General features: G+C 47.3%; 10 protein-coding genes, 2 long non-coding RNA genes and 1 pseudogene across 18 annotated transcripts; 6 read left to right on the top strand and 7 right to left on the bottom strand.

Annotated features, from left to right (window-relative positions):
* Nucleotides 1-5,661: 5,661 nt before the first annotated feature.
* LOC142821323 (olfactory receptor 11G2-like) lies at nucleotides 5,662-81,108 on the bottom strand. 5 transcript variants are annotated; one of them, XR_012898139.1, is made up of 4 exons: nucleotides 80,960-81,108; nucleotides 80,293-80,377; nucleotides 40,386-40,444; nucleotides 18,882-19,342 (listed from the first exon to the last, which is right to left on the bottom strand). XR_012898139.1 is itself a non-coding variant. In XM_075912203.1 (3 exons), exon 3 carries the CDS (start codon nucleotides 55,546-55,548, stop codon nucleotides 54,577-54,579), a length of 972 nt encoding a protein of 323 aa, XP_075768318.1. In that variant the 5' UTR covers nucleotides 55,549-55,563; nucleotides 80,293-80,377; nucleotides 80,960-81,108; the 3' UTR covers nucleotides 54,423-54,576. The 5 variants fall into 5 exon arrangements, 1 of the variants encoding a protein (XP_075768318.1); XR_012898140.1 differs by lacking the exons at nucleotides 18,882-19,342; nucleotides 40,386-40,444 and adding an exon at nucleotides 5,662-5,970; XR_012898138.1 differs by lacking the exon at nucleotides 40,386-40,444.
* Nucleotides 14,794-15,732, top strand: LOC102446086 (olfactory receptor 6F1-like). Its single transcript, XM_006135641.3, has one exon. The coding sequence runs from the start codon at nucleotides 14,902-14,904 to the stop codon at nucleotides 15,730-15,732; it is 831 nt and encodes a 276-aa protein (XP_006135703.2). The 5' UTR covers nucleotides 14,794-14,901.
* Nucleotides 27,594-28,532, top strand: LOC102446319 (olfactory receptor 6F1-like). Its single transcript, XM_006135642.2, has one exon. The coding sequence runs from the start codon at nucleotides 27,597-27,599 to the stop codon at nucleotides 28,530-28,532; it is 936 nt and encodes a 311-aa protein (XP_006135704.2). The 5' UTR covers nucleotides 27,594-27,596.
* On the bottom strand, nucleotides 41,637-42,754 carry LOC102445861 (olfactory receptor 6F1-like). Its single transcript, XM_006135640.2, has one exon. It carries the CDS (start codon nucleotides 42,644-42,646, stop codon nucleotides 41,816-41,818), a length of 831 nt encoding a protein of 276 aa, XP_006135702.2. The 5' UTR covers nucleotides 42,647-42,754; the 3' UTR covers nucleotides 41,637-41,815.
* LOC142821217 (uncharacterized) lies at nucleotides 43,026-46,108 on the bottom strand. Its single transcript, XR_012898125.1, has 3 exons — nucleotides 45,877-46,108; nucleotides 43,362-43,495; nucleotides 43,026-43,150 (listed from the first exon to the last, which is right to left on the bottom strand). It is a non-coding gene; the product is annotated as an uncharacterized LOC142821217 (long non-coding RNA).
* On the bottom strand, nucleotides 49,212-50,151 carry LOC142821375 (olfactory receptor 6F1-like; annotated as a pseudogene).
* On the top strand, nucleotides 74,597-75,848 carry LOC102446552 (olfactory receptor 14J1-like). Its single transcript, XM_014579798.3, has one exon. It carries the CDS (start codon nucleotides 74,934-74,936, stop codon nucleotides 75,846-75,848), a length of 915 nt encoding a protein of 304 aa, XP_014435284.3. The 5' UTR covers nucleotides 74,597-74,933.
* A 154-nt stretch (nucleotides 81,109-81,262) lies between the features above and the next one.
* On the top strand, nucleotides 81,263-91,007 carry LOC106731299 (olfactory receptor 14A16-like). Of its 3 annotated transcripts, XM_075912246.1 has the most exons (4): nucleotides 81,263-81,411; nucleotides 83,047-83,326; nucleotides 83,780-83,946; nucleotides 89,978-91,007. In XM_075912246.1, exon 4 carries the CDS (start codon nucleotides 90,005-90,007, stop codon nucleotides 90,956-90,958), a length of 954 nt encoding a protein of 317 aa, XP_075768361.1. In that variant the 5' UTR covers nucleotides 81,263-81,411; nucleotides 83,047-83,326; nucleotides 83,780-83,946; nucleotides 89,978-90,004; the 3' UTR covers nucleotides 90,959-91,007. The 3 variants fall into 3 exon arrangements, with proteins under 3 accessions (XP_075768361.1, XP_075768359.1, XP_075768360.1); XM_075912244.1 differs by lacking the exon at nucleotides 83,780-83,946; XM_075912245.1 differs by lacking the exons at nucleotides 81,263-81,411; nucleotides 83,780-83,946 and having other exon boundaries at nucleotides 82,724-83,326.
* Nucleotides 91,008-100,277: 9,270 nt separating this feature from the next.
* Nucleotides 100,278-101,325, top strand: LOC106731253 (olfactory receptor 14A16-like). Its single transcript, XM_014579800.2, has one exon. The coding sequence runs from the start codon at nucleotides 100,390-100,392 to the stop codon at nucleotides 101,323-101,325; it is 936 nt and encodes a 311-aa protein (XP_014435286.1). The 5' UTR covers nucleotides 100,278-100,389.
* A 4,688-nt stretch (nucleotides 101,326-106,013) lies between these two features.
* Nucleotides 106,014-107,004, top strand: LOC106731298 (olfactory receptor 14C36-like). The gene has a single exon (XM_014579801.3). The coding sequence runs from the start codon at nucleotides 106,069-106,071 to the stop codon at nucleotides 107,002-107,004; it is 936 nt and encodes a 311-aa protein (XP_014435287.2). The 5' UTR covers nucleotides 106,014-106,068.
* A 3,080-nt stretch (nucleotides 107,005-110,084) lies between these two features.
* On the bottom strand, nucleotides 110,085-111,179 carry LOC142821049 (uncharacterized). Its single transcript, XR_012898093.1, has 2 exons — nucleotides 111,130-111,179; nucleotides 110,085-110,597 (listed from the first exon to the last, which is right to left on the bottom strand). It is a non-coding gene; the product is annotated as an uncharacterized LOC142821049 (long non-coding RNA).
* A 5,107-nt stretch (nucleotides 111,180-116,286) lies between these two features.
* On the bottom strand, nucleotides 116,287-117,231 carry LOC102446800 (olfactory receptor 5BS1-like). Its single transcript, XM_075912165.1, has one exon. It carries the CDS (start codon nucleotides 117,229-117,231, stop codon nucleotides 116,287-116,289), a length of 945 nt encoding a protein of 314 aa, XP_075768280.1.
* Nucleotides 117,232-129,845: 12,614 nt separating this feature from the next.
* LOC102447042 (olfactory receptor 5BS1-like) lies at nucleotides 129,846-130,790 on the bottom strand. The gene has a single exon (XM_006135643.2). It carries the CDS (start codon nucleotides 130,788-130,790, stop codon nucleotides 129,846-129,848), a length of 945 nt encoding a protein of 314 aa, XP_006135705.2.
* Between the last annotated feature and the right edge of the window lie 10,935 nt (nucleotides 130,791-141,725).

Here is a 141,725-nt window from a genome sequence, read left to right on the forward strand (position 1 = left end):
GCCTACATTACGCCGCTAGTTCGAACTAGCGGGGTAGTGTAGACATACCCTAACTGATTCAGGAGTCTAAATCTCCTTTGCGAAAGGGAACACATAGGAGCCAAGATTCCCTTGAGAGACTCTCAAAACAGTCTGTGGGTCTGGAAGCCTGCGAGGATGCTAGCCCATCCCTAGCCCCATCCCAAGGGATAGAGAAAGGGGGAACACCAATGCTCCTGATGTGTCAGGGTCAAGCAAACAAATCACCAGGTGGACTCCATTGAATCCTGTGGGTTGACCTGCAGGCCCAAAAGCAAATTGGCGACCAAGTCAACCCCATTGGATACTAAAAGTTGATCTGTTGGCCAAAAAACAAACCAGTCACCAAATCAACTCCCTTAGGATTCAAGGTGGTTGACCAGATGGCTCCTTTAGTTTTGGGCCAGCACGCCAAATCTATTGGTTCCCATAGGTTGATCTGCTGGCCTAAAACCAAAAAAGTCACCAGGTCAACCCTATTTAAATCCTAAGGGTTGATCTGTTGATCTAAAAAAACCCACCGACCATGTTGACCACATTGGATCCTATAGGCTCACCTGCTGTCCCCAAAGAAAACTGGCCACCAGGTCAACCCCTTTGAATCTTACAGGTGAACCTGCTGGCCTAAAAACAAAGCAGCCACCAGGTCAACCCCAGTGGATGCAAAGGGTTGACCTGCTGGCCTAAAAGCAAATTGGCCACCCGGTGAATCTATAGGTTCCAATGGTGTTGACATGGATGAGGTATCTGTGGACATTCCCTCCACAGCAAAAAATGTCAGGAGACAAGACTCTGCCATAGAGTCATCTCCACTTGAGCAAGCTGGATTCTCCACAACCTCAGACACCCCTTAACGCTAGTGGACGTGACCCTGACTCTGTGAGAGACCCCTGGACAGGGAGACAGATGGGGTGTCCCTCGACTGGGCCCCCCAGGCAAGATTCAGCCCAGCCGTGGCGGGATACACAAGGTAGAAGGTGGAGAGGGGACTGGGGGACAGAGCCAGGCTGAAGGGCTTCTGGGCTCTGATCCCCTCTCGGCACCAGCCAGAGCCCCTCAAGCTCAGGACTTTTCCCAGCATGTAAGCAGCCGATTGAACCATGTGACACAGCTCCGGGCCAAGCCGTCAGAATGAGGGGAGGGAAAAGGACAGCCCTGCCTCCACCAAGGCTGGGCAGGGAATCCCCCCAGCCCTCTGGAACTCTCCTGTGGGGAGAGAGCTGGAATTCCAGCCCTTTGGGGCTTCCAGAGCCGGGTTCCACGGCAGTTATGCCAGGAATCTGCATAGGAAGATCCCCTTGCAGGGCTAGGTTTCAGCTGACTTATAACCACAGGTGCTAAAACAGCATCAGAAATCCTTGGCCGGGTATGTTGGGGCCTTGGATACCGATGCAAAATTTCATGAATTGTAGGTGAGGCACCAACTGCTGGATTTGCTTCTACTTTCACCCCCACACTCAGGAAGCTCTTCGTACCGAGCCCTGCCTGCAGCCCCTGAGTGATTTAAAAACCCCCAGTAGCGCAGTGGGGCTAAAGCAGCTCCCAGCATCTAGTGCCGTGATGCTGTCAGCACGGCCCTGTGGCCCAGAGGAGGTGTGTGCAGAGCCGGCCTGTCCATAGGCCTCCTCAGTGAAATGGAACGACCAGGATGGAGTGGTGGAGTGGAGCTTCTCTAAGATGCCTGGTACCATGGTACTGTGCTGGGACATGGCCTGTGCTGCCCCCCTGCACCAGGCCCCCCATAATCCCTGAGGCCGTGTCCCTAAGCAGACACACAACCATGCCTGCAAGGACACCAGGTGCACGCAGCCCTACAGTCCAAAATGTGGAACTTCTCTGGCCACAGATGGCCCGTGGGCTGTGAGTTTGAGATCCTGGATGTCACTCTTTATTGGTAGCATTTCGTATCAGACCTTCCACTGCTTTGGCCGTTGGTCTCAGTCTAACAACCTGGGTTTCTCCTTTTTTTAATATTGGTGCTGTCATTTTGGTTTGTTTTCTCTTTTCCTCTCGGACTTCCCCAGATCAGTACTTTTAAACCTACGGGGGGAATTGTATTAACTATTGAAAACATAATTATGATCAACTGAAATATCAGGCCAGACCCCAGCCAGGCCAGAGCGCAGTCTCTGTAAAGTCTATTAAAGTTCAATATTCATAGCTCTGCAAAATGGGAGCTTAGGGCATTGGAGGAATGTCCGGCTGCTGACAGAGACATTCCCTGCCAGTGGGCACCTCGGTGTGAGTGTCCCTGTAGCCACGGAGCCAGGGCTGTAGAGCTACAACACATCCTAGAACTGGAAGGGACCTTGCGAGGCCATTGAGTCCAGTCCCCTGCCCTCATAGCAGGACCCAGCACTGTCTAGATCATCCCTGACAGGTGTCTGTCCAACTTGCCCTTCAATATCTCCAGGGATGGAGATTCCACAACCTCCCTGGGCAATTTATTCCAGTGTTTCACCACCCGGACAGGCAGGAAGTTTTTCCTAATGTCCAACCTAAACCTCCCTTGCTGCAGTTTCAGCTCATTGGTCCTGCCTTGAGGGCGGGGGGCTGGACTCGATGACCTCTTGAGGTCCCTTCCAGTCCTATTATTCTATGATTCTATGATTGCTTCTTGTCCTGTCCCCAGAGGTCAAGGGGAACAATTTTTCTCCCTCCTCCTTGTAACAGCCTTTTAGATACCTGAAAAAATGCTAACATGTCCCCTCTCAGTCTGCTCCTCTCCGAACTAAACAAACCCCGTTCTTTCACCCTTCCCTCATAGCTCCTGTTCTCTAGACCTTTCGTCATTTTTTCTGCCCTTCTCTGGACCTTCTCAAATTTCTCCACATCTTTTCTGAAATGTGGTGCCTAGAACTGGAAATGGGCAACTGAGGCCTAACCAGCACTGAGCGGAATGGAAGAATGACTTCTTGTGTCTCGCTTATCACACTCCTGTTATCGCAGCCCAGAATGAATGAAAGACAGTAGCAGCTGTGGGGGGTGGGGAAGGGCTGGGACAGGGGTTGTGGGTGAGGATGGGGCTAGAGACCTGTCCAGTGTCTTTCTCCTACAACTAACAGCAGGCTCAGAAGGCAGGCTACAGGCGGACAGTCCCAGTGTAGGCACCAACTTCTGAGTTCTGAGCTAGTGAAAGGACCGCCCGAGGTCACATTGCCCGGAGGGACCCTGGGGTGGGTGTGTATCGATCTGAGCTCGCATTCCCTCTTCTCCTGCTATTATTTATCATCTTCTCCATCCATTGTCCATCTGTCCACTTCTCCATTATCCATCTGCATAATCATCTACCCATCCGCCTGATTGGCCACCACGTGGTCTATCTCTACATTAACAAGTCCGACCATTTTCTGCCTTTTCCGACACATCCACCCAATCCTCCATCTGTCTCTACTTCCACTTGCCCATCCGCACTGCTGTCCATCTGCCATGTTACCTGTCTACTAATTATCTCTGTCCCCTTGTGTAATGGTGCTTACTTTATCCTGCTTCTTATCTATCTATCTATCTATCTATCTATCTATCTATCTATCTATCTATCTATCTATCTATCTATCTATCTATCCTCATACACCCCCTCTATCTATCTATCTATCTATCTATCTATCTATCTATCTATCTATCTATCTATCTATCCCCATACACCCCCTCTATCTATCTATCTATCTATCTATCTATCTATCTATCTATCTATCTATCTATCTATCTATCTATCCTCATACACCCCCTCTATCTATCTATCTATCTATCTATCTATCTATCTATCTATCTATCTATCTATCTATCTATCCCCACACACCCCCTCTATCTATCTATCTATCTAGCTATCCCCACACACCCTCTTGGGACACTTGGGACGTGCATGTCACTCGGCATCGACTGCCGTGCGGGTGCATTTCACAATCATGGTCACTAATCTCGGATTCAAAACACGTCCTGGTTCCTGGTCCCTGATGGGCTTGTTGCTTGTGTCCGTGTGATCTGCGAGCCCCGTGGGCTGGGCGGGGAGATGGGAGCTGACGAGGGGCCGGCTGGGGCTCTCACACGGCTCAGGGCGGTGGTGCGCAGGGGACCGACTGTCACAGGAGCCATCCCTGGGGGCTGGCCAGGGAGTGGCCATGGGGAGAGATCCAGGGTGCGTGAGGTGCTGGCTCTGGGGCTGCGGCTGGGCTGAGAGGTCTGGTCAGAGATGCACAAGGCAGACCCAGCGGGAACGCAGCCTGGGCAGCGTCGTGTGGAACAGGCTGCTGTCCCTCACTCTGGCTTAGGACACAAATAATCATCAGCTAGAAACCCTGCTTCATCCTGCGTTCATTAAACCATCCTCATTAGCGACAAGGCGACTAACGACAAACTCCCCCCCGCCTGGGATTTACGGGGGACTCCTGGCTCATTACACCTCCTCCTGTCTTAGCCAGAGCGCTGAGCGGCGCCGCGCCGGCCGGGGAGCCGACAAACCTCGCCAGCCATTAAGGGCCGGCAGCAGAAGCACGTTATCGGTTGTTTAAGTGGGTCCCATGGGAGACCGTTAGCCGGGCGCGTTGCTGGGAGATGCGGGGGGGCAGGCCCAGGGGGGCTGATCAGAGAGGAGAGTCAGAGGCGCTGAGCGGAGTTAGGCCGGGGAAGGGGCCGGTTGGTTTCGGTGGCCAGTCGCCCCGGCTGTGGGCAGTGACGGGGTCAGGCCTGCGAGGCCCTTTGGGAGGCGATTCCTTCGTTCCTCCACAACCCAGCCTAGCGAGGGGGATGCACCGGGAGTGGATTGTGGGAAACTGAATTGTGAACACACCGGAGTATCCCCCTCGGTGCAACAAGCAGCCCGGCCCAGCCGCAGGGAGAGAGGCAGCGCCCGGCGCGCAGGCCTCAGTGCCAGATGGGCCAACATGCCTCGGTTGTGACAGGTTTTGCTGGGCTTCCCACGACCCCCTGTGCTGCCTCTGTCCCCAGTCTGAGCCTACAGCCCCCCAGGTCTGCCCCACCACCACCACACAGACAGAGTTCACTGGTCCCCACCAGCACCCCCTGCCCTTCCATTTCTGGCCACGGTGGCTCCCTTATGAACACAGCTCAGGGGGTGCACACCAGAGCCCCCCACAGACCCTGCTGCCCAGCCCTGGGCTGTCCCGAATCCTGAGCTCTGACGGGTGGGTGCTGAGATGTTTCTAAATGTTCCATTAGATTAGGGTTGGGCACATGAATCACCATTCACGGCCAATGGGAGCCATGCCAAGCAGCAATAGCGCCCCATCCCACTGCTCCCATTGGCTGAAAACGGCGATCCACGGCCCAAGAGAGCGATGATCGCCAATACCTGTGGAGGAGCAGGTAAATATAGCAGCACTGGGCTTCCAGGTGCTAACCCTGGTGGGCCACCATATTTTTTTAGCCCACTCCTGCATGAGTTGCACTTAGAGACATATAGGCCTTGCCCTTAGTGTAGCAAATTACTGTGCGATCAGTCTCGTTCAATTCCAGTATTATAGAATACAAAGCCTGACACACACAAAATGTTTCTTCTCTGCTTCCCCCACTTTTGTGAGATATTAAACACCCCAAAACAATTTTAGACATGTATCTGTTAAAATCTGGAGGTTTTGTTGCCATGTGTCACGAACTTGAGTTGGAGATTTTCACAGAACCGTTTTATTGGAATACATTCTATTAGCTGTGTCAGACTTTTAGATTTGCTAGTCTTTAAGGTGCCACAAGATTCCTCCTTCTTTTCATCTTACAAGAAACAGGCACTTCTCAGCATCGAAAATGGGGTATTTGCCTTATCAACCAAAGAGATCTTTTGCAAAGTTTTCATCCCAACAATAGAGGCGATATTGATGAAAAAGTTGCATACTATTACCCCCAAAAATAGTTCTCTGAGCTCAGGGGTTTCATGCCCAGTGATTGCTGCTGAATCATAACCTCCATCATGACACAACTTTCTGAAGTTTTTTCAAAGTTCTAGGAAAAAAGAAACAAAGAAAACAATCCGTTCCTGTATTTTTTTTAAATAATGTGTTAATAACAGATTCCATTATTCCGTCTACACTGAGCCACATAAAGAGTTTTTTTATTTGGAAATCCTCTGGTTTGGCGTGGTTGGGGGATGGACAGTACAGAAGAGACGTTTTCGAGTTAGTTGAGGTCAGTGGGCATACCCTGAACGGATACCACTGACATGTAGGTAAGGCGAAGACAAAAGCTGTTGGTACTTATCTGATCCCTGAGTTTGTCATCAAAGTAGATTCAAGACGTATATATGTTAACTAGATAAACTCTGCCACTTGGGGTATGTGTTGGAATTATGATATCACCTTGTCCCTAAAACCCTTGTGTCTGGGCCGAGTTCAAACGGCTCAGAGCTGTTATAATAAAATAACCCCAGGCATGAGCGGGAGTGGAATTGACTTCTGGGATCCCAGGGACGTAGTGGAGATGTTCTCCAAGAACTAGGCAAGATTATTATATTTTCAAGTTGGAAGCAGGTTTAAACAAACGGAAGTATTTTTTCACACAGCGCACAGTCAACTTTTGGAACTCCTTGCTAGAAGATGTTGCAAAGGCCAAGACTATAAAGGGGTTAAAAAAGCCAACTTGATAATTGCAGAAGGAATAGGTCCGTTGATGTCTATTATCCAAGATATGGGAAAGGATTGTGTCCCTGGCACCTGGAATGGGCGACAGGGGAGGAATCACTTGATTCCCTGTTCTGTTCCCTCCCTCTTGCGCACCTGGCATTGGCCACTGTCGGCAGACAGGACACTGGGCTGGATGGACCATTGGTCTGAGCCAGTCTGATGATTCAATGAGCGGGAAAGGCATTGGTGGGTATCCCAGCACTAGGTAGGGAAGGACAATGACACTCAGAGAAGGGGACCCACAAATCGTATTGGGGATGGTATTTGGGATTTAACCAAAGCTGGCCGAGGAGGTGAGAGTGACATGAATTGTGTCCCTGTGGATGGTCAGTTTCTGTAAGGTCGGTTTGGTCAGAGCACCTTTCGGAATCGAGGCACTGGGGCATCGAGGCTGTCGCCGGGGGTGCCCTGGAGCTGGACCACCCGTGGGCAGGCCCCTCTGTTCCCCGCCCCCATCCCCTCCCTGCCAGCAGCAGGTACTGACAAGTGGAAGCTGCCTCCTCCCATGCCAGGCTCTCTCAGGCAGCTGCCAGCTCATCAGCATCCCGGTGGCTGGAAGAGGCTGTTCCCTCCCCTTCTAGTCCCTGGTATCTGGGGATCTCCACCTGACTCATTGCCCACCCTAACCCATCCCCTGCCTCTTCCTTCCCCCTGTTCCTCCCACGGAGTAATTCCCGCATGCCACGAAGTAGCAGCTGCTGGTCACACATCCTGCTCGGAAGGCAGCAGTGCAGATAGGAAGGTGGCAATACCCCACCCTGCCATCCTTACTTTTGCACGTAGGGTGAGCAGCTGTTTATTCCATCTCTGCTGCAAGCCTGACCCAAGATCTTTGAAACTGTTGTACGTATTTGCTGCCTTTAACAATTTGCACTTTCTTTCTTTCCATTTGAGATTTTATAGGGTTGGGAACGGCGTACATTTTGGGTAAGATCGGAGTGATACATTGATTAAGGAGTGTCGCTGGTCCGGCAGGGCTGGAGGAATCTTTTCATTTGATGAGATCGGTTATGCGATCATCTCATCTGTATAAGCAGGGATAAGGTGGTGATAGAGGAGAACTGGAGCCCTTGTATGACTTCTTGTTACGCCACCATGGGCAGGTCTCCAGAAAGCCATTAACCCACAGGGAGCCTCTCTGATGCAGGGGGAGGCAGGGGAGAATGGTCCCCATGGTCAACCCTGCCCCTACCCCTACAGCATCCAGGGGTCACTGCTCTGAGCGGGAGCAATCCCCTAAAGCTCAGCCCACCCTCAGGGCTGGATGCAGACCCTCCAGGGCCAAGCATGAGGCTTTGCCCCCTGGACCCTGTGCTCCACAATGTTAGGCCCTAGAAGACTGGGCCTATTTGGGCCTAGTGCAGTTATGCTAAGACAGATCAAAAGGAAGCTGACAAAAGTTTCTGGGTAGTCCCTGAGCAGAACTAGAGACATGGGCCAAGCAAGGGGCGCACCCTACGTCCCTACATACTTCCTTAAGTTGCAAAAGTAAGATAAGTGCAAAGCTGCATTCTTGTATCTACTGTGAAGAGGAACAGCTTGTTTTAAGAGCTGTCTCTGTCCCTGATCTTAACAAGCTGTCTCCTCAAGGTCTTAACTCCCTGTTCCTCCGTGTGTTCCTACCTTCCTGTCTCCTTGTTGCCTGGTACTGGTCTTCTGGGCTGATAAGGAAGTTGCTGATGTATTATTAATTGCTCAAGGCTATGATGCATAGTTAGCTAAGGATGCATAAACACTAAGGCTACGTCTACACTGGCACCCTTTTCCGGAAATGCTTAAAACAGAACAGTTTTCCGTTATAAGCATTTCCGGAAAAAGAACATCTACATTGGCAGGATGCTTTTCCGGAAAAGCCCTTTTTGCGGAAAAGCGTCCGTGGCCAATGTAGACGCGCTTTTCCGGAAAAAAGCCCCGATCGTCATTTTCGCGATCGGGGCTTTTTTGCGGAAAAGACTACTGGGCTGTCTACACTGGCCCTTTTCCGGAACAGTTTTTCTGGAAAAGGACTTTTGCCCAAGAGGGAGCAGCGTAGCTTTTCCGGAAAAACACTGACAATTTTACAGTAGATCGTCATTGCTTTTCCGGAAAAGCAAGCGGCCAGTGTAGACAGCTGGCAAGTTATTCTGGAAAAGCGGATGCTTTTCTGGAATAAGTGGCCCAGTGTAGACACAGCCTAGAAGCTTCCAACTAGTTTAAGGGGGGGTGGGTTGATTTGCTTGGGTGAATATTCTAAGACGCGACGGACCTTGCTGGTGTTGCCTGTCTCTTTGCGGTCAGACAACGAACCGAGGCCGTTGGGTTCGAGTCCCCGACAACAAGCACTATGTGGGTACTGCTGTTGTAGGTGGCAGAGGTGCCCTGGTGTGTGGGGGGGGCTGCCCGTGGGTGAGGGCTGTTCTAGGGGTCTGTGCCTCCTTATGGGGCTTGGTGCTGCCTGCTGTTCACTGGCTACTTTTGCCCTCTCCCCCACATATCGCCTTCCCCACCTCCTCATGGGAAATGAAGCTGTTGTCAGGAACCAGACCAGGCCTACCTGAGTCTGCATGAACCATCAATACAGGACGGAGAATGCTGATGAGAATAACCTGGTGGCCAGTTTTCTTTCAAGCCACCAAGTCCCTCTCTGTCTCTTGCCTTGAATCCTACAGGCTGGCCTGACAGCCAGTTTTCCGATGGAAGTCCTCAAGAGGTCAACAGAAATCACCTTGCCCCCTGCCCTGAGCCCCTCTGAAGTGCTCTCCCTGAATCCTGAAATCTGCTGGGAGAGAATCCATGCCATGCACGGGCTATTGTTAGAAGACATCAACTTATAGGATACAGTGGGGTGGACCTGGTGGCCAGTTTGCTTTTGGCCCAGGAAGTCATGATGCGGTAATTGGCTCGGAGGATGTGGGAAAGTCAGTGGATGTGATGTATCTTGATTTTAGCAAAGCTTTTGATATGGTCTCCCAGCAAGTTATGGATTGGATAAATGGACGGTAAGGTGGATAGAAAGCTGGTTAGACTGTCAGGCCCAATTGGTAGTGATTAACGGCTCGGATGTCTGGTTGGTGGTCGGTTTCAAGCTGGATGCCCCAAAGATTTGGTTTTGGGCTAGTTTTGTTCAACATCTTTATTAATGATGTGGATGAGGGTATGGATTGCACCCTCAGCAAGTTTGTGGAAAACACTAAGCTAGGGCAAGAGAAAGATGTGATGGAGAGCAGGTATAGGGTCCAGAGTGACCTAGACAAATTAGAGGATTGGGCCAAAAGAAATCTGATGAGGTTCAATAAGGACAAGTGCAGAGACCTGTCCTTGAGACAGCTAGTCCATCCCCAGCCTGTACCAGTGCTTGGGATTCTTCTAAGTAGCAGTTCGGCAGAAAAGGACCTGGGGATTACAGTGGATGAGAGGCTGCGTCTGAGTCAACAGGGTGGCCTTCTAGACAAGAAGGCTAATGGCATATTGGGCTGCACTACGAGGAGAATTCCAAGGAGATCTAGAGCAGAACAAGGAGCAATGGGCTCAAGTTGCAGTGGGGGAGGTCTAGGTTGTACACTAGGAAAAACGATTTCCCTAGGAGGATGGGGAAGCACTGGGATGGGTTCCCCAGGGAGAGGGTGGAATCTCCATCCCTAGAGGTGTTTAAATCCCATCTTGACAAAGCCCTGGCTGGGATGGTTGAGTTGGGTTGGTCCTGTTTTGGGCAGGGGCTGGATTCCATGATTCCTGAAGTCTCTGCCCACCCTGGGATTCTATGAATCTATTCTAAGATTTGACCATCTTATCAACTTGTGAAATTCCCACTAGGTACATATCTACCTATCTTCAGACATCGGAATATCTTTACATACCTGATCTCTGGTTCGTTATGCTTCTGTATATTTCACCACTTTATGGCTTGTCGATATTTTGATGTTGTTTCTTAATTTGGGCCAACTGCATACGGCCAGAATTGTAAAGGTATTGACACACCTGATGGGGGTATAAGAAGTAGAGGAGCCCCTCTCCGGAACAGATGTGAGCGGATTTTACATTCATAGGTGCTTTTTGAGAATTCCAGGAGGCGTGTAAATCTCTTTACAAATCTGTCCTTTTGTCTTGTACAGAAGGGCACAGTGGGGACTATGGAATTGTGACAGTCGCGTCGTGATCCATCAGCAAGTCAGCAGAGACACAGAACCAAGGTTTTCTAATTCCCATGACTTGTCTCTAACCGAGGGCACCATCCTTACTCAGCCAGGGGCTGGCACATTGTGGAGAAAATCATAAAATTCTGTTGAGACCGAATCCCAAAGGCCCATCTGAGGAATATAAATTAGGCTTATTGGTAAGATTGTTAAATTGCCGTCCATACACAAACAGGTAAGGGGAAAGGCAGCGGGAGAGGACAAAATGCTCACGGAGCGAGATTCGAATCGGTACAGAAATCTGTGCCATAGGTAGGAGGATGTTTCTGAAACCTTTATATGTTGGATTTAAAATCGGAAGGAATCTATGGTAGCCCCATTTGCAATGCATTTTTGTCTTTGGAATCCAAGAAATGTACATGTTAAAGCAACAAGATGCGGTGTAAAGGACTGGGTCTCTCCTGACAGATTCTGTGTGCACACGCTAATAAGCCCGGTCCTCCAGATGATGAGTGTGGGCGTGGGCATGAGTGTGAGAAAGAAAGAAGAGAGAGAGAGAGAGAGAGAGAGAGAGCAGCCAAGAAATATTGATAAATACTTTTCTATACTTTGAAATGTGATCTATGGGGCCATATCTAAAACGGTGTCATGAGGAGGAGGAGGAAAACTGGTTCATCTTGGCCTCTGAGGATGGAACAAGAAGCAATGGGCTTAAACTGCAGCAAGGGAGGTTTAGGTTGGACATTAGGAAAAAGTTCCTTCCTGTCAGGGTGGTTAAACACTGGAATAAATTGCCCAGGGAGGTTGTGGAATCCCCATCTCTGGAGATATCTAAGAGTAGGTTAGATAAATGTCTGTCAGGGATGGTCTAGACAGTATTTGGGCCTGCCATGAGGGCAGGGGACTGGACTCGATGACCTCTCGAGGTCCCTTCCAGTCCTACTATTCTATGATATCTGGTTGGAAGGAAAAGATTTCACATGTGCAGCAATTGGTCCGTCTGTAACATATTTCCACTGTATCTCTCACAATTTTTTCTCTGTTTCTGTCTTTCATTTCACTTTTGCAACTCTTGCATGCATGGAGGTGGGGGGGAAGCTATTTTCAGATTTTGGTGCTGCTATTGAGTGAGTCAGCACGAAACAAATGTAAACATGGAGTGGCCATTGCGGTTAGAAGCAGGCTGAGGTTTTCACTGCCCAAAGCACCACACGGCTGCCCACTCCTCACTCATTTCCATGGGAACTGATTTCTCTAAGGACTAGCTAGTTGAAGGTATTTAAGCACCAAGAGACACATTTAGAAACATTTATACAACTACAAATAACAGATTCTAATCTATGCTAGGTACACAGCTCCTGTGAACAATCTCATTGGGCACCTAAAAGCCTTTCTGAATTTGCCCCTTAGGTAGCTTTGACTATCTCAGCGGTGGCTTGCTCCAGGAGATGGGTGATAAGGAGTCGGTGATTGTCTTAACTCCGTCACTGACTTGCTGTGTGAAATTCACATAACTGTGCCTCAGTTTCCCTGTCTCTAAATAAATGAGCTAACACTGCTCAGTTCTAGAACACTAGACATGAAGGGGACCTAGAGAGGTCATCAAGTCCAGTCCTCTACCCTCACAGCAGGACCAAACACCATCTAGATCACCCTGATAGATGTCTGCCCAACCTTCTCAAAGTAGATTTCGAGAGTCAGTAGGAACCAGGGCTATGTCTAGACTGCAGGCTTCTTTCGAAAGAGCCTCTTTCGAAAGATCGCGTCTAGACTGCAGGCGGATCTTTCGAAAGAGAAATCCGCTTTTTCGAAAGAGAGCACCCAGCGAGTCTGGATGCTCTCTTTCGAAGACGGCCTCTTTACATTGAAGAACGCCTTCCTTCGAAAGAGGAACTTTCAAAGGAAGGCGTTCTTCCTCGTGAAACGAGGTTTACCGCTATCGAAAGAAAAGCCGCGTTCTTTCGAAATAATTTCGAAAGAACGCGGCTTGAGTCTGGACGCAGGGGAAGTTTTTTCGGGAAAAGGCTACTTTTCCCGAAAAAACCCCTGAGTCTGGACACGGCCTAAGCTCCTACAGTCCTCAAAATAACACCAAGATCTGTATTTTTCTCTGGAGAGGGATTTTCAAAGGGGGGTGGTGGGGTTGAAGCAAAGACACAATCAACCAATTCTCCTCCCAACTGAGTTTAAAAAAGAGGGAACTACAAACCAGATCTAATATCCCTGGTTTTGAAGTGGAAATAGTGATCCAGCCCCTGTTGGTAAAAAGCTTTGAGATCTACTCATGAAAAGCTAGGCACAAAAGCCGGAGATTGTAATGAATGAGTATCTGCACATTAGTATGCCCGGGACACCAATGTATATAAAATTCCCATTCCAGTCTCTCTGAGATGTTCCTATGCAATGAATCGGTTTGGCAATATTTTATTTATACTTTTGATGAGTGATACGATACTTTAAAAAATGAAAAGGCGTGCTGCAAATTATAATTTATTTAAATTTACATAGTTGCACAAAATTAGGACGTCGGGGAGACTGGCAGACAAACGACAGCCGACTCTGAGATTCAAACGAATAGCTCTACCAACCATTTAAACATGTAAATTGTGACCATCACACATAAAACCATAGAAACTAAATATCCTTATTTCAACAGCTCATCCAGAGTGCTGGGGGAATTCTGCAATTTAACTAGAGCTGCAAATACAAAAATTGCCACCGAGATAAAGTCATGTGGACTTTACTAATCATTGGAAATATAAATCCCTGGACATTAACTCCAACAAATTCTCAAGCAGCATTTTTCTTACTTTTCCCTGTCTGCATGCTTTAGTGTTATGAAAGGAAATTTCCATGCATGTGCCTGTCGCTAGTGAAATTCTCCTTTGACAAGTTGGCAGATGACACCAATAAGCTAGGGGGAGAGGTAGATACGCTGGAGAGCAGGGATAGGGTCCAGAGTGACCTAGACACATTGGAGGACTGGGTCAAAAGATATCTGATGAGGTTCATCAAGGACAAGTGCAGAGTCCTGCCGTAGGGACCAAAGCATCTAAGCATCGTTACAGGCTGGGGACCGACTGTCTAAGTAACAATTCAGCAGAAACGGCCCTGGGGATTACAGTGGATGAGAAGCTGGAGATGAGTCAATAGGATGCCCTGGTAGCCAAGAAGCCTAATGGCATATTAGGATACATTAGGAGGAGCATTGCCAGCCGATCTAGGGAAGTGATTTAACTAACTCCGTGAATCTCTTGTGTGACCAGGAGAACTCAAGAGCGGGCGATGGAAAATCGATTCCGTGTGCTCCTTTTCATGCCCTAAGTGCTGGATTTCCTGGAGGCTGCTACTTCCACACAGAAAGGAGTGTTCCTTTCCCCTGATTGCTTCTCATTCGGGAAATGAGTAGGTAACGCAGGATTCAGCACAAACTATCACTTGCTTGTTCAGAGGTTCCTAAAATTGGTGGGAAATGGATTTGGTCACGTTGCTGGGTGGAATAAAGTTTCAACCACAGCTCAAGGCCACATATTAAAAGGGATTGCGGTATCTAGTGGGAATGCTAAATGGTTGAAACCCTCTCAAATCCTCTCCTATTTCATCAGGATGTTAAAGAGAGGAGACAAAAATGAGGCACTTTTACAGCAGTAGATCCAGATAACTGACATCCAAGAGTGTTAAAAATGTAGGATGAAGAATTCACTGGACATTTACCATTGATTTTCATGTGTCTTGGAACCTCAGGGGGATTCCAGAGATCTGAAGAGATCTGATGGGTCAGTTTTTAAAATGAGTAGATTAGAGGGCCAATGGTTCTGTAGATTTGTCAAGCTGATATAGATTCCAGGCAAGATAAAAGAGTGTCCAATAAGGGATTTAGTTACTAAAGTAATACAGTGAATGTAATTGAATGGGAGCTGATGGTAAATGGACTCTGTCAAAGTCACTAGGTGAAAACGTCTCCTCTGATGGCCAACAATCCATGTAACAAATTTGCCCCTGAGTCGTAATCTCTTGTCTCTTGACAGATGGAGCCCGGGACTGGAGTAGAGAAGGAAAATCAATCCAGCGCACAAGAGTTTATTCTCCTGGGATTCCCCGGCAATCAGCATTTGCAGATCTCCCTCTCTGTGGTGTTTACCATGATGTACATCTTGGCTGTCACGGGAAACCTGGCCATAATAGCTTTAGTCATGGCCCACCCTCACCTCCAAACGCCCATGTACATCTTCCTTTCCAACCTCTCCTTCCTGGAGATCTGGTACACCACAGCGTGTGTGCCTAAGGCCATTGCCGTTTTCCCGGGGAAAAGCAGAACCATCTCGTTTGTTGGTTGCATCCTGCAGATGTATGTCATTTTCTCCCTGGGCTGCACGGAATTTTTCCTCTTGTCTGTCATGGCCTATGACCGTTGTCTGGCCATTTGCTACCCGTTGCATTATAGCACCCTCATGAGCAGCACCAAGTCCAGTCAGCTGGCTTTTTTATGCTGGGTGTCTGGTTTCCTTTTTATGATAATCCACAATTCTCTGGTTGCCAGGTTGTCCTTCTGCAGCTCTAATGTCATCAATAATTTCTTCTGCGGAGCCGATTCCTTGATCTTTCTCTCCTGCTCAGACACATCTGTGGTTAAGTGGGTCAGTATCACCATGGGAATCATTGTCATCCTGGGATCATGTTTGACAACCCTGGTCTCCTACATTTTCATCATCTCCACCATCCTGAAGATCCCATCAGCCCAAGGCCGGCAAAAGGCCTTTTCCACCTGCTCTGCCCATCTCATTGTTGTGGTTATGTGGTACGGCTCCACCATCTTCCTGTATGTCAGAGTTTCCAGACAGAGCTCTTTGGACATACATAAGTTTGTCAACACTCTGAACACTATCGTAACACCGCTGTTAAACCCTTTCATCTACACTCTGAGAAATAAAGAAGTGAAGGAGGCTTTATGGAATGTGTTGAGGAGGACGTAAATTTGGTTGCAAATGGTTTTCATTTTCCTGGATTGCATTATCAGCCTGTTCCCATTGGAGAGAACCCACCAGAGACCTAATTGTGCCTTAAGCAAACAGCATCTTTAACGTCACTTCACTATTTACCGCTTTCTCCAGATAGTTTATAAATAGGTTAAATAGTGCTAGCCGAAGCTGGAGTTGGTACGTTGTCATGAAATTCTACTGGCTTGATTTAAGGTGATAAATGTAGCTATACATACGTTTTATGCTGTAAAATTGTATGTGGGATGAAAAATGAATAATATAGTGAAATCTTAGTGGCTTTTGCAACAAGTGCTAACAACATCAATGACTCAAAATTATCAGGAACTGATGCTGATAGTTGTATTAACTGTTGAAAATGTAATTATGATCAACTGAAATAGGAGGCCAGGACTCAGCCAGGCCTGAGCACAGTCTCAGTAAAGTCTGTTGAAGTTCAACATTCGTAGCTCTGCAGAGGAATGGAGAGAACAAACCACAGAGATGCCACCAATATTTAAAAGAGAGAATCCCGGGTTGTTAGACTGAGACTGATGCTGGCCAAAGCTGTGGAATGACTGATACAAAATGTTACCAATAACAGGTGACATCAGGGGTCTCAAACTCACAGCCCACAGGCCATCTGTGGCCAGAGAAGCTCCACAATTCAGATTGTAGTGCTTCGCGCACCTGGTGTCCTTGCAGCTATGGTTGTGCGTGTGTGCAGGGGGGTGTCCACACCCTTCTCCCAAATTCTGTCCTTGTTCCAGCCCCATGCTTCCTCTTCCCACCCTCACTCCTCCCTCTTCCACAACTGCTCCCCTTCTCCCAAGACCCGGTCACTTAGGGATACAGCCTCGGGGATTATGGGGACTTGGTGCAGGGTGGCAACATTGGCCAGATCCCATGACACTACTGTGCTGGCAGGCATCTTAGTGAAATGGAATGACCAGGATGGCCTGGAGGAGTGTAGCTTTTCTAAGAAGGCCTTTTGACAGGCCTGCTCTGCACACACCTCCCCTGGGCCAGAGGGATGTGCTGACAGCAGCACGGAGCAAGCTGCTGGGAGCCAATTTAGCCTCACGGTTCTACTGGGGGTGTTTTAAATCACTCGCGGGCAGCAGGCAGGGACAGGTACAAAGAGATCCCTGAGTGACGGTGTGAAAGTAGAAGCAAATCCAGCAGTTGGTGCCTCCCTTACAATTCATGAAATTTTGCTTCGGTATCCAAGGTCCCAAAATACCCGGCCGAGGAGTCCTGTTTTAGCATCTGTGATTATAAGTCAGCTCAAACGGAGCTCTGCACTGGCATCTTTCTGTGCACATTATTGGTGTAACTGCCTTTCACGACATGAGGTACACATATAGAATCCAACAGACTTGACGTAATGGCTGCCCTCCGATTAGATAACCAGATGAACCCATAGTATACAGTGGGGTTGACCTGGTGGCCAGAATCCCTTTAGGACACCAGGTAAACCCAGGGGATCCAAATGGGTTGACCTGATGGCCAGCTTCCTTTCAGGAGACCAGTTAAACCCTATAGAATCTAAGGAGTTGACCTCATGGCCAGATACCTTCTAGGACAGCAGGTAAACCCATACAATCCAGTGTCACCGTCTTCAGTGTTCCTCCTGGTAAAATGCCAGATCCCTGCTTCCCAATAGGCCACAGAGGAGCACAAGTCCCCACAGACTCTGAATAGCCTTGTAGGGCTGGAGGCCAGGGATTCGATGGCATCTTGATGCTGCTCTGAATCCCCCTTTCGGGTCTCGCTTGCTCCCTAGAAGTCTCACTCACTGTCAATTGGTTACACTGAGTGAGCTGAAAATGCTACTCAGAGTTTTGTCTCTAACACATGAACCAGCCCCCACCCAGTTTCCTTTTGGAACACCAGGTAAACCCTATAGAATCTAAGGGGTTCACCCGATGGCCAGATTCATCTCAGGACAGCAGGTAAATCCATACAATCCAATGGGGTTGACCTGGTGGCCAGATTCTCTTTAGGGCATCAGGTAAACTCAGGGGATTTAAATGGGTTGACCTGATGGCCAGCTTCCTTTCAGGAGACCAGGTAAACCCTATAGAATATACAGAGTTGGCCAGATACCTCCCAGGACAGCAGGTAAACCCATACAATCCAATGTCACCATGCCCAGTGTTCCTCCTGGTCAAGTGTCAAATCCCTATTTCCCAACAGGCCACAGAAGAGCACAAGTCCCCACAGACCCTGAATAGCTTTGTGGGGCTGGAGGCCAGGGATTCAGTAGGGGCATGATGCTGCTCTGAACCCCCCTTTCAGTCTCCCTTGCTCCCTAGAAGTCTCACTCACTGTCAATTGGTTACGCTGAGAGATCTGAAAATGCAGCTCAGCCTTTTCTCCCTAACACATGAACCAGCCCCAAACCGGGGTCACAAATGAGGCTCAGCGAGAGGGGATGGCTGGAATCAGAGGCCAGACACCCGGCATGGGACATGGCTATGAGGAAGGGACACAGGCCTGGTTTCTGGGTCTCCAAACTATGACAGGGAAAGGTCCCCAAAAGAAGGCTGTCCAAGAGATTGAAAATAAAATAAAACAAAACATGGAACTAAATTTTAAAATATAAAGTGAAATAACAATAGTCACAATCCAATTGCAAAGTACTAAAATATTAGAAATAAAATAACAACAAATATAGTCATTTGGCAATGGTAACGTGATTTAAAACACAATGAAAATAATGAAAGGAAATAGAAAACCACAGACCCTTGCAGAACGGTAATAAATGTGTATGACAATCAAATAAAGGAAGACACACACATGACTATATATAGGAAAAGGTAAAAAATATGGAATATTTAAAATCGGGTTTTTATTAAAAAAGAGAAAAAATAGACAGAGACAAACACGTTAATCTGAAATCTGCTGGGAGAGAATCCGTGGGATCTGCTCCCAATCACAGGAGACAGGTTTTGGGGTTCCCCCGCTCTCTCTGGCCCTCAGTGTAACTGCCGTGGAACCTGGCTCTGGAAGCCCCAAAGGGCTGGAATTCCAGCTCTCTCCCCACAGGAGAGTTCCAGAAGGCTGGGGGGATTCCCTGCCCAGCCTGGGCGGAGGCAGGGCTGTCCTTTTCCCTCCCCTCATTCTGACGGCTTGGCCCGGAGCTGTGTCACATGGTTTATTTGGCTGGTTACATGCTGGAAAAAGTCCTGAGTTGGGGGGCTCAGGCTGGTGCAGAGAGGGGATCAGAGCCCAGAAGTCCTTCAGCCTGGTTCTGTCCCCCAGTCCCCTCTCCACCTTCTACCTTGTGTATCCCGCCACGGCTGGGCTGAATCTCGCCCCGGGGGGCCCAGTCGAGGGACATCCCATCTGCCTCCCTGTCCGGGGGTCTCTCTCAGAGTCAGGGTCACGTCCACTGGCGTTAAGGGGTGTCTGAGGTTGCGGAGAATCCAGCTTGCTCAAGTGGTGATGACTCCGTCTATGGCAGAGTCGCGCCTGCCGACATTCTTTGCTCCGGCAGGAACGTCCACAGACACCTCGTCCCTGGAGCGCTGGGTCTCCCCTCTGCCCACACGGAGGGAGTCCTCATTGCTGAGTGTATAACAGGGGGGTTTCCTTCAGCCTCCTGTAGAACAAGAGCAAGAGCCTTGTGACCAGCAAGTATAAATGGGAGAGGTTCCCCAGGGCTTTGTCTGTGGGTTTGGAAGTCCTGAGGGCGCCTGCCCCTCGCTCCTAGGCTGGGATGGCCGTATGGCCGGAGTGAGACTGCTGTCTAGACCTGTGGGGTTGACCTGGTGGCTTTGAAGGCAGCAGTTAAACCCATGGTATGCCCTAGGTTTGTCCTGGGACCTGGTTTGCTTGCAGAACACCAGGTAAACCCATAGGATCCAATTGAGTTGAGCTGATGGCCACGTTCCTTTCAGAACAACAGGTAAACCCTATAGAATGGAACAGGGTTGACGTAATGGCCAGCTTTCTTTTAGGTCACCAGGTGAACCCGTAGTATCCAATGCAGTCAACCTAGTTGCCATATACCTTTAAGAACACCAGGTAAATCTTGGGGATCCAAATAGATTGATGACCATGTTCCTTTTAGGTTACCAGATGAAGCCATAGTATCCAATGGGTTTCACCTGGTAGCCAGATACCCTTTAGGAGACTAGGTATACCACAGGTATCCATACAGTTTGACCTGATGGCCAGCTTCCTTTCAGGAGACCAGGTAAACTCTATAGAATCTAAAAGGTTGACCTGATGGCCAGCTTCCTTTTAGGGCACCAGGTGAACCAATAGTATCCAATGGGGTTGGCCTGGTGGCCATATACCCTTTAGTACTCTGTGTAAACCCAAGGGATCCATTTTTTTTTACCTGATGGCCCCCTTCCTTTCAGGAAACTGGGTAAACCCTATGGAATCTAAAAGGTTGACTTGATGGCCAGCTTTCTTCAGGACAACAGGTAAGCCCATAGAATCCAACATGGTTGACCTGATGGCCAGTTTCCTTTTAGGGCACCAGGTAAACCCAACGTATCCAATGGAGTTGACCTGTTGGCCATATTCTTTTTAAGACCCCAGGTAAACCTTGGGGATCCAAATATTTTAACCTGATGGCCAGCTTCCCTTCAGGAGACCAGGTAAACCCTATGGAATCTAAAGGGTTGACCTGATGGCCAGATTCCTCCCATGACAGCAGGTAAACCTATAGACTCTTGTAGGGTTCACCTGGTAACTAACTGCCTTTCAGGAGACTGGATAAACTCACAGAATCCATTTTGGTTGACCTGGTGGCCACCTTGCATTCAGGCCATCAGGTCAACCAACAATGTTCAATGGGGTTGACCTGATATCCATCCTGCTTTTAGGACAGTAAATCTGTAGCTTCCAATCTAAGCGATTATCAAAGGAGCTGTGTTCCTCCCACACTCTGTCACAGAGTATATTTGGGAATACATTGGGAGACTGGAGAAGTTCCTAGAAAATGCCAGTCACCAAACCCCCACTCTATTTTGCTTCCCCTCTCACACCACAACCCCACCCTTACCCCATTACCCCTTTCCTCAACCCGTCTCATATCCTTCCCCCTTGTCTCAGCAGTGCCAGACTGCCCCCTATTTGTCTGGCTCCCGATTGTGCATGCCCTCCCTCAACCAAGCACTCCCATCTGGGTTGCCAAACCCCTCATGAAGATCCATAACTCAAAGGGGCTTTCAGCAAAAGATTTCATGTCACCCGTCAACCTCCAAGTCATGACCTGCTGCTTCTATTTCTCTTATTTCGGTGTCTGTGTCACTCCTGTGCTTAAATTAGACACATGGAATGAGAAATCCTTTTGGATTGTTCAGTGTGTGATAGAAAGCCATCAAGGGAGGCCTCTGTGTCTTGGCCATCATATGTAAATAGTCAAGAGCAAGAGCCTTGTGACCTGCAAGTGACAATGGGGAGGTTTCCCAGGGCTTTGTATGTGGGTTTGGAAGTCCTAAGGGTGCTTGCCCCTCGCTCCTAGGCTGGGGTGGCTGTATGGCTGGAGTGAGACTGCTATCTAGCCCTGTGGGGTTGACCTGGTGGCTTGGAAGGCAGCACTTAAACCCATAGTAAGCAATAGGTTTGGCCTGGGAGCTATTTGCTGGCAGGACACCAGGTAAACCCCTACAAAGTTGAAGGGGTTGATCTGATGCCTAGTTTACTTACAGGAGACAAGGTAATCCCATATAATCCAACATAATTGACCTGATGGCCACTTCTTTTCAGGTGACCAGGTAAATCCACAAGTTGAAATGAGGTTGAGCTGATGGCTAGCTTCCTCTCAGAACAATAGGTAAATCCATACAATCCAAAAGGGTTCACTTGATGGCCAGCCTCCTTTCAGGTGTCCAGGTAAACCCATAGAATCCAATGGGCTTGACCTGATGGTCAGCATCCTTTCAGGACAACAGATAAACCCATAGGATCCAAGAGGGTTAACCTGATTGTAATTGCTTTCAGGAGACCAGGTAAACCCATAGAATCAAATGAGGTTGACCTGATGGCCTTCTTCATTTCAGTACACCAGGTAAACCCCATAGAATCTAATGGTTGATGTCATGGCAAGATTCCATTTAGGAGACCAGGTAAACCCATAGAATCCAAAAGGGTGACCAGAGGTCCAGCTTCCGTGAACAGGAAATCACATACAATCCAAAAGGGTTCTCTTGATGGCCAACCTCCTTTCAGGAGACCAGGTAAACCCATAAAATCAAACATGGTTGACCTGATGGCCAGCTTCATTTCAGGACACCAGGTCAACCCCTGTGACAGAGCAGGGGTAACACAGCAGGTTAAAGAGCTTGGTGGAAGGGGAAAGAGGCAGCTCTTGCAGAGAGAATCAGCAATCCTGGCTAATTAGGGGCAGCTGAGACAGGGCGGCTGCAAAATCAATTAAGGCCGGGGTGAAACTAATTGGGGCTGCTTGAAGAACTATTTAAGAACTCTCCCTGTTGGTGAGGGGAGAGAGAGCTGAGGAGGAGTTTGGGGAGAGAAAGACACCGGAGGAGCCAGGAGAGCAGCATCGACCTTGTTAAAGACGACAGGGAGACAACAAATCTCAAACCAAGGCAAGTGAGCCATATACTGTGACTGCTATTCTGCAGGACAGTGGGCTGAACAGGGGTCAGGGGCCCAGGAGTGGGACTGACCCTGCCACACCCCATAGAATCTAAGGGGTTGTTGTGATGGCCAGATTCCATTTAGGGGACCAGGTAAACCCACAGAATCCAAAAGAGCTGATCTGAGGGCCAACCTCCTTTCAGGAAGGGACCTGTTGGGGTGGACCTGGTGGCCAGTTTGCTTTTGGGCCAGGAAGTCAATTCATAGGATTCAATGGAGGTAACTTTATGGCTGGTTTGCTTTTGGTCCAGTCGATCATTCTATAGGATCCAATAACGTTGGAGTGGTAGTCCCAAACCAAAAGAGCCACCAGGTCAACCCCCTTGGATCCTAGAGGTTCACCTTGTGACCAGTTTACTTTTAGGCCAGCAGCACAACCCTGGCTGGTTTGTTTATAGGCCACCAGGTGAACCTGTGGGATCCCCGGGGTTTTCCTGGGGCTGGTTTGCTTTTAGGTTACTACCTGAGGCAATTTATTCAAGTGCTTAACCACCCTGAAATTTAGGAAGTTGTTCAGCCTAAGCCTCCCTTGCTGCAATTTAACCCCATTGTTTCTTGCCCTATCCTCAGAGACCAAGGAGAGCAATTCCCTCCCCCCCTTCTCCTTTTGACACCCTTTTAGATACTTGAAAACCGCTATCATGACCCCTCTAAGTCTTCTCTTTTCTGAACTAAGCAAGCCCAATTATTTCAGTCTTTCCTTGGAGCTCTTGTTCTCTAGCCCTTTAATCATTCTTGTTACTCTTCTCTGGATCTTCTCCAATTTCTCCACATCTTTCTTGAAAAGTGGTGCCCATAACTGGACTCAATACTCCAAATGAAACCCATTCAGCACAGAGTAGAGCAGAAGAAATACTTCTCATCTCTTGCTCACAACACTACTGTTAATGCAGCCCAGAATCATGTTTGGTGTTTATGCAACAGCCAATATACAATTTTTGTGGGAACTAGAGATAAATTTTCTATGGGTATGTCATGTAGTTGAGTTTACTAGACATAGGACATTTCACAAGGCATAATGGAGAGGTTGACAAAGGCTTCCCTTGTTGACAGCGGCGTGTCCAGACTGCCACGCTGTGCCGATCAACTGTTTAGCGGCACAGCGTGGCAACCATTTTGATGTAAATGAAGTGGTGATTATTTTAATTGCCGCTATATTTTCCTATGTCTAGTAAACTCATCTACATGGCTCCGTCAATGGAGCCATGTACTCCAGACATACCCTTTAGTAATTAGGTGCCTTGTGCAATTTTCATTGAATCATAGCATTGGCAGGGACCTCAGGAAGCAAACAAGCCCAGCCACCTGCCCAAAGTAGGACCAACCCCAACTAAATCATCTCATTGGCTGAAACATCTAAATCCTATTGAATTCAGATGGAGTTCTATACTCTCAGTCACCGGAAAAGTCATGAAGGGGATTCTCAAGGAATCCATTTTGAAATATGTACAAGAGAGGAAAGTGATCAGGAATAGCCGACATGGATTCACCAAGGGCAAGTCATGCCACGCCAGCCTGATTAGCTTCTATGATGAGGTAACTGGCTGAGAGGCTGCAAATGGGGAAGTCAGTGGATGTGACCTATCTTGACTTTAGCAAAGCTTTTGATACGGTCTCCCACAATAGTCTTGCCAGCAAGTTAAGGGAGTATGGATTGGAAAAATGGACTGTAAGGTGGATAGAAAGCTGGCTAGACTGTCAGGCCCAGCAGGTAGTGATCAACGGCTCAATGTCTGGTTGGCAGTCGGTTTCTAGAGGGATTCCCCAAGGATCCGCTCTAGGGCCTGTTTTGTTCAATATCTTTCTTAATGACCTGGATGAGGGGATGGATTGCATCTTCAGCAAGTTTTGTGGATGATCGTAAGCTAGGGGTAAAGGTAGATATTCTGGATGGCAGGGATAGGTTCCAGAGTAACCTGAACAGATTAGAGGACTGGGAGAAAAGAAATCTGAGGAGGTTCAATAAGGACAAGTGCAGAGACCTGTTCTTAGGACAGAAGAATCCCAAGCATTGGTACAGGCTCAAACCAACTAGCTAAATAGCAGTTCGGCAGAAAAGGACCTGGGGATTCCAGTGGATGGGAGGCTGCATATGAGTCAACAGGGTGGCCTTCTAGACAAAAAGGCTAATGGCATATTGAGCTGCACTAGGAGGAGAATTCCAAGGAGATCTAGAGCAGAACAAGGAGAAATGGTCTCAAATTGCAGTGAGGGAGGTCAAGATTGTCTACTAGGAAAAAATTAATAACTAGGAGGGTGGGGAAGCACTGGGATGGATTTCCTCAGGAGGGGATGGAATCTCCATCCCTTGGGGTGTTTAAATCCCAGCTTGACAAAGACCTGGCTGGGATGATTGAGCTGTGCTTGGTCTTGCTTTGGGCATGGGGCTGGATTCCATGATCTCCTGAGGTCTCTTCCAGCCCTAGGATTCTATAAATCTATTCTATGATTTAACCATATTATTGACTTGTGAACTTCCCACTAGGTACCTTACTACCTATCTTGAGACTTCTGAATATCTTTACATTCTGATCTCTGGTTCTATATACTTATGTATATTTCACCACTTTATGGCTTGTCGATATTTTGACTTTGTTTCTTAATTTGGGCGAGCTGCATACGGCCAGAACTCTAAAGGTATTTAGACACATGATGTGAGTATGAGAAGTAGAGGAGTACCTCACAGGAACAGATGCGAGCGGGTTTCACATTCATAGGAGGCGTGTGAATCTCTTTACAAATCCAGCCTTTTTTCTTTTACAGAAGGACACAGTGAGGCCCAAGGAATAGTAACAATCACACGGTGATCCATCAGCAAGTCAGGGGAGATACAGGACCAAGGTTTTCTAATCCCCATGGCTTGTCTTTAATCGAGAGCACTGTTCTTAGTCGGCCAGGGGCTGGCACATTGTGGAAAAAATAGTGAAATTCTGTTGAGACCAAATCCCAAAGGCACATCCAAGGAATATAAATTAGGCTTATTTGTAGGATTGTTGAGTTGCCGTCAGTACACAAACAGGTAAGGGGAAAGGTAGGAGGGGGAGGATTAAATACTCATGGAGTGAGTTTCAAATCAGTACAGAAATCTGTGCCATACGTAGGAGGACGTTTCTGAAGTCTTTACATGTTGGATTTATGACTGGGGGAAATCTATGGCACCCCCATTAGCAAGGCATTTTTTTCCTCGGAATCCAAGAAATGTTAAAGGAACAAGATACAGTGTGAAGGGCTGGGTCTCTTCTGACTGATTTTCTGAGCAAATGCTAATAAGCCAAGTCCTCCAGATTATGTGTGTGGGCATGGGCATGGGCTTGGGCATGAGCGTGAGCCTGAGTGTGAGAAAGAAAAAAAAGAAATATTAATAAATACTTTTCTATACTTTAAAATGTACAACTGGGCCATATCGGGTTGGAAGGAAAAGGTTTCCTGTGTGCAGTAATTGGTCCATGTCTAACATGTTCCCACGGTCTCTCTCTCACTTTTTTTCTCTCAATTTCTGTCCTTCATTTCATTTTTGAAACTCTTGCATGCATGGGCGGGAGTGGAGTATGAGATCTGCAGACTTTGGTGCGGATTTGACTCAGTGAGCCCACAAGATACAAATGTAAACATGGAGTGATCATTGCGGTTAGAAGCAGGCTGAGGTTTTCACTACGCAAAGCACCACACAGCTGCCCACCCCTTGCTCATTTCCATGGGAATTTGGTTGTCTAAGCACTAGCTTGTTGAAGATATTTAAGCACCAAGAGAGACATTTAGAATCATTCAGACCACTACAAATAACAGATTCTAATCTATGCTAGACACGCAGCCCCTTTGAACAATCCCTTTGGGCATCTAAAGGCTTTCTAAATTGGCCCCTTAGGTAGCTTTGACTATCTCAGCTATGGCCTGTTCTAGCAGATGGGAAATTAGGAGTTGTTGATTATCCTATGTCACTGACTTGCTGTGTGAAAGTCACATAACAGTGCCTCAGTTTCCCCATCTGTAAATAAATGAGCTAACATTTCTCAGTTCTAGAACAGTAGAACTGGAAGGGACCTCAAGAGGTCATCAAGTCCTGTCCTATGCCCTCATGGCTGGACAAAGCATCGTCTAGATCACCCCGATAGATGTCTGTCCAACCTTATCAAAATAGAGTTCGAGAGTCTATGGGAACAAGGTTCCTACACTCCTCAGAGTAATACCAAAATCTGAATTTTTCTCTGCTTCAGCTCAGTTCTCCTCCCTCCCAGCTGAGTGCAAAACCAGGGACATTAGATCTGGTTTGTAGTTCCCTCTTTTCTAAAGTGGGAATAGTGATCCTGCCCCTGTCGGTAAAAGGCTTTGAGATCTACTGATGAAAAGCAAAGCACAAAAGCCGGGGATTGTAAGTAATGAGTATGCAGAAGTTAGCATGCCTGGGACACTAATTAATATGAAATTCCTATTCCAGTCTCTCTTTTAACTAACTCCATGAATCTCTTGTGTGACCAGAAGAACTCAAGAGTGGGCGAAGGAAAATCGATTCAGAATGTTCCTTTTCACACTTTCAGTCCTGGATATCCTGCAGGTTGCTACTTACATCCAGGAAAGAGTGTTCCTTTCCCCTGATTGCTTCACATTCGGGAAATGAGTAGGTAACAAAGGATTCAGCACAAAATATCACTTGTTTGTTCAGAAGTTCAATAAATTGGTGGGAAAAGGATTTGGTCACGTTGCTGGGTGGAATAACATTTCAACTGCAGCTCAGGGCCACATATTATAAGAGATTGAGGCATCTAGTGGGAATGCTAAATGCTGAAAACCTTCTCAAGTCTCATCAGGGTGTGGAAGAGAAGTGACAAAAAATAGACATTTTTACAGCAGCAGATCCAGATAATCACATCCAAGAGAGCTAAAAGAATTATCCGTGGAGTTGTGAAAATCAACGGTAAATATCCAGTGAACTCCCAAGTCTTGGAACCTCACGGGGATTCCAGAGATCTGAAGAGATCTGATGGGTCCATAAATGGGCAGATTGGAGGACGAATGGGTCTATAGACTTCTCAGGCTGAAATTGATCCCAAGCAAGATAATAGAGTGGCCAGTAAGGGACTCAGTTAATAAAGTAATACAATGAATGTAATTAATTGTGAGTTCATGGTAAATGGAGCCTGTCAAACTAACTAGGTGAAAATGTCACCTCTGATGGCCAAGAATCCATGTAACTAATTTGCCCCTGAATTACGTGTCTTCTCTCTTGACAGATGGAGCCCATGACTGGAGTAGAGAAGGAAAATCAATCCAGCGCACAAGAGTTTATCTTGCTGGGATTCCCCGGCAATCAGCTTTTGCAGATCTCCCTCTCTGTGGTGTTTACCATGACGTACATCTTGGCAGTCACAGGAAACTTTGCCATAATAGCTGTAGTCATAGCTCGCCCTCACCTCCAAACGCCCATGTACATCTTCCTTTCCAACCTCTCCTTCCTGGAGATCTGGTACACCACAGCTTCTGTCCCTAAGGCCATTTCCATTTTCCTGGGGAAAAGCAAAACCATCTCGTTTGTTGGTTGCATCCTGCAGATGTACTTCATTTTCTCTCTGGGCTGCACAGAATTTTTCCTCCTGTCTGTCATGGCCTATGACCGCTATCTGGCCATTTGCTACCCGTTGCATTATAGCACCCTCATGAGCAGCACCAAATGCACTCATCTGACTTTTTTATGCTGGGTGTCTGGTTTCCTTTGCATGAGTATCCACAATTCTCTGGTCACCAGGTTGTCCTTCTGCGGCTCTAACGTCATCAATAATTTCTTCTGCGGAGCCGATTCCTTGATCTTTCTCTCCTGCTCAGACATTTCTGTGGTTAAGTGGGTCGGTTTCCTTATGGCAATCATCGTCATCCTGGGATCATGTTTGACAACCCTGGTCTCCTACATTTTCATCATCTCCACCATCCTGAGGATCCCGTCTGCCCGAGGCCGGCAAAAGGCCTTTTCCACCTGCTCTGCCCACCTCATTGTTGTGGTTATGTGGTACAGCTCCAATATCTTCCTCTACATCAGAGTTTACAGGTACAGCTTTTTTGACATGCATAAGTTCGTCAACACTGTGAACACTATCGTAACGCCGCTGTTAAACCCTTTCATCTACACTCTGAGAAATAAAGAAGTGAAGGAGGCTTTAGGGAAGCTGTTCAAGAGGATATGAATTTGAATGTAAATGACTTTCATCTTCCTGGTCTGTATTGTCAGCCTGTTCTCATTGGACAGAACCTGCCAGAGACCTAATTGAACCCTAAGCAAGCAGCATCTTTATCGTCACTTCACTATTTAACACTTTCTGCAGATCTAATACATAATGGCGAATGTTTGTGCACTAATAACTTGGACACTATGTCTACGTCTAGACTGGCATGATTTTCTGCAAATGCTTTTAACGGAAAAAACTTGCCAGTCTAGATGCAGCCTATAAGAGCTACCACAACCAAACTTTACATGGGATAATCTTTCCTCCAGGAGAAGGTTTTAAGGTACTTTTGGACCCAATCAGAGTCCCGCCCTGCCCCCTGCAACTCCTGCAGCCCCGGGTGTGAACTGGGGCTCCCCTCCAGCGTGTAGTCTCCCGGGACTCGCCCCCTCCCACCCACGAGTGTGGATAAATCTCTGCAACATTTCCGTCTAACCATGTATCATTCTTATATATGGATGAATCTCTGTAACACTTCCATCTAACCATGTATCATTCTCATATAACTTTGTATTAAGCTCTTTGGGCTCGTCTACACTGGCCCCTTTTCCGGAAGGGGCATGTAAATTTCATGAGTCGTAGTAGGGAAATGCGCGGGGGATTTAAATATCCCCCGCGGCATTTAAATAAAAATGTCCGCTGCTTTTTTCCGGCTTTTAAAAAAGCCGGAAAAGAGCGTCTACACTGGCCCCGATCCTCCGGAAAAAGCGCTTCCTACTTTGAAGTAGGAATAAGAGCCTCCGGAAAAGGGCGCTTTTTCCGGAGGATCGGGGCTAGTGTAGACGCTCTTTTCCGGCTTTTTTAAAAGCCGGAAAAAAGCGGCGGACATTTTTATTTAAATGCCGCGGGGGATATTTAAATCCCCCGCGCATTTCCCTACTACGACTCATGAAATTTACATGCCCCTTCCGGAAAAGGGGCCAGTGTAGACGTAGCCTTCATGTTATAAGCCTTAGGAATAGTTAAGGTAAAGAAAAATGTCTTTTGCTAGGAGTAGAACGGAGCGCACTCCTTTCCTTGATTGCCCTGTTGAAATGAATGAAGTGTGAATGGAGAATGAAAGGGGAGCCCCTCCAGCAGCAGTTGCCAGGGTGGAGAAGGTCTGGGAGCCAGATCCAAGACAACACCTGTGCAGCGAGCTCATTGAAAAGAAGACTGGACAGACGGGAGTCCAGCAGCAAGCGCCCGCCCTTGGAAGGACTCTCTCTGAAGCAGCATTAGGAAAGGCCAGGTGATGACTAATTGGCTGCAGGAGAGGGATAAAGAGGAGGCGTCTTGCAGAGGGACCCCGGGTTTTTTTGTCTTGTTAACATGGGAGCATCGATCCAGATTGGCAGGAGCCCGGCTCCACCCCTCCCCCAACTAACTCACCTGGCCAGTGCAGTTAGAGGAGCAACTATTGTAACAAGACGGAGTGTGCATGTGTATGCGTGTGAGTGAGTGCATGAGTGCGATGTATCATATGCATATGATAAAGTATAGATTGATTTATGTATGTTCAATAAATGTGGCGTGTTGCCTTATTCCCCCTGAAAAAGATCCCGGGTGCTTCTTTTAAGCACAACTCGAGGTTCCATAACCGACCCTCTTTCCTCCCCACCCCACACCATGTCCCACTCCCTCCCCTCGATGCGCACAACAGCTCAAGCACCCCCCCTGCTCCCAGAGAACCTGCATCCCCAGGCGCGAGATGGGGTGCCCGCCCCCCCATGTGTAACCTCCCCTCCACCCAGGGTTGCTCCCCACCTGCCACCCTCCCCCCTCCGGAAACCAAAACCAAGCCGGCCAGCCTTTCTGCTCAACTCGCTGGGCCTATCCAAGCAGAAGGAATGCGTGTGCCTGCTACAGGGCTGGGCGGAGGGGCTGGGTTAAACCCTCGATGCGTTACATTGTTGTGAAGCCAGCCGGCTGCTATCTGTACTGTGAGTGGGGCTCTTCTGGGTCTGGTTCCAGCCATCGGGGTCAGATGTGAGCTCTGAGCTTTGCTTGCCAAGGCAGGGCAGATGGATCCCTGAGCCAACCTTGCAAAGAGAAGTCCCCTTGCTACTGGCCGCATGGCTGTGTACTGTTCTCCTGGGCTGTGTCCAGACTCAGGGTTTTTTTCGAAAAAAGTAGCCTTTTTTCGAAAAAACTTCATCTGCGTCTAGACTCAAGCCGCGTTCTTTCGAAATTAAATCGAAAGAACGCGGCTTTTCTTTTGATGGTGGTAAACCTAATTCTACGAGGAAGAACGCCTTCTTTCGAAAGTTCCTCTTTCGAAAGAAGGCGTTCTTGAATGTAAATAGGGCTTCCTCGAAAGAGAGCATCCAGACTCGCTGGGTGCTTTCTTTCGAAAAAGCAAGCCACTTTTTCGAAAGTTCCACGTGTAGTCTAGACGTGCTCTTTCGAAAGAGGCTCTTTCGAAAGATACTTTCGAAAGAAGCTTGCAGTCTAGACATAGCCCTGGGGCCGGGCTGCTCAGTCCTCGGGGGAAGAGGGTCCTGTTGCTCTCAGAGTGTCAGGTGTGGGCCAGGAACCATCAGCTCCAAGGGTCTGTGGCTCTGGGGGTCCCCTGGCTTAGGGTCCCCTCCTTTCCTACATTTTCTAAATTTCATTCTTCCAGTTTCCCAAGCAACGCTGGGTAATTCCAGCTAGCTGTTTATAAATAGGTTGGATAGTGCTAGCAGAATCTGGAGTTGGTACATCATCATGAAATTATACGAGCTTGATCTAAGGTGATTAAATGTAGCAATACATACATTGTTATACTTTAAAATTCTATGTGAGATGAAACAGATGCAGCATAAATGAATATATCATGAAATCTTAGTGGCTGTTGCAACAAGTGCTAACCACATCAATGCCTCAAAATTCTTGGGAACTGATGCGAATAGTTGTATTAACAGTTGAAAATATAATTATGGTCAACTGAAATACCAGGCCAGACCCCAGCCAGGCCTGAGTGCAGACTCTGTAAAGTCTATTGAAGTTCAATATTCGTAACTCTGCAGAGGAATGGAGAAAACAAACCAAAATGACGGCACCAATATTTACAAGAGAGAATCCCAGGCTGTTAGACTGAGACTGATGCTGGCTAAAGCCATGGAAGGTGTGATATGAAATGCTGCCAATAAAGGGTGACACCCGGGGTCACAAACTCATGGCCCACGGGCCACAGATGTTCCAGAATTCCACAGTGTGGGCCTGCGTGCACCTGGTGTCCTTGCAGCCATGGTTGTGTGTGTGTGCATGGGGTGGGGGGAGTGAGGGGAGGGCATGTCTACACTCTTCCCCCAAATTCTGTCCCTGTTCCAGCCCCATGCTGACTCTTCCCTCCCCAGCATGTCCCTCTTCCACAACTGCTCCCCTTCTCCCAAGCTGCATCCGCTTAGGGATATGGCTTCAGGGATTATGGGGGGCCTGGTGCAGGTGGAGTAGCATGGGCCAAGTCCCACCACACTACTGAGACATCTTAGAGAAGCTCCAATCCACCAGGCCATCCTGAGGAGGCCTATGGACAAGCCAGCTCTGCACACACCTCCCCTGGGCCACAGGGACGTGCTGACAGTAGCTGCTAAGAGCCCCTTTAGCCCCATGGCACTACCAGGGGTGTTTTAAACCCCTGCAGGCAGCCGGCAGGGCCAGGTACAAAGCGATCCCTGACTGGGGGGGTGAAATTAGAAACAAATCCAGCAGTTGGTGCCTCGCCTAAAAGTCATGAGATTTTGCACCGGTATCCAAGGCCCCAACATACCCGGCCAAAGTTTTCTGATGCTGTTTTAGCTCCTGTGGTTATAAGTCAGGTGAAAGGGAGCTCTGCAGGGGATCGTTTAGTGCACAGTACTGGCAGAACTGCCTTTCAGGACACCAGGTAAACCCTACAGAATGCAACAGGCTTGACATAATGGTCACCTTCCTTTTAGGTCACCAGATGAACCCATAGTATCCAATAGGGTTGATCTGGGGGCCAGATTCCCTTCAGGACAACAAGTAAACCCAGGGGATCCAAATAGGTTGACGTGATGGCCAGCTTTCTTTCAGGAGACCAGATAAACCCTATAGAATCTAAGGAGTTGACCTGATGGCCAGATTCCTCTCAGGACAGCAGGTAAACCCATAGACTCCAATGGGGTTGACATAGTGGCCGGCTTCCTTTCAGGAGAGCGTAGACTCATTACCTCTCACTTCAGGCCCTGCCTCCCCTCAGCGTCCCCCACACACATCCCCCCCCCCCCCCCCGCGGCCTCAGTGCTTACCCTGGCAGGCCGAAGTGAGCATGTCCCCCTGAACCAAGCATCCTCATTTGGGTGCTTCTGAGTGTCAGGCACGTAGATGGTGGGGTAGGGCCAAAGGGAAGCTCTGCCCCTCCCAAGGGAATGTACCCATAGTTCACATGGGTACTGAGTGCGGGTTCTTTACACCTCACATGATGCGCGCTGCACACACACGGCACCAAAGGGATAATTTAAATTTGGGGAGAGGCTCAGCAAAGGGCTTCATCCCTCAGGGATTCTAAGCCATGCCTGGGTGTGGCCCTCATGGTGCACAAGCACAGGAGGTGGGGGAGACTCGCCTATCAGAGACTCCACCCTTAAATAACCTTGTGGGCTTCTGTGACACAGTGGGGGGTACCTTGCTGGTTGCTATGCGGGGCAGTGGGCTGTGGGTGACCCCCACTGGCTGCTGGCTGCAGCATGGCCCAGCAGGGCAGAGGATGAGTCCTTATGCAAAGGGGGCTCCAAACTTGTCTGACCAGCTACCCCTCAGGGAAAGAAACAAAGGAAGGTGGAAAGCCGCCCCTGGCTGGGGGGCAGGGCTGGAAGAGAGTTGGTTAGTTTTGGTCTGGGAGCATGGAGGAGACAGCCTAGGGAAAGGGGCTGGAATTTAGGGGCCCAGTCTCCCCCATCTCAAGGGGGGCTGAGGCATCCTAGGCCTGCCCTGAACCCAGATTACACCAGTGCTGTGCTGTATCCTGGAGAAGCAATAAACTTCCTCTATTCTACTGGCTGATGGCATCTGTCCGTGCCATTACGGGGGTGCAGGAGACGGGAAAAACCCAACGCGCTGTCACAGCTTCAAACCAATACGTATTCCCATTCCTCATTCCCACTGCGCATGCCACAGCAGGTCTCATGTCCTTGCGCATAAGCCAAATGGGTACTCCTGCTGTAGGTAACAGAGGTGGCCTGGTGTGTGTGTGTGAATGGGGAGGAGACCCGGGAGAGGTAGGAAAACTGGAGGGGGGGACTCCCCACTTATGGTGGATAAGAAGATCATACCAGACCGTATCAAATGCCTTACTAAAATCCAGGTGTACTGTGGCTACAGCTTCTCCCTTATCCTCAAGACTCGTTACCCTATCAAAGAAAGCTATCAGAATGGTTGGATGTGATTTGTTCTTTACAAATCCATGCTGCCTGCTACCCCATCACCTTATTTCCTTCCAGGTATTTGCAGATGAAGCTATAGAATTTCAGGGGTTGACCTGATGCCCAGATTCCTGTCAGGAAAGCCAGTAAACCCATAGACTCCAACAGGGCTCACCTGATGGCCAGATTCCTTTTGAGACATCAGGTAAACCCATAGACTCAAACATGGTTAACCTGATGGCTAGATTTCTTTCAGGCCAGAGGCAAACCCATACACTACAATGGAGTTGACTTGGTGGCCAGATTCCCTTCAGGACAACAGGTAAACCCAGGGGATACAAATTGGTTGACCTGCTGGCTAGATTCCTTTCAGGAGATCAGGTAAATACTACAGAATCTACGGAATTGACCGGATGGCCAAATTCCTCCCTGCAAAGGGAAACTATAGAATCAAACATGATTGACCTGATGGCCCCTCAGTTTATCTTGCCATCCCCAGATGGGCATCCAAACAGGTTGACCAAATGGCTAGCTCCCTTTCAGGAGGCCAGGTAAACCCTATAGAACGTAAGAAGTTGACCTGATGGCCAGATTCCTTCCTGGACGGCAGGTAAACCAATAGACTCCCTTTGATTTGGCCTGATGGCTAGCTTCCTTTCAGGAGACTGGGTAAACTCACAGTATCCATTTTGGTTGACCTGATGGCTGCCTTGCATTCAGGCCATCAGGTCAACCCATAGTGTTTGTATGCATTTACCTGGTGTCCTGCCAGCAAATAGCTCCCAGGCCAAACCTATTGCATACCATGGGTTTAAATGTTGCCTTGAAAGCCATCAGGTCAACCCCACAGGGCTAGACAGAAGTCTCACTTCAGCCATATGGCCATTCCAGCCTAGGGGCAGGCACCCTCAGGGCTTCCAAACCCACAGACAAAGCCCTGGGGAACCTCTCCCATTTATACTTGCTGGTCACAAGGCTCTTGCTCTACAGGAGGTTGACGGAAACCGCCCTGTTATACACTCAGGAATGAGGACTCCCTCCATGTGGGCAGAGGGGAGGCCCAGCGCTGCAGGGACGAGGTGTCTGTGGATGTTCCCATCGGAGCAAAGAACGTCGGCAGGCGCAACTCTGCCATAGACGGAGTCATCTCCACTTGAGCAAGCTGGATTCTCTGCAACCTCAGACACCCCTTAATTTTATTTTATTTTATTTTATTTTATTTTCGGACTCTTGGCCAGCCTTTATTTTGGGACCGTCCTCTGTAATAGTTTGGAGACCTAGAAACCAGGCCTGTGTCCCTTCCTCATAGCCTTGTCCCATGCCGGGTGTCTGGCCTCTGACTCCAGTCCACCGCGCTCACCGAGCCTCATTCCCTAATCCCGGGTGGAGGCTGGTTCATGTGTTAGGGACAAAATAAATCTGACATCAAGTCAATCCTATTGTATTCTAGGAATTTACCTGGTGTTTATTAATGACCTGGATGAGGGGATAGATTGCACCCTCAGCAAGTTTGCAGATGACACTAAGCTGGGGGGAGAGGTAGATACGCTTAAGGGCAGAGATAGGGTCCAGACTGACTTAGACAAATTGGAGGATTGGGCCACTAGAAATCTCATGAGATTCAACAAAGACAAGTGTAGAGTCCTGCACTTGGGACAGAAGAATCCCAAGCGTAGTTACAGGCTGGGGACCAACCGGTTAAGTAGTAGTTCTGCAGAAAAGGACCTGGGGGTTGCAGTGGATGAGAAGCTGGAGATGAGTCAACAGGGCGCCCTTGTAGCCAAGAAGGCTAATGGCATATTAGGTTGCATTAAGAGGAGCATTGCCAGCAGATCCAGAGATGTCATTATTCCCCTTTATTCAGCTTTGGTGAGGCCACATCTGGAGTATTGTGTCCAGTTCTGGGCCCCCCACTACAAAAAGGATGCGGACGCATTGGAGAGGGTCCAGCGGAGGGCAACCAAAATGATTAGGGGGCTGGAGCATATGACTTATGAGGAGAGGCTGAGGGACTTGGGTCTGTTTAGTCTGCAGAAGCGAAGAGTGAGGGGGGATTTGATAGCAGCCTTCAACTTCCTGAAGGGAGGTTCCAAAGAGGATGGAGAGAGGCTGTTCTCAGTAGTGACAGATGGCAGAACAAGGAGCAATGGTCTCAAGTTGTGGTGGGAGAAGTCCAGATTGGATATTAGGAAAAACGATTTTACTAGGAGGGTAGTGAAGCATTGGAATGGGTTACCTAGGGAAGTAGTGGAGTCTCCATACCTAGAGGTATTTAAGTCTCGGCTTGACAAAGCCCTGGCCGGGTTGATTTAGATGTGATTGGTCCTGCCAAGAGTGGGGGGCTGGACTTGACAACCTTCTGGGGTCTCTTCCAGTTCTATGATTCTATGATAAGGGGATGGTTTGATGAAATAACATGATCTTGGTAACTAATTGACCATTCATTATCAGTTGGAAATAGGTCAATGGAGGGACGATAGGAGTTGCTATAGAGAACTTTCTGCGTGTATGGCTGGTGAGTCTTGCCTACATGCTCAGAGTTTAGCTGATCACCATATTTGGGGTCGGGAAGGAATTTTCCTCCAGGGTAGATTGGCAGAGGCCCTGGAGGTTTTTCGCCTTCCTCTGTAGCATTGGGCGCAGATTACAGCTGACGGACTCTCTGCATGTTGGGGCCTTCGAAGTATTTGAAGGCTTCAATATCTGAGATATAGGTGAGAGGATTATTCTAAGAGGGGTGGGAGAGATTCTGTGGCCTGCACATAATGGTCCCTTCTGACCTTAAAGTCTATGAGTCTATGAGTTCTGAAAGGAATCCGGCCATCGGGTCAACCCCTCAGGGCCGAAGCATTTGGCTGCGACGATGGTGTCACCAGGAGGGATTCGGCTTCCTTGATCACGGGGTGCTCTTCCAGGAAGGACTGGTTGGCGGAGATGGAGTTCACCTCTCCAGGAGCGGGAAGGCCTTGTTTGGACACAGACTGGCTAACCTTGTGAGGAGGGCTTTAAACTAGGTTTGTCGGGGGCAGGTGAGCAAAGCCCACAGGTAAGTGCTGAATGTGCGGGACTGGGAGATGGGTTGGAAATAGGGGGGACTACGGCCTATAATGGCAAGGAGAAAGGAGGGTCAGGGCACAACAGGGAGGCAAGATCAAATCAGTATCTTAGATGCCTATATACAAATGCGAGAAGTATGGGTAATAAGCAGGAAGAACTGGAATTGCTAACCAATAAATACAACTATGATATCATTGGTATTACAGAAACCTGGTGGGATGGGACGCATGATTGGAATGTTGGTATGGAAGGGTACGGCTTGCTCAGGAAGGACAGACAGGGAAAAAAGGGAGGAGGGGTTGCCTTGTATATTAAAAATGTACACACTTGGACTGAAGTGGAGATGAATGTAGGAGATAGCTGTGTAGAGAGTCTCTGGGTTAAGCTAAAAGGGGTAAAAAACGAGGGTGATATCATGCTAGGAGTCTACTACAGGCCACCTAGCCAGGTGGAAGAGGTGGATGAGGCCTTTTTTAAACAATTAACAAAACTATCCAAAGCCCAAGATTTGGTGGTGATGGGGGACTTCAACTATCCAGACATATGTTGGGAAACTAACACAGCGGGGCACAGGCTATCCAATAAGTTTCTGGACTGCATTGGAGACAACTTTCTGTTTCAGAAGGTTGAAAAAGCTACCAGAGGAGAAGCTGTTCTGGATTTGGTTTTAACAAATAGGGAGGAACTAGTTGAGAACTTGAAAGTGGAAGACAGTATAGGGGACAGTGATCACGAAATAATAGAGTTCATGATCTTAAGGAAAGGTAGAAGGGAGACCAGCACAATTGAGGTAATGGATTTCAGGAAGGCAGATTTTGATAAGCTCAGAGAACTTGTAGGTAAGGTCCCATGGGAAGCAAGACTGAAGGGAAAAACAACTGAGGAGAGTTGGAAGTATTTCAAAGGGACGTTGTTAAGGGCCCAAAAGCAAACAATTCCGCTGTGTAGGAAAGATAGAAAATATGGCAAAAGACCAGCTTGGCTTAACAAGGAGATCTTGCACAATCTCAAAATAAAAAAGGAGTCATATAAAAAATGGAAACTAGGACAAATAACAAAGGATGAATACAGGCAAGCAACACGGGAATGCAGGAGCAAGATTAGAAAGGCAAAGGCACAAAATGAGATCAAACTAGCTACAGGCATAAAGGGAAACAAGAAGACCTTTTATAAATACATTAGAAGCAAGAGGAAGACCAAGGACAGGGTAGGCCCACTGCTTAGTGAGGAGGGAGAAGCAGTAACAGGAAACTTGGAAATGGCGGAGATGCTCAATGACTTCTTTGTTTCGGTCTTCACCGAGAAGTCTGGAGGTGTGCCTAACGTAGTGAATACAAGCAGAGAGAGGGTAAGTTTAGAAGATAGGATACACAAAGAACAAGTTAAAAATCACTTAGGAAAGTTAGATGTCAGCAAGTCACCAGGTCCTGATGAAATGCATCCCAGGATACTCAAGGAGCTGATAGAGGAGGTATCTGAGCCTTTAGCTATGATCTTTGAAAAATCATGGCAGACAGGGGAGATTCCAGAAGACTGGAAAAGGGCAAATATTGTGCCCATCTATAAAAAGGGGAATAAGAACAACCCAGGAAACTATAGACCGGTCAGTTTAACGTCTGTCCCAGGGAAGATAATGGAGCAGGTAATTAAGGAAATCATATGCAAACACTTGGAAGGTAATAAAGTGATAGGGAATAGCCAGCATGGGTTTGTGAAGAACAAGTCATGCCAAACTAATCTGATAGCTTTCTTTGATAAGATAACGAGCCTTGTGGATAAGGGAGAAGCGGTGGATGTCATATACCTAGACTTTAGTAAGGCATTTGATACGGTCTCGCATGATATTCTTATTGATAAACTAGGCAAATATAACTTAGATAGGGCCACGATAAGGTGGGTGCATAATTGGCTGGATAACCGTAGTCAGAGAGTGGTTCTTAACGGTTCTAAATCCTGCTGGAAAGGGATAACAAGTGGAGTTCCTCAAGGGTCTGTTTTGGGACCCATACTGTTCAATATCTTCATCAATGATGTAGATATTGGGATAGAGAGTACGCTTATTAAGTTTGCAGATGATACCAAACTGGGTGGGGTTGCGACTTCTTTGGAGGATAGGGACATAATTCAGAATGACCTTAGCAAGTTAGAGAAATGGTCGGAGGTAAACAGGATGAGGTTTAATAGAGAGAAATGCAAAGTGCTCCACTTAGGAAGGAACAATCAGTTCCATACATACAAGATGGGAAGCGACTGTCTAGGAAGGAGCATGGCAGAAAGGGATCTAGGGGTCATAGTGGACCACAAGTTGAATATGAGTCAACAGTGTGATGCTGTTGCAAAAAAAGCAAATATGATTCTAGGTTGTATTAACAGGTGTGTTGTAAGCAAAACTCGTGAAGTCATTCTGCCGCTCTACTCTGCACTAGTTAGGCCTCAGCTGGAGTACTGTGTCCAGTTCTGGGCGCCACATTTCAAGAAAGATGTGGAGAAATTGGAAAGGGTACAGAGAAGAGCGACAAGAATGATTAAAGGTTTAGAGAACATGACCTATGAAGCCAGGCTTCATGAACTGGGCTTGTTTAGTTTGGAAAAAAGAAGATTAAGGGGGGACATGATAGCGGCTTTCAAATATCTAAAAGGGTGTCACAAGGAGGAAGGAGAAAATTTGTTCCTCTTGGTTTCTGAGGACAGGACAAGGAGTAATGGGCTTAAAGTGCAGCAGGGGAGGTTTAGATTGGACATTAGGAAAAAATTCCTAACTGTCAGGGTGGTCAAATATTGGAATAAATTGCCAAGGGAGGTGGTGGAATCTCCCTCTCTGGAGATATTTAAGAACAGGTTAGATAGACATCTGTCAGGGATGGTGTAGACGGAGCTTGATCCTGCCTTGAGGGCAGGGGGCTGGACTCGATGACCTCTCGAGGTCCCTTCCAGTCCTATGATTCTATGATTCTATGATTCTATGATTCTATGATTTGCTAAGCCTCTCCCTGCTTTTAAATTATCTCTTCCCCACCATTTGGTGTCATGAATGTGGAGCTCGCATTAGCCGGGACGGTAAAGAACGGGGACTCGATGCCCAGGCGCACTATGGCTACCTTCTTCTGGGACGTGCGGAGCTTCCCTTTGGCCCAGTCCCTCCAACTACACACCTCACACTCAGAAGCACCCAAATGGGGACGGTTGGTTGAGGGGGGCATGCTCACCTAGGCCTGCCAGAGTAAGCGCTGGGGCTGCTGGGGCCTGGGGAGGGATATGTGTGGGGGACGCTGAGGGAAGGCAGGGCCTGAAGTGAGAGGTAATGAGTTTACTGTCTCCTGAAAGGAATTTGGACACCACGTCAACCCCACTGGAGTCTATGGGTTTACCTGCTATCATGAGAAGAAACCCTTAATTCTAAAGGGTTCACCTGGTCTCCTGAAAGGAAGCTGGCCACCAGGTCAACAGCATTGGATGCTATGGGTTCTCCTGGTGATATAAAAGAAAGCTGGCCGTTAGGTCAAGCTTGTTGGATTCTATAGGTTTTACCTGGTGTCCTGAAATGCAGTTCCACCAGGAATGTTCACTGAAAGATCCCCCTTTAGATCTCTGACTTACAAGCACAGATGCTAAAACATCAGAAATCTGTGCCCAAGCATTTTGGGGACTTGGATGCTGATGCAAAATGTCATGAATTGTAGAGGAGGCACCAACTGCTGGATTTGCTTCTACTTTCACCCCCCACACTCAGGGAGCTCTTCGTACCTGGCCCTGCCTGCTGCCCCTGATTGATTTAAAACACCCCCAGCAGGGCAGAGGGGCTAAAGCGGCTCCCAGCTGCTAGCTCCTCTCTACTGTCAGCACGTCCCCATGTCCCAGTGGAGGTGTGTGCAGAGCCGGCCTCCTCAGTGAAATGGAATAACTAGGATGGAGTGGTGGAGTGGAGCTTCTCTAAGATGTCTGGCACCGCAGTAATGTGGTGGGACCTGGCCCATGCTGCCCCCCATAATCCCTGAGGCGGTATCCCTAAGTGGCCTGGGCTTAGGAGAAAGGAAGCAATTGTGGAAGAGGAGGGTTCTGGGGTGGAAAGGGAAAGCATGGGGCTGGAACAGGGATAGAGTTTGGGGGAAGGGTACGGATACCCTCCCTCCACACACAAAACCATGGCTGCAAGGACAACAGTTGCATGTAGCCCCACAGTCTGAATTGTGGAACTTCTCTGGCCACAGATGGCCCATGGGCTCTGATTTGGAGACATCTGATGTCACCCTTCATTGGCAGCATTTTGTATCAGACCTTCCATGACTTTGGCCAGCTTCAGTCTCCGTCTAACAACCTGGGATTCTCTCTTGTAAATATTGGTGCCGTCATTTTGGTTTGTTTTCTCCATTCCTCTGCAGAGCTACGAATATTGAACTTCAACAGACTTTACAGAGACTGAAATCAGGCCTGGCATCCTATTTCTGTTGATCATAATTACATTTTCAACACTTAATACAACTATTAGTATCAGTTCCCGATAATTTTGAGGCATTGCTGTGGTTAGCACTTGTTGCAAAAGCCACTAAGATTTCATTATATATTCATTTATGCTGCATCTGTTTCATCTCACATACAATTTTAAAGTATAACAACGTATGTACTGCTACATTTAATCACCTTAGATCAAGTTCGTAAAATTTCATGATGACGTACCAACTGCACTATTTAACATTTTTATAAACAATCTGAAGAAAGCAGTAAATAGTGATATTCAAGATGCTGCTTGCTTAGGGCACAATTAGGTCTCTGGTGGGTCCTATCCAATGGGAACAGGCTGATAATGCAGTCCAGGAAGACAAAAGCCATTTACAACCAAATTCACATCCTCCTAAATATGTGCCATAAAGCCTCCTTCACTTCTTTATTTCTCAGAGTGTAGATGAAAGGGTTTAGCAGCGGTGTTACAATATTGTTCAGAGTATTGATGATCTTATTCATGTCCAAAGAGTTTTGTTTAGAAACTCTGACGTACAGGAAGATGGTGGAGCCATACCACATAACCACAACAATGAGATGAGCAGAGCAGGTGGAAAAGGCCTTTTGCCGACCTTGAGCAGACGGGATCCTCAGGATGGTGGAGATGATGAAAATGTAGGAGACCAGGGTTGTCAAACATGATCCCAGGATGACGATGATTGCCATGGTGAAACCGACTAGCTTAACCACAGAGATGTCTGAGCAGGAGAGAAAGATCAAGGAATCGGCTCCGCAGAAGAAATTATTGATGACGTTAGAGCTACAGAAGGACAACCTGGCAACCAGAAAATTGTGGATTATCATAAAAAGGAAACCAGACACCCAGCATAAAAAAGCCAGCTGACTGGACTTGGTGCTGCTCATGAGGGTGCTATAGCGCAATGGGTAGCAAATGGCCAGATAGCGGTCATAGGCCATGACAGACAAGAGGAAAAATTCCGTGCAGCCCAGAGAGGAAATGAAGTATATCTGCAGGATGCAACCGTAAAACGAGATGGTTCTGCTTTTCCCCAGGAAAACGGCAATGGCCTTAGGGACAGAGGCTGTGGTGTACCAGATCTCCAGGAAGGAGAGGTTGGAAAGGAAGATGTACATGGGCTTTTGGAGGAAACGGTGGGCCACGACTAGAGCTATTATGGCAACGTTTCCCGTGACTGCCAAGATGTACATCATGGTAAACACCACAGAGAGCGAGATCTGCAAATGCTGATTGCCGGGGAATCCCAGCAAGATAAACTCTTGTGCGCTGGATTGATTTTCCTTCTCTACTCCGGCCCCGGGCTCCATCTGTCAAGAGACAAGAGATTACGACTTGGGGCAAATTTATTACATGGATTGTTGGCCATCAGAGGAGACGTTTTCACCTAGTTAGTTTGACAGTCTCCATTTACCATCAACTCACATTCAGTTACATTCATTGCATTACTTTAGTAACTTAATCCCTTATTGGCTACGCTATTACCTTGTCTGAGATCAATTTCAGCCTGAGAAGTCTATAGAACCATTGTTCCTCCAACCTGCCCATTTTTAATGTTGACCCTTTAGATCTCTTCAGATCTCTGGAATACCTCTGAGGTTCCAAGACGTATGAAAATCAACGGTAAATGTCCAGTGAACTCTCAACTCCTCACATAATTTTTTTTAACTCTCTTGGATGTGAATGATCCGAATCTGCTGCTGTAAAAAAAAATCTCATTTTTGTCTCTTCTCTTTAACACACTGCGGACATAGGAGAGGATTTGAGAGGGTTTTCAGCATTTAGCATTCCCACTAGATGCCGCAATCCCTTATAATATGTGGCCCTGAGCTGCAGTTGAAACTTTATGCCACCCAGCAACATGACCAAATCCATTTCCCACCAATTTTCTGAACATCTGAATGAACCTACTCATTTCCCGAATGAGAAGCACTCAGGGGAACACTCCTTTTTGTGTGGAAGTAGCAGCCTCCAGGATATCCAGGTCTTAGGGCGTGAAAAGGAACACACGGAATCGATTTTCCATTTGCCACGCTTGAGTTCTCCTGGTCACACAAGAGATTCATGGAGTTAGTTAAAATGCTTTAATGGATGTTTTATGAAAGTCCCACTCAGAACACCAGTGCCTGACATCTCTTACCACCTCCCCTAGCTCCCTAAGCCATAGTCACCTCCGACACCCAACAAGAGCTGTGTTAAGAATCAAGACATTGGAAGAGGGGTCATGAGGTTTACATCGTATTCCCCGTCGGCATTTGAAATATTGATGGCACTTTTGATCTATGAATTTTTTGTTGAATAGTTAAACCGTGCTATTCCTTGTCCAAAATCTGTTAGGATATGTCTACACTAGCTTGGTAGTACGAGCTAGGTAGGCAAATGAGGGCAACCGGAGTTGCAAATGAAGCCCGGGATTTAAATAACCCGGGCTTCATTTGCATCTTCCCGGGCGCCGCCATTTTTAAATCCCCCTTAATCCGAACTCCATGCCCGCGGCTACACATGGCACGGAGTAGGTAGTTCGTATTAGGATCTCATGGAACAAGGAGTAATGGTAGTTCAAATTTCATAACACTAAAACATTCAGACAGGGAAAGTAAGAAAAATGCTTCTTGAGAATTTGTTGGAATTGAAGTCCGGGGATTTAGATTTTAAATGATTGGTAAAGTTCACATGACTTTATCTCAGTGGCAATTTTTGCATTTTCAGCTTTAGTTTAATTGCAGAATTCTCCCAGGACTCTGTATCAGGATATTTATTTTCTATCTTTTGACATGTGATGTTCACAATTTGCATTTTTAATGGTTGACAGAGCTATTAGTTTGAATCTCAGAGTTGGCTGTCATTTGTCTGCTAGTCTCCCCCACCCTGTAATTTTGTGCAACTATGAAAATTTAAGAAAATTAAAAAATGGCAAGACATGCTGCCAATAGTACAGTATCATATCATTCATCAAAAGTATAAATACAATATTGCCGAACCGATTCATTGCATGGGAACATTTAAGAGAGACTGGAATAGGAATTTCATATTCATTAGTGTTGCAGGCATGCTAACTTCTGCATACTCATTACTTACAATCCCCGGCTTTTGTGCTTTGCTTTTCATCAGTAGATCTCAAAGCCTTTTACCGACAAAGGCAGGATCACTATTCCCACTTTGGAAAAGAGGGAACTACAAACCAGATCTAATGTCCCTGGTTTTGCACTCAGCCGGGAGGGAGGAGAACTGAGCTGAAGCAGAGAAAAATTCAGATCTTGGAATTACTCTGAGGAGTGTAGGAACCTAATTCCCATTGACTCTCGCAATCTATTTTGATAAGGTTGGGCAGACATCTATCGGGGTGATCTAGACGATGCTTTGTCCAGCCATGAGGGCAGAGGACTGGACTTGATGACCTCTTGAGGTCCCTTCCAGTTCTAGTGTTCTAGAACTGAGAAATGTTAGCTCATTTATTTACAGATGGGGAAACTGAGGCACTGTTATATGAATTTCACACAGCAAGTCAGTGACATAGGACAATCAACAACTCCTCATTTCCCATCTACTAGAACAGGCTACAGCTGAGATAGTCAAAGCTCCCTAAGAGGCCAATTTAGAAAGGCTTTTAGGTGCCCAGTGGGATTGTTCACAGGAGCTGTGTACCTAGCATAGATTAGATGCTGTTATTGGTAGTGGTCTGAATGATTTAAATGTCTCTCTTGGTGCTTAAATATCTTCAACAAGCTAGTGCTTAGGCAACCAAGTTCCCATGGAAATGAGCAAGGGGTGGGCAGCTGGGTGGTGCTTTGCGTAGTGAAAACCTCAGCCTGCTTCTAACCACAATGATCACTCCTTGTTTACATTTGTATCTCGCCGACTCACTGAGTCAAAGCCACACAAAATCTGCAGATCTCTCACTCCCCTCCCGCCCATGCATGCAAGAGTTTCAAAAATGAAATGAAGGACAGAAATGGAGAGAAAAAAAGGGAGAGAGAGACCGAGGGAATATGTTAGACATGGACCAATTACTGCACACAGGAAACCTTTTCCTTCCAACCCGATATGGCCCAGTTGTACATTTTAAAGTATAGAAAAGTATTTATTAATATTTCTTTCTTTCTTTCTCACACTCATGCTCACGCTCATGCCCAGGCCCATGCCCATGCCCACACACATAATCTGGGGGACTTGGCTTATTAACGTTTGCTCAGAAAATCAGTCAGAAGAGACCCAGCCCTTCACACTGTATCTTGTTCCTTTAACATTTCTTGGATTCCGAGGAAAAAAATGCCTTGCTAATGGGGGTGCCATAGATTTCCTCCAGTCATCAATCCAACATGTAAAGACTTCAGAAACCTTCTCCTGCATATGGCACCGATTTCTGTACTGATTTGAAACTCACTCCATGAGTATTTCATCCACCCCCTCCTACCTTTCCCCTTACCTGTTTGTGTACTGACGGCAACTCAACAATCCTACAAATAAGCCTAATTTATATTCCTTGGATGTGCCTTTGGGATTTGGTCTCAACAGAATTTCACTATTTTCTCCACAATGTGCCAGCCCCTGGCCAACTAAGGACAGCACTCCCGGTTAGAGACAAGCCATGGGGATTAGAGAACCTTGATCCTGTATCTCCCCTGACTCGCTGATGGATCATCGTGTGATTGTTACTATTCCTTGGGCCTCACTGTATCCTTCTGTAAAAGAAAAAAGGCTGGATTGGTAAAGAGATTCAGCCTTCATTTTGGGACCGTCCTCTGTACTAGTTTGGAGACCTAGAAACCAGGCCTGTGTCCCTTCCTCATAGCCATGTCCCATGCCGGGTGTCTGGCCTCTGACTCCAGTCTACCGCGCTCACCGAGCCTCATTCCCTAATCCCAGGTGGAGGCTGGTTCATGTGTTAGGGACAAAATAAATCTGCCATCAAGTCAATCCTATTGTATTCTAGGAATTTACCTGGTGTTCTGAAAGGAATCCGGCCATTGGGTCAACCCCTGAGGGCCGAAGCATTTACTAAGCCTCTCCCTGCTTTTAAATTATCTCGTCCCCACCATTTGGTGTCGTGAATGTGAAGCGCGCATCAGCCGGGACGGTAAAGAAAGGGGAGGTGCAGAGCTTCCCTTTGGCCCAGTCCCTCCAACTTCACACCTCACACTCAGAAGCACCCAAATGGGGACGGTTGGTTGAGGGGGGCATGCTCACCTAGGCCTGCCAGAGTAAGCGCTGGGGCTGCTAGGGCCTGGGGAGGGATATGTGTGGGGGATGCTGAGGGAAGGCAGGGCCTGAAGTGAGAGGTAATGAGTTTACTGTCTCCTGAAAGGAATTTGGACACCACGTCAACCCCACTGGAGTCTATAGGTTTACCTGCTATCATGAGAAGAAACCCTTAGATTCTAGAGGGTTCACCTGGTCTCCTGAAAGGAAGCTGGCCACCAGGTCAACAGCATTGGATGCTATGGGTTCACCTGGTGATATAAAAGAAAGCTGGTCGTTAGGTCAAGCTTGTTGGATTCTATAGGTTTTACCTGGTGTCCTGAAATGCAGTTCCACCAGGAATGTTCACTGAAAGATCCCCCTTTAGATCTCTGACTTACAAGCACAGATGCTAAAACATCAGAAATCTGTGCCCAAGCACTTTGGGGACTTGGATGCTGATGCAAAATTTCATGAATTGTAGGGGAGGCACCAACTGCTGGATTTGCTTCTACTTTCACACCCTCACTCAGGGAGCTCTTCATCCTGGGCCCTGCCTGCTGCCCCTGAGACCTGAAAGGGGGGTTCAGAGCAGCATCAAGCCCCCCACTGAATCCCTGGCCTCCAGCCCCACAAAGCTATTCAGGGTCTGTGGGGACTTGTGCTCTTCTGTGGCCTGGTGGGAAATAGGGATCTGACACTTGACCAGGAGGAACACTGGGCATGGTGACTTTGGATTGTATGGGTTTACCTGCTGTCCTGGGAGGTATCTGGCCATGAAGTCAAGTCTGTATATTCTATAGGGTTTACCTGGTCTCCTGAAAGGAAGCTGGCCATCAGGTCAACCCATTTAAATTCCCTGAGTTTACCTGATGCCCTAAAGGGAATCTGGCCACCAGGTCAACCCCATTGGATTGTACGGGTTTACCTGCTGTCCTGAGTGGCCATCAGGTGAACTCCTTAGATTCTATAGGGTTTACCTGGTGTTCCAAAAGGAAACTGGGTGGGGGCTGGTTCATGTGTTAGAGACAAAACTCTGAGTAGCATTTTCAGCTCACTCAGTGTAACCAATTGACAGTGAGTGAGACTTCTATGGAGCAAGCGAGACCCGAAAGGGGGATTCAGAGCAGCATCAAGATGCCACCGAATCCCTGGCCTCCAGCCCTAAAAGGCTATTCAGAGTCTGTGGGGACTTGTGCTCCTCTGTGTCCTATTGGGAAGCAGGGATCTGGCATTTTATCAGGAGGAAGACTGAACACGGTGACACTGGATTGTATGGGTTTACCTGCTGTCCTAGGAGGTATCTAGCCATGAGGTCAACTCCTTAGATTCTATAGAGTTTACCTGGTCTCCTAAAAGGAAGCTGGCCATCAGGTCAACCTATTTGGATCTCCTGGGTTTACCTGGTGTCCTAAAGGGACTCTGGCCACCAGGTCAACTCCATTGTATACTACGGGTTCATCTGGTTATCTAATCGGAAGGCAGCCGTTAGGTCAAGTCTGTTGGATTCTATATGTGTACCTCATGTCGTGAAAAGCAGTTACGCCAGTAATGTGCACAGAAAGATGCCAGTGCAGAGCTCCGTTTGAGCTGGCTTATAATCACAGATGCTAAAACAAGACTCCTTGGCCAGGTATTTTGGGGCCTTGGATACTGAAGCAAAATTTCATGAATTGTAAGGGAGGCACCAACTGCTGGATTTGCTTCTACTTTCACACCGTCACTCAGGGAGCTCTTTGTACCTGCCCTGCCTGCTGCCCCCGAGTGATTTAAAACACCCCCAGTAGAACCGTGAGGCTAAATCGGCTCCCAGCAGCTTGCTCCGTACTGCTGACAGCACATCCCTCTGGCCCAGGGGAGGTATGTGCAGAGCAGGCCTGTCAAAAGGCCTCCTTAGTGAAATGGAATGACCAGGATGGCCTGGAGGAGTGTAGCTTTTCTAAGATGCCTGCCAGCACTGTAGTGTTGTGGGATCTGGCCAAAGGTGCCAACCTGCACCAGGTCCCCATAATCCCCGAGGCTGTATCCCTAAGTGACCGGGTCTTGGGAGAAGGGGAGCAGTTGTGGAAGAGGGAGGAGTGAGGATGGGAAGAGGAAGCATGGGGCTGGAATAAGGACAGAATTTGGGGGAAGGGTGTGAACACCCCCCTGCACACACGCACAACCATAGCTGCAAGGACACCAGGTGCACGAAGTACTACAATCTGTTTACTATAATTACATTTTTAACAGTTAATACAACTATTAGCATCAGTTCCTGATAATTTTGAGTCATTGATGTTGTTAGCCCTTGTTGCAAAAGCCACTAAGATTTCACTATATTATTCATTTTTCATCTCACATACAATTTTACAACATAAAACTTATGTATAGCTACATTTATAACCTTAAATCAAGACAGTAGAGTTTCATGACGACGTACCAACTCCAGATTTGGCTAGCACTATTTAACCTATTTATAAACTATCCGGAGAAAGAGGTAAATAGTGAAGTGACTTGAAAGATGCTGTTTGCTTAAGGCACAATTAGGTCTCTGATGGCTTCTCTCCAATGGGAACAGGCTGATAATGCAATCCAGGAAGATGAAAACCATTTGCAACCAAATTTACGTCCTCCTCAACACCTTCCATAAAGCCTCCTTCACTTCTTTATTTCTCAGAGTGTAGATGAAAGGGTTTAACAGCGGCATTACGATAGTGTTCAGAGTGTTGACAAACTTATGTATGTCCAAAGAGCTCTGTCTGGAAACTCTGATGTACAGGAAGATGGAGGAGCCGTACCACATAACCACAACAATGAGATGGGCAGAGCAGGTGGAAAAGGCCTTTTGCCAGCCTTGGGCTGATGGGAACCTCAGGATGGTGGAGATGATGAAAATGTAGGAGACCAGGGTTGTCAAACACGATCCCAGGATGACGATGATTGCCATAAGGAAACCGACCCACTTAACCACAGAAATGTCTGAGCAGGAGAGAAAGATCAAGGAATCGGCTCCACAGAAGAAATTATTGATGACATTAGATCTGCAGAAGGACAACCTGGCAACCAGAGAATTGTGGATTATCATAAAAAGGAAACCAGACACCCAGCATAAAAAAGCCAGCTGACCGGACTTGGTGCTGCTCATGAGGGTGCTATAGCGCAATGGGTAGCAAATGGCCAGATAACGGTCATAGGCCATGACGGACAAAAGAAAAAATTCTGTGCAGCCAAGGAAGAAAATGAAGTACATCTGCAGGATGCAACCAAAAACGAGATAGTTTCCCCGGGAAAATGGAAATGGCCTTAGGGACAGAGGCTGTGGTGTACCAGATCTCCAGGAAGGAGAGGTTGGAAAGGAAGATGTACATGGGCGTTTGGAGGTGAGGGTGGGCCATGACTAAAGCTATTATGGCAAAGTTTCCTGTGACAGCCAAGATGTACGTCATGGTAAACACCACAGAGAGCGAAATCTGCAAATGCTGATTGCCAGGGAATCCCAGGAAGATAAACTCTTGTGCGCTGGATTGATTTTCCTTCTCTCCTCCAGTCCCAGGCTCCATCTGTCAAGAGACAAGAGATGTAATTCTTTGTCTGTGGGTTTGGAAGTCCTGAGGGCATCTGCCCCTCGCTCCTAGGCTGGGGTGGCCGTATGGCCGGAGTGAGCCTGCTGTCTAGCCCTGTGGGGTTGACCTGGTGACTCCCCACAGAAGAACGGAATTCTTGAAAATGAATAAGAAGGGCGGAGCATTTTGTCTTGTGGCTGGACTGTACCCGAAGGAAGGGATTGGTTGGAATTGGACCTGCCTAGGGCAGGGGGCTGGACTTGATGACCTTCTAAGGTCTCTTCCAGCTCTGTGGTTCTATGATTCTATGATGCTAGGAAGGAGCTGAAGACCCCAGGGTGGGGGAGATAGCCCTGGTTGGGAGGTGCATCTGGAAAAGAGGTTTTAGTGTCAGCTTGGAAAAGTTTGCACTGAGGTTTCCGTGTAGAATTTGCCAAATGTTTTTCTTTCTTTTAATTTGTAACCTACTTCACTCTGCCTGTTCTCACTTCTTACCACTTCAATCCTACTGCCTGAACTTAAGAAAGTCAATTTTATTTTCTATAAAACCCAGTGTAAGGGATTGGTCCCGGATGGACCGGAAGGAGGGAGAAAGGGGGGGGGAGCATATTCCCCCTTTCAATGTTAAAGGGGTTGTACCTAATTCTTTGGGGGTCTCATCCCATTTGGGGAGTGGTATCCCAGGAAGCTGGGTCCAAAACTGCACTCCCCTTGGAACAGAAGAGGTTCAGTGTCTGTGCTGCTTCTTGGGGGATGGGGGGTGGGGGGGCGGAGCAGGGATCTCAGCTCGGGGCCAGTAGGACCAAGTGGTGAGACGCCCCAGAGAGCTAGAAGGTAACTGGCAGTTTCAGCACCCTGGGGAAGTGCCCCTAAGGGGTCTTCTATGACCTCCCCCTGTAGCAAGTACCGAGTTGGAGGGGTGGAGCCAAAGGGAAGCTCCGCCCCCCAGGACAAGGTAGCCATAATGTTCATGTGCACCGAGCGCCCGTTCTTTGCCACCTCACCTGATGCACGCCGCACATGCGCAATGCCAAATGGTGAGGCCAAAGTAATTTAAACATGTGGCAGGACTTAGCAAAGTTTCCCCCCTCTCAGGGATGGATGCTAAGCCGCACCCGGCTGCAGCCATGATGGGGTGCATGTGCAGGGGATGGGGGAGACCCACCTATCAGAGATGCCACCCTTAAGAAAAACCCCGCGGGCCGCCAAAGAATACAGGTCTCATGTCATTGCACATGCGCTAAGTGAGTACTGCTGTTGTAGGAGGGAGAGGTGCCCTGGTGTGTGTGTGTGTGTGTGTGTGTGGGAAGCTACGTATGGGACGGGGAATTCTGGGGGGCCTTCCCACTTTTGTGGAAATAACCTTGGTCTCTGTCCTGAGCCCCTCTGCACTGCCCTCACTGACCCCCTACACCCCACACACCTCCAGCCCCCTGCCCTTGTGAAAAATCCAGAGCACTGTTGTTACCTATCCTTTGGGTCCTCGTTACTGAGAAGTATAGCTAAGTCATCATGTCCCCAGGGGACCAAAGTGGAGCAAACATATCTTCATAATAATCATGACTGTGCTCAGATACCCTGCATTGTATCTTTTCGCTGTAACAAATCTATATAAGGAGACTTTAAGGGATTGGTACTCTCTAACTTAGGGAGGAAACGACTGATAGGTACTCGAGAAGGGGATTCGCAGAAGCAGGCTCAACAGGAAACCAGTGAATCTGGCCAAAAGGAAATGCTAGGGAACCAGAAGTGGTCTAAGCCCTGCCCCTCAAAGGAAATTTGGTGTCTAGGTCTGGGCCATACAGGGACTCTTACATTCACTCACAGTTCAGAGCTGTGATCATTCCAATCATAATGGGATATTCCATCTACCCCATACTGACCGGGTACATGTCACCGCAGGACAGGATGCAGAGACATCTTCAGTGATTGCTTCTTGGTGAGGCTAGATATCCATAAGGAGAAAGGGGATAGGCATCCACAAAGGAAGAGGCAATTTTTAATTAAGTCCTGAGTGGCTCCCAGGGTCTGACCCAAGCCGGGAATACACCTGAATTGCTTAGTAACAGTGACCATAATATAATTCAATTTAGTATCCTTGTGTGACAATCTATTCTGCTATACTGACCAGTTTTACAAGCCTATGATAAGTTTTGTACAAAGCATGCCTTGTGAGATACCATGGAAAAACTCATAATCTGCTGAACATTATTGTCATGGTAAATGTGTGTTAATGTACATAAGGTTGTACGAGTCTACTGAATGACAGTGTTATAACATGTTACAAGTTTAGAAAAGAAGGCACAACCAGTTTTTCAGAGACAAAGACACACTGGCACCTTAGCCAGGTATCAGCATAAGCAAAGTAACTATTAACAAAACCAGGTGTATTGACATTTATTTAAGTGTCCGTTGTCTGGCAGGAAGAAGGGATTAGCAAAAACTTTACATAGTAGCAATGGAAACAGCCACGGTGTTCATGTACATAGACTGGATGCTGTGTGAAAAATGGCAATCCATGGCCAATGGTGTTACGAATCATAGCTAGTGTGAATGGTTAGTATGTGTGCATGAGTGAATCAATAGTAAGTGAGCTGAAGAGAGACTATGCTGAGGTCAGGCAAGAGCCCCAGGAGATTATGGACTAGTTTACAACTTTAAGAGAAAAGACTATATGAAATAAAAGAACTGTGTTCGTAGCAGAGGCTGCATTCCCAGCATTGCCAGATAAGAAAAAGTAAGAAGGAAAGAATCTAACCAAGGACAGATCATTGTTTCACACTCGTGGTGAGGCACGCGGTGCAAAAACCAGATATTCCTGGATCGGTCAGGGACACACCAGTAAGAAGAAGGGGGTGTCACTAACAGACATCACCCCATCTGGACAGTGTGTAACCAGTAGATGGCATCCCACCGGACTGGCCCCGGCCGAGGGGTTATATATCACACCATTTTTCTCCTCAAGTTGGAGTCCATCGATTCAGCATATTGGAGTGACGTGCACATTGGACTTCCGCCTCAACCAATTCTACCAACATTACCTGGGGCCTGTTTATGCTTGCAAAGCCTTTTAATGTCTTTCACTGTTTGTTTTAATTGTGTAAGTACTAAGTATCCATATATATTTGGCTGTGTCTAGACTGGCACGATTTTGCGGAAATACTTTTAACAGAGACGTTTTTCCGTTAAAAGTATTTCCGTGAAAGAGCATCTAGATTGGCACGGATGCTTTTGCGCAAAAGCATCTATGCCCAATATAGACGCGCTTTTGTGCAAAAAAGCTCCGATGGCCATTATAGCCATCGGGCTTTCTTGCACAAAAAATTAAGGTGCCTGTCTTAAGGATTCTTGCGCAAGAGGGCTTATCCCTGAGTAGGAGCATGAAAGTATTTGCGCAAGAAGCACTGATTTTGTACATTACAAAGTCAGTGTTCTTGCGCAAATTCAAGTAGCCAGTGTAGACAGCTGGCAAGTTTTGTGCGCAAAAGCGCCCACATTTGTGCAAAATCTTGCCAGTCTAGACGCATCCACAGTGCTTTTAAAATTTCCTCCTGAATTGCTTGCAATAAACTTGTCAAGGGTACAATCTGTCTACTGTGGCTCTCTTGTTTTGTGAGACGGTTGTAAGACACGGTCAGGAGCTCTGTCTGCTTGGCTTGACCACCCAAAAAACAGCAGCGCCCGCTTGTGACAATGGGAGCTATGGTCTCCTTATCCACGGAGGTGCATGTAAATAGAGCGGTGGAGATAACCCTGGCAGACTGGCTCCAGCCCTCAGGCCAGTATTTGCCTATCCCTGAACTAGACCAAAACAGGACAGCCCCCTGGAGGTTAAATTATTGTGTGTCACAAGCTGAGAACAGCACGGACCCCCGTGATAATACCCCCGTGAGATACCCCCAGATAATTGAGAGCAGTGCGCTGCAGCCCACAATGCAGAGAAAGGTGCACACACACACACAGTTTGCTTGGTTTGCTCTCCTACCCCCTGCGGCTACACACACACACACACACAAAGCAGGGCTCATTTCCTCCAGCAAGGACATACCCACACCTATGTTCCCTATAGACTTTTCCATCCATGTGTGGAATAATTTTTACATGCACCAAGGAAAGTGTGAATGTGCACCACTAGCAGAAAAATGCCCCCTAGCAATAGGCACTCGGCTAATCAGCTGGGAGGCATCTGAATCTCTTCTGAATGGCCACATGAGTGCACAGCTTACAGGGAACACCCACAACCGGCTCCTCTCTGCAGTCTGGTCGTATTGTCCTACAGCCATTCGTTATAGTACAAATGTCGCCCTAGCGCTCCTGCCAAATGCTCTGTGTGTTCTCCTTGTGGGCCTGGTGCTAGCCCCCACAGAAGGAAAAGACCCAGATCCCATTCCCCAGCCTCCTGGCTAGCCAGGCCCTGCAGGCCGATGCCAGAGCAGAATCCCCCGCAGCTTCCCCACTAGAGTCCTCCTCAGAGCCCCCTTCATCTCCTTGTTCCTCAGGCTGTAGATCAGGGGGTTGAGCAGCGGGGTCGCCACCGTGTAGAACAGCATCACCACCTTCCCGCTGCCCCCCGAGGCCGCCGGGTTGACGTAGTTGACCATGACGGAGCCGTAGAACAAGCCCACGACGGCCAGGTGGGAGGTGCAGGTGGAGAAGGCCTTGTGCCGCCCGGCCCCTGTGGGCAGCCTCAGCACGGCCCTGACGACAAGCCCGTAGGAGGCCAGGGTGAAGAGGAAGGTGGCGAGGATCATGAGGGAACTTATGGCGTAGAAGAACTCTTCAGTCTGGGGTGCGGGGGAGCAGGAGGCCGCCAGCAAAGGGCCCGGGTCACAGACAAAATGATCCAGGGTGTAGGGGCGGCAGAAGGGGAGCCAAGAGATGAGGATGACGGCCACTATATTCCACAGGAAGCCAGTGAGCCAGCAAGAGGCCGCCAGCATCCAACATCGGCGAGGGGACATGAGGATGGGGTAGCGCAGGGGCTGGCAGATGGCCAGGTACCGGTCCAGGGCCATGGCCGCGAGGAGGAGGCACTCGGTGGACCCCATGGAGAAGAAGAAGTAGAACTGCAGGAAGCAGGCGTGGAAGGAGATGGGGAGGCCGGGGGACAGCAGGTCGCAGAGCATCCGGGGCGCGGTGACAGTGACGTAGCAGATCTCCAACGAGGAGAAGTTCCCCAGCAGGATGTACATGGGCAGGCGCTGGAGCCGAGGGTCATGCAGCACGGCCCACACGATGCACAGGTTGCCAGCCATCGTCCCGGCATAGATGGAGGAGAGCAGGGCGCAGAGGAGGGTGCGGCTCTGCCAGCCTAGGGAGGAGAAACCCAGCAGGAGGAACTTGGTCACCGGGAAGGTGCTGTTGGTCGGATTCATCGGGGGAGCCCGGAGCTGAAAAGAAACAATCCAAGGGACTCCGAGTTCTCCCCAGATCTCTGGGGGGAGGCGTCACCAGGCAATAGCAGACGCACTCTCACGGGGTCACAGGAAAAGACTCTCACACCTCAGACACCGCTTGGAATCCAACACTCACATTGGGCATATAGCGCTTTTGGAAACCTGCCGGTCAAATCCTGCACCCACGCATTCACACAGTGTCCTGCCTGGGCAACAAAGGCGTCCTCCTCCTTCCGCAGTGAGAGGAGTTTCTCCGGACCCGTCTAGGATCAGAAACCTCATGAGTGCTGGTCAGTGCAGCCGAGGACTCCCTGAGAAGCAAAGGGGGCTGATTTCATAGACTGTTAGGACTGGAAGAGACCTCAAGAGTCATCGAGTCCAGCCCCCTGCCCAAAGCAGGACCAACCCCAACTCAATCGTCCCAGCCAGGACTTGGTCAAGCCGGGACATAAACACCTCTAGGGATGGGGAATCCACCCCACGCTAGGGACCCCAGCCCAGCGCTTCCCCACTCTCCTAGGGGAATAGTTTTTCCTAATCTCCAACCTAGACCTCCCCCACTGCAACCTGAAACCATCGCTCCTCATTCTGCCACCTGCCCCACTGAGAACAGCCTCTCACCAGCCTCTTTGGACCCCCCCTTCAGGAAGTTGAAGGCTGCTCTCACATCCCCCCTCGCTCTTCTCTTCTGCAGACTAAACAAGCCCAAATCTCTCAGCCTCTCCTCGTAGGTCATGTGCTCCAACCACTGAATCATTTTGGTCACCCTCTACTGGACCCTCCCCAATGTGTCCACATCCTTTCCATAGTGGGGGGCCCAGAACTGGACACAATACTCCAGATGTAGCCTCAGAGCCGAATAAAAGGGAATAATCACATCTCTGGATCTGCTGGCAATGCTCCTCCTAATGCACCCTAATATGCCATTAGCCTTCTTGGCAGAAGGGTGCCCTGTTGACTCATATCCAGCTTCTTATGCACTGTCATCCCCAGGTCCTTTTGTGCCGAACTGCTGCTTAGCCAGTCGGTCCCCAGCCTGTAACAATATTTGGGATTCTTCCATCCCAAGTGCAGGACTCTACACTTGTCCTTGTTGAACCTCATTAGATTTTTTTTGGCCCAATCTTCTGATCTGTCTAGGTCACTCCCGCTCCCATCCCTGCCCTCCAACGTATCCACCTCTCCCCCTAGCTTTGTGTCGTCTGTGAACTTGCATGTTCCTTCTTTCCTAAACTTCAAGGCTAATGTGAAATTGACTGGTCTAGGACTGCATTGTTAGGGGCCTAAATCCCTTTGAATTCAGGTCCTGTAGCCTGTTGGAAATTGGACTAGCCTCCTAAAGAATTTATGTATTTTAATAATCTCATAAAATCTGATCAAATACAAGTGATTGCCTCCATCCCCCATCTCTTGAAACACCTTGAGAAAATGTACACCTCTGTCCTGCCGCCTGTCTAGCTACACAGTGATTCAGAATGAAATCAAGTGGATTTTTTAAAATCCCTTAACTCGAATCTGGGGAGACCCAAAGACAACATCCATCAGTGATTGACCCTCACCGCTCTGCCGATGAAAAAAACGTATCAAGAAATCAAACATGATTAAACTCTGGACTAATTTTTGTCTGTGAAATGAATGCAAAATATCCATGAAATTAATGGCTAGAGTTCATTGATTATTATACTTGGTCCTGCCGGGAGGGCAGAGGGCTGGACTCGATGACCTCTCGAGGCCCCTTCCAGTTCTAGTGCTCTATGGTTCTATACTATTTATTAATAGAAAACCCAATCAATCAGCGAAGTGTAGAATTACAGATTATAATAAAAACCCAATCAATCAGCAAAGTGTAGCATTACAGATTATAAAAATTTATATATTTGATTTCACCACATATTAGATCAATTCTTATTTTTGATTGAAACGAACAACTTTGTCTGAAATCAATTCCCATGTTTGATTTGAATAAAAGAATACCTGTGTTTGCCACCAATGTCTATATTCAATTCAGCTAATAAAAAGTAATTCCCGCTGTGATTAAAATGACGAAGGGTGTTAGTGAAAGGAGGGCGAAAGGCTGTGTGGACAGTCTCATGCCGTTTGAACCAGGTTGTTCCAGTTTGTTTTAAATCAGTCAGGAACGGGTTTAAGTTAACTTGCAATGAGCATCTTTGAGAGCAAAATAAGAGTGTCCTGATAGTTGGCCCAGGGCGTCCCCGGGATGCGGCGCCTGGCTCCCACCAGCACCCTCCCAGACAATCCCACTCAGACATAGGTCCACCTCTGTCTTCAAAGTCCCTCCTGCTAGGAGGCTGCTCCTAAACCTCCCCTGTTTTCTGGTTAGCCTGCGTTCCTGCCAATTGGCAGCCGGCGTTCCTGCCTGGCTGAGGTGGTGCTGGATGCAGGGTAGGGTGGGGGCAGAACAGCGCACCACCGAGGAAGGCTGGAAGCAAGAAGGAAGCCGTGTGTGGAACTCACCTGGCTGTGAGAGCTCCATGCCTTCTCTGTGCCTCTGCTGGCGGGAGCCGGGGGTGATATCTGCTGGCTGGGTCCCAGGGATTTGGTCTCTGGAGTGGGGGGGGGAAGCCGGCTCAGGGTTTGATTGGGCTAGGTAGCAGTGTGGCAGAAAAGGCCCTGGGGATTGCAGTGGATGAGAAGTTGGAGACGAGTCAACAGGGGGCCCTTGTAGCCAAGAAGGCTCATGGCATATTAGGGTGCATTAGGAGGAGCATTGCCAGCAGATCCAGAGAAGTGATTATTCCCCTTTATATGGATCTGGGGAGGCCACATCTGGAGTATTGTGTCCAGTTCTAGGCCACCCACTACAGAAAGGATGTGGACACATTGGAGAGGGTCCGGCGGAGGGCAACCAAAATTATTCGGGTGCTGGAGCATATGACCTACGAGGAGAGGCTGAGGGATTTGGGCTTGTTCAGTCTGCAGAAGAGAAGAGTGAGGGGGGATTTGAGAGCAGCCTTCAACTTCCTGAAGGGAGGTTCCAAAGAGGCTGGAGAGAGGCTGTTCTCAGTGGGGGCAGATGGCAGAACGAGGAGCAATGGGCTCAAGTTGCAGTGGGGGAGGTTAGGTTGGACACTAGGAAAAACTATTTCACTAGGCGGGTGGGGAAGCGCTGGGCTGGGTTCTCTAGGGAGGTGGTGGAATCTCAATCCCTAGAGGTTTTTCAGTCCCGGCTTGACAAATCCCAGGGCTGGCAGTAGGATCGCAGGGCTCTGGTCTTCAAAGAGAGGCTTTGCTTGCCCGGATCTCTGCCCACTGACCAGGTTCACTCCCTCCAGCAGGTGGCAGCAGAGATACGTATGATCCCTCTGTGCTGGAAGCAACAGCCTCTTGCATAACCGCTGCTCAGTTGTAACCCAGCTGCTCCACCCCAGAGCTGCTTGCATCTTAGAATCGGCTCCATACAGCACCACATTGTGACCGTTACCCAATTGTCCCACCCTCACGATGGCCAGGCCTCACCTGTCGTGTGTCCGTGTGCACGCATGTGTGTAGGTGTTTGTGCATATACATACACATGTGTGTGAGCATGTATCTGTGCACAAGTGTGTGTGTATGTGCGGGTGTGCACAGTCATGTGTGCATGCGTGTGAGCGCAAGTGTGTGTGTGATGCTTTACGAACCCTACATCAAATAGGGGTCTATCAAATAGATAGAAGACCTGCTTCTTTTTGACCGAAACAAGAACAAATCTTTTTATGGAAGCCCATTTGGGTAGGCCCTCCACCCAGCCGGCAGGTGTTAATCATCGTCAACAATTACCTAGAAGGTTGCACACTTCCCTGTTCCCCTGAGCCACGCTTTTCCCCTGGCTACGTTTTGTCCATCCTATGGCCGTCAGGCCCACGCTTTGGGTGGACCCCAGGGGACGAGGGTGACCATTGATGATACAACGCTCAACACAGACATCATGCTTTTTCAGTTTTTGCCAGAAGAAACCAGGGAGTGAGCTGAACAATGGGAGAGGTTGGAAGGAGTTTTACCAAAGACAGTCTCCTTTTCGGCAGAGTTGTCCTTCATCTGGCAGGTGCCACACACTTTGGAACATGCTGTTCCCCAGACAGCGTGAATGAATCTCCATCCCTAGGGGAGTTTGTCTCGGCTTGACCAAGCCCTGGCTGGGATAGTTGAGTTGGGTTGGTCCTGCTTTGGGCAGGGGGCTGGACTCGATGACTCCTGAGGTCTCTGCCTAGGATTTTATTATTTGTTTTTTCTTCGCCAAGTGGAGCAATTTACATTTGTCTTGGTTGAATTTCATTTTCTCTTCTATAGCCCACTTCTCCAATTAGTCAAGGTGCACCTATATTTTAACTCTGTCCTCCAAAGTGTTGGCCACTGCCCAAGCTGTGTGTCACTGGGGCTTCTTGGGGATGTTCCCTCACACAAGGATATTACATTTAATTTCACGACGGTTGCTGTTACTGAGAAGTTCGGCTGTACTCACCTCTTATACCAGATCCTGAGCATCATTTAGATTTAATCAAGATTTGCCTCTCCACTCATGGGTTCCAGGACTAGCAGCTCCAAGAAGCAACTATTAATGGGGTCTAGAAAGTCTGTCTCTCCTGCCGTTCCTGAGGTGACATGTCCTCAGTCAATATGGGGACCCTTGAAATCCCCCATTGTTAGCAAGTTTCCTATTTTTGAAGTCTCCCTGAATAGTACACAGTCACCATCATCATCCCAGTGAGGTGGGCTGTAACATAACCCTCCTGCCATAAATGTTATAAATGCATAGTTGTTGCTACCTCCCCAGGTGCTGAAGAAGATGAAGAAGAACATGAACAAGAAGAATACAAAGAATATGAATATGAAGAATACAAAGAAGAATACGAATGAGGAGAAGAAAAATATGAAGAATACAAAGAAGTATATGAAGAAGAAAAAGATGAAGAAGAATACAAAGGAGAAAGAGAAGAAGAATACAAAGAAGAACATGAACAACAAGAAGACAATAAAGACAAAGAAGAATACAAAGGACAATACAAAGAAGAATGAGAAGAAGAATACAAAGAAAAATACGAAGAAGAATGTGAAGAATACAAAGAAGAATGGAAACGAGAAGAAGAAGAAGAAGAAGAAGAAGACTGCTATACGCTTATTATTCAAGCATGGAAATTCTACCATCTTCTATTGTGCAGTTTGATTCATTAAAGATATTTGCTATACTTTCCCTGTGATTATTTCACATGGCCTATCTGTCATTCCTACATATTTTTTACCCTGTAATGGCCAAGTCCAATTGATTATCATCATTCTGACAAATGTTATGAGACCAGTCATTCCAATGCTCCCCTTAAATACTTAACTTTTGACAAATTTTATAGGTGCTTCTATACAAATGCATTTATTTGCCAGCTTTCATGTGATGTGATTGAATTGGACTCTCTTTAATTTGTCTCTCTTCAGCTCCTACCTGCATTTTATCAACTTCTATCCTCAAACCTTTACCAAGATTTAGAGAAATCTTGTTAAGAGATTCCCCTACAAGGGAAATCTCTATTGAAACTGTGTGGTCTTCTGCTCCTTTCAGCTTTTTCCAGGCCCCTACATAACACAGATGATGGTCACACATTAGTAGCATAAGCCTTAGAACAACTTACTTGGTAGGATAGTGATAGAAATGTAGCCATGTTAGTCTAGTGTAGCTGAAACAAAATACAGGACTATGTAGCACTTTAAAGACTAACAAGATGGTTTATTAGATGATGAGCTTTCGTGAGCCAGACCCACTTCCTCAGATCAATATGGTTGTGACTATTTTCTTCCAATATTTGATCTGAGGAAGTGGGTCTGGCCCACGAAAGCTCATCACCTAATAAACCATCTTGTTGGTACTTTTCCAGTTATACCAACTTTATCAAAAAATCACTCCTACCAAGTAACAAAAGACAGTCTTTAAAGTGCTACATAGTCCTGTCTTTTGTTACTTGGTAGGAGTGATTTTTTGATAAAGTTGGTATAACTGGAAAAGTACCAACAAGATGGTTTATTAGGTGATGAGCTTTCGTGGGCCAGACCCACTTCCTCAGATCAAATTGTGGAAGAAAATAGTCACAACCATATCGATCTGAGGAAGTGGGTCTGGCTCACGAAAGCTCATCACCTAATAAACCATCTTGTTAGTCTTTAAAGTGCTACATAGTCTTGTCTTTTGTTACTTGGTAGGAGTGATTTTTTGATAAAGTTGGTATAAATGGAAAAGTACCATTAGATCCATTGACTTGGTTTTGCATGCATCCTCCAGTGATAATCTAGATAAATCCGCCTGAAAAAGAATCCAGAAGTTGCGTTCTGCTTCAAATAATATTTATTTAAACCATCTTTGTGCATTGCTGTGCCAAGTATGTGTACAGTCCAGAAAAGCAGAGTGCTGGTTTCCAAAGCCTGGAAGATAGGCAGGCTAGAAAATACCACATTGTGTCATAATGACAGATAATGGCGAAAAAAAAAAAGCCAACATGAGTCTGGGCAGCATTAACCGGAGTGTTGTGCGCAAGACATGAGTAGTCATTCTTCCGCTCTGCTCTATGCTGATTAGGCCTCAGTTGGAGTCTTGTGTCCAGTTTTGGGCACCACAGTTCAGGAAAGATGTGAAGAAATTGGAGAAGGTCCAGAGAAGAGCAACAAAAATGATTAAAGGTCTAGAGAACACGAGCAATCGGGGAAGGCATTTTATGGGTGGTGAATAGTCTTGATCCAATCAGTTTCCACAGGGCAGCTTTGATCTCCTTGTTCCTCATGCTGTAGATGACTGGATTCATCATGGGAGGCACCACGGCATAGAAAACTCCCACCAAGAGATCCTGCCCTGATGGAGAACTGAAGGTGGGCTTCAGGTAGGCAAAACTAGCCGTGCAAAGCAACAAGGAGACCACCATGAGATGGGGGAGGCAGGTGGAGAAGGCTTTGTGCCGGCCCTGCTCCGAGGGGATCCTCAGCACTGCGGCGAAGATCAGAACATACGACACAATAATTAAAAATAAGAAAACTAGGGCCAAACACACAGCAAATATGAGAACCCCAACTTCAGCACGGTCGGTGTCAGGGCAGGCCAGCTTGATCAGCTGGGGGATTTCACAGAAGAATTGATCCACTGTGTTGCCTCCACAGAAGGAGATGGCGAACGTGTTCCCGGTGTGCAGGGCAGAGCTGAGAATACCACCAATCCAGGCTCCGGCCGCCATTTGGACACACGTTCTCCTGTTCATCAGCGTCTCGTAGTGCAGCGGTTGGCAGATGGCCACGTACCGATCATAGGCCATGACGGTCAGTAAGAGGACGTCTGCTGACGCAAAGAAGAAAAGGAGAAGGACTTGGGCCACGCACCCAGAGTAAGAAATGGACCTGCTGTTAGTTAGGGAATTAGCCATGGATTTGGGGACAGGGACAGAGATAAAGCCGAGGTCCAGGATGGACAGGTTCAGCAGGAAGAAGTACATGGGGGTGTGAAGACGGTGGTCGAGGGCTACCACCGTGATAATCAGCAGATTCCCCATCAGAGCTGCCAAATACATCACCAGAAACACCACAAAGTGCAGAATCTGCAGCTCCCGCTTGTCCGAGAACCCCAGGAGAAGGAACACGGCCATGGCGGTTCGGTTCTGCATTGTCCTTCTTGGCGTCTTGCCCTGTGGCGGGAAGGAAAAGGGCAGTCGTAGGGTGGGAACGACCGAGGAAAGACCCCGATTCTCTCCATGGCATATCTCCTGATGGGAACATCCAGTGGGATGAACAGATCTCACATCCATGTGGTGAGGGCACCAAACTTCTACCCACCAGTGCACAGTAGGGACACGGAGAAAAGTTAAAAAACAACGAATCGTTGAGCAGCACCCACCTTAAAGACCAACCGAACACGCAGATGGGATCGTGAGCTTTCGAAACGGAATTGGGTGTCGATAGTGGTGGCCTTGCAGCAGGAGAATAAACCCTGCAAGGCTCCATGGGGCAGCAAGCCTGTGTCTTGTGAGCAGGGAATCACAACCCCAACTCCAGTGCGTCTGTAGACTCAGTACCAACCCCCCAACAAGGCCTGGTTCCCAGCAAGGGACATTCTTGTCTCCCCCAGTGACGGCTGATGTGTAATGAGCTCTGAGCAGACTCTGAGCAGAGACAGGCTGCTGCCTGCTTGCCCATTGATCCCTGGCCCCAGTGGCATGGCCATCTCCATGCAGTTCTAGACTGGGAACAGACCTCCGTCACTGCTGGTATTTACCGCTATGACTTTATATCTGAGCGGTGCAGGCCGCCCCAAGAGGTGGCTTCTATGCTTGGTGCTACCACTCACCAGCTGACACTGACCCAGGTACTCCCACTCCGTGCCTCAGTTTCCCCTTCCTCCCCTTCTCTGCCCTGTCTTCCTGGACTAGAAGCCATTGGATGGGGGGACTTGTTTTTAACATGTGAATGCTCCAGGCCGTGTTTGTGCCGAGCTGATGGACATGTGGCACCCTGGGCCGGGAGGCAGATGTGGAGATCTGGGTTCTGGGTGTCTTGCCCTCCTGCCTGCCCCAGATTGAGGTCAGGATAGCTCCCTCTAGGTGCGGGGTTCAAGGTGCGGGTCTGTATGAAGCGTGTTAACGCTGAAGCACAGAAATAAACCCACCGGCAAGAGAACGAATGTTTCACATGACGATTTAGAGATTCTACGGTCGCCCAGAATCATTGTGATGATCTAGACCAGGGCTTTCGTCCAGGGCGTTCGTCCAGGGTTTGCCCCTGATGGCTCACAGCTGCTATAGTTACCCGCATCTCCGCAGATACAGGTGAGCCCCTCTCCCATTGGCCGGGACCAGCGATCCATGGCCAAAGGTAGTTGTGATCCCTTGTATCTGCGGCGGCACAGTAAATACGGTGAGGAGGGGGCCCAGAAGGGTCTAAGTCTAGCAGACAGGATACAGCTCAAGGGCTGGTATTTACCCACCCCAACCTAGTAAAAAATCCAGCATCTCACTCCTAGGTATTGATCAAGCGATCTCTCTCCTGCCATCCTTCTCCACCCTCTGACAAACAGAGGCTAGAGACACCATTCCTTACCCATCCTGGCTAATAGCCATTCATGGACTTAACTGCCATGAATTTATCTAGTTCTCTTTTATTGTAAAGTTTCCTGACGTGCTAATTCTTTAAATGCAGTGTATCTTCGGAGGCTGTGAATATAGCAGCCAAAATTCACATTCCCCACCCTGGGCTCTTCTTTCAAGCTGCATGCAGATTTTCTGTCAAATGTCTGATTTGTTTGGATGGTTTGTGTGTGTGTGTGTGTTTTGGAAGGAACACACTCCCAAATCCATCTGCTCCACTTGAATGTGTGTGAGATTTTACAGGAAAAGTAAATACTCGGGTTTTTTTAGTCACGAGGGGTGTGTCTAAACTACATGGCTCCGTCGACGGAGCCATGTAGATTAGGCTGCTCTGCAGAGGGAAATGAAGCCACGATTTAAATAATCGTGGCTTCGTTTAAATTTAAATGGCTGCCACGCTCTGCCGATCAGCTGATGATCAGCTGCTTGTCAGCAGATCGGGGCAGTCTGGACGTGCCACAGTCAACAAGGAAGCCTTTGTCAACCGGCACAGGTAAACCTGGTTTCACGAGGCATACCTGCACCGGTCGACAAAGGCTTCCTTGTCGACCATGGCGCGTCCAGACTGCCCCGATCTGCCGACAAACAGCTGATCATCAGATGGTTGGCAGAGCGCGGCAGCCATTTAAATTTAAATGAAGGCGCGATTATTCAAATCACGGCTTCATTTCCCTCTGCCGATCAGCCTAATCTATGTGGCTCCGTCGACGGAGCCATGTAGTTTAGACACACCCAAGGTGAAAAAAAAAAGAAAATTTCAGCTGCAGGTTTTTGTTCAGAAGTTGTGTTGGGATTTTCATGAAAAAGGACAAAGTTTCAGCCAGGAGTTTTATTTTTTAAAAACCATACCTAGATTTTTTTTAACACCATTTCTAGGGAACGCGGGAAGTAAAACCCATAAAGAGTTTCCGCTGGATTTCTTCCTGGTGTTCTTGTATGCCTCCTGCATGTGAATCCCCAAACATATTTACAAGAAGTTGCCAACTTACAGTTCTGTGCTTATTCGTATTCTTTCCTGATGTGCGATCAAGTGCTGATATTCTTTGGTCGTTATCTCGCTAGCAAGCAATGTCTAGCCGCCAAAGACACAGCCATCAAACCCCCCGCTTCTCACTCAGACGTGGATCGGATCGAGCGGGACTCACCCTGTATCTCTCTGCAGCTGAACTGTGTCTGGCTGGCCGTGAGCGTCACTGGCATTAAAGGAGGGATGTCGATTTCCTAAGGCCATGCGGGACTCACTCCCCGGGGCCTGCCACAGCTCAGAAGCAGAGGCCCAGACGTTCATCAGTTGATCAATATTAAAGCCAAAAGGGGTCGTTGTGATCCTCTAATCTCACCCCCTGCATGGCACACGCCCTAGGTTCTGATTCCAGCCCAGCATCTGTGCTCTCTGTAGGCCAGGGTGCCAAAGGGATTTAGGCACCTCAAGATGCAGAGAGAAGTCTTGTGTGATTTAGCAAAGCTCTGCCAGGTGGCTAAGGCCCATGGCTAGGCTGACCAGATGTCCCATTTTTAAAGGGAAACTCCCTTATATAAGAACATAAGCAGATCAATATTGGGTCAGACCAAAGATCCATCTAGCCCAGCATCCAGTCTTCTGACAGTGGCCAGTGCCAGGTACCCCAGAGGGATTGAACGGAACAGGCAATTACCACATGATCCCTCTCCTGCCATCCATGTCCAGCTTCTGGCAACCCGAAGCTAGGGACACCATTTCTACCCATCCTGACTAATAGCCATTGATGGATCTAATCTCCATGAATCTATCTAGGTCTTTTTTTGAAGTCTGTTGAAGTCCTGGTCTTCACAACATCCTCCGGCAAGGAGTTCCACATGTTGTGTGCAGAAATACTTCCTTTTGTTTGTTTTAAACCTGCTGCCTATGAATTTCCTTTGGTGACCCCTAGTTTTTATGTTATGGGAGCAAGTAAATAACATTTCCTTTATCACTTTCTCCACACCTGTCATGATTTTATAGACCTCTATCATATCACCTTTCTATCTCCTCTTTTCTAAACCGTAAAGACACAGGCTTTTTCATCCTTCTTCATAGGGCACCTGTTCCAAACCCCTAATCATTTTTGTTGCCCTGTTCTGAACTTTTCCCAAAGGCAAGATATCTTTTTTGAGATGTGGTGACCACATCTGTGCACAGTACTCAAGATACGGGTGTACCATGGATTTATACAGAGGCAATAAAATAGCCTCTTTGTCTTATTCTCTATCCCTTATTTAATGTTTCCTAACATTTGGTTTGCTTTTTTGACTGCTGCTGCACACGGAGTGGATGTTTTCAGAGAACTCTCCACAAAGAATCCAAGTTGCCATAATGACTCTTGAGTGGTTATATCTAAATTAGTTGCCGTCATTTTGTACGTGTAGTTGGGATTATTTTTTCCAACGTGCTTTACATTTATCAACATTAAAATTCATCTGCCCTTTTGTTGCCCATATACCTAGCCTTGTTTTTTGGACAATCACCTAGTTTTGTGAGATGCTTTTGAAGTTCTTCACAGTCTGCTTTGGTCTCAGCTACCTTGAGCAATTTACTACAGGGCATCCCCGCTATAAGTCGCCCTGGTATACATCCGTTCCACACTAACGTGATTAACACGTGCAGGAACTGATGCATTATAAATTCTCCCTTTCCCAACCCTTACAATGCGAAGAAAAAATATTGTGCAAATGGAAGTCAGACGCAGGAAAAACACTTCCCCGCTATACATCATTTTGCTATACGTCCTCGTTTTTTGGTATGAATTTTGGATGTCTACTGGGCATGCCCTGTATCATCTGAAAATTTTGCCACCTCACTGTTAAGGCTGTTTACCCCTTTATCTGGCTTGGTAGATTCATTGGCCTTTGGGTTGTGTTTTACTTTGTCACTCACACAGTGTTTCATCCAGCCACATCTAGAGTCAGATTTTGAGGTTGTCTGGGGCTTGACCGACGGCAAGGGAAGAAAACCAATTGACTCACTGCCCCCAGGGAGTAGCCGGAGTGGGCACTGGACATGGTGCATACCCACCGCATGAGAGAGTTCTGAGGGGAATCGGGCCATTCCATGTCACTCTGATCCCCTCCCCTGCCTGTGCCCTTCCCTCCGCAGCCACCACACTGGGAACTGAGGAAGAAAATGTCCAGCCGAAGCTCCGTGACCGAGTTCCTGCTCCGGGGGTTCTCTGACATCCGGGAGCTGCAGGTTTTGCACTTTGTGGTGTTCCTGATGCTTTACCTGGCAGCCCGGGTGGGGAATCTTCTCATCATTACAGTTTTACCCCTCGACCGCTGTCTTCACATCCCCATGTTCTTCCTGGGGAGCCTGTCTGTCCTAGATCTTGGCTTCATCTCTGTCACCATCCGCAAATCCATGACCAACTCCCTCCTGAACACCAGGTTGATTTCCTACTCTGCCTGTGTCGCCCAAGTCTTTCTCTTTTTCATCTTTACTAAGACTGATTTTTGCCTAATCACCACCATGGCCTACGCCCGACATGTCGTCATTTGCCACCTGCTGCACTACAAGAGAGTGATGAACAGGGGAGCTTGTGTCCAAGTGGCAGCTGGTGCCTGGCTCACTGCTATTGTCAATTCTGCCTTGCACACCGGGAACACCTTCACTTTACCCTTCTTCCAGTCCAACGACATCGACCAGTTCTGCTGTGAAATCCCCCAGCTCCTCAAGCTGGCCTGCTCTGACTCCTACAGCTGTGCACTTGGGCTCTTTGCCTTTAGTGTGGTTTTATTTTTGAATTGCTTTGCTTTTATCATTGTGTCGTATGTTCAGATCTTCAGAGCGGTGCTGAGAATCCCCTCGGAGCAGGGCCGGCACAAAGCCTTCTCCACCTGCCTCTCGCACCTCACTGTGGTCTCCTTGTTCCTTTGCACTGGGTTCTTTGCCTACCTGAAACCCCCCTCCAGCTCAGCATCAACTCTGGATCTGGTGATGGGTGTTCTCTAGGCCGTGGTGTCTCCCACGATGAATCCGGCCATCTACAGCATAAGGAACACGGAGCTCCAAGCTGCATTGCAGAAACTGACTGGCTACGTCTAGACGACATCCCTTTTTTGTAAAATGGATGTAAATTAGACGTACCGCAATTGCTAATGAAGCGGGGATTTAAATCTCCCCCGCTTCATTAGCATAAAAATGGCTGCTGCCTTTTTTCCGCATGGAGCTTTGGATAAGGGATCTTTCGGAAAAGGCTTTATTTTCTGCAAGATCAGTTTCTAGACTGGTGCTCTTTTCCGACAAAGCTCCTTGCGGAAAAAAAGCGGCAGCCATCTTTATGCAAATGAAGCGGGGGAGATTTAAATCCCCGCTTCATTAGCAATTGTGATACGTCTAATTTACATCCCTTTTACGAAAAAGGATGTAGTCTAGATGTAGCCACTGTGTGAAGGTTATTCCCCAAGAATGAATATGTCTGTCTTTGAGTGTAATTTCACAACGTGGTGTGTGTTTTAGAAATATAATCAACTAATGACAAATTAGTAACAATGAGACCAGAACATAGAATCTGTTCATGAAGTAGTAAAACCTGGATTAACTCCACTGAAGTGAAATTAGTTAGAGAAGGATTAGCCCCATAGAAGTAAAATCAAAATCTTTATTATACATCCATAAATCTTTGCAGAAACTTATCTACCTTTATACTACTACAGTCATAGAAACATAGAACCATAGAATACTAGAACTGGAAGAGTCCTTGTGGCAGGACCCAGCACTGTCTAGACCATCCCTGACAGGTCTCTGTCTAACCTGCTCTTCAATATCTCCAGGGATGGAGATTCCACAACTCCCCTGGGCAACTTAGTCCAGTGTTTGACCACCCTGACATTTAGGAAGAACCCTTAAAGGGGCACGGGCTGGCTACGGTGCCCGTGCCAGGTGCAAGCCTGCCAGCACCCAGCCAGCAGATCCTGCACCTGGCATGGCATGAGCCAGCCACCCGCTGCCACCCAGCCTTCCGCCTCTTCCCGGGACCAGGTTGGCGGCTCCCAGGAACCTGCCCGGGACCGCAAGAGGCGGGAGCCCGCCTGGTCTAGTGCAGAGATCGTGGACCTAATAGAGGTTTGGGGGGAGGTCTCCAACGTCCACGACTTCCACACTAGGCACAGGAATGCGGCCGTCTAGGGCAGGATAGCTGCCAGCCTGGCCATCAAAGGCCACATGCGAACCCAGGAGCAGGTTTGCATGAAAATCAAGGTGGTCCACGGAGACCCCCGACCCTGAGCCCTGAGCTTAGAACGGCCGTACTGGGTCAGACCAAAGGTCCATCTAGCCCAGTAGCCTGTCTGCCGACAGCGGCCAACACCAGGTACCCTGGAGGGGGTGGACCGAAGACAATGACCAAGTGATTTGTCTTGTGCCATCCATTTCCAGCCTTCCACAAACAGAGGCCAGGGACACCATTTCTACCCCCTGGCTAATAAATTCATGGAGATCGGGTCCATGGAGTGCTATCTATCTTCTCTTTAAACTCTGTTATAGTTCTAGCCTTCACAGCCTCCTGTGGCAAGGAGTTCCACAGGTTGACAACACGCTGTGTGAAGAAGAACTTTCGCTTATTAGTCTTAAAACTGCTGTCCATTAATTTCATGTGGTGTCCTCTAGTCCTTCTATTATGGGAACTAATGAAGAACTTTTCTTTATGCACCCTCTCCACACCACTCATGATTTTATAGACCTCTATCATATCCCCCCTCCGTCTCCTCTTTTCTAAGCTGAAAAGTCCCAGTCTCTTTAGCCTCTCTTCATATGGGACCTGTTCCAAACCCCTGATCATTGTAGTTGCCCTTTTCTGAACCCTTTCCAAGGCCAAAATATCTTTTTTGAGGTGAGGAGACCACATCTGCACACAGTACTGAAGATATGGCGTACCATAGTTTTATACTTCCCCCTCCTCCTTCTTCCCCTGGCTTCCCCCTTCCAACTCCCTCTTCCCAGGTTTCCCCCTCCCCTCTCCGACCTCCTTTTCCCAGTCTCCCCAGAGGTTAATCTCCCCCTCCCCTGCAGTTTTGTTCAATAAAGAGAGTTTCTATTTTTGAACACACGTGTCCTTTATTTTTTACATCAGGAAGGGGGGCTAGGGAGGGGTAAGTGGAAGGAGGTGAGGGAGGAATGTGGCATGAGCCCCTGATGGGGAGGACTGGGGTGTCTCTGCGGGCTCCTCGGGGTGGAAGCTCTCCTGCAGGGCCTCCTGGATCCTGACAGCCCCGCAATTGACCCCCACCAGATGGCAGCCTGCGGCAAGTGCAGCCGGGCTGATAGCCGAGTGCTATGATGTGCCGAGTTCGGGCACTCAGGGCACTCCAAGCCAGGACTGCTTTGCTGTCCCTCATTGAGTTAGTTCTCAGGGTTCACCGCTCGCTTGTCTGTCTGTCCGGGGTGGGGGGTCGGGTCCCTTAGAGCGTGGAGCTGCTGTCTCAGGCTAGCCAAGGGCTGCGCTTAAAGTCCTAACCTGATGCCCTACCAGCACTGCTTCCGGCCATCCTTAACCCTGGTTCAGGGTCCACTCAATGTGGACATGCTAGTTTGAATTAGCAAAACGCTAATTCAAATGAGTTTTTAGGTCTAGATGCACTAATTCGAATTACCTTTGTTTGAATTAACTAATTTGAATTAAGTTAGTTCGAATTAGTGCTGTAGTGTAGACATACCCTCTAAAAACCTCACTTTGGCCCCAACCTGTAGCCTAGGGCGCCCTAAAAGTTCTAATAGCCCTGGGACCCCAAAAGAGTTAATCCGGCCCTTCCTCCATCGAGCACTTCTCAGCAACAGGTCTGTTCTTGTAATATCAGCCCGTCCTCGCCAGGCTCCGTGGCCGTGCAAGCAGGCCTGTTTCTAGGGCGACCAGAAAAAAAATGTGAAAACTTGAAGCAAGGAGGGGTTAATAGGCACCTGTGCAAGAGAAGACACCGAATATCGAGACTGTCCTTTGACTTTGGGACCTCTGGTCACCCTACACCTTTCCTACCTGGGCCTGATTTCTGCTACCAGCTTGAATGTTGATGGGCTTGCAAGGTGTCGACACTCCTCTAGTTCACCCCTGAGGCCTCAGACCAGGCTTCATGTCTCAAGCTGTCTCCTTCTACCACACAGAGGAGCCAGAGGGGTTTCCAGAGATGCATTTCTCCATGTCCGTTCAATGCTTCAGGGCTTGGGCATGAATGAGCACTTGGTTTGCCAATGGCACCTTCTTGCCTCTCTCTCCAGGTGGCCTCCCTCCTGCCGGAGAAGGTCCCTCCTCTGGTCAGTGTCTCTGCTTGGGATCCCCCTCTGTCCCTGTGATGCCACCTACCAGCCCCAGACCTAGCATCTATTGATTCACCCGCCAATTTTCCCGCTTAACCATGAGTTCAAGAGATCCTCAAATCCTCCACAGTTCTTAAAACAGGGTGCAGTTTCTAGGCCATGAGCACCTCACATGCAGGAGCAAACGTAACACCAGCAGACATGGGTCACTAGTAGGGGGAATCGAACCTGCGACTTTTGGAGCCTCTGCCACGTGAGCTAAAAGCCCAGCTGGCTCTCAGGTAAGACCATAGAGCAGAGGCAGACTCATTTTTCTCCCCATAAGTGGTTTCAGTGCCACTTCATGGGACAGTGCACCACACCCAGCAAGTGTGTGATTACACAAACATAAGAACGGCCAGGCTGGGTCAGACCAAAGGTCCATCTAGCCCAGTGTCCTGTCTGCCAACAGCGGCCAGCGCCAGGTGCCTCAGGGAAAGTGAACAGAACAGGGAGTCATCAATATTCCCTGCCATGTCACCCATTCCCAGCCTGTGACAAGCAGAGGCTAGGGACACCATTCCTACCCATCCTGGTTAATAGGTTTTGATAGACCTATCCTCCATGAATTTAAAGGGGTTTAAAAAGAGCTAGATAAAGTCACGACCTTCACAACATCCTTCGGCGAGGAGTTCCACAGGTTGACTGTGCACAGCACGAAGGAAACATAGAATAAAACATCATGTCACACATACTTACATCACATGAAATGCAATAACTTCATAGGCCAGTTTACATTACCTGGGGATCTGGCTTCGTTGACCCCACTGGTGTCAAAGGAACTATGGTAGGTTTACGTACTTTGGGAATTTGACTCTGCTGACTTTACTAATACTACATTGATGGACCCCAGCCAGGGATCTGGCCCTCCGTATTGGTTCAGTCAGTGTGAATTCACAATTCAGCCAGTGTGAATTCAATAGCTTTCAAATCTCCATTTGCACCCACAGCCAGGTGAGTACTTTAGTAAATTATACTTTACTGAGAAAAAAAAGTATAATTGTAAATATAGGCATGTATAATTGAAAGAAAGAAAGAAAGAAAGAAAGAAAGAAAGAAAGAAAGAAAGAAAGAAAGAAAGAAAGAAAGAAAACTTCGGTTTTTTTGCCTGGTAGAAGTTAAACATCAGACACTGAAAATTTCAGCAACCCCAAATTCTTGCAGTTTCGTCCCCAGTGGGAATGAATCGCTCCTTAACTATTAAAAGTTGCACTGTTATAATTAACTCCCTGGGGCAAATTGCTCAATGTGCAGACTAGATGGAAACATTGGTCGCGTGTGTAGCTCTGATTCACTGGCAAAAGATATAAATGTGACATGAATTTTAAGGGCCAGTTGCCCAGCACACGTAAATCAAGGAAGCTCTGTGAAAATCCAAAGGCGAACATGATGAGAGACACTGGATCAAACTACATCATAGAATCCCAGAGCTGGAAGAGACCTCAGGAGTCATCAAGTCCAGCCCCCTGCCCAAGGCAGGACCAATCCCAACATCAGTTTGGGATGATGCACTGAATTTTCAGTGTGTGTCTCTGGTTCCTCCTTTAATAACCAACATCCGAGAGCAGTCTGAGCTCCGGGTTCCTTCTGCGGCTGCATCCCAGGACAGGCTCACGCAATGCAGGGGAAGAGAAACCTCTGCTCACCCAAAGGTAACAATGTGTCGTGAATGAAGGGACAACCAGCTGAGCTTCTGGTGTTGCTAAGTTCTAAGTCAGCGTCGATTATAAATCAACAATGCTCCCTCTTCTTTTTCCACCCATGTGCAGAATAATGTTTGTGATGTGCACCGAGGCAGGTGCGGATGTGCACTACCAGTAGAAATAATTGCTGCCGGGGGGGTGCTCTGCCTATCAGCTTACAGGGAACACTGCCTCCTGGGGCTGTAAGTATATACATTATTCATCCAATACCTCAGGACACCCCGTGAGCCTGTGACGTGCCTTGTTTTTAGCCAAGGGTCTTGCCAGGGATGCAGCCATCGTGTGAGATCTGGCGGAGGGATCCTCTGCTGGTGGGTGAGACTCTCAATTTCTCATCTCAGTTAGTCGTTCACCTCTCACCTAAACCTGTCCAAGGAGAGGAGCAGGCAGCTGTGATGCGGATTTCCCTGTCTGCTAGGAAAGGGAGAGACCCAGCAACTCAGGGATACGATGATGGGCTGGAGAAACAGCTGATGGTTAACACAGAGAGGAGGCATTATCGATACACATAGGTAGTGACTAACGAATCCTGGATCATTCAGTGAATCCTAAGCAGAGACATTTCCACGGAGACCAGCACAGTACGTTTGCTGTTGTGATTGTGTATTTGGGTTTTAATATACGGGGCACACTGAGGAACAAAACTCTGGGTTCCTTTCAAAATGTGATCAGTGTTTAACGCGGGGGGTGAGTAATCAGTGGAAGGGTTTAAACAGTGGAACCGTGGAACGGTTCCATCACGGGCAGCTGTGTTATCAAGAGTGGAGGGGTTTTTTTTTGGCTAGAAGTTCAACTATAGGAATTAGTTTGGGGCTTGGTGTTATCATAAAATCATAGAATACTAGGACTGGAAGGGACCTCGAGAGGTCATCGAGTCCAGTCCCCTGCCCCCATGGCAGGACCAAATACTGTCTAGACCATCCCTGACAGACATTTAGAGGGCAGCTAATCACAATAGAGTCAGTAGCTGTGACTCGTGTGTAGTGGCATCCCTGGTCTCTTATAACCAAACGGTTCTCTATTGGCTCACCAGGGCAATCGTTGCTCCGAAGAGTGTTGGAGTTGGGCTGGAATTTGTTCTGGTTTTGCTCTGCCAAGCCTCACCTAGGTCCTATTGGTGGCTACAGACACCATCCTCTGAAGCTGGTTTACATTGGCGTGATTATGCGCCGAGTAGTAGACTGATTCTCGGTGGAGAGGAGCCCTCTGATGCAGCTGCCCTTGTCCTTCCTCTGCAGGTGACACGCTCTGAGGACAGAGATGACTAATAGAACCACCATGGCTGAGTTCCTTCTCCGGGGATTCTCTGATGTCCGGGAGCTGCAGATTTTACACTTTGTGGTGTTTCTAGTAATTTTCTTGATGGCCTTGGTAGGAAATCTCCTCGTTATCACTCTCGTAGCCCTGGACTATCGCCTTCACACCCCTATGTACTTCTTCCTCATGAATTTGTCAATCCTAGATATTGGCTCCATCTCCGTCATCGTCCCCAAGTCCATGGTCAATTCGCTATTGAACACCAAGACGATTTCTCATCTGGGCTGTGTAGCCCAAGTCTTTCTCTTCATTTTATTTACTGCAACGGACTTTGCTTTCCTCACCGTCATGGCTTATGACCGATATGTTGCCATCTGTCAACCGCTACACTACGAAAGAGTGATGAACAGGGGAGCTTGTGTCCACATGGCTGCCAGCGCCTGGATCAGTGGTATTGTCAACTCTGCCCTGAATACTGGGAACACATTTGCAATTAACTTCTGTGGAGGTAATACGGTGGATCAGTTCTTCTGTGAAATCCCTCAGCTCCTCAAGCTGGCCTGCCCTGACTCAGATATCACTGAAGTTGGTGTTATAGTCTTCAGTACGGCCTTATTTTTCAGCTGTTTTGTTTTAATAATATTGTCGTACATTCAGATCTTCAGAGCGGTGCTGAGAATCCCCTCGGAGCAGGGCCGGCACAAAGCCTTCTCCACCTGCCTCCCCCACCTCTCTGTGGTCTCCTTGTTCCTTTGCACTGCGTCCTTTGGCTACCTGAAACCCCCCACCAGCTCAGCATCACATCTGGACCTTGTGGTGTCTGTTCTCTACGCCGTGGTTCCTCCCGTGATGAATCCGGTCATCTACAGCATGAGGAACAAGGAGCTCAAAAGCGCCTTGAGGAAACTGATTGGGTGAATGTTATCCACCAAGAACAGGCTTCTTCTGGGTGTTTTTATGGATATTGTAGACTACAGAGTTTTGTAATGTTTTATGTAATGTGCTTAATGGATAGCATGATATTGGGGACTTCTAACTTCAGTTCGTTGTCTGACCGCAAAGAGACAGGCAGCAACAGCAAGGTCTAATCACAAAGCTCTTTATTGAAGAGTCCACATGACAATAGAGAGCAGCCCGTCTCTACAGAGAACCAGACCCCAATTTCTATAACAAGTGGGGTTATATATACAGTTCTGTCACGTCATCGACTATTTACTTAAGCAATCCACTCCCCTTTGTTAGTTAGATACTTCTAGCATGCATGCGTACCTTGCCAACTATACAAGGTGGCCTTGATATGATACATCAGCAACTTTCTTATTAAGACAGAAGGCGAGTACCATACAACCAGGAGACAGGGAGTTTTCTTATCAATTCCTTAAGCAAGCTGTTCAGCTCAGCAAGTACAAAGATGCAGCTGTTCGCTTTTCTCATTCCCTCGCTCAACTCATGTCTCAAATTTTGTTCAGGGACTACCCAGAGCCCTTTGCTGGACTCTTCTCAGTCTGTCTTAGCATAACCGCCCTAGGCCCAATCTTCTGTGGCCTAACAATGAGAATGAATGTTACAAGAACTCTAACTCTGCCAGCCGCCCTTCTCTGGTTAGCAGGGAAGAACAGTCTTCTAGGCCCTTAGGGTACGGCTAGACTGCGGGGGGAGGGTTCAGAACCCCCTGTATTCCTTGTTCTACGAGGAAGAAGGGCCAGTCAAGTTGGGCCAAATGTCGGAAAAGCCTCTTCCAACAAAAGAATCAGAAAAAGGCATGCAAAATACGGAGCGCATTTTGCGTACCTTTTTCCTAAAAAAACTTGTAATCTAGCCTTACTCTTAGTAGAGATCCATCAGGCAAACTACTTGTGTTTGTATCTGATGCTGGGACAGATAGAGATCAGAAGGATTCCTGTAATTCATCATGATAACACTGTTGGTCTTAGGAGTAATTAGAATATAGACTGTGCCATAAAGAAAATATAATGAATGAATTAAAAGTCTGTACTAACAGTAGCTTTGTATTAGGAGTGAGATTGATACCTTTTGTATAATCAATGTATCCCTTTGTCCCTTGGGTGAGCTGATTGTAGAGATAACAAGTCAGAGGCCCAACAGTTTCAAACATTCATACTCCAGTCACTCCCCCTCCCCAGGAACTACACAAAGTCCAGACAGTGGAAGAGGGGAGGAAGATGGAAGACTCAGCGGCATCAACGTACCATAAATTGGACCCAATACAACGCAGACCAACGGAAGACATATGGGCAGCGTTGGAGTGTTAAGAAGCAAGTGCTCTGTTACAAACAAGCCAGCCTTGAAATAATGCTGGGAAGGAGACACCAATACACTAATGTCAGAGTAAAGAATAATTTGTCTGGAAATGGGTGACGGGGAGGGATCACGTGAGGATTATCTGTTGTGTTCCTTCCCTCTGGGGCATCTGGTATTGGCCACTGTTGGCAGACAGGACCCTGGGCTAGATGGACCATTGGTATGACCCAGTATGGCCGTTCTGTTGTTCTCAGATAAACAGATATTAAGCAAAATGAATGGTGATTGATTGATTAAGAGCTGATGCAGCAAAATGCATGGACCTGGATGGGAGAAAAGTCCTATAAAAAATAGGGTGTCTTGCACAAATCTCTGGGGCTCATCTTCTCAACACTGGAGTGTTGACCCCCACTCCTCCCCCTCATGTTTAACTCGCCTGGCCCATGAGATATTGTGATTAACAGCCTGGAAACTTTAAGCAAAAGCAAGACGGCGTTTGTGTGTTTGTGTGTGGGTATGTGTGAATATACATATAAAAGCGTAGTGTTACACTGTCAATAAATGTGGCATTTTACCTTATCCCCCTAAAAAGATACGGTGAAATAATTTCATGTATAACAAGATAATCAGCTCATGGCATTATTTTCTGCCTGGGAAGATGTACTCTCTCTTTCTGTTAAACACTACATTTACACTAGTAATCCAAACTGTGCTCACCAGTCACTGGAATTAGTCTACATTAACACCAATGTCAATTAGATTATATTCTAATCTAATCTAATCTAATCTAATCTAATCTAATCTAATCTAATCTAATCTAATTAAGTCTAGTTAGTCTAATCCATTCCCCACACACTATCTATCTATCTATCTATCTATCTATCTATCTATCTATCTATCTATCTATCTATCTATCTATCTATCTATCTATCCCCATACACCCCCTCTATCTATCTATCTATCTATCTATCTAATAATATTATGCCAGCAAGTTAAGGAAGTATGGAATGGATAAATGGACTGTAAGATGGATAGAAAACTGGTTAGATAGTCGGGCCCAATGGGTAGAGATCAATGTCTTGATGTCTGGTTGTTGGTCGTTTTCAAGTGGAGTGCCCCAAGCATCTAGGGCCGATTTTCTTCAACATCTTTATTAATGACCTGGATGAGGGGAGGGGTGCACCCTCAGTGAGTTTGTGCATGACACTAAGGGCATGTCTAAATTACATCCCATTTTCGATAAAGGGATGTGAATTAGACATATTGAAATTGTAAATGAAGCCAAGATTTGAATTTCCAGTGCTTCATTTGCATAATGGTGGCCTCTGTCAAGACAAGGATCTTTAGACAGAAATGCCCTGTTTCGAAAGATTCTGTACACCTCAAAAAATGAGGTATACAGCATAAGAACATAAGAGCGGCCGTACTGGGTCAGACCAAAGGTCCATCTAGCCCAGTATCCTGTCTGCCGACAGTGGCCAATGTCAGGTGCTCCAGAGAGGTTGGACCGAAGACAATGATCAATCAATTTTTCTCCTACCATCCCTCTCCAGCCTCTGACAAACAGAGGCCAAGGACACCATTTCTATCCCCTGGCTAATAGCCTTTTATGGACCTAACCTCCATGAAATTATCCAGCTTCTTTCAAAATGGGGCACTTCTGTTGAAAGATCACCGTCTTGACCAAATTTTTTTTTGAAAAGCGGCTTTTTAAAAAACGCTGTGGCTGCCATTACGCAAATGAATCACGGGAACTTAGAATCCCCGCTTCATTTACAATTTTGATATGTCTAATTTACATCTCTTTATCAAAAAGGGATATAGTTTATACATACCTTATGCTAGGGGAGAGATAGATACACTGGAGGACAGGAACAGGGTCCAGAGTGACTTAGACAGATTAGAGGATTGGGCCAAAAAAAATCTGATGAAGTTCAACAAGGACAAGTGCAGAATCACTGCTACAGGCTGGGGACCGACTGGCTAAGCAGCAGTTTGGCAGAAAAGGACCTGGGGATTGCAGTGGATGTGAAGCTGAAGATGAGTCAACAGGGCGCCCTTGTAGCCAAGAAGGCTTAGGGCGTAATGGGGTGCATTAGGAGGAGCATTGCCAGCAGATCTACAGAAGTGATTATTCCCCTTTATTCGGCTCTGGTGAGGCCACATCTGGAGTATTGTGTCCAGTTCTTGGCCCCCCACTACAGAAAGGATGTAGATGCATTGGTGAGGGTCCAGTGGAGGGCAACCAAAATGATTTGGGGGCTGAAGCACTTGATGTACGAGGAGAGGCTGAGGGATTTGAGCTTGTTTGGTCTGCAGAAGCAAAGAGCGAGGGGGGATTTGAGAGCAGCCTTCAACTACCTGAAGGGAGGTTCCAGAGAGGCTGGAGAGAGGCTGTTCTCAGTGGTGGCAGAACAAGGAGCAGTGGGAGAGATGTAGATTGGCTATTAGGAAAACCTATTTCCCTAGGAAAGTGGGGAAGCACTGGGCTGGGTTCCCTAGGGAGGGGGTGGAATCTCCATCCCTAGAGGTGTTTAAGTCCCAGCTTGACAAAGCCCTGGCTGGGACAATTTGCTTGTTTGTGGCCCTGTTTTGGGCAGGGGGTTGGTCTCCTGAGTTCTTGTCCAACTCCATGATTCCATGATTTTATGACCTGGGAAACTGGTTCACGTAGAACTCAAGCACCCCCAAACCTTTCTGTGGCTTTGCCATTTTAGCCCAAAAGACGAGAGAAAGTTGAAACCAATTGACCTATTCCCCTTTTGTGACGCTGCCCCCGGGCTTCCCCTAGAGGCACCTAAATATCTGGGCCCTTCGTCACTTGGTTGTCTAAGGACTTGTCTCTATTTGAGATATAACAGGGTCATCACTGCGCTTTATTCCGTGCCTTTGTAGGGACCCTTCAGGGTTAATATTTACACTCTCATGAATACGAAGACCATATGTGCAATAATTATTTTGGGCCCTATTTTCAAACGTTGCTTTTAGCTGGTCTTAATCCTGAAAAGTGACTCACCTAGGCAGACAGTTCTACCCTGGAGGTGTCAGATTGTATTAGAGGTCATGGGCCATGTGTCAGTAAAGAGCTTGTGAAACCCACCTGTAGCTCAGCATCAAAACTGGATCTCTTGGTGGGTGTGCTCTACGCCGTGGTGCCTCCCATGATGAATCTGGTCATCTACAGCCTGAGAAACAAGGAGCTCAAATCTGTGACATTTATTCACCAAGAATTAAAATGTCCATCACTGCTCCTTGACAGTGATTTCATTTTGCATGTTTTTATACATGCAACCAGTTGATGACAAAGTTCCGTCCTTGAGATCGTGGGCTGTAATCCTTTTATGAGGTTATAAAATCAAGACCAACTCCACTCACATTAACGGAGCTAATTTGGAATTACACCTGCATAAATAAGATGAATGTCCATGTATGTCCACAAATCTACCTACACACCCATTTCTCTGTCTGAAGGATTTGCATTGTGAACCTCACCATGCTATCTGAGCCTGTTACACAGAATACCAACAACCACAGCAAAGTCACAAGTGGACTTCATGAAGTCTCTGACTTTTCTTCTTTTGGAGGTTGGAGCATGCAAGTGTGTTTCTTTGACTGTTACTTTTTAATTTGATTTCATTTTATGGATTAATTGGTTGACATGTTGCTTTTTTCCAGGTGACTTAAGGGGTGGGGTAGGAATTTGCAGGGTGGGGTACGTTTAATTAAATGGGGGCATCAGAGGAGATGGCCAAATGTTCTTATCTTACCGTAAAGTCCCTAATTCTTGGCCAAACGGAGTGAGGCACGTGGACCCGCCTCTGATGTATCCATGTGTAGCCGGCTTGATCCCCAGAAGTGACACCGAATGAGTGGGGGTGATACAGGGGTTGTTGCTCAACCCTCCAAAGGGGCTGGATGCAAACCTTGCAGGGCAAAGCTAGAGGTTACAATGACATCACAAGGGCCTTTTGCAGCACCTCAGCTGATTGGTCAGAGGAGGTTGGGAGACGGTGACCTCACAGAGCGCCCGTGAGAACGGGCAGGTAAGAGTGGCTTTGTTGCCAGGAGTCTCCGAGCTGGGGTCTCTCGTTAGGGGGCTGAGAGAGAATTCAGGCTCATCTACCTGAGCTTGGGGAAGAGCTGTTTGGCAGTTCTCGTCCCTTTGCTCATCAATCCCTCGGGTGGGCTCCATGGAATTATGGGACCAACTTTTTCTGGGGTAAATTAGCATCAACCCCCTGAAGTCAAGCTCATCACCTGGCCCAGGATTGCTAAATTAGCTGAATTCAGCCTGACAGATTCAGAGAGAAAAAGATCAGTGGATAGTCTCATTGGGTATGTCTACACTACAAAGTTAATCCGAAATAACTGCTGTTATTTCAAATTAACTTTAATAGCGTCTACACAGGCAAATCGCTATTTCGAAATAAATTCAAAATAGCGGAGCCCTTCGAATTTGGTAAACCTCGTTCTACGAGGAGTAACACCAAATTAAATAGCTATTTCGAATTAAGTGCTGTGTAGATGCTTGATTCGAAATAGGGGGCCTCCAGCCCTTCCCAGGGAGCCCTGGTGGCCACTCTGGGCACAACCAGGAAAACTTACTCTCCTCTCCCCCAGCCCTGGAGGCATTCAAGGGGTAGACCCTGGCCACAGTGCCTGTGCCAGCTCCAAGCCTGCCAGCCCAGAGCGAGCAGTGGCCACCAGGGCCCCTGACCCAGTGGCCCCAAAACATGAGCCAGCAAGCCCCTGGCAGCCAGCCCTCCACCGCTCCCCAGGAGCAGTCTGCCAGCTCCCAGGAGCCTGACAGGGGCTGGAGAAGGTGGGCGCCTTCCTGGTCCAGGGTGGAGATCATGGACCTTATTCAGGTTTGGGGAGGATGCCCCCTATGTCCATGATCTCTGCACTAGGCTGAGGAATGCAGCCGTCTATGGCAGGATAGCTGCCAGCCTGGCCACCAAAGGCCACATGCGAACCCAGGAGCAGGTTTGCATGAAAGTCAGCTTGGTCCGGCGAGACCCCCAACCCTGAGCCCTGAGCTTCCCCTCCCCCTTCTTCCCCTTGCTTCCCCTTCCAGCTCTCTCCTTCCAGGTTTCTCCCTCCCCTCTCTTCCCCTGAGAAAGGGAACCCTGAGAACTGTCTGTCCGGGGTGGGGGTCGGGTCCCTTTAAGCATGGAGCTGAGTTAGCCTGAGGCAGCAACCCCATGCACTAAGTCCTAATCTGATGCCCTGCTGCCACTGGTTCCTGCCAGCCTTAACTTCAGTTCAGGGTCCACTCAGGGTGGACGTGCTATTTCGAAATAGCAAAACGCTATTTTGAAATAGTTTTTGTGTATAGATGTGTTATTCCGAATTAGCTTACTTCGAATTATCTATTTTGAATTAAGTTAATTCGAAATAGTGCTGTAGTGTAGACATACCCTATAGTTTCTAATAGAGAGACTGACAAGTGGATTTGACTAGATAGAGAGATAGATAGAGTGGGTGTATGGGGATAGATAGATAGATAGATAGATAGATAGATAGATAGATAGATAGATAGATAGATAGATAGATAGATAGATAGATAGATAGATAAAGTGTGTGGGGATAGATAGATTAGAGGTGGTGTATGAAGAAAGAAAGAAAGAAAGAAAGAAAGAAAGAAAGAAAGAAAGAAAGAAAGAAAGAAAGAAAGAAAGAAAGAAAAGAGTTGGTTCTTTCATCCTGATAGAAATAGACCATAATATGCAGAAAATCTTAGCCACACTGAATCTCTGCACTCTACAATTAATTGTTACACTCTACAATTAATCCCATGTGACAGAAACCAAAGACAGTGCAGACAGGCTGGGAACTTTTCTCTCCTCTCCAGTTCGGTTTCACAGGCAAAGAATGGGGATTGGAACCGAGGAACGGGAGCAATCGCCAGCTGGTGTCAATCAAAGTTCCCTGGAAACCAAAGGGCCATATCTTCCCTCAACAGGGACTATTCAGAGATCAAGGAGACTGCATCAAGGACACATAGGCTTAGGATGCTGCACTTAGCATCCCTTTGGCTGCTTCTTAGTGACCAACATCAAACACCAGGACTAGTCTGAGCTGTTGGATCCTCTCGGGGCCACATCCCAAGAGTGGCTGGTGCAATGCAGGAGGTAAAAAAAGCCTCTACTCTCCCAGAGCAGACTGTATAGGGTTAACAAAGGAGCAGGCTGTCCCAGGCCAGCTGGGGCTCTGGTGCACGTCAGTTCTGGGCTGTTCTCTGTCACATGCCTGTGCTACCCATAAATAGCTTATTCTGCAATATCCTCCCCAGTGCTCCTCAGCTCTGCCCTGTGGGTAGCCAGGCTCTTTCCGGGGATGTTGTCACAGCGGGAGATCCGGGGCAGGCGCTGATCCCCCTCTGCGGGGTCTGGGTCAGCAAGGGCAGGGCAGGTTGCTCCAGTGGTGAGATCCGAGCGGGGCTCACAGGCCTGGAGACTGGGCTCAGCTCCTCAGCCCCAAAGGAGAGACAGCCTGACGTGGGACCATGTTCACAGCCTGAACAAGCCGAGCGTGCTCTCCCAGCTGGAGGGACAGTGCCTCTTTCCTGCCTCCCTCCTGTTTAGTCCTGCAGCTGGCCTGAGATGGGAAAATACCATGGAGGGGCAGGGAACCAGCTGCTGGATAATCCAGGGACAGGACATTATTCACAGACAGGCAACAGGGGCAGAATCCTGTCTGTGAATTGTCTGCTACAACACAGGCTGGGAAACACCCCACAACACCTGGCACGGTAAGTCCGTTCTTTCAATCCAACTGTGTTCAGTGTTAATTTCCCGGGCAGATTTCGGAATGCAACTGGGAGTGAGAAAGGGGGAGTCTTCATGACTTCTTTTACCTCTGTCCTACAACATCTGCAGTTGCTCTGAGATTTTTTTTCCCCCTCTTCCAGCAAACTTGTCATCAACATTTTGAAAACCAAACTTTTGTTTGTGTTCATTAAAAACCAGAGCATATCAGGGAAACCGCTGGCAATTGACATGTTCTCAGCTAAATTAAAGAAAGGAAAGGCTTTGCGTTTTGCAGTGCACAGCTTGTCTTTCAGCAATAAGAGACTTCCCCACAAGATCTCTAGAGTGCAAGCCCCAGTGTTTCTTTGATATAATTTAAACAAAAAATGTTGGGTTATCCCAGACTGGTAATTAGATCAAAATTGGGTAGGAGCATTGGTATAGTCCAATAATTAGAAAGTCTTATCCCAGTCGCTCTATTGCAATGTGTACATTGTCTGTTTCAAAGGGATGCTTGTTGAATGGTAATTGAGCAAGCAGCAAAGTTGGTAGCCCGCAGAACAGGTATCCAACATCCTAGTGCCTTAGATGGCAAATGAGAAATCGGTGCCCACAGCCAAAAACTGTCTCATTTAACTCTGCCCAAGGAGACAGAGAAAGTCAGTGAGATCAGCAGCTAGATATTTGGCTCCATATCCGTATGCCTCTCTACTGCTGCTGGCTAACTACAGATGCTGCAAATCGTGGCACCGAACATATAAGACACGGCACAACCCCCACAAAACCCACAGTGCCTGCAGAAAAGGCAAAGAATGGGAAGAGAAGCAGAATTACAGGGGGGGAAGTGACCAGCCCAGAGTCACACAACAGCTTAGGGGTAGTGGAGCCATCTATACCCATAAGCATAATACATAGTTCCTTAGGGCACCTGAAAATTTGGGGCACCAATGGGTCTGAACACTGTGTACAGATGTGGTCTCATCTCAAAACAGATACACTGGCATTAGAAAAGGTTCAGAGAAGGGCAATTAAAATGATTAGGGGTTTGAAATGGGTACCATATAAGGAGAGAGTAAAGAGACCAGGACTTTTAAGTTTAGAAAAGAGGAGACGGGGGGGATATGATAGAGGCCTATAAAATCATGAGTGGTGTTGAGAATGAATAAGGAAAAGTTATTTACTTGTTCCCATAATATAAGAACTAGGGGCCACCAAATGAAACTAATGGCAGTAGGTTTAAAACAAATAAAAGGAAGTTCTTCTTCACACAGCGCATAGTCAACCTGTGGAACTCCTTGCCTGAGGAGGTTGTGAAGGCTAGGACTATAACAGGGTTTAAAAGAGAACTAGATAGATTCATGGAGGTTAAGTCCATCAATGGCTATTAGCCAGGATGGGTAAGGAATGGTGTCCCCGGCCTCTGTTTGTCAGAGAGGGGAGTTGGATGGCAGGAGAGAGATCGCTCAGTCATTACCTGTTTGGTTCACTCTCTCTGGGATGTCCGGCATTGGCCACTATCACCTTTGGTCTGACCCAGTCTGGCCGTTCCTATGTTCTTAGTGTCAGTCCATACAATTCTTCCTCTCCTTGGTCTGTGGTTTCATTTCCTCCTGAGAGTTAACATAAAATTGAAGAAACCTGCCTGAGCGATTAGCAGAACCTCAAACCCGTGAAAGAGCCGTTCAAGCGGTAATGAAGCCATTTAACAAGAATTTTCCAGCCTCAGGTGTCTCCTGCCCGTTTCTAAATTTGCTGTGCAAGTCATCCAGACCTTAGTTTAAAATGTGCTTTAAAAAGATTTCATTAGTGCGTTGGTAAAAATCATAAAATTACAGCTCTAAAAAACTCACCACTCTGCTGTCCCAGGCTGCCACTGGGCACCAGTTAACAGGACTGCGTATGGCCCCATGAGTCTTAGGACATTGCTGAGTGGCAGACAGAACAGTTCCCAGATCTCCTGACAGCCACCAATCTGCACAGGCATGAAGGGACAGAGGCAAAGGACACAGCAGAGAGTTAGCTCGTTGTGTTACTGTCAACCCACAGGGGTAGGGCCTGGCAGGGTTGTGGATTCGCTTCAAGACAGAGTCAATTAGAAAGAGTTGCTTTTATTAATCTCACTGCGTCGCTGCTATTACAGGCTTAATACTGCCAGATAGTTACAAAGCTACTGCAAAGTAATAAGCCAATAAGCTCCGGCAGAGCAGTGCATAAAAGCGAGTAATAGACACTTGGAAATGCTTACGCCCCTTCAGTCTGCAGGAGATCTCATCCTGGTCACCTTGCACCAGGCCACAGTAGACACAGCTCCAGTTGGGGGGATCCAGGGCACCCTCTGAGGTCCGGGTCCCTGGTGAGACTCACTGGCCACTGCACTCCCTATACTAGCTTACACTACAGGGCTATGTCTACACTGCTGTTCGTGCGCAAAAACTTGCAGAGCGTCTACACTGCATGCGTGTTCTTGCACAAGTAAATTTACAGTACAGAGTCGGAAAACAGGGCTTCTTCTGGAAGAGTTATTCCTCTCCCCATGAGGAATAAGCCCTCTTGTGCAAGAGCTCTTCCACAAGAGGGCAGTGTAGGCAGGCAACATGAATTTCTTGCACAAGCAACCCCTATGGCTAAAATGGCCATCAGAGATTTCTTGTGCAAGAGAGCATTCACACAGCCATGGACATTCTTGTGCAAAAGCACATGGCCATGTGGACTCACTCTTGTGGAAGACCTTTTACACGAGAACTCTTGTGCAAAACAGTCTTGCACAAGAAGTTTGCAGCATCAACATAGCCCAGTAGTTTACCGGGTGTGCGCGTACTTGGCTCAACGCCATTCTGATCAGGAGCTGAGACCAATGTCAAACTTGTTTACTGCTTAATAGTTTCCCAGCTCAAGGCATGGGTTAAAGCTGATAAAGTCCAGCTGCCATTTGCACTTGCAGGGTCCCAGGCTATGCTGAGCTGGGTACAGCAGGGATGAAAACTCCCATCCCAGGCCTGCTAAGCTGTAGAACCCACATATGACTTTTATGACACAGAGAGAGAAGTGAGATCCTGTGTCATAAATAAGTTCAAAGGCTGCAGGACACTCATGCGGTGCTGCAATGGAATCTGAGTGATGAGCTGCTGTGCGGAATACTGAGTCACTGGGTGCAATTTCCCCGGAAAATGGTTTTCAGGCACTTTTCATATTTTAACATTGTAATTTCATACCTGTGTCCAGAGCCTGCTGTTTGCAGCAAGAAGGGATCTGTCCCCAATAGAGCTGTGGCATTGGCCCTGAGCTTTGCTCCAGCCAGACGCAGCATTTTATTCAGCCACGTCCTGTGCCCGATCCTCAGATGATGCAAATGGACACAGCTCCATGGACTGTATGGAGCCAGGACAACTGACACCCGTGTGGTAACTCACTTCTCCTAGTGAGAAGGTGGGACGGGCGCTGGGAATGGCGGACACACACAGTGATCAACGGCGTGATGTCAGGTTGGCGGTCGGTTTCTAGCAGAGTGCCCCAAGGATTGGTTCTAGGGTCGCTTTTATGCAACATCCTTATTAATGACCTGGATGAGGGGATGGATTGCACCCTCAGCAAGTTTGCGGATGACACTAAGTTAGGGGGAGAGGCAGATGCGCTGGAGGGCAGGGATAGGGTCCAGATTAGAGGATTGGGCCAACGGAAATCTATTTCAAGAAGGACAAGTGTAGAGTCCTGCACTTGAGACAGAAGAATCCCAAACATTGTTACAGGCCGGGGTAGCAGTTCAGTAGAAAAGGACCTGGGGGTTACAGTGGATGAGAAGCTAGTCAACAGGGCGCCCTCGTAGACAAGAAGGCGAAAGGTATATTGGGGTGAATTAGGAGGAGCATTGCCAGCAGATCCAGAGAAGTGATTATTCCCCTTTATCCGGCTCTGGTGAGGTCACGTCTGGAATATTGTGTCCAGTTCTGGGGCCCCCCTGCCACTATAAAAAGGATGTGGACGCATTGTGGAGGGTTCAGCAAAGGGCGACCAAAATGATTAGGGGGCTGGAGCCTGAGGGTATGTCTACACTACAGCACTATTTCAAATTAACTTAGTTTTTGTGTATAGATGCATTAATTCGAATTAGCTTAATTTGAATTAACTATTTCAAATTATTTCAAAATAGTGTTTTGCTATTTTGAAATAGCGCTTCCACACTGATTGGATCCTGAACCAAAGTTAAGGAACCAGTGCCAGCAGGGCATCAGGATAGGACTTAGTGTGTGAGGCTGCTGCTCGAGGCCAACTGAGCTCCATGCTCAAAGGGACCCGACTCCCACCCCGGACAGACAGTTCTCAGGGTTCCCCGCTTGCTTGTCTACCTCGATGAGGGACAGCAAAGCAGTCCTGTCTTGGAGTCCCTGAGTACCCGCATGCAGGACACCACGGCACTCGGCCACATGGAGCCAGAGTTGCCCCGGGCATGCCAGTGTGTCTCGTGGGGTTGTTGCCATCAGCCTGGCTGCACTTGCTGGAGGCTGCCATCCGGGGGGGTCCATCAGGGGCTGTCAGGATCCAGGAGGTCCTGAGGGAGAGTCTCCATCCAGAGGAGCCCTTAGAGCCTCCCCGGTCCTCCCCACTGGGGGCTCGTGCCCCATTCCTCCCTCACGTCCCTCCACTTACCTCTCCCTAGCCCCCCTCCTGATGTCAAATAAAAGACACGTATGTTCAAAAATAGAAACTGGGTTTATTGAACAAAACTGAGGGGGGGATGGACCACTGGGGAGACTGGGAAAAGGAGGTGGGAGAGGGGAAGAGAGAGGGTGGAAGAGGTGAGGGGGAAACCTGGGAGGAGGAAGCTGGAAGGGGGAAGCAAGGGGAAGAAGGGGGAGGGGAAGCTCAGGGCTCAGGGTTGGGAGTATCGCCAGATCAACCTGACTTTAACCTGGGTTCGCATGTGGCCTTTGGTGACCAGGCTGGCAGCTATCCTGCCAGAGACGGCTGCATTCCTCAGCCTAGTGTGAAGATCATGGACGTTGGGGGCATCTCCCCAAACCTGAATAAGGTCCATGATCTCCACCCTGGACCAGGAAGGCGCCCGCCTTCTCCAGCCCGTCAGGCTCCTGGGAGCTGGCAGACTGCTCCTGGGGAGCGGTGGAGGGCTGGCTGCCAGTGGCTTGCTGGCTCCTGTTTTGGGGCCACTGGGTCATGGGCCCCCAGTGGCCACTGCTCGCTCTGGGCTGGCAGGCTTGGAGCAGGCACAGGCACTGTGGCCAGGGTCTACCCCATAAATGCCTCCAGGGCTGGGAGAGAGGAGAGTAAGTTTTCATGGTTGTGCCCAGAGTGGCCACCAAGGCTCCCTGGGTATGGCCGGAGGCCCCCTATTTCGAATTAAGTGTCTACACAGCACTTCATTCAAAATAGCTATTTAATTTGGTGTTACTCCTCGTAGAACGAGGTTTACCAAATTCAAAATAAGGCCTCCACTATTTCAAATTTATTTTGAAATAGCGGTTTGCCTGAGTAGACGCTATTAAAGATAATTCGAAATAAGGGTTGTTATTTTGAATTAACTTTGCAGTGTAGACATACGCTGAGGGATTTGGGTTTGTTTAGTCTGCAGAAGAGTATGTGTATGTGTGTGTGTGTGGGGAGAGAAGAGGGGGTGATAGCAGCCTTCAGCTTCCTCAAGGGAGGTTCCAAAGAGGATGGAGAGAGGCTGTTCACAATAGTGATGGATGGCAGAACAAGGAGCAATGGGCTCAAGTTACAGTGGGAGAGGTGTAGGTTGGATATTAGGAAAAACTAGTTCACTAGGAGGGTGGGGGAGCACTGCAATCTGTTATGTAGAGAGGTGTTGGAATCTCCATCCCTAGAGGTTTTTAAGTCTCGGCTTGACAAAGTGCTGGCCAGGTTGATTATTCCCCTGCCCAAGACAGAACCAACTTAATCTTGATGACCTCCTGAGGTCTCTTCCAGCTCTATGATTCTATGAGAGATTGCTGAGAGGAATCAGGGCCAATCCATGTATTATTCTAATCCCCTCCCCTGTCTGTGTCCTTCCTTCCGCAGCCACCACTCTGTGAACTTAGGAAGAAAATGTCCAATCGAACCATCGTGACTGAGTTTATTCTCCGGGGATTCTCTGATGTCCGGGAGCTGCAGATTCTGCACTTTGTGCTGTTCCTGGTGCTTTACCTGACAACCCTACTGGGGAATCTTCTCATCTTCTCAGCCATTGTCCTCGACCATCGTCTCCACACCCCCATGTATTTCTTCCTGATGAACCTGTCCATCATTGACCTCGGCTCCATCTCTGTCATCATCCCCAAATCTATGGCCAACTCCCTCCTGAACACTACGGTGATTTCTTATTCTGGGTGTGTTGCCCAAGTCTTTCTCTATTTCATCTTTGCTACAACTGATTTTACCTTACTCACTGTCATGGCCTATGACCGACACGTCGCCATCTGCCACCCGCTGCATTACGAGAGAGTGATGAACAGGAGAGCCTGTGTCTACATGGCAGCTAGTGGCTGGATCGCTGCTATTGTCAATTCTGCCGTGCACACCGGGAACACCTTCACGTTACCCTTCTGCCAGTCCAACGTCATCAACCATTTCTTCTGTGAAATCCCCCAGCTCCTCAAGCTGGCCTGCTCCGACTCCTACCTCACTGAAGTTGGGCTTCTTGCCTTTAGTGTGTTTTTAGCTGTGTGTTGCTTTGTTTTTATCATTGTGTCGTATGTTCAGATCTTCAGAGCGGTGCTGAGAATCCCCTCGGAGCAGGGTCGGCACAAAGCCTTCTCCACCTGCCTCCCCCACCTTGCTGTGATCTCCTTGTTACTTTGCACTGGGTTCTTTGCCTACCTGAAACCCACCTCCAGCTCAGCAACAAATCTAGATCTCTTGATGGGTGTTCTCTACTCCGTGGTGTCTCCAATGATGAATCCGGTCATCTACAGCATGAGGAACAAAGAGATCAACACTGCATTGAAGAAACTTTTTCTGTGTAAGATTTTCTTTAAGAATGAACATGTTATCAGTCATTGACCCTGCATTTCCATTTTGCATATCTTTATAAATATCATGAGCTGATGAAAATGTTCTGTCATTGAGAACATGGGCTGTGATCTTTTTTGTGAAATATTTTTTGTGAAATGTGCCGCGGCGGTCAAAAAGGCAAATAGGATGCTAGGAATTATTAAGAAAGGGATAGAAAATAAGACCCAAAATATCTTCCTGCCTCTGTATAAAAATATGGTATGCCCACATCTTGAATACTGTGTACAGATTCTGTGTACAGATTTTGAGGTGGTCTCCTCACCTCAAAAAAAATACAGGACTATGTAGCACTTTAAAGACTAACAAGATGGTTTATTCGATGATGAGCTTTCGTGGGCCAGACCCACTTCCTCAGATCAAGTAGTGGAAGAAAATAGTCACAACCATATATACCAAGGGATACAATTAAAAAAAAGTGAACAAATATGAAAAGGACAAATCACATTTCAGAACAGAAGGAGGATGCGGGGGGGGGGGAGGGAGGAAGGTCTGTGAGTTAATGATATTAGAGGTGGGGAAAGGTAAATGTCTGTGAGCTAATGGTATTAGAGGTGATAATTGGGGAAGCTATCTTTGTAATGGGTAAGGTAGTTGGTGTCTTTGTTGAGCCCGACACGTAGTGTCGAATCTTAGCATGAATGACAGTGCAGAGGATTCCCTTTCAAGTGCAGATTTGAAAGTCTTCTGGAGTAGGATGCAGGTAATTAAGTCATTGAGACAGTGTCCTTTCTGGTTGAAATGGCAAGAAACTGTGAAAACACAAAGAAAAAACAGTTTCAGGTGACCCAGGCGGATAACCCTGCGCAGCTGGATGGTGTTAATGGCCCTCACCACCTGCAGAAGGCGACAAACAAAGAAACGAAATGGAAAATCAAAGGGGGTGCCTGAGCCCTTTGGAGGTCCTGGAGGACTCCCCCATCCCTCTCCCATGAAGCCCACCCCCTGGAAGGGCTGTGTGAGGGAGGGACTGCAGAACCCCCACCACCCTCAGCCCATGCCCCAGACACCAACGCCCCTTTCTGTGTGGTCCCCCTTTCTAGTACTCCCCCCTCCAGGGACTGGAGCCCGAGAGCACCATACCTGTATGAGGAGGGCCCTGACCATCAACTTCTCCATGCTGAAATAGCTACCGGTCTGCTGGCAACTGTCTTGGATGGCAAGCTTCCAGATGCAATGGCGACCCACTTCTCCAGGGGGGTGGCAGGCCACATCTGGGTGTTCTGTTGTTGGTACACAGCTCCAAGAATGTCTCCTTTCCTTAGGTGGAAGTTTGGAGTCATTGTTGGTCATCTCACTACTTCATCACCAGCCGGACCAACTGGTGTCCAGCCTCCCGAACTGTCACTCCACTGTGGGGTGCGGTTGCAAGGGCCTTGCTCCTCCATATAACAAGAGGTTCTCAAGGATGAGCTTGGTGTTGAGCTCCTGAAGAGCCATGAAGGCAGCCTGCACAAAGTGCTGTAGAAGCTGCAGCATGGCCGTGTGTGGCCAGCGTGTGTCCAGAAGCAGCTCCAGCTCCATGGCAAGGAGTGTACTGTGGTGTCCAAAGACAGGGCAACCTAAGCACACGCTGCAAATGCTTTGCTGTCCCTTGGGGTGTGTCTAGACTACAGGGTTTTGTCGACAAAAGTGGACTTTTGTCAACAAAACTATACCTGCGTCCACACTGCCTTTGAGTTATGTCGACATAACATCGACAAAACTCAGCAGTTTTGTCGACGCTGGTAAACCTCATTCTACGAGGAATAACGCCTTTTGTCGACAGAGTTCTGTCGATAGAAGGCATTATTGCATCTACACTGTCCTTTGCATCCACACTGCTATGTCGACAAAGAGGCTTGCTTTGTTGACAGAACTGGATGTAGTCTAGACGCTCTATGTCGACATAAGTTTTGTCAACAGATTCTGTCGACAAAAATTATGTCGACGTAAGCCTATAGTCTAGACGTACCCTTGGAGAGGTAGGCAACTAAGTAGGAAAAGCTGAGAAACTGCTGTCCAGGGGGTCCCTTTATGCACGTATCTCAGCTAGCCTTAGGCAACAGCACCCAGAAGCAACTGCTGACCTAAAGCTCTGCTTGAACTGGTTCCAGGTGTCCTGAAATGGAAGATAGCATCCAATCAATAGGGATGCTATCTTTAGAAATAGCACATTTTCAAGTTGTGCTTTTTGCATGTAGATCCTCTTATTTCAAAATAAACTTTTCCGGAAGATCTGTTCCAGGAAAGCTTATTCTGTAAAAAGCTTGTAGACCCTAAGAGGGGGAGAGGCACAACACAAGGACAAGGAAGGAAGGAAGGAAGGAAGGAAGGAAGGAAGGAAGGAAGGAAGGAAGGAAGGAAGATGGTTGATTCATACCAACTGAAATTCAAAATAAGCTAAAGAATATCTTAGACACACTGAGGGTACATTTAGACTGCAATCTTCTTTCGAAAGAAGCTTTTTCAGAAGAGATCTTATGAAAAAACTTCTTTCGAAAGAGAGAGTCCACACAACACAAGCATATTGAAAAAGAGATCTGCTTTTTTGACAGATAATTTCCACACTGAGTGGACGCTATCTTGCATTTCAGCTGTGATTACTATGTACCGAGTGGCTACCACGGCACCTGTGCTTTTTCCTGGAGACCTCTTCTTCCCTTCTTCCACATCCACACATTCCAGGTGTTCTTCCTCGTAGAATGAGATTTACTATTGTTGGGAACACCCGTCTGTGCTTTCAATTTTCTTTCAGAAGAAAGCAATAGAACTGTGGATGTAAGTTAATTTTTTTCAGAAAAATGCCCATTTTTCTGACACCCCATCCTACTGTCTAGATGAATCCTGAGTTCCTGAAAAGTTTGGTCTCCAGTGAGAATGAATCACTCCTTTGCCACCAGGGGTTAATTGTAGAGTGTAACTTAAATTTGGCTAAGACTTAAGACAGTGCAGACAGGCTGGGAAGTTTTCTCTCTTCTCCAGTTCAGTTTCACAGGCAAAGAACGGGGATTGGAAACAAAGAAAGGGCCCGATTGCCTGCTGGTGTCACCTTGAGAAGCCCTAATTACTCGGAGTTCAAGGAGACTGCATCAAGGAAACGTCACTTTAGGACCCCAAACTGAGTTTTTCTCCAGCAGCTGCTTGGTGATCAAACTCCTACACCCAGGGCAGCCTGAGCTGTGGGGCTCTCTGGTGGCCACATCCCAAGAGTTCCTGGTGCAACACAGGGGACAAAAAATGTTTTGGTCTCCCAGAGTGGATCGTGTGGGGTTAATGAAGGACCAGCTGGGGCTTTGGTGCACGTCAGCTCTGGGCTCTATCGTACCAATAAATACCTTCTTCTGCAATCTCCTTCCCACTATTCCTCAGCCCTGTCATGTAGGTAGTCAGGCTCCTTCCAGAGACACTGCCCTTGTGGGAGATCCGGGGCAAGTGCCGATCCCTATCTGTGGGTCCAGGGAACGTAGGGGAGGGCGACAGGACAGTTTCCTCTGCAGGTGAGATGCAAGCTTGGCCCACAGCCCTGGAGACTGGGTTCAACTTCTCAGCCTTAGGACAGGGACATCTTGACTTGTGACGATGTTCGCAGCCTGAACTAGCTGGGAGCATCCCAGCATAAGGTGGGCGTCTTCCTGCCTCCATCCTGATTAGTCCTTCAGTCCACCCGAGATGGAGAAATACGACAGACGGGCATAAAACCGGCAGAATCCCAGCAGTGAAGTGTCTGGTGCAGCGCAGACTGGGAGCATCCTGCAAAGCCCTGCACAGTAAGTCTGTTATTTCAGCTCAGCAGGGTTCGGTGTGAATGACCTGGGAAGATTCCATAATAAAACTGGGAGTGTGATGGGGAATCTTCGCAACTTCTTTTACCTTCATGCAGAAACATTTCCAGGTGCTCTGAGAGGTTTTTTCTCCTCCCAGCACACTTGGTATCAAAGTTTGAAAACCAAACTTTTGTTTTTTTTCATTGAAAACCAAACAATTTCAGGCTGGAAAGTGACAGATTTTCAGCTAAATTGAGGAAAGCGAAGGCTTTGAGTTGTGCAGGGCACAGGGTGTCTTTCAGCAACAACAGACTTCCCCACATGATTTCTGGAGTGGAAACCGCAGTGTTCCTTTGAAATAATTTAAACTGACAATGTCTGGTTATCCCAGATCGGTATCTTAGATCAAAACTGGGTGATAACATTGATAGAGTCCAATAATTGTAAAATCTAACCCCAGTCATCATTATCATCAACCACCCTGGGTTCGGCTCTTCACCCGTTGCTGTCCGATGCCTCCCTCGCTATTTTCTTCCATCTTTCCCTGTCCAGTGCAGAGTGGCTTACTTTCTGTAGACTAGCTCCACACAAATCTACTATGTCATCTACTCATTATCTGTGGGGACTGCCTCTCCTATTCGGGTCATCCATTATGCCGAATACCAGGGTCTTAACTTTTTGCTCGTCGTTGATTTTGAAGATATGCCCGAATAGCTGTAACTTCCGTTGTATAACCTTCTGCAGTAGGTTCTCTTTTGGCTGTATCTTCCTATATAATTCCTCATTGGTTACCTTCTGCATCCATCTTATTCTCGGGCTCTTTCTATAAGAACTCCTCTCAAATGCCAATATCCTTATCTTCGAAACGTGTGTTATCACCCATGTCTCACATCTGTACAACATGCAGTTAAGTACACACATTTGCAAGATACTCAGCTTCATTTCTAAGCTAATTGGTTTACTTTTCCAGATCTTATCGTTCACCTTCGAAGTTGCTCTGGCTTTCGCTATTCTAGTTGCTATTTTCCTCTTATAGTCTAGATCATAAACCATGTTGCTCCGCATATATGTGAACTTCTCATCGTTCTCTAGTTTTATCCCATTTACACTGATCTTCTTTCCTAGTTGTTTATCTCTATGAATATTGATAAAATAAGGACAACAGTATTTAATCAGTCCATACCATGTCCCTTCTTCATTCTCACTAGCTTCTCTTCATCTTTCTCTATGGTAACTATATCATCCACAAACTTTGAGCTGTTAATTCTCATCTCATGCACCGATATCCCTTCTACCTCTTCCTTGATCTTGGCCATCGCTCTGTCTAGGTGCGTGATGAAGATACTCGTCAATATTGGATGTCCTTGTCTCATACCTCTATTCATCCACTCCGTAGAACTTCAACACCGCCCAAGTCACTTTCTGATCCATATTGTCAAATGACTTCTGAAAATCGACAAAGTAATTGTAGATGTTCTTGTTCTTTCACCGAGCTTTCTCCACTATTAATCTTAGTGCCAATATCTGCTGTATGGTACTTCTATCTTTCCTGAATACCGCTTGATCATCTGCTAGCTGTTCTTCTATCTGCGATCTCAATCTCGCCATCAGTATCATCAGAGGCACGTTGCCTAGATGACGCGTTAAGGCAATAATTTTGTAGTTCTTGCACTCCATCACACTTCCTTTCTTGTATATTGTCACTAGCACAGGTCTTGTACATTCCTAAGGAGCCTTCTCTTCTTTACACGCTATATTACATAGTCAGTGTATTTCCTGAATCATACTTTCTCCACCATATTTGATCATCTCTTCCATGATCTATCATTTATAGGGCTTTTATTGTTCTTTAGTCGCTCTATTGCAATATGTACAACGTCTACTTTAAAGGGACACTTGTTGAATGATAAGACTGAGCAAGCCGCAACGTTGGTAGCCCACCGCACAGGTATTGAACATCCTAGTGCCTTAAATGGAGAACTCTGCCCCAGGACATAGAGGAGGTCAACGAAATTAGTACCTAGATATTTGGCTCCACATCCATATGCCTCTCTACTGCTGCTGGCTAACTAAAAATGCTGCAAATCAGGGCACCAAACCTACACAGAAGACACAGCAGAACCCCAGACAACCCACAGTCCCAGCAAAATAGGCAAAGAATGGGAGGGGAAATAGAATTACAAAGAGGGACCATGACCAGCCCACAGCCTATATCTAGAGTGCAGTGCTTTTACAGAATACCAGAGGTATCCTGGAAAAGCAATGCCGCGTCCAAGGAACGCATCTGCTTTTTCCAAATTGTTTTCAAAAGAATGGACGCGCTCTTTTGCCATCCCTGTAAACCTCATTTTATGAGGAATAAAGGATGGCTCCAAAGAGCACTTTAGTTTGCAATTTGGTGCCATGTAGATGCACCCAATTTCGAAAGAGCCTCTTTCAAAAGTAAATTGGAAAGGAGACACAATCTGTGTACCTCATATTGCGTATCTTTTTCCAATTTAACAGTGTAGTCTAGACGGATCCAAAGTCACACAATAGCTTAAAGGGCAATGGGGCTATCATTACTTATAAACATAATACATAGTTAGTTGGGGCACCTGAAAATTTGGGGCACCCGTGGATCTTAGTGTCAGTCCATATGGGTATGTCTACACTACAAAGTTAATTTGAAATAACAGCCGTTAGTTCGAATTAACTTTCATAGGTGCTACACATACAAACCGCTAGTTCGAACTTAATTCGAACTAGCGGAGTGCTTAATTCGAACTAGGTAAACCTCATTCTATGAGGACTAACGCCTAGTTCGAATTAAGTAGTTCGAATTAAGGGCTGTGTAGCCACTTAATTCGAACTAGTGGGAGGCTAGCCCTTCCCAGGTTGCCCTCGTGGCCACTCTGGGCCAAACCAGGAAAACTCTTCTGCCCTCCTTCTGGTCCTGGAGCCCTTAAAGGGTCACAGTCTGGCTACACTGCTTGTGCCAGTTGCAAGCCTGCCACCACCCAGCCAGCAGACCCTGCACCTGGCAAGGGATGAGCCAGCCACCCACTGCCACCCAGCCCTCCCCCTCTTCCCAGGACTAGCCTGGCAGCTCACAGGAGCCTGCCCGGGGCCGCAAGAGGCGGGTGCCCTCCTGGTCTAGTGCGGAGATCGTGGACCTCATCGAGTTTTGGGGGGAAGCCTCCAACGTCCATGATCTCCGCACTAGCCACAGGAACGTGGCCATTTACAGCCGCATTGCTGACAGCCTGGCCACCAGAGGACACATGCGGACCCGGGAGGAGGTCCACTGCAAAATTAAGGACCTGCGGCAGTCCTACTCCAGGGCCTCCCAGCCAGGGACCGACCCAGAGACCTGCCCCCCACTTTGAGGCCCTGGACTGCATCCTGGGGGCTCACGCCGTCCATGCCCCCCGGGTGGTGATCCATCCCGGGGCAGAGGGACCCGTCCCTGATACGGAGGAGGAGAAGGAGGAGGACGCCGAGATCCAGGAGCCTGCAGGGAGCCTGCCCAGGATCCAGGACCCCCAAGGCATCCCACAGAGCACATCGGCTGTGTCGTCTGAGGCCGGGGAGGGCTCCACATGTGAGTGCCATCATGTTCCCCTTATGTGTACGGGGAGAGGGAGCCCAGGGACTGTGCATCTGGGCCTTGCCCACCATGGAGCAGCAGCTGGGTGCCATGTAGGGGCCATGGACCACTCCCCACATGCCGACCACACCTTGTAGAGGGGGGCTGGGTTTCACTCACCGTGTCCCCAGGGAGAATTGACCACAGCTCTTGTTTCACCACAGCTGCAACACCTGGGACTGCAGGGCGCACCACCCCACCTGCAACAGCCACCCGCATCCGGGCCAGCAGGCACCGAACTGTTTCCCAACAGATCGGTAGCTGTCTGGCGTGGAGAGCTTCTACGGGGCGATGACCACACGCTTCTGGAGGGGGATGGTGGGCCTCATGCAAGTGTCCCGTTGCCACAGAGCAGAGGCGAGCCACTCACAAGAGCTCCAGGAAGGTGTCCTTCTTCATCCTGAAGTTCTGGGTCCACTGTCTGTCTCCCCAGTGCTCCAGGATGATGTGGTCCCACCAGTCGCTGCTGGTGTCCAGACACCAGATGCGGCGGGGTACGCTGGCGTCTGGGCATTGTTGCCACTCCTCCAAGACCCCCGGGAAGGCCAGGAGGAGAGGCAGGGGGATGATGTGCACCAGGTGGTGCAAGGCAGCCTCCACCCATTACTGGCAGGCTTGCAGCAGCAAGTCCAAAAATTGGAGCATTATGCCCAGGGTGAGCTCTGGCTCCATGTTACCAACTGCGGCGGCGGCCCCAATGGGAAGCACCGACACAGGCAGGCGGAGAGAAAAACGCTTTGCTGTCCCTCGGCGAGGTAGGCAAGCAAGCGGAAAAGCTGAGAACCGGCTGTCCAGGGGTGTTCCTTTAAGCACGAGCCTCAGATAGCATCAGACAGCAGCCACACAAAGCAACTACAGACCTAATGCACTGCCGGAACCGGTTTCAGCTGCCCTTAAGTGCACCCCAGCGTCCAATCAGTGTGGACGCACTAGTTCGAATTAGCAAAACGCTAATTCGAATTAGTTTTTAAGTCTAGATGCGCTAATTCGAATTAGCTTAGTTCAAATTAACTAATTGGAACTAAGTTAGTTCGAAATAGTGCTGTAGTGTAGACATACCCTATGATTCTTCCTCTCGTTGGTTTGTGGCTTCGCTTCCTCCTGAGAGGATCAAGTTAACATAACATTGAGGAAATCTGCATGAGCAACTAGCAGAACCTCAAACCTGGCAAAGAGCCCATCAAGTGGTAATGAAGCCATTACATAGAAATGTGCCAGTTTCTGCATTTACTGTGATAGTCCATAGGACCTTACTTTAAAATTTGCTTGAAAAATTTTAAGTGAGTGGGCTGCTGAATGTGATAAAACACACTCTAAAAAAGACCCCTCCTGATCTGCCATTGGCCTCCATTTAATACGACTGTGTAAAGTCCCAAGGATGTTGCTGAGTGGTGGAGAGAAGAACAGATCCTAAATCTCTGGACAGGCAGGGAGCTGCACAGGCACGAAGGGTCATAGACAATCACAGCGCAGAGAGGTCACTAGTGGTTTACGAACCAATCGGTTCGCTGAGATGGAAGTGGGATCCTGTCTCATAAATCAGTACAAAGGCAGTGGGATGTCCGTGCGGTGCTGCCGTAAAATATGATCAATGAGCTGCCATGTGGGATACTGAATCACTGGGTCTCACATTTCCCCGGAAAGTGGTTTTCATGCACTTTTGATAGTATAGCATTTTGGTTTCATGCCCGTGTCCAGAGTCTGCAGTTCGTAGAAAGAGGGAATCTGTCCCTACTAGAGCTGTAGCATTGGCACCATGCTTTGCTCCAGCCTTCACACGGCATTCGATTCAGCCATATACTGAGCCCGATCCTCAGATGGGGTAAACAGATGCAGCTGCATGGAGTGAACAGGAGCCAGGCCAAATGGCCCCCGAGTGGTAACTCACCGCTCCTGAGGAGTAAACAGGACAGGCGTTGTGCATCATGGACGCCCACTGCATGAGAGGTTGCTGCGGGGAGCCAGGGCCATTCCATGTATCCCTGTAATCCCCGCCTCTATCTGTGTCCCTCCCTCCGCAGACAGCACACTGTGAACTGAGGAAGAAAATGTCCAACCGAACCACAGTGACCGAGTTCCTGCTCCTGGGCTTCTCTGATATTCGGGAGCTGCAGATTCTGCACTTTGTGGTGTTCCTGATGCTTTACCTGGCAACTCTGATGGGGAATCTTCTCATTGTCTATGCCATCATTCTGGACCACCGTCTGCACAGTCCAATGTACTTCTTCCTGGGGAACCTTTCCATTATTGACCTTGGCTCTATCTCCGTCATTATCCCCAAATCTATGGCCAACTCCCTCCTGAACACCAACGTGATTTCTTATGCTGGGTGTGTTGCCCAAGTCTTTCTCTATTTCACCTTTGGAGCAACTGATCTTGCCTTACTCACTGTCATGGCCTATGACCGACACGTCGCCATCTGCCAGCCGCTGCACTATGAGAGAGTGATGAACAGGAGAGCCTGTGTCTACATGGCAACCAGTGCCTGGATTGCTGGTGCTGTCTACTCTGCCCTGCACACTGGGAACACCTTCATATTACCCTTCTGCCAGTCCAACGACATCAATCAGTTCTTCTGTGAAATCCCCCAGCTCCTCAAGCTGGCCTGCTCTGACTCCTACCGCAGTGAAGTTGGCGTCCTTGCCTTTAGTGTGGTTTTATTTTTGAATTGCTTTGCTTTTATCCTTGTGTCTTACGTTCAGATCTTCAAAGCAGTGCTGAGAATCCCGTCAAAGCAGGGCCGGCAGAAAGCCTTCTCCACCTGCCTCCCCCACCTCGCTGTGATCTCCTTGTTCCTTTGCACTGGGTTCTTTGCCTACCTGAAACCCACTTCTAACTCAGGAACAAATCTGGATCTGGCGGTGGGTGTTCTCTATGCCGTGGTGCCTCCAATGATGAACCCGGTCATCTACAGCATGAGGAACAAAGAGCTCAAAACTGCATTGAAGAAACTTTTTGTGTGTAGAATATTCTCCAAGAATTAACATGTCATCGGTCATAGGCTCTGCATTTCTGTTTTGCATGTTGTTATAAATGTAATCAACTGATGAAAAAGTTTTGTCATTGAGTACACGGGCCGTGATCTTTTATGACGTTCTCAAATCAACGTTAACTCAGCTGACATTAACTGAGTTAATTACAACATTACACCTATATACATTAGATTAAAGTCAAGGTATGACCCTGTGTCTACTTCCACACCTCGCTATACGTCGTAGGCAGGTCTACACTGCAGGGTTATTTTGGAAGAAGTTATTTTCCAAAATGTCGTATTTCGAAATGGCACGTCTAAACAGCACATGCCCATGAAAACAGTGTGGAACTCTTTTGAAATAGAGCCTCCACACTCGTTTTATACTGAATTGCATTTAAAGCCACTGGGAAGCACTTCAGGCAGCCATGTAAATTTAAATGAAGCAGCGATTATTTAAATCGCCGCTTCATTTTCCTATGTCTGGTAACCTAATCTACATGCCTCTGGTGACAGAGGCATGTAGTCTAGACGTATCCTAAGTCAGATAGAGCAACATATGTCTTATACCAATGGGGGAAATGATATTTTGGATATATTCAGTGCGTCTGAGGGTATGTGTATAATACTTGCGTGCACACTGCCATTGAGTTCTTTCAACAGAGAGTCAAAAGAATGGAGAGGTTTTTCCGATAGTGGTAAGCCTCTTTCTATGAGGAAGAAACCTTTTCCAAAAGCTTTTTTGGAAAAAGGTGTGTATGGAAGCAGAAGAGGGAGTTCTTTCGAAAGCAAAGGACTCAAGGAAATAACACAGGTGCCCTGCAGTTCACTCCATCCAGAATAATCACAACTTGAGTGCGAGATAGCGTCCTATCAATGTGGACGCTATCTTCCGAGAAAGAACATCGACTTTGATTTGGCAGTGTGATTTGGCAGTGTGGACGCTCTCTTTCAAAATAAGCTTTTCCGGAAGATCTTTTCCAGAAGCTTATGGTCTAGATGTAGCCTCACCTACCTACCACGAAAGTGAATTAATCAGTTTTTGAGTGTCATGCAGCCTAATGAGCCTTTTAGGTCAGTGTTGTCCATGGCAAGAGAAAACACAATAAGGAAGGAAGGAAGGGGAAGGAGAAGGGGAAGGGGAAGGGGACGGGGACGGGGACAGGGACGGGGAAGGGGAAGGGAAGTTGGTTCATCCCACTAGAAATAGAAAATAAGATACAGAAAATTTTAGCTACAATGAAAAGTTTGGTCCCCAGCGAGAATGAATCTCTCCTTAGCCATTTTAAGTTACACTCTACAATTAATCCTATGTGACAAAAAACAAAGAAAATGGGACAGGCTGGGAACTTTTCTCTCCTCTCCAGTTCAGTTTCACATGCAAAGAATAGGGATTGGAACCAAAGAATGGGACTCAAAGTAGCTCCCTGGAATCCAAAGGCCCCATGTCCACTTGACAGGATTACTCAGAGTTCAAGGAGACTGCATCAACCAACATCAGTTTAGGACGTTGCACTGAGTTTCTGTCTGTCTGCTTCTTGGTGACGGATATCAAACCCAGGGCAGTCTGAGCTGTGGGATCCCCTGGGCACTGCATCCCAGGAACTGCTGGTGCAACACAGGAGACAAAAAAAACCCTCTGCTCCCCCAGAGCGGGGTGTGGGGTTAACAAAGGAGCAGGCTGTCCCAGGCCAGCTGGGGCTCTGGTGCACGTCAGCTCTGGGTTGTTCTGTCACATGCCTGCGATAGCCGTTAATAGCTTCATCTGCAATCTCCTTCCGACTGCTCCTCAGCCCTGCCTTGTGTGTAGCCAGGCTCCTTCTAGGGACGCTGCCATGGTGTGAGATCTGGGGTGGGGGCTGTTTCCCCTCTAGGGGATCTGGGTCAGCTAGGGCAGGGCAACAGGGCTGGGAGGTGAGATCAGAGCTGGAAGCACAGGCCCGGAGACCGGGTTCAGCTCCTCAGCCCCAAAGGAGAGACATCCTGACTTGTGACCACGTTGGCAGCCTGAACAAGTCAAGGGCAGTTTCTCAGCTGGAGGTGGGTGTCTTCCTGCCTCCCTCCTGTTTAGTCCTTCAGCTGGCCGGAGATGGGAAAATACAAGGGAGGGTATTTGGCACAGACAGGCAATGACGGCAGAAACCCGGCAGTGAAGTGTCTTGTGAAGCATAAGCTGGGAAACATCCCACAACGCTCGGCACAGTAAGTTTGTTTTTTCACTCAAACAGGTTTGGGTGTTAATGTTCTGGGTAGATTTTATAGTGGAACTGGGAGTGAGAAGGAGAACTCTTCATGACTTGTTTCACCTCTGTCCTGAAATATTTCCAGGTGCTCTGAGGGTTTTTTTCCTCCTAGCACGCTTGTCATCACGATTTTGAACATCAAACTTTGGGTTTTGTTCATTAAAAACCAGACAATTTCAGGTAAACCACTGGAAATCGACATATTCTCAGCTAAATGGGCTCCACCTAAACCAGGGTGGAACCAGACTGCTGGCACTAAACATTAAAAAAGCTGTAGAGCAGTTTTTAAACTAAGAGATGGAGGAAAGCCGATTGGTGCGGAGATGCACGTTAATCGGAGGGAGACTTCTCTTAGAGGAGAATCCATTGATAGAGATTCTCTAAGCTGTAGTCAGAAAGAGAGGAGGGGAGAAGGAAAACCATGTGCCAGAACAGACAAACAACCACATACAAAGGAATCCAATGCATCAGGGAAGGGCAGACAAATAAGCAGTGGCAAATTTTAAAATGCTTCTACACAAATGCTAGGAGTCTGACTAATAAGATGGGTGAACTGGAGTACCTCGTATTAAATGAGGAGATTGACATAATAGGCATCACTGAAATCTGCTGGAATGAGGAAAATCTGTGGGACACAATCATACTGGGATATAAAATATATCGAAAGGATAGAGCAGGCCGGGTGGGTGGCGGAGTGGCACTGTATGTGAAAGATAATGTAGAATCAAATGAAATAAAAATTTTAAATGAATCAACATGTTCCATAGAATCGCTATGGATAGTAATTCCATGCTGCAATAATAAGAAATTAGCAGTAGGGATATATTACCGACCACCTTACCAGGACAGTGATACTGACATTGAAATGCTGAGGGAGATTAGAGAGGCTACCAAAATAAAGAACTCTATTATAATGGGGGATTTTAATTATCCCCATATTGACTGGATACATGTCACCTCAGGAAGAGAAGCGGAGAGAAAATTTCTCAATGGCTTAAATGACTGCTTCTTGGAGCAGCTGGTGCAGGAACCCACAAGGGGAGAGGCAATTCTCGATTTAGTCCTGAGTGGAGCACAGGATCAGGTCCAGGAAATAACTGTTACAGGACCGCTTGGGAATAGGGACCATAATATAATAACATTCAACATTCCTGTGGTGGGAAGAACACCTCAGCAGTTCAGCACCCTGGCATTTAATTTCAAAAAGGGGAATTACGCAAAAATGAGGTTAGTTAAACAGAAATTAAAAGGCAAAGTGACTAGAGCCAAATCCCTGAAAGCTGCATGGAAACTTTTTAAAGACACCATAATAGAGGCCCAACTTAAATGTATACCCCAAATTAAAAAACATAGCAAGAGACCTAAAAAAGAGTCACCGTGGCTTAACCACCATGTAAAAGAACTCAGCTAGCCCTCTGAAGCATAATACATAGCAGCTTAGGGCACCTGAAAATTTGGGGTACCAGTGCGTTTTGTGCCTGTCCATCTGATTCTTCCTCTCCTTGTTCTGTGGCTTTGCCTCCTCCTGAGAGGATCTGGTTACCAGAGAATTGGAGAAACCTGCCTGAGCCATTAGCAAAACACCAAACTTGAGAAAGCGCCATTCAAGTAGTAATAAAGCCATTTAATGGGCACATGCCAGCCACAGGTACATAGTCAGCTTCTGAATTTACTGTGTGAGTCGACAGGACCTTACTTTAAAATTTGCTTTAAAATATTAAATCAGTGGGATGCTGAATATTATAAAAACACATCTCTGAAAAACCGTCCTCTTCCCACTCCTCACAGCTGCCATCGGCCAGCAGTTAATTATAGAATCACAGAATACTAGGACTGGAAGGGACCTCGAGTGGTCATCGAGTGGCAGAGAGAATAGATCCCAGATCTCCTGCCAGCCATGGAGCTGCACAGGCAGGAAGGGACAGAGGCAATGATACAGAAGAGAAGTGCTAGTGTTGTTACGAGCCATCGGTACAGACAGATAGAAGCAGGATCTTGTCTCAGAAACCAGTACAGAGGCAGACAGATGTCCATGTGGTGTGGCAATGGAATATGACATATGACCTGCCATGCAGGATACTGAATCACTGGATGTCATTTCCCCAGAATGTGATTTTCAGGCACTTCTGATATTTTAGTATTTTAGTTTGATGCCCGTGTCCAGAGCCTGCTGTTCACAGGAAGAGGGGATCCGTCCCAGCTAGAGCAGTTGTGTTGGGATTGTGCTTTGCTCCAGCCTTCACACCACATTTTATCCAGCCATGTCCTGACCCCGATCCTCAGATGGTGCAAACGGATACAGCTCCATGGACTGAACGGGAGCCAGGCCAATAGACACCTGTGTGGTAACTCATCACCCCACTGAGTCGCTGGGAAGGGCGCTGTGCATCATGGACACCTACATCACAAGAGATCACTGTGGGGAATCGGGGCCGTTCTATGTATCACTCTAATCCCCACTCCTGTCTGTGCCCTTCTCTCCGCAGCCACCACACTGTGAACCGAAGAAGAAAATGTCCAACCGAAGTACTGTGACCGAATTCCTTCTCCGGGGTTTTTCTGATGTCCGGGAGCTGCAGGTTTTGCACTTTGTGGTGTTCTTGGTGCTTTACCTGACAACCCTGATGGGGAACCTTCTCATTATCTCAGCCATTGTCTTTGACCATCGTCTTCACACCCCCATGTATTTCTTCCTGAGGAATCTGGCCATTATTGACCTTGGCTCCATCTCTGTCACTGTTCCCAAATCCATGACCAACTCCCTCCTGAACACTACAGTGATTTCTTATGCTGGGTGTGTCACCCAAGTCTTTCTCTATTTCATCTTTGGTGCAACTGACGTTTCCTTTCTCACCATCATGGCCTATGACCGGTACATCGCCATCTGCCAGCCGCTGCACTATGAGAGAGTAATGAACAGGAGAGCTTGTGTCCACATGGCCACAAGTGCCTGGATCGCTGGTATTGCGTACTCTGCTCTGCACACTGGGAACACCTTCCGGTTACCCTTCTGTCAGTCCAACGTCATCAACCAGTTCTTCTGTGAAATCCCTGCGCTACTGAAACTGGCCTGCTCTGACTCCTATCGCAATGAAGTTGGTATCCTTGCCTTTAGTGTGTTTGTAGCTTTGAATTGCTTTGCTTTAATCATTGTGTCTTATGTTCAGATCTTCAAAGCAGTGCTAAGAATCCCCTCGGAGCAGGGTCAGCACAAAGCCTTCTCCACCTGCCTCCCCCACCTTGCTGTGGTCTCCTTGTTTCTTTGTACTGGGTCCTTTGCCTACCTGAAACCCACCTCTAGCTCAGAATCAAATCTGGATCTTTTGGTGGGTGTTCTCTATATCGTGGTGCCTCCCATGATGAATCCGGTCATCTACAGTATGAGGAACAAGGAGATCAAAACTGCATTGAAGAAACTTATTGCGTGTAGGGTATTCTCCAAGAATTAAATGGTCATTGATCGTTGACTCTCTGTTTTCATTTTGTGTGTCTTTATCAATATAATCAGCTGATAAAAAAAAGTTATGTCATTGAGACCATTGGCCACAATCTTTTTATGAAGTTATAAAATCACGGTTCACTCAACTGATATCAATTTAGAATTACACTGATATAAATGAGATCAAAGTCAAGGTATGACCATAATTCTTAGGCCACCTGTCTTGGGGCAGGTCTACACTGCAGGCTTATTTCGGAATAAGCTATTTTGGAGGAAATGGATTATTTGGAAATAGCGTGTCTACATAGCAAATGCCCATCTATCTTTCAAAATAGAAGCCTCCACACTCATTGGACACTGAATTGCATGTAAGGCCACCGGGAAGCACTTCAGGCAAGGCATCAGGGCAGCCTTCTCATCCTGGAGTTCTTATCTGTCATGGTACACCTCCAGCTGTAGTTTCTGCAGACTGCCTTCATAGCCCTGCAGAAGGAGGACCCCTAGCTCATTCTGGGGCAATTCCTCACCCATTTCCGGGCGCTGCTCATGGAACTCGACCCCACGCACCCTTCCGTGCACATTGTGCACCGCCGCTTCTGGCAAATGGACACCGGATTTGACTGGTGAGACCAGATCATCCTAGAGGGGTGGGGTAGCCAGCAGTGGCTCCAGAATTTCCTTAGGTGGAAGGACACCTTTCTGGAGCTATGTGAGTGCCCCACCCCTGCCGTCTTTCTTCATATGGGACCAGTTCCAAACCCCTAATCATTTTTGTTGCCCTTTTCTGAACCTTTTCCAATGCCAAGAAATCGTTTTTGAGATGAAGTGACCACATCCGTACACAGTATTCGAGATGTGAGTGTACCGTGGATTTATATAAAGGCAATAACATGTTCTTTGTCTTATTCTCTATCCCATTTTTAATGATTCCTAACATTCTATGTACCTTCTTTGAAAACATCCACTCATTGTGCAGCAGCAGTCAGAGAACTCTCCACAATGACTCCAAGATCTCTCTCTTGCGTAGTTGTAGCTAAATTAGTCCCCATCATATTGTATGTATAGTTGGGATTATTTTTTTCAAATGTACATTACTTTACATTTATCAACATTAAATTTCATTTGCCATTTTGTTGTCCAACTACTTAGTTTGGTGAGATCTTTTTGAAGCTCTTCACAGTCTGCGTTGGTCTTAACTATTGTGAGCAGTTTAGTACCATCTGCAAATTTTGTCATCTCACTGTTTACCCCTTTCTGTAGATCATTTATAAATAAGTTGAATAGGATTGGTCCTAGGAGAGATCGTTGAGGGACCCCGTTAGTTACCTCACTCCATTCGGAAAACTGACCATTTTTTCCTACCCTTTGTTTCCTGTCTTTCAAGCATTTACAAATCCATGAAAAAACCTTCTTTCTTATCCAATGACAACTTATTTTGCTTAAGAACCTTTGGTGAGAGATCTTGTCATAGAATCATAGAATCATAGAGCTGAAAGAGACCTCAGGAGGTCATCAAGTCCAGCCCCATGTCCAAGGCAGAATCAATCCCAACTAAATCAACCCAGCCAGTGCTTTGACAAGCTGAGACTTAACAACCTCCAGGGATGGAGATTCCACCACCACTGCTCTCAAATCCCCTCTCACTCTTCTCTTCTGCAGACTAAATGAACCTAAATCCCTCAGTCTCACCTCATAGGTCATGCACTCCAGCCCCCTAATCATTTTGGTCACCCTCTGCTGGATCCTCTCCAATGCGTCCATATCCTTCCTACAGTGGGGGGCCCAGAACTGGACACGCCACTCCAGATGGGGCCTCCCCAGAGCCGAATAAAGGGGAATAGTCACTTCTCTAGATCTACTGGAAATGCTCTTGTCGAATGCTTTCTGGAAATCTAAGTATACTATATTCACTAGATCCTCATTGTCTACATATTTGTTGACCCTCTCAAAGAACTCAAGCTTAAGGGCTACGTCTACACTGGCATGATTTTCCGAAAATGCTTTTAATGGAAAACTTTTCCGTTAAAAGCATTTTTGGAAAAGCGCGTCTAGATTGACAGGATACTTTTCCGCAAAAGCACTTTTTGCGGAAAAGCGTCCGTGGCCAATCTAGACGCGGTAGTCTGCAAAAAAGCCCCAATCGCCATTTTCGCGATCGGGGCTTTTTTGCGGAAAACAGTACTGGGCTGTCTATACTGGCCCTTTTGCGCAAAAGTCTTTCAGAAAAAAGACTTTTCCCCGAAAGGGAGCAGCATAGTATTTCTGGAAAAGCACTGACGATCTTACATGAGATCGTCAGTGCTTTTCTGGAAATTCAAGTGGCCAGAGTAGACAGCTGGCAAGTTTTTCTGCAAAAGCAGATGATTTTGCGGAAAAACTTGCCAGTCTAGACACAGCCAAGCAGATTAGTATGACGTGATCCCTTTACAGAAACCATGTTGACTGTCCCCCAACAGAAAGCCCTGTTGGGGAATGGGTCAAATTGAACATAAGAATATAAGAATGGCTGTACTGGGTCAGACCAAAGGTCCATCTAGCCCAGTAGCCTATCTGCCAACAGTGGCCAACACCAGGTGTCCCAGAGTGGGTGGACTGAAGACAATGATCAAGCGATTTGTCTCGTGCCATCCATCTCCAGCCTCTCACAAACGGAGGCCAGGGACACCATTTCTATCCCCTGGCTAATAGCCTTTTATGGGCCTAACGTCCATGAAATTATCTAGCTTCTCTCTAAACTCTGTTATAGTCCTAGCCTTCACAGCCTCCTCTGGCAAGGAGTTCCACAGGTTGACTATGTGCTGCATGAAGAAGAACTTTTGCTTATTAGTTTTAAACCTGCTACCCATTAATTTAATTTGGTGTCCTCTAGTTCTTCTATTATGGGAACTAATAAATAGCTTTTCTTTATTCACCCTCTCCACACCACTCATGATTTTACATACTTCTTTCATATCCCCCCTTAGTCTCTGTCACCGTCCCCAAATCCATAGTCAACTCCCTCCTCAACACCAGGGTAATTTCTTATGCTGTGTGTGCCACCCAAGTCTTTCTCTTTTTCATCTTCACTGCAACTGATGTTTTTTTACTCAATATCATGGCCTACGACCGATACGTCACCATCTGCCAGCCCCTGCACTACGAGAGAGAGATGAACAGGGGAGCTTGTGTCCAAATGGCAGCCAGTGCCTGGATCACTGGTCTTGTCTATTCTGCCCTGTACGCTGGGAGCACCTTCAGTTTACCCTTCTGCCAGTCCAACGTCATCAACCAGTTCTTCTGTGAAATCCCCCAGCTCCTCAAGCTGGCCTGCTCTGACTTCTACCTTACTGAAGTTGGGCATCTTGCCTTTAGTGCATTTTTAGCTGTGAGTTGCTTTGTTTTTATCATTGTGTCTCATGTTCAGATCTTCAGAGCGGTGCTGAGAATCCCTTTGGAGCAGGGCCGGCACAAAGCCTTCTCCACCTGCCTCCCCCACCTCGCTGTGATCTCCTTGTTACTTTGCACTGGATGCTTTGAGTACCTGAAACCCAACCCCAGCTGGATCTCTTGGTGGGTGTTCTCTATGCTGTGGTGCCTCCCATGATGAATCCGGTCATCTACAGCCTGAGGAACAAGGAGATCAAAGATGCATTGAAGAAACTTATTGTTTGGGTGATGTTGATCAAGAAATAAAATGTGATTTCATTTTGCATTTCTTAATACATATAATCAACTGAAGACAAAGTTATCTTCTTGAGAACATGGGCTGCAATCTCTTTAGGAATTCATAAAATCAAGAGTAACTCCAATGCCATTAACTGAGTTACTTTAGAATTACACCTGTATAAAGAAATCAAAGTCAGTGTATATCCATAAATCTACCTATACACCTATCTGTCTTTGGGATTCATACTGTGAATCTCATCATGCTATCAAAGAATGTTATATAGAATATCAAAAACCAGAGCAAAATTACTGGTGGACTTCATGAAGTCCCTGACTCTTCTCCTTTTGGGGCTTGGAGTATAAGAGTGTATTTCCTTCATTGTTTCTTTTTAATTTTGTTTTATTTTATGGAAACATTTGTTGACACGTTTCATTATTTTTCTCGTTATTTTTAATTACACATTAAATCATGGTTGTGCCTATTACATACCAATTTAAAACCCAGTACTGACAGTGTAAAGAGTTGAACAGGTTTGCAAGATGCACTTCCCTCTCTTCGTTAGGTGGATCCCGTCTCTTCCTAGCAATCCTTGTGTCAAGAACAACATCCTATGGTCAAAGAGTCCCTCTCTCCAACACCACCTTCACAACTCTGCATTTACTTCCAAAACGTAACGATCCCTATCTGGACCTTCTCCGTCAACGGGGAGGATGGACGAGAATACCACGTGCGCCTCGGACTCTGGAGCAGGAGCAGACCCGTGGGTGCTGTTTTCATGTTTCCATGATCCCACTGGGAGCCAATGGGTGCCACTCTGACAGGGGTCAAGGGTGGGTGTGGGGGTGCCCTGTTGATGTGGAGTGGGTGGGTGGGTACCCTGCTAAGGTGGGCCAGAAAGTGGGCACCCCTGGGCGCCATGTTCCTGTGGATCAGGCGCGGGCGTGGGGGTGCCCCCTGGGCGTGGGCCAGGGAGCGGCCATACGGGGTCCTTGTGACATGGCTCTCCCACAGACACCCCCTACTGGCCAGACCCCGCCCCTCCCCCACACTGCCTTGCCCCTCCCCCACCCCCTTGTCTGTGGTGGAAGCCAAAGAAGAACAATCGGACCCAACCATTTCCACAGATGGGGGGGGGGGTGATTGTGTTTAAACAGCCGGTTGGGGCCCTTTAGGACTTAGTGTCACGAGGGGCGGGCATCGCAAAATATTTGCTAGCAAACGCTGCAGCGCTGGATGGATTCCGCGGCCCCTCTTCTCTTCTCTCCTCCCCCCCCCGCCTTCTTTACAATGGTACGTCCCACTCCTCCCCCGCGCCCCTCCCCTGCCTGAAACGGCGCGCGGCGCCAAAAGGCGGCGCGCGGCGCCCCGCGCCCCGGGACGCTGAAGGGAGGAGGCGCGAGACGGGGAAGGCGGGGGCGCTCTCGCGCTGGGGAGGGGAAGAGGGGCAAGGCGGTGCAGCATTCCCCCGCCAGTCTCGTAGATGTGCCTGCTCGGCACCGCACTCAGTTCCTGTGATCTCCGAGGCAGCGGAAGTAGAAAGGAGGAGCTCGGCAGTCATGGCTGAGGCGGGAGAAGGAAACCACTAGGCCTTGCAAACCCGCCAGGGTCCAGGGCTGGCCCTACCATGAGGCAAACTGAGGCGGCCACCTCAGGTGCCAGACTGTGTAGGGGGGGGTGCCACTAGGACCCAGAGTGTAGAAAATTGTGTCTGCTGCTGGTGCATATGTAGGGAGCAGAGCAGTGCCCTGAGTGGAGTAGAACAGGAAGGAGGCAGAATTGAGACCTTTCAAAGTTTTACCCCAAGCGAGGCTGCATAGGGGCATCATTTGAACTCCCCACCTCAGGTGCCAAAATGTTGTGGGACGGCCCTGCTAGGGACTTCTGAAGGGGCCAGCCGGTGGGAGGGGGGACATGGAGTCTGCCGGTAGCCCCCATCATATTGAATATATAGTTGGAATTATTTTTTCCAATGTGAGATCTTTTTGAAGTTCTTCACAGTCTGCTTTGGTCTTGGCTATCTTCAACAGTTTAGTATTGTTTTGAAAGGGCCTGTCTTGGGTACAACATCCCCAAAGACCAGTACATGATGGAGCCGAGACCACAACCCAGTGGACGCTTAGCAGAAGTGGCAGCTGAAATACCTGGGGAAAACATGAATGACTCTGAACTTTTTGGAGCAAGCCACTGCCTCTCAAGCTCTTTTAACAGGTCCAGGTTTGTGATAGAAAGAGACTTTTATACAAAGAGACTCTTCTGGTGGGCACCAGGAGGACAAGCATCTTCAGAGACAGTTGTTCACGAGTACCCTAGGTAAACCGAACCAAGGACCCATTGGGAAAGTCAACTAGGAGACAATGGGCAAGGATGTGTCTAGTTTTGTCCGGTCTTGTGAGGTATGCCAGTGAGTGAGAGAGCCCCAAGACCAGGTCAAGGCATCTCTCCAACCACTCCCATAATAGAGGTTCCATTCTGGCTTGTGACTGTGGGTAGTCTGGGTCCTTTCCTTAACAGAACACCCAGAGGAAAAGAGTACATACTGACTTTCATGGATTTTTCCACTCAATGGCCTGAAACAGTAGGTCTAGGGAACAACATGGCCAAGAGCTTATTTTTGCCAGGGTAGGCTGGCCCTCTGAGATCCTAATGGATTCAGACACTAACTTCCTGGTAGGGACCATGGAATTACTTTGGGAAGCTCATGGGATGAACCACTCAGTTGCTTCCCCTTACCCTCACCAGACAAATGGCCTTGTGGAGAAATGTAATGGAACTCTGGGAGTGATGTTATGCCAATTTGTAAATGAACACTTCAATGATTGAGACCTAGGGTTTAGCAGTTACAATTTGCGTACAGAGCTGTACCCCATCCCAGTTTGGGATTCTCACCCTTTGAACTTGTTATGGCTGTGAAGTTAAGTGACCGTTGCAGAGAGTGTAACAGCAACGGGAGAGGGCTACCTCTTTCTCCAGGCACTAACATTTTGGATTTTGTAGGCAAACAGCAAAACACTGTCAGGGACTCTTTAGCCCTTGCTCAACAAAACTTACAGAATGCTCAGCAAGAACAGATGTCCTGGTATGATAATTATGCCAGAGGGCATACCTTCGAGGTCGGTGAGAAAGTCATGGTCTTGAAGGTGCTCCAGACCAATAAGATGGAAGCACTGTGGGATGGTATGTTCATGGCTTGAGAGCATAGGAGCAGTTAATTGCCTCATAGCATTCCCAGACCCTAACCCTAAGCCTAAGGTATATCATGATAATTCTCTAAAGCCCTTTTAGTCCCTAGAATTCAGGGTTCTTCAGTTCACAGCCCACGAGAGAGATGACGCTGAGTGGTCTGAAGGAGCCTACTACCACAGGACAGGCAAGGGTGACATTGAAGAGATAACCCTCTCCATGAACCTCGGCTCTGAGTAACAACAGCAGATCCAGGAACTGTGCACCAGCTTTGCCCCGATGTTTTCAGCCACCCCAGGATGTATTGAATGGGTTTACCACTCCATAAACCCAGGTGAAGCTCACCCAATCAGAGCCCAACAGTACTGGGTAGCTTCTTCAGCCAAAGCTGCTATAAAGATGTTGTCATGGCTGAATTCCCCAACCTGGCACTCTGAGCCTTTGTCTAGACTGGCCAGTTTTTCCAGAAAATCAGCCACTTTTCCGGAAAAACTTGCCAGCTGATTTCACTGGCCGCTTGAATTTCTGAAAAAGCACTGACTTCCTACTGTAAGAAATCAGTGCTTCTTGAGGAAATACTATTCTGCTCCCATTCAGGCAAAAGTCCTTTCGCGCAAAGCTTTTTTGCGGAAAAGCACGTCTAGATTGGCCACGGATGCTTTTCCGCAAAAAGTGCTTTTGCGGAAAAGCATCTGTGCCAATTTAGACACTCTGTTCCGAAAATGCTTTTAACAGAAAACTTTTCTGTTAAAAGCATTTCTGGAAAATCATGCCAGTCTAGACACAGCCTGAGTGTAGGTTATGGAGAGCTGGCTAGCAGAATAAGCTCTGTAAGAACCTGTCTCTGTAACTCTCAGAGACAAACTTGTCCAGTCTCAGTTTCCCTGAAACCCAAAAAGAAAAAGACTGATTGCTGCCACCACCAAGTGTATTTAAAAATATAAAATAAACCTTTTTTCCAGGGAAGAAAATAATTGGAATCCCTTGCCTCAGGCAAAGTTCTTTCCCCAGCCCCAACCTCCATTTTGCTTGGAGTTGGGAAAACAAACAGAGATAATCTGCAGAGAACAATGGGCCCCTGCTTCTCCTGGGTAATGTGCTTAGGCACGTAAGTTTAAGGACACAAAAAATCAACCAATACTGGTTAACCAGGACAAAAAGAAAACATTTGTATTATTAAAACAAAACCACTGTTACATGCATAGTAAATGACTGGGTGTTAAAAGCCATGGATTGAAATAGACTCAGGGTTTCTCCCTGACCTGAAATTCTTAGTTACAAAAGAGAAGAGAAAAAACAATTAACCAGACATAGTTTCCAAACCCCCAAACAAGGAAAACAATAAAATCTGATGGACTATCTAAACTTTTCCCTACTTACACATTTTAATGAATTCAAGGAGTCAAGGATTGAACCAGTATGTATGGGATGAATGTTGGTAGCTAACCACAGCAAAGGGTGGTAACTGGTTACTTTGGAGGGGCCATAGATAACTTGTGTGTATCATCTGACGTAGTGGGTCTTTGCCCACGAAAGTTTATGCTCCAATACATCTGTTAGTCTATAAGGTGCCACAGGACTCCTTGTCGCTTTTGCAGATCCAGACTAACACGGCTACCCCTCTGATATTTGTGTGTATCAGTGCATAGTCACAGAGGGGATGTCTTTGGCCAGTTACGAGAACTGACTGAGCTGTGTCCATCATCATGGGTGGTGACAGAGCAGGTTAGAGGGAGAGAGGGTTGCTTCAGGGTAGGCAAGTACAGCTAACTTGAGACTAGTAAGGCCAGAATGGAAACACCTGGGATGGGGCTGCTGTAAATCAATTAAGGGCCAGGTGATTTGGATCCTTTTTGGGTCCTGCTGATGGGTGGTAGAGGAGACGGGTAGAGGAGTATCTAGTAAGGTGGAGAGAAGCCATAACTGATCACAAAAGAACCAGAAAATCTGAGATAGGAAACAGCAGCATTGCCAGAGACAACAGGATAGGCGAGGGGTTCCTACTGAGCAGGTTTGGACTCCTCCAAGTAGACTGAGAGCCCAGCCAGTAGCCAGGCAGGACTGATCCAGCCCAGGCTGACTGGAGCACTACCCTCAACACCCTTTTAGCCAATGGGGAGAAGCCCAAATGCCAATAAGAACAAGCAGGACCCGTGCCGCCATACTTAGACTGTGAGTGGACTGAACAGGGACCTGGGGCCCAGGAGTGGGACTGATCCTGTCGCAGGACATACATGCATTAAGTGTGCTTCTAGCAATGACATGGCATTAACACTTGGCTAGGAGCCCTCAGTGCTTAGCGGGTCTGTGGTTTGGGGCAGATCCATTGGAGCTGGCAGTCTAGGCACAGGGGGAATGGCCCACATCTGATGATGGCTCACACACGGCCAACACCTGATGACAAGCTCCACTGGTTACTAACATCTCTGCTTCTTTATTGGATGTTCAGCCACATGAGGCTTTGGGCTACCTGGGAGCCGAATGGTTCTTTGCCCTCAAGAGTCTCCTCAGAGCTGCCTTCACCTCCTTGTTGTTCAGGCTGTAGATGATTGGATTTAACATGGGCGTTAAGATGCTGTACTGGATGGACAGCAGGCCATCCAGCAGCACCGAGGAAGCTGAGTTGGGTCTGAAATACCTAAAAACGCTAGTCCCATAGCATAAACCCACCACGATGAAGTGGGAGCTGCAGGTGGAAAAGGCTTTACACCTGCCTTCCACAGAGCGTATCCTTAGGATGGTGCCAAGGATATGAATGTAGGAGCCCAGAGTGGAGGAGACTGAGACCAGGACAACCACCATGGCAGAGGTGAGAAACACCGTGTTGCTTGTGAAGATCTCGGAGCAGGACAGCGCCACCAGGGAGGGGAGCTCACAGCTGAAATGGTGAATGGTGTTGGGCCCACAGAAATGTAAGGCTGACAAAGGGATTGCATTGCTGAGGGCATACAAAGATCCGATCAGCCATGCACCAGCCACCAGCTGACAGCAAACACGTTTGCTCATAGTCGTCATATAATGCAAGGGGTCACAGATGGCGGCGTATCGGTCGTAAGCCATTGCCGAGAGAATGAACACCTCGCTGCATCCTGACAGGAAGAGGAAGTACATCTGGGCAATGCAGCTGCTGACAGAAATGGTTTTCCGCTCCGACAGGAGGGTCTCCAGCATCTTCGGCACGATGGCTGAGGAGAAGCAGGTATCTGAGAAGGACAAATGGGAGAGGAGGAAGTACATGGGGGACCCCAGGTCGGGATCTGCCTGTGTTATCAACATGATCGCCCCATTGCCCCCTACGGTGGTCAGGTAAATAAGTAGAAACACCACGAAGAGGAACTTCTGCATCTGTGGGTCACTGGACAGCCCCAGGAAAATAAACTCGGTCACTGTTGTCTGGTTAGCCATGGTCATTTATTCAGCAAAACTTTTTGATCTGTAAGAACAGAAAGAAATACATCACCAAGAAGCACTTTTCAATCTGGACATCTTCTTGTACCACTCCAAGCTCCAGCATTTCCCCGTGGCAATTAGCAGGTATGGGTCCATTTGCCAAAAGGATTTAGACACTTAAAGGTGCAGACAGGTACTTTGCAGGATTTTCCAAAGTGCCAAGGCACCTAGGGACACATTTTGAAAGCTCCTCGATGGAGCTCTTTGGGAACTAGACCACTAGACCCTTGAAAATCCCATTAAGTTGCTGAACACCTCAAAAAATGTATCCCTCAGCTTCTATTGAAAAGCCCAAAGCTGGGCCCAGCTGTAGAACAGGAGTCAATAATTTCAAGTTAACACACAGAGTCATAGCACCACCCGCTAACCGTATGTCCCAGCTACCGCTCCTCCATGAAGATGGAGAGGCCACTGAGCCAAACCTGAGAAAGTACTGTGGAAAAATTCCAAGAGTCTGAAAGATTTTCACATAGCTCTACCAATCTGAGTGTTTAGGCATCTGTATCCCTATGGTAAATGGAGATCCATGAAGGGGGCATAGCTAGGGATGGAATCCCTGACAGATTGTGACGTAGTGTGGGTACTTTGCTGGTTGCTAGGCTTGGGTTGTGAGTGACCTCCACTGGCTGCTGGCTGCAGCACGGCCCAGCAGGACAGGGGATGAGTCATTATGCAAGGGGGCTTTGAACCTGTCTGACCAGTTATCACCCAGGGAGCAGAACAATGGGAAGAAGGGGAGGGGAGCTCTGGCTGGGGGCAGGGCTGGAAGTGAGGGAGTTAGTTTCTGTCTGGGAGCATGGAGGAGACAGCCTAGGGAAAGGGGCTGGAATTTAGGGGCCCAGTCTCCCCCATCTCAAGGGGGGCTGAGGCATCATAGGCCTGCCTTGTAACCAGATTACATCTGTGCTGTACTGTATCCTGGAGAAGCAATAAACTCCCTCTATTCTACTGGCTGATGGGGGTGCCATTATGGGGGTGCAGGAGATGGGAAAACCCCAATGCGCCATCACACAGATGCATGGAGAAATATGACTTTCTAACCCTGGGACTCCAGAAGCAAGTGCCTGACACATGAACTATGGAGGGCAACCTCTGTCTAACCACGAGAAAGTGACGAGGAAGTCAACTTATCGTACTGTGGTTTGTGTCAAATAGGGGCTATGCGATTATGAAGGAGTCAAGAGAGCAAAAAGGTACTGTCATGGCAAGGATGTTTCTTCTGTGAAGAAAATGACTGTAAAATTCCACCCTTGGTTATGAAAGCCGAGCGAGGTTCCTCCCAACTCACACATCATCAGCATACGGCAACCCCTCAGAGACTTTTTCACAGAAAAATGCTATTCCTCAAGAGTTTGTCTTCTAATATCTCTTTTTCTCTAGTTGGCAACTAGGAGTACTCCTGTTTTGAAATTCAGTGCTATGGATGGGGAACTGTGATTGGGTCATTCTGGTTTTTTTAAATTAATTGTAATTTTCCCCATCAAGGTGTATCGCTAAAAATCAACCCTTCAAACTAAATCTGAACAGGATTGCCAGGCCAGAGCTTTTACTCTCCACGAAACCGGCAGGCAGTAAATTTGTGCAATAGTCATAAGATCTGATTTAAAAAAGAGCTTAGAGCCAGATTTTTAAAGGTTTTTTTGGAATCTAAAGATGTAGAATAATCAAATCATGGAACCACAGAATCCTAGAACTGGAAGGGACCTTGAGAGGTCATCAAGTCCAGTCCCCTGCCCTCACGGCAGAACCAATCACCATCTAGATCATCTCTGACAGGTGTCTGTCTAATCTGCTCTTAAATATCTCCACAGATGGAGATTCCACAACCTCCCTAGGCAATTTATTCCAGTGTTTAACCACCCTGACAGTTAGGAAGTTTTTCCTAATGTCCAACCTAAACCTCCCTTGCTGCAATTTAAGCCCATTGCTTCTTGTCCTGTCCTCAGAGGTTAAGGAGAATAGTTTTTCTCCCTCCTTCTTATAACACGGTTAGATACTTGAAAGCCCATTTAAGTCTTCTCTTTTCCAGACTAAACAAACCCAATTCTTTCAGTCTTCCCTCATTGGCTATGTTTTCTAGACCTTCAATAATTTTTGTTGCTCTTCTCTGGACCTTCTCCAGTTAGTCCACATCTTTCCTGAAATGTGGCACCCAGAACTGGACACGACATTCCAGTTCATCTTAATCAGTGCAGAGTAGAGCTCAAGAATGACTTCTTGTGTCTTGCTCGCAACACTCCTATTAATGTGCCCCAGAATCATGTTTGCTTTTCTTGCAATAGTGCCACACTGTTGACCCAGATTTTGATAGAGAGATTTTCAAAGGGCACTAAAGTACCTAATTCCCATTTAAATAAATAGGAGTTATGTATTTATCTGCATGAATTTATCTAAGTGGCTAAATAATTTAAAAAAACATGAGCACTGACCCTGCACTTGCAAGAACTGATCAGGTTTTTCAAAGTGCTTAATCTCCAAGGGAACATCTACACTGCGGAACAATTTTGGGATACTAGAGGTATCCTGAAATAGCTATTTCACGTCTATTGAAGCCGCCCATTATTGCAAAATAGATTTCTAAATAATGGGTGGCTTATTCCGATGTCCCGAGGGTTAAGGGGAATTTTGGAATAGTGCATTAATTACAAAATAAGCTATTTTTAAATACAATCGAAATAAGCTACACAATTGGCATAGTGAAGATTGTGTAGCTTATTTTGAACTAAGGGTTCCGTGTAGACGCACCTCAGCAGTACACCTCACCTGCCCTTTCTTAGCAACAGGAGATGTTGGAATCTATTTCACAACTTTGGAGAAGCTAAACAAGTTACTTAGATATCTAAATTGAGGTGGAGATAAATTGCTTCAGATTGGAACCACGGGGAACATTTCGCAAATTTTTTTTCTTATTGAAAAACAAAACAAAAACAAATTGGCAAAACCAGAACCAGTTTCTGGAAAGATCTGGCTTCTTAGAACTGCCAAAGTGAAAATAATGTTGGGAAAAAAAATGAACAATACTGGTCAAAATGAGTTTTTCTTTAGGAATTTGAGTGAATTAGACTAAAAATGCCCACATTCAAAAAAACCTCAATGGTGCGTATTGAAATTATCAAAACAAAATCTATTGAATGACCTGAACATTTCAGGGGGATTTTTGACCAACAAACATTTTGATTTTTCTCCTGATTTGGAATAGAAAAATAATATTGAAATCTTAATGTGTTTCACCACTTGGGGAAAACTGGTTCCCATTCAGGTCTGTTTTAGATGTGAGCTATTAGCCTCCTGACTTCATCTAGAAATAGGGGTGCTCAAAATACACAAAAACAAGGCTTGGAGGTGCTGTTGGCACCACAAACTAATCTAACTTTGAGCGTAAGTCTCCCTCCTCACCCATTGGAACAAAATTCATTGAGGATTCCTTGGCAATACATTTTTCTCCCTTTCCTCTTATGAGTCATCCATGAATCTCACCTCTAAATGCATTTGCATCCATGGGCATGTATTGTCCCACAATAGGGTAACCAGCTGTCCTGGTTTTATATTTGTAGCTTCATCTTATACAAGCACCTATTTCCTCCACTCCCTCCCGATTTTTCATACTTGCTACCAGATCAATCTATCCCACAATCTGAGGAAGAAACAGAGAAGCAAATTTCAGCTCTGATATTCCTCCTGCTAATGTTGAATACAAATAAGCTTACCAGGTACCCCATATTTAGCCTAGGGAATGGTCACCCTACACTAGATGCCTAAATACCATTACCAACTGACTTTTGGTGCATTTCTGGTCTTTTTGTCCTAGTGAGGTAGGACAGGAAAACACTGATATACCCCTCAATAGATGCACTCTGAGGTGGGTGTAATGAGTGAACAGGAAACCATGCAGCATCAGGTGGTGCCTCTTTGAAAGGAAAACAACCGAAGGAACAGCTGTGAAACAGAACGAAACTCACCTGCGTTCTATGTGCCCAGTGCTCATGAGGTGATGTGTATCCCTCTCTCACATCTCCATCAGAGATGCAAGAAAAAATATAGCAGATCTTCCATCTCATCTCCTAATTAATCCACAAAAGGTGGTTGACTAAACCAGACCTCAAACAAGTTAAGACTCTGGTATCTAGGAGGAGAAAACTCTTTTGAATGCAGTTTTACTGGCTCTCTGATCTGTCACTAACCCCACTTCAGAATTAAAGCCATCCCTTTCTTGGGATCAGGGATTTATGGCAAAAGCCAAGAGGACACATGTCTGATTCCTTTGGGATTGAATCCCTTATGTTATTCCATCTTAACAACCTAACACTCCTTATGGGTGTGCAATTCATTAACATTTTGCTTCGTACGCAGCTGACAACACCAAATCATAGAACTCTAGACCCAGGACTCTCTGTGTTGTAATTGCAACACATCACAGAGCCCTAAAACTGGATGGGACCTCCAGAGGGCCATCTGATTCCCTGCCCTCACAGGAGGGCCAAGCACCATCTAGATTATCCCTTATAGATGTCCATCTCACCTGCTCTTAAATGTTTCCAATGATGGGGATTCCACAACCCCTCTAGGCAATTTATTCCTGTGTTTAACCATCCTGACAGGCAGGAAGTTTTTCCTAATGTGCAGCCTAAACCTCCCTTGCTGCAATTTAAGCCCATTGCTTCTTGTCCCATCCCCAGAGGCCGAGGAGAACAATTTTTCTCCCTCCTTCTTGTAACACCCTTTTAGATACTTGAAAACTGCTATCATGTCCCCTCTCAGTCTTCTTTCCAAACCAAACAAGCTCAATTCTTTCAGTCATCCCTCATGGGTCATGTTTTCTAGACCTTTAATCATTTTTGCTTCTCTTCTCTGGACCTTCTCCAGTTTCTCCACATCTTTCTTGAAGGGTGGTGCCCAGAACTGGACACAATACTCCAATTGAGGCCTAATTAGTGCACAGGAGAGGGGAAGATTTTTTTTCAAGTCTTGCTCGCAACACTCCTGTTACTGCATCCCAGAATCATATTTGCTTTTTTTTCCACACTGTTGACTCATATTTAGCTTGTAGTCTACTATGACCCCTAGATTCTTTTCTGCAGTTTTCCTTCCTAGATAGTTGGTTCTCATTCTGTATGTGTGAAACCAGTTGTTCCTTCCTAGGTGAGAATACTTTACATTTGTCCTTAATAAACTTTATCCTATTTATCTCAGGCCATTTCTCCAATTTGTCCAGATCATTTTGAATTATGACCCTATCAATAGCACTTACAACCCCTCCCAACTAGGTATCGTCTGCAAACTTAATAAGCGTACTCTCTGTGCCAATATCTAAATCGTTGATGAAGACATTAAACAGAATTGGTCACAAAACATACCCCTATGGAACCCCACTTGTTATTCCTTTTCAACATGACTGTGAACCATTAGCCCCATCTAAGTTGTTTTTGCCTAGTTTATTGATAAGAAGGTCATGTGAGACCATATCAAATATCTTACTAAAGTCTAGGTATACCACATCCTCTGCTTCTCCGTTATCCACAAGGCTTGTTATCCTATCAAAGAAAGCTATGTGATCCGTTTGACATGATTGGTTCTTAACAAATCTATGCTGGCTGTTACCAGTCATCTTACTAATTTCCAGGTGTTTGCAGATGAAATTCCTTAATTATTTGCTCCATTATCTCTGTCCTGGTACAGAAGTTAAACTCACTGCTCTGTAGTTTCCTGGGTTGTTCTTTTACCCCTTTTTATAGATGGGTGCTAGATTTGCCCTTTTCCAGTTTTCTGGAATCTCTCCCGACTCCCATGACTTTTCAAAGTTGGTAGCTAAAGGCTCAGATACCTCCTCTATCAGCTCCTGAATATTCTCAAATCCATTTCATCAGGCCCTGGTGACTTGAAGACAAAACTTCTCTACGTAATTTTTAACTTGTCCCCTTTTAAAAAGAAAAATTAACTTCTAAACCTACCCCATTTCCACTGGCATTCACTATATTAGGCATCCGGTCACCACCAACCTTCTTGGTAAAAAACAAAACAAAGAAGTCATTAAGCACCTCTGCCATTTCCAAGTTTTCTGTTGTTATTTTTCTCTCTTCACTGAGCAATGGGCCTACCCTGTCTTTGGTCTTCCTCTAGCTTCTAAACATTTGGGCTGTGTCTACACTGGGCCACTTATTCCGGAAAATCAGCCGCTTTTCCGGAATAAGCTGTGAGCTGTCTACACTGGCCCTTGAATTTCTGGAAAAGCAACAACGCTCTACTGTACAAAATCAGCCGCTATTCCGGAAAAACTATTCTGCTCCCGCTCGGGCATAAGTCCTTATTCCGGAACACTGTTCCGGAAAAGGGCCAGTGTAGACAGCCCAGTAGTCTTTTCCGGAAAAAAGCCACGATCGCGAAAATGGCGATCGGGGCTCTTTTCTGGAAAAGCGTGTCTACATTGGCCACAGACGCTTTTCTGGAAAAAGGGCTTTTCTGGAAAAGCATCCTACCAATGTAGACGCTCCTTTTCCTGAAAAACTGAAAACGGAATAGTATTCCGTTTTAATCATTTCCGGAAATTCATGCCAGTGTAGACACAGCCTTGTGGAATGTTTTCTTGTTGCCTTTATGTCTCTAGCTAGATTGAGCTCATTTTGTGCCTTCACCTTTCTAATCATGCCCCTACATACTTGTGTTATTTGTTTATACTCCTTATACTTATTTTTCCTTTGTAATTTTCCTTTTTTTAATATACCCCCTTTTTGATTTTTAGATCATGTAAGATCTCCTGGGTAAGCCAAGGTGGTCTCTTGCTATGCTTCCTATTTTTCCTATGTAGTGGAGTAGTTTGCTGTTGGGCCCTTAATAATGTCCTTTTGAAAAAACTGCCAACTCTCTTCAGTTGTTTTTCTTCTTAGTTTTGCTCCCCATAGGACGTTACCTACCAGGTCCTGGAGGTTCCTAAAATCTGCCTTCCTGAAATCCTTTGTCTCTGTTTTGCTGTTCTCCCTTCTCCCGTTCCTTAGAATCATGAACTCTCTGATTTCATGGTCACTTTCACCCAAGCTGCCTTCCACTTTCAAATTCTTAGCCAGTTCCTCCCTATTTGTTAAAATCAAATCTATAACAGCTCCCACCCCCAGTAGCTTTCTCAGCCTTATGAAATACAAAATAGTTTCCAATGCACTCCAAGAACGTATTGGATAATCTGTGCCCTGCTGTGTTATTTTTCCAACAGATGTCTGGACAGTTGAAGTCTCCCATCACCACCACATTCTGCGCTGTGGATGATTTTGTTAGTTATTTAAAAACCCTGATCCACCTCTTCTGCCTGGGCTTGTGGTCTGTAGAAGACCTCTAGCATGACATCACCTTTATTTTTTACCCCTTTTTATCTAAGTCTGAGATTCTCAACAAGTCTGTCTCCTGCGTCCATCTCAGCCTCGGTCTACGTATATGCATTTTTAATATCTAAGGCAGGGCTACTCAACTTTGGAAGCCCCAGGGTCCACAATGATATTCACAGCATATGCTGAGGGCCGCAACTTAATCTTTGTATTCATGCCTGACAGTGTGAAAGAAGCTGTTTGCATATATTTGCATGTATATGCAACCATGTTTAAGGCAAGATTACACTACACTACACTACATTTAATCTGTTCTGCTGGTATTAACAAAATGCAATATTTACCTGATTTCCACCCAATGACAGCACTTTTAATGAGCAATTAGGGTGTGTCTAGACTACAGGGTTTTGTCGACAAGAGTGGACTTTTGTCGACAAAACTATACCTGCGTCCACACTGCCTTTGAATTATGTCGACATAACGTCGACAAAACTCAGCAGTTTTGTCGACGTATGTAAAACTCATTCTACGAGGAATAACGCCTTTTATCGACAGAGTTCTGTCGATAGAAGGCATTATTGCATCTGCACTGTCCTTTGCGTCTACACTGTTATGTTGACAAAGCGGCTTGCTTTGTCGACAGAACTGGATGTAGTCTAGACGCTCTTTGTCGACAGAAGCTTTGTCGACAGTAACTGTCAACAAAAATTCTGTTGACAAAACCCTGTAGTCTAGACAGACCCTTAGAGTCCAGGAATTTAACTGCTAAAATGCATATCACCAGAAGTCCATTATACTGGCTAATTTTTTGTTTTGGCTCCCACCCGCGTGCGGCACATTGAGTAGCCCTTGTCTAAGGCAAATCCTCGCCCCGTTTTCCCATGCCTATCCTTCCTGAGCAAGCTGTACCCTTCTACACCAATATTCCAATCGTGTGTATTATCCCACCAAGTCTCTGTGATACCAGCGATGTCAGAGTTGTGTGTATTTACTAGCACTTCAACTTCTTCCTGCTTATTCCCCATATGCCTTGCGTTTCTATACAGGCATCTAAGATACTGATTTGTTTTCACCCCCCAGTTTCTGCCTTGTCACTCCTTTATCTCTGCTGTTATAGCCCATGTGCCCTGCCATTTCTGACCCATTTCCAAGGTCTCCATGTTTTTCACTTGCCTGTGGGCTTTGGTCACCTGCCCCCATCGAATCTAGTTTAAAGCCTAGGTTCACCTCCTGGCTGGGGAAAAATTCAGAAAATACCAGGCATCTTAGGTGTCCGGTATTCTCTGAATTTTTTTCCCGGACAGGAGGCGAAAATACCAGACTCTCTGGGGGTATGTCTACACTACAAAGTTAGTTCGAACTAACGGACGTTAGTTCGAACTAACTTTAATAGGTGCTACACTAGCGCTCCGCTAGTTCGAATTTGAATCGAACTAGCGGAGCGCTTAGTTCGAACTAGGAAAACCTCATTTTACGAGGACTAACGCCTAGTTCGAACTAGCTAGTTTGAACTAAGGGCTGTGTAGCCCTTTAGTTCGAACTAGTGGGAGGCTAGCCCTCCCCAGGTTTCCCTGGTGGCCACTCTGGCCAACACCAGGGAAACTCTACTGCCCCCCTCCCGGCCCCGGAGCCCTTAAAGGGGCACGGGCTGGCTACGGTGCCCGTGCCAGGTGCAAGCCTGCCAGCACCCAGCTAGCAGACCCTGCACCTGGCACGGCACAGAGCCACCCACCCGATGCCCCCCAGCCCACCCCCTCTTCCCGGGACCAGGCTGGCGGCTCCCGGGAGCTTGCCCTGGACCGCAAGAGGCGGGCACCTTCCTGGGCTAGTGCGGACATCATGGACCTCGTCCACGATCTCCGCATTAGGCACAGGAAAGTGGCCGTCTAGGGCAGGAGAGCTGCCAGCCTGGCCACCCAGGACCAGGTGTGCATGAAAATCAAGGGGGTCCACTGAGACCCCCGACCCTGAGCCCTGAGCTTACAATGGCCGTCCTGGGTCAGACCAAAGGTCCATCTAGCCCAGTAGCCTGTCTGCCAACAGCGGCCAACCCTAGGGACCCTGGAGGGGATGGACCGAAGACAATGACCAAGCCATTTGTCTCGTGCCATCCCTCTCCAGCCTTCCACAAACTTTGGGCAGGGACACCACTCCTACCCTCTGGCTAATAGGACTCCATGGACCCAACCTCCATGACTTGATCTCACTTCCCTTTAAACTCTGTTCTAGTTGTAGCCTTCACAGCCTCCTGCAGCAAGGAGTTCCACAGGTTAACTATTTGCTTTGTCATCAACAACAACAACAACTTTCTCTTACTAGTTTCAAGCCTGATACCCATTCCTTTCCTTTCGTGGCCTCTAGTCCTTCTTTATGGGAACTCAGGAAGAACTTTTCTGAATGCACCCTCTCCACCCAACCCCTGCTTTTAGAGACCTCTATCCTGTCCCCCCTCCGTCTCCTCTTTTCTAAGCTGAACAGTCCCAGTCTCTGTAGCCTTTCTTCATCTGGGACCTGTTCCCAACCCCTGATCATGTTAGTTGCCCTCCCCTCTCCCAGCCTTTCTCTTCCCCTCTCCCACCTCCTTTTCCCAGTCTCCCCCAGTTTTTTTCAATAAAGACAGAGTCAATGTTGGAAGAAACGTTATCTTTATTTTGTACATCAATAAGAAGGGGGGCTAGGGAAGGGTAAGTGGAAGGAGGTGAGGGAGGAATGGGGTACGAGCCCCCGATGGGGAGGACTGGGCTGGCTCTGCGGGCTTCTGGGGGTGGAAGCTCTCCTGCAGCCCCCCAATTACTCCCTCTCCCCAGATGGCAGCCTGCGGCAAGTGCAGCCGGGCTGATGGCCGAGTGGTGTGATGTGCCCAGTGTGGGCACTCAGGGCACTCCAAGCCAGAACTTCTTTGCAAGCGGGGCACCCCTTAGAACTGTGTGTCCGGGGTGGGGGTCGGGACCCTTTAAGCGCAGCCCTCGGCTAGCCTGAGACAGTATCTCCACGCTCTAAGTCCTCCTTTTATGCCCTGCCGGCACTGCTTCCGGCCATCCTTAAGCCCTGTTCAGAGTCCACTCAATGTGGACTTACTAGTTCGAACTAGCAAAACGCTAGTTCGAACTAGTTTTTAGTTCTAGATGCGTTAGTTCGAACTAGCTTAGTTCGAATTAACTAATTCGAACTAAGTTAGTTCGAACTAGCGCTGTAGTGTAGACATACCCTGGGTGAATACCTCACTAGGTTAGCCAGTCTGCATCCAAAGATGGTCTTCCCCTTCCTCGAAAGGTAAACCCCATCTCTGTTTAGCAGGGATCTTCACCAACCCACTCATTACATATTTTAATACAAATTTTACACTAAGGTCCGGTTGACTAACACAGTACATTCAAAAACTGGCAAGATGTACATGTAAATGCCTGTTAAAATGGCCTCGTTACCATGTGAATGGCTCTTTCACAGCTTCAGTGCTCTGCTAGTCGGTCTGGCCAGCATTGTCCCTTGGTCTTCTCCAAAGAAGGAGAACCACAGATCCGAGATAGAAAGAGCAGTGTGGGTGGACATTAGACACAGCTGTGCCCCAAATTTTCAGGTGCCCTATGCCGCGGGGTGTTCTGTACCTGGGTAATGGTGGGGCCTTGTTTAACATTTCCCACTCCAACTCCTGTTTGCTTAAACTTGGGTTAAATATCTCCTTGGTCTTTACATCAGCTTCGTTTTTACAGCCAAGTTTCAGCTGCTTCCAAAAAGTAGGGCGATGACAAAAGGATGGAATCACTGCCCTTGAGAATGCCCTGGAGCCAGCTTCCCAACAGCTGTAATATTTCAAAGGGTTCCAAGAGGAAACTGAGCTTTGAGGTGGTGTAGATCTCAGAGGTGCCCATACAAGAGTGGCTTGACATGACTGAGCTTTAAGTCATGGGAAAGTCACCATTTAGACAGGTTTCATTCTGCATTTGTCCCTTACTGCCCTTAGCATTCCAGCTGGGGTTTGTCAGAAGAAGCTAGGAAAGTAACATACGCTCAACCCTTTGAAAAACTCAACTCCTATCCATGCTCCTAGACCAGTGGACCCCCAAACTGGGGAGCATGAAGGGGGAGCATGGAGGAACATTTGGGTGAGAATGGCAGAGTGTGGGTGGGCAAACTTGAGGTGGGGAGAGGTTACATGATTCCCCTGGTGTGGCCCTGTGCAGCTGAGTCATTAACACACACACACACATACACAAATGGGCATTGGTTATTTTCCTCACTGTGGTTTGTGGGGAGCTACTATCTGGCTGCTTTCTCAGCTTACCATGTTTTAGATACAACCAGAAAACAAAATCTTACAACTTCATAGACACTGCAGCTGTACTTATTTATATAGACTTTCAGGAGTTCATCGCCTTTCCCTTCATACCTCACGTGACATGCTTTATATGCAATATCACACTTCTGTACATCATGAGGGATATGGGGGTTACATGCTGCTCCCCCAGGGTACAGAGCATCCAACCCTAAAAACAAGTAAGATCCAAACACACTTCCCACCACCAACTAACTCCCTTAGTCCTTTTAAGATCATAGAATCATAGAATACCAGAACTGGAAGGGACATCAAGAGGTCATCGAGTCCAGTCCCCTGCCCTCATGGCAGGACCAAATACTGTCTAGACCATCCCTGATAGACATTTATCTAACCTGCTCTTAAATATCTCCACAGATGGAGATTCCACAACCCTCCTAGGCAATTTATTCCAGTGCTTAACCACCTGGACAGGTTTTTCCGAATGTCCAACCTAAATCTCCCTTGCTGTGATTTAAGCCCATTGCTCCTTGTCCTGTCCTCAGAGGCCAAGGAGAACAATTTTTCTCCCTCCTCCTTGTAACACCCTTGTTTGTATCGCTGTACAGTCACAGAGTGAGTATCTTTGGCCAGTTCTCACCACTGGTAAACATTGTCCCGGGCATACATTGGTTAAGTATACCTGTAGCAACTCAAGGGCACTAATGCTCTGCTTCACTGAGAGTAAACCTGGCAGGGCCCCTTCACTACTAATTGGGTCTGTGGTTTTGGGAAGATCGATCAGAGCCTGCGGTATGGTTTCTGGGTCCAGGGCCAGTGTAGCATGCAGAGAGAACACACAGATGCGGCCAAGAACTGACAACACACCCAACTGGCTACGAACAAATCGGTTCAACCACTCACCATGCTACACACTAGCACAAAACCTGAACAGGCAGCTGAGTATGTGTCTCTGCTTTTTTATTGGATGTTCATCCTCATGGATCTTCGGGTTACCCAGGAGCCGGATGGTTCTTTGCCCACAAGAGTCTCCTCAGAGCTGCCTTCACCTCCTTGTTGTTCAGGCTGTAGATGATTGGGTTTAACATGGGCGTTAAGATGCTGTACTGGATGGACACCAGAACATCCAGCAGTACCGAGGAGGCCGAGTTGGGTCTGAAATACCTAAACAAGCCTGCTCCGTAGCATAGACCCACCACAATGAGGTGAGAGCTGCAGGTGGAGAAGGCTTTACGCCTGCCCTCATCAGAGCGTATCCTCAGGATGGTGCCAAGGATATGAATGTAGGAGCACAGAGTGGAGGAGAATGAGACCAGACCAATCATCATGGCAGAGGTGAGAAACACCGTGTTGCTTGTGAAGGTCTCTGAGCAGGACAGAGCCACCAGGGAGGGCAGCTCACAGATGAAATGGTGAATGGTGTTGGGCCCACACAAATATAAGGCTGACAAAGGGATTACATTGCTGAGGGCATACAAAGATCCGATCAGCCATGCACCAGCCACCAGCTGACAGCAAACACGTTTGTTCATAGTTGTCACATAATGCAGTGGGTCACAGATGGCGGCGTATCGATCGTAAGCCATCGCAGAGAGAATGAACACCTCGCTGCACCCTGACAGGAGGAGGAAGAACATCTGGGCAATGCAGCTGCTGACAGAAATGGTTTTCCGCTCCGACAGGAGGGTCTCCAGCATCTTCGGCACGATGGCTGAGGAGAAGCAGATATCTGAGAAGGACAAATGGGAGAGGAGGAAGTACATGGGGGACCCTAAGTGGGGATCTGCCTGTGTTACCCACATGATCGCCCCATTGCCCCCTAGGGTGGTCAGGTAAATAAGTAGAAACACCATGAAGAGGAACTTCTGCATCTGTGGGTCACTGGACAGCCCCAGGAAAATAAACTCGGTCACTGTTGTCTGGTTAGCCATGGTCATTTATTCAGCAAAACCTTTGAAGAACAGAAAGAAATGAATCATTGGGAAGCACTTTTTAGTACCGAGCACCTCTTGCACCTCCTCCAGCATTTCCCCGTGGCAACTAGCAGGCACGGGTTTGATTGCCAAAGGGATTTAGACACCTAAAGATGCAGACAGGTACTTTGCAGGATTTGCCAATGTGCCAAGGCACCTAGGGAGGCATTTTGAAAGCTCCTTGCGGGAGCTCTGTGGGAACGAGGCAGCTAGACTCTTGAAAATCCCATTATGTGCCTGGACACCTGAAAAATGTATCCATCAGTGTCCATTGATGTTAGTGGCGCCTGGCCTGCTGAGCCCAGGTTTGGGCTGTGCGACCTAACACACAGAGTCACAGCACCGCTTGCTAACTGGGACGGGGAAAGATTCTCCACCCCTCAGCAAAGCCCCGGTGTGGTGAGGAGGAAGCTATTTCCAGCCTGGTTGCTCCCCAACCTTGCAGGTCCCCCAGCAGGGACTCTTAGCCCCCTCTTCACATGCTGCCCCCCTGCCCTAGTCTTGCCCCCAGGGCGTGTATGGCTGCGCTGTCCTGTAGGCACCCTCACCTGCTGAGCCACCTCGCTGGCTGTGTTGGCTGACACCCCTGCAGTGAGGTTTCCTGAACCTTGTTGCAGAAGACATCCTTAGGGCTTAACTTAGAAAGGAACAATCAGTTTCACACATACAGAATGGGAAGCGACTGTCTAGGAAGGAGTACGGCAGAAACGGATCTAGGGGTTATAGTGGACCCCAAGTTAAATATGAGTCAACAGTGGGAAGCTGTTGCAAAAAAAGCAAATATGATTTGGGGATTCATTAACAGGTGTGTTGTGAGCAAGATATGAGGAGTCATTCTTCCGCTCTACTCTGCACTGGTTAGGCCTCAATTGGAGTATTGTGTCCAGTTCTGGGCACCACATTTCAAGAAAGATGTGGAGAAATTGGAGAGGGTCCAGAGAAGAGCAACAAGAATGATTAAAGGTCTAGAGAACATGAGCTATGAGGGAAGGCTGAAGGAACTGAGTTTGTTTAGTTTAGAAAAGAGAAGACTGAGAGGGGACATGATAGCAGTTTTCAGGCATCTAAAAGGGTGTCATAAGGAGGAGGGAGAAAACTTGTTCATCTTGGCCTCTGAGGATGGAACAAGAAGCAATGGGCTTAAATTGCAGCAAGGGAGGTTGAGGTTGGACATTAGGAAAAAGTTCCTACCTGTCAGGGTGGTCAAACACTGGAATAAATTGCCCAGGGAGGTTGTGGAATCTCCATCTCTGGAGATATTTAAGAGCAGGTTAGATAAATGTCTATCAGGGATGGTCTAGACCAGGGGTCTCCAAACTACGGCCCGGGGGCCGGATGCGGCCCGCGAGGCCCTCTCGTCCGGCCCGTGGAGACCTTTTTGGATTCAAAGGCAGAAGAAGTGAGATTTTCAAAACCCATTTGAAGCAGATGTGGCCAGTTGCCCAGATGAACTGCAGCTGGAAGTCATTGAGTTGCAAGCAAATGACCTCCTTAGGGACAAGTTCAAAATAGGACTGGTGGGTTTTTACCAGTTTTTGCCCAAGGAAGACTTTCCTAATGTCAAAACTTTTGCATCAAGGTACCTTTCAATCTTTGGAACAACATACCTGTGTGAACAAACATTTTCAAGAATGAAATACGTGAAGAACAATTTGAGAACAAACTTGTCCGATGATAATCTCAGGTCACTGTTGATGTTAGGGACAACAAATCTAAAGCCAGAAATGTCTGCTATTTTGGCATCCAGGAAACAATTTCACCATTCACACAAATACAGGTGTTCATGTGTAGTGTATGAATGTGTTATTAAATAATAACTGAATAAAATAATATTAAATAAATAATTAACAACATCCATGTTTTGATTGTTTTTTATTTGGACCTCAAGTGTGTAGTCGGCCCCCGAACTGCTGTTTGATAGTTAATGCGGCCCTCGGGCTGAAAAGTTTGGAGACCCCTGGTCTAGACAGTATTTGGTCCTGCCATGAGGGCAGGAGACTGGACTCGATGACCTCTCGAGGTCCCTTCCAGTCCTATTATTCTATGATTCTATGATTAACCCCTTCCTCCCCATATCTGTGGCAAGCAGCAGTGTGGCAGTTTCAGCTGCTTTTCAAGGGCAAGAAGGGAGAAGCTGCTTCTAGCCACAGGGGAGTGGAGGTAGTCGGGAGGGAGGAGATGACCTCTGGAAAGACATGGACCATGTCACCACTGTCCTAACCCAGTTCAGCTGTAAGCAGCTCCCATCCCTTCCCGCCTGCACAGTGCTGAAAGGCTGCTGCTGGCCGCGTTCATCTGTGGACCCTCACAGAAATCTGGAGAGGGGATCTGTGAGCTTGTGTGCCCCCACGTTTCCTTGAGAAGACCCGGCTCTAGGTACCATGAGAGGAGGGTCCGTCTTGGGGGTCTAGCCATGCAGGAGGGTGGGGACCACTGGGCAGAGAGGGTGGGGCCAGGTCCGTCAGTCACCAGAGAGACGTATGGGCGTGTGTGTGTGTCACCTCTTCCCAGGCAAACCTTAGGGAAATAAAAAGAGTCCGGCTATGCACTATTTCCTTCTATGAATTCAGTCATTTGAAGGCTTGTACTGCACATTTTGGATTGACTGCCATGGAACTCACTTGATTACGAGTTATTTTACCAGGTATTCAGCCTAGGGACAAAGGGCCACCCTACACTAGATGCCAAAACGCCATTACCAATCTGACCCTCGGTGCATTTCTGACCTGTTTGTCCTCTGCTGTGTACTTACGGTCATCATTTACGCTTGTGGGGAGGGAGAGGAAAAGAAAAAGGTTGATCTAATGAGTGTACAGCTAACCATGCAGCACCAGGTGCTGCCTCTTTGAAAGGAAAACGACCAATGGAACAGCCGTGAAACGGAACGAAACTCACCTGCATTCTATGAGGTGAAGCGTATCCCTCTCTCACGTCTCGGTCACAGATGCAAAAATAAACAGAGCAGATCTTCCATCTCCCAATTAATCCATCAAAGGCTGCTGAATAAACCAGACCTCAAACAGGCAAGCCCCTGGTAACTGGAAGGAGACAACTGTTGTGTATGGAGTTTTACTAGCTCTCTGATCTGTCACTAACCACACTTAGGAAATAAAAACATCGCTTTCTCTCGATCAGATATTTATTGCAAAAGCCGAGAGGACATGTGTATCTGATACCCTTGGGATCCGTTCCCTGATGTTGCATCCCAACTCTCATTATGGGGTTTGCAGTTTATTATCCCAGGTGACAACACCAAACAGACATAAATAAATTATCTGAGTTTACCTATTTTTATGTATGGGTGTATTAGAAGACTTACCTAGGTCCTCAGAGGATATCACCAGATTTCAGGAAAAATGTGGGCAAATAGGAAAAAGTCCAGAGAAGAGCACCAAAAATGATTAAAGGTCTAGAAAATATGATCTATGAAGGAAGATTGGGAAAAAAAGAGAAGACTAAGAAGGGGCATTATAGTTTTCAAGTACAAAAAATTGTTATAAGGAGGAAGGAAAATAATTGTTCTTCTTAACCTCTGAGGATAGGACAAGAAGTAGTAGGCAGCAAGAGAGGTTTAGGTTGGACATTAGGAAAAACTTCCTATCTGTCAGGGAGGTGAAGCTCTGGAATAAATTGCCTAGGGAGGTTGTGGAATTTCCATCACCAGAGATATTTAAGAGCAAGTTAGACAAGCACCTGTCAGAGATAACTAGACAGTGCTTGGTCCTGCCATGTATGCAGGGGATGACTTCACAAGGTCCCTTCCAGTCCTATGAGTCTATGCATATTAATTTTGGCCACCTTTTGTGGCTGAATTGAGACTTCTGTGGCATGTTTCTGAGGTGGGGTGGGCTCTCCTAGTGACCTCCCCTGTTGTTGTGGGCATTCACATTTCTTAAAATCACACTGCAGATCTCTGAAGATGGTGGCCAACCATGAAAGTTCCATTGGAAGTGACTGTCCATAAATTGCTTCCGAAATCTGTAGCAAAACCAGGACTAGAAGCCAGTTTTCCTTGGCTTGAGGCCACCAGACTATCTCTTCACTTCTGGTAGGCCCTTGTGCACCATTGACGACACGCTTTCCAGTGAACACTTCTGCAATGAACCAAGGCGGGGCTGAGAGCTGCCTGGAAAACAGAATTTCCTTCCTGAGGGTGTAATGTTCATAGTTCCATCCTGAGTTGACAGCCAAGGGACAGAAAGGCTACGTCTATACTGCACCCTAGTTCGAAATAAGATACACTGCTTGAACTACACAAATTGCGTGTCGTATTTCGATCTTATTTTGAAATAGTTTGTTTCATAATATGGCAGTCTATACAGCGCCAAATTTTAAAACAACCCGCTATTCTGAAACAGCTCTTACACTCACGGAATGAGGTTTATAGGGACGTCGGAATAGAAAGCCTGAAATAGCACGAGGTTTAACAGTTAGTTCAAACTAAGGGATTTATCTTGGCATTCCGCCTTTCTGCCGCGTGTAGACGCAGGGAGATACTTCGGGCTAGTCAGTTTCCAAAATGGCGACCAGCCAGGACTATGCTAATCAACCACAGGATATTTAAATCCCGCACTTCATTAGCAATTTTGGTTGCCCTCATTAGCCTCCCTAGTTTGAACTAGGGGGCTAGTGTAGACGTACTCTGATTGTCTTATCATTACTTGGGTGGTGGCAGTGGAGTTTTTATCCTCCAAATCTGTTACCAGATTTGCCCAATACTCTGGGGTATGCTCATTTATCAGGGTTACCCTTATGGGACTGGGGGAAGGTTAACAGTTCTATCAGTGTGCTGTTGGTGCTTACTTGGGCTCTCATATGGAGCTGAATTCTCCCTGCTGCCAATTCCCCCTCCCACTGGAGCTCTCCTGCAGGAACTAGGTTCCTCAGGATGGGGTTCTTCCCACCTTAGCAACACACACAGACACTCACACCCACTAATCAGAGCACGTCTGAGAGGACTGGGTACTCAGCACTCACAAGCTGACCCCCTCATATGTCCCTGGACTCAGCTGGCTGGGTTTCACAGCAATGCCACACTGCACCCTCATGTGCCTTTGGACTCCGTGGGCTGGATTAAACAGCACTTTAAGCTGCCATCCTCATAAGCCCCCAGGTTCAGCACCCCTTATCCCCACTTTCACACCACAGTCATTCACAGGTAAACCACACGATGAGCAAACCCCACAGGATTTTGGGCACTACAGGGATCTTTTGCTTGGGTACAAGAAGCGTTGTTGCAGAGCGAATGGGGAAGCCAAAACAACACCCCTTAAGGAAGAGTGAGCAAAAGAGAAAGAAAGAGAGAGAAGCAACCAGCTTAACAATGAAAGTGATTTATTTCTGAGTAGTGAATAGATATCAAACAGTTACAATATTAAATCTAACAATTACAATATTAAATCTAAATTGAAGCTGCTTACAAATGTTAGGTAACCATATAACAGTTTACACAGGGCAGGGTCAGGAGGCTATGCTTAGAGAGAGAGTTGAGAGAGAAAGAGAGAGAGAGAGAGAGACCTCACCACTCCACGGAGCTTGCACTGATCGGGGTTCCCAGATGATGATGGTAGCCGGGGGTCCAGAGGGCAGGAGAAAAGCAGGACAGAGCCCCCAGCACGATCAGACAGGAGATGAAGAAGTCTCAATGGAACTGATGCAGTTTAAGTCCAGGTATCAGAACAGTTTTCTTGGGGCAAGGAGAGGAGTTTTTATAGGGATAGTTCAAAGAGAAAGAGGAGAGACAATAGAGACTGATCACACCTGGTTATGGGTGATGTTCCTTGAACGAGCTCACAATGCAACTTGGCAGTGTCAGTATTTTAGGTGTCAATAGGATCGTTATTAGAATTGGTCTGATAATGACTAATTTGGGTGTGAGCAGGCCTGGGTTCATTAGCATCTGGAGCAGGGATTTCCCATCAGGCCGTGCTTCTCTGCTTTCGGTGTCCCATAGTTCAGTGCGGTTCCTGCCTTGGAAGAGCTGCTCTCCATTCTGTATGCTAATGAGATGTCCCTCTGTTCCATCTTTAATGCAAATGAGGCTGGGGTGTTTCCTTAATTGTATCACCCTTGTCTGAAGCAGTTTAGGTGTATCTTCCCCAGCCTTTTCTTTGCTTTGTCTTTGATTCTAGCAGAGGCCTGAGGGAGGGGGATGGTTTTCCATGAATGTCACTCCCTGACTCCCCAAGAGCACAAGGCTGACAGGCGACCATGTTCTGGTTCCCCAAGAATCACAGAGTTGGTGGGTAACAAGTCTAGGTTGTTAAGATTCTAGGGGAAAGTTTTTTTTACCAAAGCCTGGAAAGATAAGGTTTTGGAGTACTTTTCCAGGCCCTCACTTCTGCATTTGTCGTAGCTGAGTGAGGAAGGAGCTATGACAGCGCCTCTGAGTTGACTAGGCAACTCCATGTTCAGTTTCCTCCTGCAATCCTTTGAAATATTGGAGCTGTTTGAAAGTTGGTCCTGGAGCATTGTCAAAGGTAATAATTCCACCCAGCTGTCCCCAGCCTGCTTCTTGTAAAAAGGCTGAAATTTGGCAATGAAAATAAAGCCGACACAAAAGCCAAGGAGAATTTTGACACATTTCTAGGTGAATGGGAGGTAGAGTAGGAAGTGTTAAGCAAAGGACCGTCCTTACCATATGCAGAATACGCAGCTGTGCAGGGGATCCAAAAATTTGGGGGCACTGCTTTGTCATAGTGATAGAAATGTAGCCGTGTTAGTCTGGTGTAGCTGAAACAAAATACAGGCCTATGTAGCACTTTAAAGACTAACAAGATGGTATATTAGGTGATGAGCTTTCGTGGGCCAGACCCACTTCCTCAGATCAAGTAGTGGAAGAAAATAGTCACAACCATATATACCAAGGGATACAATTAAAAAAAAAGTGCACGAAGATGGACATCGTACGGAAAGGACTGAAAGTGAACAATCCATTAAGATCAACATACTGCACTGACTACAGTGAAAGACTCTGCCTCATATGTGTTCTCTTTTTTTTAAATTGTATCCTTTGGTATATATGGCTGTGACTATTTTCTTCCACTACTTGATCTGAGGAAGTGGGTCTGGCCCACGAAAGCTCATCACCTAATAAACCATCTTGTTAGTCTTTAAAGTGCTACATAGTCCTGTATTTTGCTTAGTCTTAATGTTCATCCACCCACAACTTTCTATCCATGTAGCTTCCTCAGGAGAGGGTCTAGTTAACTTCAAAGCGACAAAGCCTGCCATAGCTATTAGCAAAAACTGAACCTATGGAAGAGCCATTCGAGTGGGAGTGAAGCCATGTATTACGCATTCGCCTTGCCCAGATACAGCCTGTCAGTTTGGGAATTTGCTTCACAGTTTCGGAATGTGTCAATAGGATCTGAGTTCAAAATTTGCTTTAAAACTAGTTCAGTGGTGGGCTGCTGAAGACTATGAAATCACATCTCTAAAATTCATCATTTTCCATGGCCCAGGCTGCCACCAGACATAGGGACACTGGTAGTACAACGTGGGGTCCCATAAATGGTAAGCACAGCACTGGTTAAACAGCCAGCGCTGCTATTGTAAGACCTATAATGCAGCTAAAGTCTCGTCATTCAAACATACACCAGTAAATACATTCAAGTAAACTCAGATGACTCTTGAACATTATTTAGTGTTGTCAGCTGCATAGGATGGAAACTGTTAATGACTTGCTGACCCATAATGAGTATAGGGGTTGTTAAGATGGGGCATCATCAGGGATTGGGTCCCAAGGGTATCAGACGCACACGTCCTCTCAGCCTTTGCCATAAATCCCTGGTCCAAAGAAAGGGGTGGGTTTCGTGACAGATCAGAGGACTACTAAAACGCCACACACAACAGTTGTCTCCTCCTGCTTACCAGGTACTTGCCTCTGAGGCCTGGTTTATTCAGCTACATTCTGTGGATTAATCGACGATGAAAGATCTCATATTTATTCTTGCATTTGTGGCTGAGACGTAAGAGAAAGATACACTTCACCTCATAGGCACTGGGCACATAGAACGCAGGTGAGTTTCGTTCTGTTTTGCAGCTGTTCCATCGGTCGTTTTCCTTTGAAGAGGCAGCATCTGGTGCTGCCTGGTTTGATGCATGCTCATTACATCCACCTCTGAGTGCATGCATTGGGGGACCCAGCAGCGTTTTCATCTCCCTCCCCACTAACATAAGGGATGACTGCAAGTTCACAGCAGAGGACAAAAGACCAGAAATGCACCCAGGGTAAGATTGGTAACGGTATTTAGGCATCTAGTGTAGGGTGACCATTCTCTAGGATGAATATGGGGCACCTGGTAAACATTAGCAGGAGGAGAATGAGAGCTGAAATTTGCTTCTGTCAGTTTCTTTCTCAGATTGTGGGTTAAGGTGGTCAGGTTGCAAGTATGAAAAATTGGGACGGGTGTGGAGGTAATAGGCGCCTATATAAGATGAAGCTACAAATATAATACCAGGATATTTGGTTACCCTGTTGTGCATACCCATGGGATCAAATGCATTTAGAGGTGAGATTCATGGACGACTCACAAGAAGAAAGGAAGGAAAATGTATTGCCAAGGAATCTTCAAAGAACTTTGTTTCAATGGGTGAGGAGGAGACTTACACTCGGAGACAGATAAGTTTGTGGTGCCAACCTCGAGATACTATCGAGCCTTGTTTTTGTGGATTTTGAACACCCTGGTTTCTAGATGAAGTCAGGAGGCTCATGGCTCACATCTAAAACAGAGCTGAGTGGGAATCAGATTTTCCTGGGCTGCGAAACACATTGAGATTTCAACAATATTTTTCTATTCCAAATCAGGAGGAAAAGTCAAAATGTTTGCTGGTCAAAAATCCCCCTGAAATGGTAAATTTTCAGATTGGAGAGGGGTAACTAGTGGTGTCCCCCAAGGGTCAGTCCTGGGACCAATCCTTTTCAACTTATTCATAAATGATCTGGAGAAAGGGGTAAGCAGTGAGGTAGTAAAGTTTGCAGATGATACCAGACTGTTTAGGATAGTCAAGACAGAAGCAGACTGTGAGGGACTCCAAGAAGATCTCACTAAACTGAGTGATTGGGCAACAAAATGGCAAATGAAATTTAATGTGGATAAGTGTAAAGTAATGCACATCGGGAAAAATAACCCCAACTATACGTACAGTATGATGGGGGCTAATTTGGCTATGACAAATCAGGAAAGAGATCTTGGAGTTATAGTGGACAGTTCTCTGAAACCTTCCACACAGTGTGCAGCGGCGGTCAAAAAGGCAAATAGGATGCTAGGAATTATTAGGAAAGGGATAGAAAATAAGACCCAGAATATCTTACTGCTCCTGTATAAAACTATGGTACGCCCACATCTTGAATACTGTGTACAGATGTGGTCTCCTCACCTCAAAAAAGATATTTTGGCCTTGGAAAAGGTTCAGAAAAGGGCAACTAAAATGATTAGGGGTTTGGAACGGGTCCCATATGAGGAGAGGTTAAAGTGACTGGGACTTTTCAGTTTAGAAAAGAGGAGACTGAGGGGGGATATGATAGAGGTCTATAAAATCATGAGTGGTGTGGAGAGGGCCGATAAAGAAAAGTTATTTATTAGTTCCCTAAATAGAAGAACTAGAGGACACCAAATGAAATTAATGGGTAGCAGGTTTAAAACTAATAAAAGAAAGTTCTTCTTCACACAGTGTGTAGTCAACCTGTGGAACTCCTTGCCAGAGGAGGCTGTGAAGGCTAGGACTATAACAGAGTTTAAAGAGAAACTAGATAATTTCATGGAGGTTAGGTCCATAAAAGGCTATTAGCCAGGGGATAAAATGGTGTCTTTGGCCTCTGTTTGTCAGAGGCTGGAGAGAGATGGCAGGAGACAAATCACTTGATCATTGTCTTCGGTCCACCCTCTCTGGGGCACCTGGTGCTGGCCACTGTCGGCAGACAGGATACTGGGCTAGAAGGACCTTTGGTCTGACCCAGTACGGCCGTTCTTATGTTCTTATGTAGGTCATTCAACAGATTTTGATTTAATAATTTCAATATGAAACACTGATGTTTTTTGAGTCTGGGCATTTTTAGTGCAATTCACTTAAGTTTCTAAGGAAATTTAGAACCAGAATTTTGAACCAGAATCTTTCATTTTTCCACAAAGTTCTTTTCAGTTTGGCAGTTCTTTTGAGCAACAGTTTCTGGTTCTGCCAATTCTTTTTTTTTTTTTCAGAAGAAAAAAGCGTTTGTGAAATGTTCCCAGAGGCTCCAATCTCATTACACTGAAGTACGCTATCTCCACTCCAATGTGGAGATCTAAGTAACTTGTCTAGATTTTCTAAGACTTAGAAACAGTGACACCCTAACCCTAATCACCCTCCATCCCCACTTCATCACATCTTGCTACGACCGTATCTTCTTGCTTCCTTGGCTCTTCCATAACGCCTAGCTCCTTCTCCACACAAGATGTAGTGGCTAGACAAAGGTTGCCTCCTCTAGCCCATGTGCCAGACACTTGCTTCTAAAGTCCAATGGTTAGTTAGTCATGTTTCTACTCTCAGCTGTCAGGAGTTCCATCCCCAGCCATGGACTCCATGCACCAGGACAGATTTTCAAAGGCATTTAGACACCTAAAGACACAGATCGGCAGAGGTGTGTCAAACTCTTTCCACCGCTTGTAAATTTTTTCACAGCCCCTCTCAGGTTTGGCCTCTCTGTCTTCATGGAGGAGCCGTGGGCGGGCCAAAGGTTTAGCGAGTGGTGCTGTGACCTCTGTGTTAGTGGCTCCTGGCCTGCTTAGCCCAGCTTCGGGCTTTGCGACCTAACGCCAATGGACACTGATGGACACATATTTGAGGTGTTTGGCCACATAATGGGATTTTCAAAAGTGTCTAGTGACCTCGTTCCCATGGAGTTCCAACAAGGAGTTT

This window comes from Pelodiscus sinensis, chromosome 30, assembly GCF_049634645.1.
Source record: "Pelodiscus sinensis isolate JC-2024 chromosome 30, ASM4963464v1, whole genome shotgun sequence".
Taxonomy (NCBI): Eukaryota; Metazoa; Chordata; order Testudines; family Trionychidae; genus Pelodiscus; species Pelodiscus sinensis.

Coding starts and splice junctions, on each gene's coding strand:
- LOC102446086 (XM_006135641.3), top strand. CDS start 14,902: ATGATGTACATCTTGGCTGTCACGGGAAACCTGGCCATAATAGCTTTA.
- LOC102446319 (XM_006135642.2), top strand. CDS start 27,597: ATGACTGGAGTAGAGAAGGAAAATCAATCCAGCGCACAAGAGTTTATC.
- LOC102445861 (XM_006135640.2), bottom strand. CDS start 42,646: ATGATGTACATCTTGGCAGTCACGGGAAACGTTGCCATAATAGCTCTA.
- LOC142821323 (XM_075912203.1), bottom strand. CDS start 55,548: ATGAATCCGACCAACAGCACCTTCCCGGTGACCAAGTTCCTCCTGCTG.
- LOC102446552 (XM_014579798.3), top strand. CDS start 74,934: ATGACTAATAGAACCACCATGGCTGAGTTCCTTCTCCGGGGATTCTCT.
- LOC106731253 (XM_014579800.2), top strand. CDS start 100,390: ATGTCCAACCGAACCACAGTGACCGAGTTCCTGCTCCTGGGCTTCTCT.
- LOC106731298 (XM_014579801.3), top strand. CDS start 106,069: ATGTCCAACCGAAGTACTGTGACCGAATTCCTTCTCCGGGGTTTTTCT.
- LOC102446800 (XM_075912165.1), bottom strand. CDS start 117,231: ATGACCATGGCTAACCAGACAACAGTGACCGAGTTTATTTTCCTGGGG.
- LOC102447042 (XM_006135643.2), bottom strand. CDS start 130,790: ATGACCATGGCTAACCAGACAACAGTGACCGAGTTTATTTTCCTGGGG.